This window comes from Piliocolobus tephrosceles, chromosome 17, assembly GCF_002776525.5.
Source record: "Piliocolobus tephrosceles isolate RC106 chromosome 17, ASM277652v3, whole genome shotgun sequence".
NCBI lineage: Eukaryota > Metazoa > Chordata > Mammalia > Primates > Cercopithecidae > Piliocolobus > Piliocolobus tephrosceles.
Window position 1 is genome coordinate 25,575,336 of NC_045450.1, and position 143,412 is coordinate 25,718,747.

A 143,412-nucleotide genomic window follows, 5' to 3' on the forward strand; every position below is an offset into this window, starting at 1 on the left:
CAGTTTGTGTGGTCACCATTCTCACAGTCTCTGTTGAGGCCAAAGGGCACAGGGCCAAGAATAGACATTATAGCTTACTTTCTAACTTCAAACCCTGGCTCTGCCGTTCACCAGCTGAGTGACCTTGGGCAAGTCGCTGAACTTCTCTGTGTTCCCAGTTTCCTCATCTGTAAAATGGGGGTAATACCATAACAAGACCAATGAGTTAGTGTATTTAAGACAATGAGACTAGGGCCTGGCACTTAGTGAGTGATTGATCATATTTGCTATGGATATTGTCGCCCTGATGCACGATGCCTCTCTCAAAAATCATCCTTTGGGATGGGTGACATATGCCCCTCAAAGGTCCTCTCCACTGATGCAAGCCTGTTTCAGGCACCATGAACAATATTCCCAAGGCTTCAGGACTGAAAGTCCGGCTTGCACAGCCCTCACAGAGCCACTCCCACCTGAGACCTGCAACCTTGAAGGGCCCTTTGCCACAAAGTCCACATACATTCCCACTACCTCTGCCTCTGCTTCCCAGACAAGCCAGCTAATTCTCCTGCACCTTGTAGCCTCAAACACCCAGTGTTCTTATCACCCACGTCAGAGTCTCCTGAAGTGTCCGTTAAAAATGCAGAGTCCTGGATCCACCTCAAAATCTTTGGGGCAGGAGCCCAGCCATTTCCTTGGGTTATTATTATGCATAGTGGGATTTAAAAACCACTGAGTTTGGAGCAGGGTCCTAGGGAAATGGAAGTAAGATTTCTCTCATTTCTTTCTGATAAACCAAAAGCAGTAAGAAAAAAAAAGGCGGGGGGTGGGGGGGAGACCAACTGATTTTCAATAATTCAGTTTCCTGCAATAACTTTGAATCAGTTTGAATTTCGTTAAATTGTTCCTCAACATGTATTAAGCTACTTTTAATATCAAATGATGATGACAATCCTCACCACTAACTGCAGCCCCCACCACAAATTTGGGAGGCCAGTACTAGGGTGTGAACTTTTTAACCTTCAGAAACTTTCTTGCCCACTCAACCTTGTCAAGAATCCTGAAACAGTGCATCTCATTTTATGCAAATTTGCATTGTGTGACTTAGATATGAGGCAATTTAAAAATATTAATAAAGACATGCCGTATGCTCCAATTTTGAAATAATGCATGTCTTGCTTTACATTTATCCCTCTGGGAAATTTAGTCTTGAATAATGCATAGCTTCAGGAATGAATCCCTTGCATAAATCTGATAAAAGCTGATCTATTCAATGGAGAGAGGTGGAGGGGGCACCAGCTAACCATGTCTTCCCCTCCCTCTGCTGCCCTGGAATCTCCTGCAGGAATCTCTGGCCTCAGTAAGAATTGGGTATTTTATTTGTTTCTTTGTTTTAGAGACAGGGTCTTACTCTGTTGCCCAGGCTCTGGAATACAGTGGTGGGATCATAGCTCACTGCATCCCTGAACTCCCGGACTCAAGTGATTCTCCTGCCTCAGTTTCCTGAGTAGATGGGACTACGGGCCCATGCCACCATGCCCAGCTAATTTTTTGTAGAGATGGGGTCTCGCTATGTTGCCCAGACTGGTCTTGAACTCCTGACCGCAAGCAATCCTCCTGCCTCAGCCTCCCAAAGTGCTGGGATTACAGGTGTGAGCCACCATGCCTGGCATTCATTTAGGGTTTTGTTTGTTTGTTTTGTTTTTTTGAGACGGAGTCTCACTCTGTTGCCCAGGCTGGAGTTCAATGGCATGATCTCAGCTCACTGCAACCTCTGCCTCCCAGGTTCGAGCGATTCTCCAGCTTCAGCCTTCCAAGTAGCTGGGACTACAGGCGCACACCACTGCATCTGGCTAATTTTTTTTTTTTTTTTTTATTTTTTTTGCATTTTAAGTAGAAACGGGTTTTCACCATGTCGGCCATCTGGACTCGAACTCCTGACCTCAGGTGATCCACCCGCCTCGGCTTCCCAAAGCACTGAGATTACAGGCGTGAGCCACCGTGCCCAGCCAATTTAGTTTTTTAGGTAAGATTTCTTGAACTGGTCACTCTGCTAAGACCTGTACGTCTATTTTCTCTCTCCAAATCTGTTAGGTGCCTACTGTTTACTCACACTGGAATGTGAGTGTGTCATGGTAAGATGAACAGGATCCTCCCCTCATGGGGCTTACACGCTGATCTAGTTGCCCCAACAACCTGAGAATACGGTATGATTACTGTTCCTATTTCAACATGAGGAAACTGAGGCTCAGGCTGAGATTACACAACCAGTAAGCTGTGCAGAAGCCAGATATGAACCCAGAAAGTCTGATTCCAAAGCTTACCAACTGCTCCATATACTGGCTGACCAGAAGGATGTTTGGGAATCCCAGATCCTGGATGAATATCGTCCCCTCTCCTTGAAGCATCCCTCTGGGCAGCTCTGCGAATGTGATCCCGTTTCCGATAACGCACTGGGAGAGGAAAGCAATGCTCACATCGCATTGGCCAGGTCTGTGTCACATGACCACCATCCCTGCAAGAGAGCTTGGGAAGGTACTTGCTGAGTACCCATTTGACTCTCCTCCATGACTCTGCAAAAAAAAAAAAGGCCGGGGGGTGGTGGCTCAAGCCTGTAATCCCAGCACTTTGGGAGGCCGAGACGGGTGGATCAAGAGGTCAGGAGATTGAGACCATCCTGGCGAACACGGTGAAACCCCGTCTCTACTAAAAAATACAAAAAACTAGCCGGGCAAGATGGCGGGCGCCTGTAGTCCCAGCTACTAGGGAGGCTGAGCCAGGAGAATGGCGGGAACCCGGGAGGCGGAGCTTGCAGTGAGCTGAGATCCGGCCACTGCACTCCAGCCCGGGTGACAGAGCGAGACTCCGTCTCAAAAAAAAAAAAAAAAAAAATATATATATATATATATATATATATATATATGTTGAATAGCCTTTATCTGACATGCTCAGAACCAGAGAACCAGAAGTATTTCAGATTTTTTCAGATTTTGGAATATTTACAAATATATAATGAGATATCTTGGGGCTGGGACCCAAGCCTAGACGGGAAATTCATATATGTTTCATACACACCTTGTACACATAGCCTGAAGGTAATTTTATATAGTATTTTTCATAATTTTATGCAGGAAACAAAGCTCAGTCTGTGTTTTGACTGTGACTGGTTGCATGAGATCAGGTATGGAATTTTCCACATGTGCCATCATGTCAGCACTCAAAAAGTTTTAGGCTTTGGAGTATTTTGGATCTTGACTTTGTAGATTGGGGTGTTCACCCTGTGAAGTGGGCATATCATAAGGGGCTGGGCACAATGGCTCACATCTCTAATCCTAGCACTTTGGGAGGCCAAGACAGGAGGATCACTTGAGCCCAGGAATTCAAGACCAGTGTGGGCAACATAGAGAGACCTTATCTCTACAAAAAATAAAAAATTAGTCAAGTGCTGTGGCTAATGCCCATAATCATAGTATTTGGAGAAGCTAAAGCTAGAGAATCACTGAAACCCAGGAGACTGAGGCTGCAGTGACCATGATCATGCCAGTGCACTCCAGCCTGGGCAACAGAGCAAGACACTGTCTCAAAAAAATTAATTGAAAATAAAATACAAATTAAATTAAAATTTAAAAATCAAAAGTTACAAAAATAATATCAGAAGGAAGAAATGAATATAGGGTAGGTAACTTCAAGTGTCTGCCACAGAAAGAATGCTGGAGGACGAGTCTTGAGGAATGAGTGGGAAGAAGTTGAACAAGAGTGTGGGAAAAGTCAAAGGGTCAGCAGGGTTAAAATTCCAGGAATAAGAGAAGGTGTGTTGACTTTGAAGACTCAGAGAAGAAAGTGGAGTGACAGAGCTGCAGGCAGACATCAGGATGGAAGCCAAGGCCCCTGGGCACCTGCCAGGAAGAAACATCACCAGACCCTCCCATTCTCAGCAGGCAGGGCCCCAGATAGGTAGGGGAAAAGGCCGGTGCTTCTCACTGCACATGCATGGACTTCGCATATGCGAAATCGGCCCTATTTTCCAGCAATCCGGATGCCCATAGAACTGAAGCTTAATAAACTGACATTTGTATAATAAGATGTGTCTGAGCCGGATATGGTGGCTTATGCCTGTAATCTCAGCACTTTGGGAGGCCAAGGCAGGTGGCTCACCTGAGGTCAGGAGTTCAAGACCAGCCTGGCCAACATGGTGAAACCCCATCTCTACTAAAAATACAAAAAATTAGCTAGGCATGGTGGCGGGTGCCTGTAATCCCAGCCACTCAGGAGGCTGAGGCAGGAGATTCTTCTGAACCCAGGAGGCGAAGGTTGTGGTGAAGTGCCATTGCACTCCAGCCTGGGCAACACATGGAAACACTGCCTCAAAAAAAAAAAAAAAATGCCTGCTGCCTGTTGACCAGCTTCTCTTCCTTATCCCACCTGTTTTTCTTCCCCACTATATAAACCCCTAATTTAAGTTGGAGGGGAGAGATGGACTTGAGGTTTGTCTCACTCTCTCCAGCTGACATTGCCTGTAATATGTAATATAAATAGTATATGAAAAATATAATAGTATAAACATTGAATATAATAAAGCCTTCTTCCACGGCAATACTTGTTGTCTCAGTGATTGGTTTTCTGTACAGCCGACAACGGGACCTAGACCAAAACCCTAATGTTGGGTAACATATGGACGAGCCACCACCATGCTGATGTGTTGAGCTCTCCATGGGTTAAGGCTCTTATTCAAAAGGGCACAGCATTTCTTCCTCAGAGTAGCCTGTAGTCTATGAAACATTATGTTTCACTTTGTTTCTACAAAACTGACCCAAAGATTTTCTTGTTCTTCTTGCTTTGAATTCTGCATCTATTTAGAACTCTGTACGCTACTGTGGATAAAGCAAAATGGCAAGTTGCACTGGGATCCTGGTGTTTGAGGAGTGTGGAGCATCCCTGCTGCATGCCTGGGAAACAGCAGATGCTGAGTAAATGATCATTGCACTTGGGGTGGGCTCCCGGGCCTACTTGTCTTGTTATCAGTAGTGACTTGAATTTACCTGCTTTTAAAAGAATCTTTGTCCTCAAGAGTCCTATTTTTCCATCACGAGTATTTAGGGGATTACCCAAAGGGTATCTGCATGTACTCACAAATACATCTGAGCCCCCTGGGAGCAGCTGCTACCTCACCAGGTACCCCCCATCACTCCATGCCTCCCAGCGTCACTGCTATGTGGTGCTCTGCAGCAGGGAAGGGAAGTAAGGGAGGAAAACCGTTTGTCTGTTTTTTGTTTTTTTCTTTTCTTTTTTAGAGATAGGGTCTTCCCACTGCAATCATAGTCCACTGCAGTATTGAACTCCTGGGCCAAGGGATCCTCCTGCCTCACCCTCCCCGAGTAGCAAGGACTGCAGGTGTGTGGCACTACACCTGACTAATTTTTTTTATGTTTTTAGAGACAGGGTCTCTCTGCGTTGCCCTGGCTGATCTTGAACTCCTGGCCTCACATGATCCTCCCACCTCAACCTCCTGAATAACTGGGATTTGAGGCATGAGCCACTGTGCCCAGCCAGATTTTTTAAAATGTACTATGTCACAGGGGCCTCACATCAGAGCCACTTGGGCCCCATGTGTTCCAGTGTTTGCTGAAACCGCTCTTTCTGTCTTTACTTTCAGCTCTCTCCAACCCTGGAATGAGACAGCCTTCCACAGGGTGGATCCACCAAAAAGAGCTGAGTGACTTCTTTGGCTTTAACAACAGAAATGTTCTTGATTATGGTAGACCCTTGGGGGTATCTGCCCTGCTCAGGATCAATTCTCGTTCCCTGGAAACTGCCAATGGGAGGGACCTTATAGGAAATATTTGCACTGTGTAATTCTACTCCCTGGACACAGTGATTAGACCAGGCATGGCCAACTGACCCAAGTTGAGCCAACAAGATTTATTTCTCATAAGAATGTAGTTCTGGGGCCAAGATACGCGGGGTTAATTTCTGTGATGGCTGAAGCTTGTAGCCTTGGGGGCTGTGACCTATGGCCTCCATATGAACAGACAATCTAAGAAAGTATATCTGTGTGGATGGACAGAGAGAAACAGAGATGAGATGTAGAAAGTCAGACACAGTGACATGCACCTGTAGTCCCAGCTACTCAGGAGGCTGAAGTGAAAAGATTCCTTGAGCCCAAGAATTCAAGACCGGACTGGGCAACATAGCAAAAGCTGCCCCCCCAAATACATACATACATACATACATACATACATACATAGTCGTGTGCTTCTTTATTAAATTTATTTTCAACCTGAGAAAGCTGAATGAAGAAACAGCAACAACCACAACCCCAAAAAAGAGAGAAAAAAAGGCATGCTGATACCTTTCCACTTCCCAGCTCCAGGCCGTTTCTTAAGACTCAGGGATATTCCTGCCTTAACTTTCATGAGACACCTCCATATCCTAGTCAGAGTCCTTGGTTGCCAGCAACAGACTCCACTATGGCTGCTTTAGGTCACGAAGGCATTCATCAAAGGACATTAGTCAAGTCTCCAGAAGAACCGGAGAATCAAACTTGGACCCCACAAAGCCAGAAGTCTCCAGATTACACTGAAGAATATTGCAATCAGGCCCCTACAGTTACCCCACACACTGCTAGTGCCAGGCCCCTCCTCATGCTATTCCTGAGACCTGGGTTGTGTACTCCTGCTGCAAGGAAAGCTGCAAAACAGCTCTCCTGACTTCTGACATGGAGAGGCAGGGCTCCTAAATAAAGCGACTTCCCACAGCTGTTCAAAAGAAACCACACTGGCCAGGAGCAGCAATGCATGCCTGTAGTCCCAGCTACTCGGGCAGCTGAGGCAGGAGGATCACTTAAGCCCAGGAGTTCAAGTCTAGCCTGGGCAACATGGCAAGATCCCATCCCCCCCCAAAAAAAAAAAAAAAAAGGAAGAAAGAAAAAAAGAAACAACATAAGCACATTGCATTACAAATGTCTGCTACATCATTGTGGTAACTTCTGGCTGCAACAGAGTATTATGATAAAACTCTGTGCCCCAGCTTTGATCGCTGGAACAAGCTGGACAGGTCCATTTTCTTGCCAGGGTGAGACCAAGGAGGTGCCCAGGATGGAAAACTTAAGGAGGTCCTCACTCTCAGGCTCATGAAAGTGCAGGGTCAGCTCCTGAGAGTGGGGCCTCCTTAAATGTTGTGCCTTGGCTGCCTCACTTGCCTTATTCTCCTCCAGGCCCTGCTTCTTGCTGCTCCTAAAGGCCTTTGCTGTCTGGATATTTCTCAGTCTTCCTGCAAACGCAGATGGTAGGCCCATGCCTACCAGTGTTCCGGGGATATCCCAACATGCCCAAGTCCACTTAGAATCCACTGGAATCCCTGATACATTTGTTTGAGGTACTAATTAGTTAATACCGGACCAGATACAGTGGCTCACGCCTGTCATCCCAGCACTTTGGGAGGCTGAGGCAGGAGGATCACTTAAGCCCAGGAGTTGGAGACCAGCCTGGACAACACAGTGAGACCCGCATCACCACACACAAAAAAAGCTTTTTTAAATTATCTGGGCATGGTAACTTGTAACCTTGGGAGCTCTGAAACATGGTCCCCACATGAACAGAAAATCTGAGAAAGCATATCTGCGTGGGTGGACAGAGAGAAAGAGATAAGAGGTAGTAATCTGGGCAAGATGGCCCATGCTATTCAGCAGACTGAGGTGCCAGATCACTTGCGCCCAGGAGGTTGAGGCTGCAGTGAGCTATGACTATACCACCGCAACTCCTGCCTGGGCAACAGAGCAAGACCGTGTCTCTAGAAAAGATAAAAACAAAATAAAATTAAAAATGAGTTAACAACGATAACCCTTCTTGCACACTTACCTTATGACAAGCATGTAGGTGTTTGATCAACGCTACAGCTCTAGGCAGTATTCATGACCGTTATCCCCATTTTCCAACTTCTGAGGCACAGACAGGTGAAGGGCCTTGCTAAGATCACACAGCAAGGAGCAGAACCAGGATTCAGACCCAAATCTCCCCACCGCCCCTATCAAGCCCCTTCAAAGAAAGTAGCTGCCTGTCTTTGAAAGCCAAGGAAACAGTGGAAATGACAAGTATTAACCCACTCGAGGCATGGTAGAAAGACTGTGGAGCTGTTCAATCCTCGGCGCTTAAATCCGCTAATGACAGTTACGGTCAATGGCATTAGTGTCAGTGCTCATTCTCTTACCAAGACGGTGACGATGGAGCCCACCAAGCCCGCCCAATCCGCCAACCACAGGCTCTTGAAATGAGTTGAAATCTGCCTGCTTCTGACCAGTCATCTGGGGCTGGATTCAAGCCTCCAGGCTCAGTCTCTTTCCTCTCTGTGGTCTGGCTGGGAGGACAGGTTGTTTTCTTCAGAATCCCCACCCGGACCCAAAAGACGACGGCCTTCCAGAGGCCCCACACAACCTTGGCGATGGGAAGCAGATTTTTGCCATTTTCTTCTTTTAGCCAAGGGACATTTAATTAAGGCTCACAAAACCCACCTAACATATGATCATAATTACATCAGCATATTGGGGCTGGGAAGCTTTGAAGCCCAGTTATAAGTTGGTCAAAGACAGGCATGCAGAGGCCTGGAGAGGGACGGTAGAGGGGGGAAAATGGACTCTCTGGTGACCCCAAAGCAAAGCCAGTAAGGGAACAGTAGGTAGGATCCACCTGTGGGATAATGGGAGGGGAAGGCAGAAGCTAGGCTCTGGGGCATGTTTTGATATTGGAGAAACTCACACATTTTACAGGATGAACTTCTGCTCAAAGCAACTGTTTAGGCAGGGAATGGTGGTGAAGAAGGCATGAGTGAGAGCCCAGTAATCACTGATGATGGCAATGACGGAAAACACAAATCACAGTCCCTTTTATCAGCACGTTTACATCTTTGGCATTTAACATGCGCCTAAGGCCCAGGAGAGACTCAGACAGTGTTCGTGACTTGTGCAGGGTTGTATTGGTGCTGGTGAAAATACTGGCCAGGAGCTGTGGCGCATACCTGTAATCCCAGCACTTTGGGAGGCCGAGGCAGGAGGCATCGCTTGAGGCCAGGAATTCGAGACCAGCCTGGGCAACATAGCGAGACCCCATCTCGGAAAAAAAAAAGTTTTTTAATTAGCTGGGGGAGTGCATATTCAGGGCAACGTCAATGTATGCTCCCAGGTTACAAAAATTAAAAAATAAATAAAAATTAGCCAGGCATGGTCGCTGCACATGCCTGTTGCCCGGGAGTTTGAGGTTCTAGTAAGTTATGATGGTGCCACTGCATGCCAGCCTGGGCGATAGAGCAAAAACCTCTACCTAAAAAAAACAACAAAAAAAGGTACCTGGGGGGACAACAGTGACGGCAAGTGCAGTGGAGTGATCGTGACAGTGCTGGGGTGTGGTGAATGAAGCTGGTCACTGAATGGTGGTGTGAACGGTGGTGTGAACAGGCTCATAGAGTCGGGCGGTGATGCAGGCGGAGATAGTGGCAGGAGAGAGGCCGTCATGGCAGGGGGATGGAAGGATTGATGATGCTGGTAGTGGTGCTGATGAGGGTGTCAGGAAGACGGTAGACATGGTGACATTGACAGTTTGGTGACAGCTCGGTGGTGGTGGTAGTGGCCAGGGTGATGGTTATTGTCATGGTCATAATACAGAAAGGACGGTGGGTTGGCGATGGGCCGGTAGTGACATAGTATGAGGAGGACAGTGGGGCATAGCGGCCCATGCTGAACGAGGATGCTGGTAACAGGGTGCTGGTGATAGGGGTGGTGACAGTGCTAAGGGAAGAAAGATGAAGGAGGATGGAGGAGGGAGGGAAGAAGGATCCTGGAGCACCGGCGTCATCAGTCTATGGACAGGAATTTAGTTCCGTTTCTTACCTTTTGGTCACTAGAAGTCAAAAAGCTCATTGTCCGCCAGGTCAGGGACCCTTCCCCTGCCACCACTTTGGCTGAAATGCACAATCCTGCCCTGTGACAACATCCTTCCTGGTGGGAGGTTTGGCACAGACCGAGTTTCATGAATGCATACACACCCTCCTGCTCGCTATTGTCTAAACCATCAAGTAAGTTCCCCGGGGAGTAAAGACAGCAGTACCATGTGGTAGTTAAGAATCCGGGCTCTGGAGTCCTCTTCAATTTAAATTCTCGATTGTGCTGTGTGACCTTGGATGAGTTGCTTAACCTCTCTGAGCCTCAGTTTCTTCATATGTAAAATGAAGCTCATAACAGCACCTGCCACCCAGGATTGTAGTGAGAAGGATGGGAGACAATGCTGTAAAACACACGGCCCATCGGGGAGTCATGGCTCAGTGCCCCATGGGGAGTCAATGATGTTGGTTACCCTTGTTATCATCTACCACTGCTTTTGGAAAAGCAGGAGGGAGGCTGGCTGCAGTGGCTCACGCCTGTAATCCCAGCACTTTGGGACACCGAAATGGGTGGATCACTTGAGGTAAGCAGTTCGAGACCAGCCTGACCAATATGGTGAAACCCCATCTCCACTAAAAATACAAAAATTAGCTGGGCATGGTGGCATGCACCTGCAATCCCAGCTACTCTCTACTCGGGAGGCTGAGGCAGGAGAATCACTCGAATTCGGGAGGCAGAAGTTGCAGTGAGCTGAGATCATGCCTCTGCACTCCAGCCTGGGCAACAGAGTGAGACTGTCTCAAAAGAAAAGAAAAGAAAAGCAGGAGGGAGATACAATAGAGCCTGATCTCCAGGATTCTGGGAGGTGAGGGAGTTGGCATCGAGAGTCTCCCCTTTTCCCAGACTCTGCAAGCTCTTCAGCGCCATCTGTCGGTGCAAACACGCTCAGCAGGTCACAAGAGGCAGGCTGCTTGCACAGCAGCTGCAGAAGTTAGGCCAGAACGCCATCACAATGGGCATCAATGAGTCAAGCTGGTTTGCCTCTGGCTGGAGACGGTAGGGACAGGCTCTCCACTAGAGCAGTCTGAGAGTGTAACTTAAGTGCCCCTCTTGCATACACAGTCTCCAAATCTGATCACAGCCCTCTGGAAGTTCTGCAATCTATTGAATCATGTTGTATTCTTCCTCTACTTAAGTTTGTGGGTGTGGTTTCTGTGGTTTGCAACAAAGAATCTTGAGTGATAACGCTGAGTTCTAGCCTGATTGGTAAAGCTGAGTTCTGGCCAGGCATGGCTCATGCCTGTAATCTCAGCATTTGGGAAGGGTAAGGCAGGAGGGTTGCTTAAGGCCAGGAGTTCAAGATCAGCCTGGGCAACATAGCAAGACTCTGTCTCCACAAATAAAAAAACACAAAAATTGGCCAGGCATGGTGGTGCATGCCAGTAGTCCCAGCTACTTGGGAGGTGGAGGTGGGAGGATCACTCGAGCCCAGGAGAGCAAGGCTGTGGTGAGCTATGATCACACCACTGCACTCCAGCCTGGGCAACAGAGTGAGACCTTGTCCCCACTACCGCCCCACCCCACCGCTGCCGCAAAAAAAAAAAAAAAAGCTCAGTTCTAGGGCTTTGAGTCTGTCTCCCTCAACCAGAAACTGTCCTTGTTCAAGCTGCAGTTTCATGTTAGCCCTAAACCCTCTGCAAGGGGGTGGCACTGTCTGGAGCGCCTTGGCAGGCCAAGCCCCAGAGGACAGGACACTAGTCACTGCTTCATTCATTTTCAACCAAAATGTATGGAAAGCCCGTTATGCACCAAGTACCCCACAGTCCACTGGAGAAGTCACTATGGCGTTAGTGTATGGTGCATGCTGTGACAGGAGCCGCAAAAAGAATAGTGATAACGTCAACTGACACTTATTTAGTTCCTGCCATGCAATTCTAAGTACATTTGTCTCTTAAACAATGCAGGCCTTGGGACACAAAACCCCCACACAGTTGAAGTCTTAGTATAACTTTTTTTTTTGCCAGAAATGGTGTCTCACTCTGTCACCCAGGCTGGAGTGCAGTGGCACAATCTTAGTTTACTACAGCCTCCAATTTCTGGGCTCAAGGAATCCTCTCATCTCAGCCTCCCAAGTAGCTGGAATTACAGGTTCATACCACCAACCCCGGCTAATTTTTTTTTTACTTTTTGCAGAGACAGGATCTCTCTTAGTTGTCCAGGTCAGTCACAAATTCCTAGGCTCACTCAGTCTGCCTACCTCAGCCTCCCAAAGTGCTGGGATTACAGGTATGAGCCACCACACCCAGCCTCAACTGTACTTTAATTCACCTAATTTCTACTATACTTAATTCCCATTTTATTAATTCCCATATTATTATTCTCATCTTACAGATAAGGAAATCGAGGCAGAGGGAGGTTAAGCTACTTTCCCAAAGTCTCATGGCTTATTCATGAGAGGCTAAGACTTGAGGCCAAGCAGTTTAACTGGGTTCAGCTCTTAACCACTCAATTATACTGTTTCTCTAAGGCTACTTAGTGGCACATAATAGGGGCACCTAACCTGGTCTTGGGGGATAGAGGAGCTAGAGAAGTTTGCCTGGAAGCACTGTTGTCTACCCTAAGGCCTAAAAGATCAGTAAGAGACAGTGAGGTGAAGAGATGGGAAAAGAATGATCTTGGCAGAGGGAACAGGATGTACAACGGCCTGGAGGTGAGAGAAAGCTACAGCTAGCACCACTCATTTTTCTGAGCTGTTACAAATATGAACATTTATGGAGAGTATAAAAATATGGCCGGGCGCGGTGGCTCAAGCCTGTAATCCCAGCACTTTGGGAGGCCGAGACGGGCGGATCACGAGGTCAGGAGATCGAGACCATCATGGCTAACACGGTGAAACCCCGTCTCTACTAAAAAAATACAAAAACCTAGCCGGGCGAGGTGGCGGGCGCCTGTAGTCCCAGCTACTCGGGAGGCTGAGGCAGGAGAATGGCGTGAACCCAGGAGGCGGAGCTTGCAGTGAGCTGAGATCCAGCCACTGCACTCCAGTTCGGGTGACAGAGCAAGACTCCGTCTCAAAAAAAAAAAAGAAAAAAAAAATATATATATATAAGCTGGGTATGGTGACATGCACCTGTAGTTCCAACTACTCAGAAGGCTGAGGCTGGGAGATCACCTGAGCCCAGGAGTTCAAGGTCAGCCTGGGCAACATAGTGAGACCTCGTCTCAAAAATAAAAAGAAAAAAGAAAAGAAAAATATAGATAACAAAGGAAGCTCTTTTTCTTTTTCTTTTTTTTTTTTTTTTTTTTTTTTGCTTACTATGTGCGTATTAATCAGGATGCGTTATACTAGCTGCTGTAACAAACAAACTATGTGCATATTAGTCAGGATAAGTAATACTAGCTGCTGTAACAAACAAATCACAAAATGTCAAAGATTTACATGCTAACTGTTGATTTCTCCCTTATGAAGAGTCCCGCGTGGAGATTCCCAGCAGCCATCCATGTTGAGCTTCCAATGCTGCTACTCACAAACCAGGCTCCTTCTATCTGTGGATCTGCCATCTTCTAGGGCAAGCATTGGCAAACTTTTCTATGAAGGCCCAGATAGTAGAAGTTTTTGCCTTTGTAGGTCACAGGTTCTCTGACACAGTGACTGCATTCTGCCCTTACAGCACAAATGCACCAACAGGGAATACACAAATGAATGGAGGTGGCTGTGTTCCAATAGAACTTTACTTACAAAATCAGACCACAGGCAGGATCTAGCTCATGCACCATAGTGTGCCAACCCTGTCTTAGCTATTAGAGTCTTCTGCCGAATCCTCACATCCAGCCAGCAGGCAGGGGAAAAGTAGAAAGGGGAAGAGTAGAAAGGGTTTCAAGGGGAAGGTTTCAGTAGGTCAGGTCTGGAAGTAATGACATTAGTCATGCCTGTATTCTGCTGGCCAGAACTCAGTCACACAGCCATATGTGACAGCAACGTGCTGGAAAATATAGATAATGTACCTTTTCCTCCTGGAGGAAAAGGACTTTGGTGAATACACAGGCATCCTTGCCATGCACATTTTATGTATTAATACATCCTCTCACTTACTAAGAGACAGGAAGGAAGAAGTTATAAGTGGCCCCATTATACAGGTGAGCATACTGAGGCTCAAGGGGGCCTGGAGACTAGCTGAAGTCACAGAGTCAGTGGAAATGTCTGTCCATAATTAACCTCCACAAGCAGAGTTTTGAGGGTGAAGATAAAAAGGCACATAACTAGGGTTGGGCGCAGGGGCTCACACCTGTAATCCTACCACTTTGAGAGGCCGAGGCAGGTGGATCACGAGGTCAGGAGTTCAAGACCAGCCTGGCCAATACGGTGAAACCCCATCTCTACCAAAAATACAAAAATTAGCTGGGCATGGTGGTGCATGCCTGTAATCCCAGTTACTCGGGAGGCTGGGACAGAAGAATCACTTGAACCCAGGTCAGAGGCTGCAGTGAGCCAAGATCACGCCACTGTACTCCAACCTGGGTGACAGTGACAAAGCAAGACTCTGTCTCAAAAAAAAAGAAAAAAAAGGCAAATAACTCAACCTTAGTGGAGGGGAACTCCACAAAGGACCATGAGTTTGGGCTAAAACCTGCCTAAGCCACAAACCTAGGTGCTGTGCTGATTTTTCCCTGTCCGTAACCTAGTACAGCTCCTAGATCCAGGCAAGAGGGGCCCCATACCTTGGAGGACACTGGGCAGCTCCCCCCGACCCCCACATCCTAGCACAGAACCCAGGGGAGTCAGAGAAGACCTGACACAAACGTGGCCTTCCAGGTCACTATGAAGAGAGATTTCTTAGGGCAGGAGGACAGAATGGATTTCATGTCATAGTGTCGTTAGCTTGATGTGTAACTTGTAAATATTACACATAGGGTGTGTGGGCCTCCATTTACACACTGAGCCTCAACCTGCCAAGAGTGGGGTTGAGGGTTGCTCCTGGTCCCCCCACGCACAAGGCAGCGACCCTGAAGCCAGACCACCTAGATCTGAATCTCAGCTCTGCCACTGCCCAGCTGTGGGCTCTCGAGTAATTATTTAGCCCTTTTGTCTCCGTTTCCCCACGTTAAAATGAAGATAATAATAGTTCTAACCTCATAGGGTTGTGGTGGGGATTTAACTGAGTTAAAATTTGAAAAGCGACCTGGCTCAGTGGCTCATGCCTGCAATCGCAGCACTTTGGGAGGCCAAGGCAAGAGAATCACTTGAGCTTAGGAGTTCGAGACCAGCCTGGGCAACATGGCGAGATGCCTGTCTCTATAAAATATTACAAAATTAGCCAGGTGGTGGCGCACCCTGTAGTCCCAGCTACTCAGGAGGCTAAGGATGGAGGATTACTTGAGCTCAGGAGGTTCTTCAATCTGGCAGACAGAGCAAGACCTTGTCCTAACAAAATAATAATAATAATTTGAAAAGCACTTAGAATTGTGCCTGGCATGTAGTAAATGTTCTGTTAAATAAATACATCACGCCCTGCCCAGCCCGCTGCGGCAGATTCCAGCCTCTCCGCTCCTCTGGAGGGTAACACCAAGTGAGTAACCAATGACATCAGCTTGTGGCGTTTCTTCTCTCTCTGAAAGTCATAGCCCCAAGGTGGCAGTTATTGTCTCTTGCTGGTCCTGCAACCTGTTCAAATGCCAACTGCCACATGTCACCTTAGCTGGCAGAAGTTGTTCCACCTGGTAATAGCCCAGAAATTATGATGCTTTGCTGTTCTACATGAAAGTACAGGCTGGGGCTATTTGTAAGCTTTGGCACCTGCCACTCTCGGCAAAGCAGATGGCAGAGATAAAAATCCAGGGCTGGGCAGGCTGATAAAGATCTGGCCTTCATTACACAGGATACGGTTGAAATGCATCAGATCTTTCCTGCTGCAGACGGATCCACCTGCCCGCCCGTGCCTGGCTGAGGAGGGGCGCAATGGATGGAGTATATTATCTCTTCAGTCTCATTCAGTTTCTGGTAAATGGAAAGGAAGGGGCAGGAGGTGACCCAGGAAGGGGCTCAAGGTCAACCTCAGGCTCAGTCCAATCCTAAAATCCTCCCCCAGATTCCAGACCCTGGACCCCTTCACTCCTCAAGTAAGGAGAAGATCTTAATTGGTCCATTCTGGTTGAATGTCACCGTCATAGACCAGGTGGTTCTCAGGCCAGGCTGCATATTAAAATGACCTGGGAGAGTTTTACAAAATGCTTGTGTTCTGACCTTACTCCTTCAAAGTGAATCAGACCCTCTTAGGGTAGGGACCTGACATTGGTCATTTTTAAAATCTCACCAGGTGATTCAAATGCACAGTCATGGGTGAAAGCCTTGGACCTCGATTTTAATTCTGACTAAACCTCCACTGTCATAGACCTGCTCTGGCCAGGCCGTGGTATTTCATTTCATCCTCACAGGTAACCTAACAAGATGGGTCTTATCATCTTGGTATTACAATAAACCAAGGCTCAGAGAGAAGCGCTTCACCCAAGTGCACGGCAGATGCACCTGACAGCAATCACTTAACTGGAGCAATACCCTGAGAATGACTCTACGGTCTAAGAAGAATGTGTGCTCAGAGTTCCAAGCTAAGGACTCTGGGAGTGGCCAATGTGCAGATTCATTCCTTATCTATGAGGAACTTCTGAAACCCAGCCCATCCCATGAATCATATGCCATCCAGGGGATGGAGACTGTTTGTTTTGGGTTAAATGAAGGTTGTCAGGAGGAGGTTGTTAGGGGTGCTAGTACACTAAGTGAAATTGCTAGAGTGCTCAGTGGAAATACTATATAATCTGCAAGTTTCTTACAAGTGGTAGTGGTTCTCCTGTCTAGCCCGTTACCACTAGACTGCCCAGTATGTAAGTCCTCTCAGTAAACCCTATATCTTGTTCACTGGCTCCGGTTCTCTTCTTCAGCCTCTTTTTATTTTATTTTTTTGAGACGGAATCTCGCTCTGTTGCCCAGGCTGGAGCACAGTGGCAAGATCTCGGCTCACTGCAACCTCCGCCTCCCAGGTTCAAGCCATTCTCCTGTCTCAGCCTTCTGAGTAGCGGGGATGAGAGGTGTCCGCCACCACACCCAGCTAATTTTTGTATTTTTAATAGAGACGGGGGGGAGTTTCACCATGTGGGCCAGTCTGGTCTCGAACTCCTGACCTCAAGTGATCCGCCCGCCTTGGCCTCCCAACATGCTAGGATTAGCATGCAAGCCACCACACCTAGCCCTTCGGCCTCTTGAACATGGTCCCATCCCTACTGAAATCAATAGAAGTCTGGCAAAACACCAAGGTCACACAGCCAAAAGTAGCAGCAATAGCCTTAAAACTCCACCTGCAGGGTCCCCTGTCAGAAAACCTAACAAGATGGGTCTTATCATCTGGGTATTACAATAAACCAAGGCTAACGTAGCTTCCCACACCTGGATTATGGGAACCTGACTGATAACATTCACCTTACTGTTCTCAGGTTTTTCCGTTCTGCTTCTCCCCTCTTCTTCTGTGGAAGCCCAGGAAGCACTGTGCTGAGGAATTAGGAGGCCTGGGATTGAATGCCAGTTCCACAGCTTAGCACCTATGTTAATAACATCTCCTTCTGGGGTTTAAATGGCATCAATGCATGCAAAGAGCCTAGGCGGAGGCTACCATGTGGTCAGCAAATCTCATCTCCAGTTTCCTACAGAGACCTAGATAGCCTACACATCTCCCAGCCTTCCTTGCAGTCAGGCGTGATCATGTGACTGAGTTACGGCCAGTGGAAGTGAGCAGAAGTGACATCATCACTTCCAGACCCCACCCATTAGAGCCTCCCACGTGAGCTCCCTCTCTTCCAGACTCTGCTGGTTGGATGGAGTGGATTCACTTTCCTCAGCTGTAAAATGGGATGAGGAGAATCACGCACACAGCGAGGAGAGAACGAGTGGATCACGTGAAGCACTTGTTCGCAGTGCCCTGCACAGTCAACAAGGTAAAAGGGTAAGCTATTATTATTCTCTCCACCTGAGAGAGGAGACAAGGATGGACATGCTCTCCTCCCATCCCCCCACCATCCCTCCTCCTCAGATACAGCAACTCTGCAGGGTCAGGGATGTGCTTGTGAATGGGATTGGCTTCCTGGGAAAGGCAAACAGAGCAGGCAGTGGTTGGGAGCTCAGGCAGCCAGACCCACATCCAAACCCCAGCTCTACCCCTCAGGGCTGGGTGACTGTGGGCAAATTACCCTGTTTGGCCTTTCCTTCTTCTTCTTGAAAAGAGAGAGAAAGAGAGATGATAGACTAGGTGTGGTGGCTCATACCTGTAATCCCAGTGCTTTGGGAGGCCAAGATGGGAGGATCACTTGAGGCCCGGAGTTTGAGACCAGCCATAGCAAGACTCCATCTGTACAAAAAAAATTAAAACTTAGTTGGGCATGGTGGCACATGTAATCCCAGCTACCCAGGAGGCTGAGGCAAGAGGACTGCTTGAGCCCTGGAGGTTGAAGCTGCAAGGCAGCTGCAGTGGACTTGCTGGCCGGGCACAGTGGCCCATGCTTGTAATCCCAGCACCTGGAAGGCCGAGGCAGGCAGGTCACCTGAGGCCAGGAGTTCGAGGCCACCCTGGCCAACATGGTAAAACCCTGTCTCTACTAAAAATACAAAAATTATCCGGGTGTGGTGGCATGCGTCTGCAGTCCCAGCTACTCAGGAGGCTGAGGCAGGAGAAAGAACCCAGGAGGCAGAGACTGCAGTGAGCTGAGATCATGCCACTGCACTCTAGCCTGGGCAACAGCGTGAGATCCTCTCTTTAAAAAAGAGAGAGACAGATGCTAGACTCTACATAAGATTGTGACAACTGATCAGGGTAATTCTCTAAATCAGTGTTTCTCAAAGCATGGTCTCCAGACATGCAGCATCAGCCTCACTTGGTAACTTGCTAGAAATGCAAACTGTTGGGCCCCACTCCAGACCTGTTGAATCAGAAACTCTGGGGCTTGGCCCAGCAATCTGTGTGTTAACAGGCCTTTCAGATAACGCTGATGCACGCTCAAGTTTGAGAATATAAAGTGCTGACATGAAGGGCTTACCACTGTGCTTGTCCTGTGCATGTGACAAGCCCTCCTACGAACTGTGTCTTTTGTCTTTGGAGGGGATAAGCTGGACCCTGAAGAGTAAGTAAAATACGGCAGCATCTTTGTATCTCATCCACAAATTTGAGTTGCTCAGAAATACATCACTTCTTAAAAATATTCGGTGACTCACTGAATCTCCGACGCATATCCTCCACATTGCTGCACTGGCATAAAAGGACACTTCAGTCCTTCTTGACTTTTCCATGCCTTTCTGGTGTTGGGTGTTGGTTCATGGGTTTCACACAGTGCTGAGAGGCGTCTGGGTCCTCCATCCACTGGGGTGACTACTAAGTTCTTCATCCTTCCTGTCCACATGACCCCTTCCAAAGTAGAAGCCTCGGCTGCTCTCAGAGCTCGCTTGCGGCCCCAGGCTCTTCACTGAAGCTGCCTTGAGCACCATCATCCAGAGCCAGAGACCCAGATGCCCAAAGGGACCAGGTTCATCAAGGAAACAAAGTAGACTAGCTGGCCGGGCGCGGTGGCTCACACCTGTAATCCTAGCACTTTGGGAGGCCGAGGCGGGCAGATCACCTGAGGCCAGGAGTTCAAGACCTGCCTGGTCAACATGGTGAAACCCCGTCTCTACTACAAAAATTAGCCAGGCATGGTGGTGTGCGGCTGTAGTCCCAGTTACTCGGGAGGCCGAGGCAGGAGAATGAACTTGGGAGGTGGAGGTTGCAGTGAGCTGAGATCGCGCCACTGCACTCCAGCCTGGGCAACAGAGCAAGACTCCGTCTCATAAGCAAACAAAGTGGACCGGCTGTGACCAGCGGCAAGAAGTGGGGACTGTGGGGACGTAGCATGTTTGTGCCAGGCTCACAGGCACACCTCTGGAAACACAGGCCTAGCGTTACCAGATCTCTTTATCCAGATAAGCTGCAAATCTAAATCTGAACTTTTAAGAGCAATTTGAAATAGTCTGTCTTTTATTTTTGATGTTGTTGCTGTTTTGGTTTTCTGAGACAGGGTCTTTCTCTGTTGCCCAGGCTGGAGTGCAGTGGCATGATCATAGCTCACTGGGCTCAAGTGATTCTCCCACCTCAGCTTCCTAAGTAGCTGGGACTACAGATAAGTGCCACCACGCCTGGCTAATTTTTTATTTTTGTAGAGATGGGGGTCTTACTATGCTGTCCAGGCTAGTCTCAAACTCCTGACCTCAAGCAATCCTCCCACCTCAGCCTCCCAAAGTGCTGGGATTACAGGTGGGAGCCACCAAGCTCAGCCTCAATCTTTTAAATTTTGGAAATCCATCAGAAAAAAATTAAAACACTACATGAGCCAAACCAAACGGCTGTGAGCAGGATTCAGGTCAAGGGGGAATGAGTTAGGGTTTCCGGCCTTGGAGGCAGCCTCTTTTCCAGGGTCCTGCTTCCTCCCCAGGGAGAGGCCAGGAAGCACAGCCCCAAGACCCACAGCCCAGGATCCCACTACTCGCTCTCTCTCTTCTCTCTCCCCCAGCCACAAGAAGTCTCTCTGCAACTGAGGAGAGGAGTTCTGTCCTCCCCAGTGTGGCTCCAAGACCCTTGGTGGTACCTCAAATCCCCTCCAACCCCTTAGTTCTTCTGAGAACTCTCTAAGTTCTCCTAAAACAGAAGAAAAGCCAGAAAGATATATGAGCTATTTCTTGTTCCCCTTCTGCTATCCCTCCCCTGAGGCAACAGCTGCCTGCTTTGATGAGAAGGAAAAGGGAGAAGAGAGGAAAGAGAGACAACCGGAAAAGATACAGTAATATATCAAAGTATTATGATGCTTTGTGCACAAAAGCAGATGGGAGGAGGGGAGGGAGGGGACAGAGCACAGGCGAGTTAGGTCACGGGACCACAAATGGGATTGAGGCCATTCCTCCCAGTCGTGGGGCTCTCTGCGGAGGTGGGAAGATGGAGGGAGAACTAGGTTAGATAGGATGGTGGGGAAGTAATTTTTGAGCCGAAACCTGAAGGATAAAGGAGCCAGCCGTGTAACCAACCAGGGAGAAGGCCCGTTCCTCTGCTTCCTTCCCAAGCAGAAGCTCTCTGCTGCTCTCAGAGCTCACCTGGGACCCGAGGCTCTCTCTGTTCCAGGACCAGAAAGTGTAAAGACTCCAAGGCATTTTCAAAGGGAGCAAGGAGGCTCAGCACGAGACGGGAGAGGGAGGGCAGGTGAGGCAGGGGGCAGCCAGTCATGGTAGGGGGGTTGGGTTTTGATGTAAGTGCCATTTGGAGGGTGATGAGCCCGCAAACGGCATGAACAGAGTATTTCATAGTTTTGAGATCACGCTGGCTGCAGTGTGGAGAGTATCCGGTAGGGGGCGCGAGAGCGGCAGCTGGGACCCAGATAGGCGCTGTGGGAGTTGACTGGGCGGGAGGTGGCCTTGGTTCAGACTCTGGCGCTAAATAAAACAGGAACTGGAGCCTAGTGCTCAGTTGCAAGGCGTATTTTGGAAATGCTGCTGGTTGGACCCGCTGACGTGGGGCCTGGAAAAAAAGAAGGATTCAGCGACGAGTCCTTGTTTCTTGCCTTGAATATTGTTGAGCGTCAACTTCTGTCATTCACTCATCTCTTTATTCAGCAAATATTTATTGAATGACTACTGCGTACGGGGCATTGGGCTGGATCCTGGGGAGCTAGAGAGATCAGGAATACAGGGTTGATGGCTCCAGAGAGCAACCCTTCAGTGATCTGGGCTTTGTGTGACCCCCAGATTGCAAATAGGGAGAGTCAAAAGGGACAATGTGTTCCCCCAAATGAAAAATCCTGCATTGATTCAGCAAATATTTACTGAGCATCTCCTATGCGCCAAGTACAGTTTAGGGGCCGAACGAGACAGACAAGGCCCCTGCCGTCATGAAGCTCCTATGGAACAGACAGAAAGCAAACATTTAAAACATCTATGTGTTTTGTTAGAAGGGTTGTGTTAGGGAGAAAGAGAAAACAAGAGAGGATGTGCTAGGGTTTGAATGTATGTGTTCCCCCAAACTTCCTATGTTGACACCTAACCCCCAAGATAATGGCATTAGAAGGTAGGGTCTGGGGGAGGGGGTTACATCAGGAGGGCCCCACCCTCATGCGTGGGATTACAGTAGGGAATGCCTCCTATCCACGGTTTCAGCTCCCTGTGGTCAGCCACCATCCCAAAATATTAAATGGAAAATTCCAGAAATAAATATTCATGGGATTTTTATTACAGTATATTGTTATAATTGTTCTATTTTATTTAGTTATTGTTAATCTTTTACTGTGCCCAATTTATAAATTAAACTTCATCACAGGTATGTATGTATAGGAAAAAATGTAGTACATGTAGGGTTCAGTGCTATCCGTGGTTTTAGGTATCCAATGGGGGTCTTGGAACATATCCCCCTAGGATAAGGTGGGGGCTACTGTAATACCCTCATAAAAGAGACTTCAGAGAGCTGCCTGGCTCTCTCACCTCTCTTGCTATATGAGGACAGAGCATTTGTCCCCTTTTGTCTCCTTCTACCATGTAAGGACACAGTAAGAAGGCACCATCTAGAATCAGAGTGAGCTTTCACCAGGCACTGAATCTGCCAGCGCCTTGGTCTTGGACGTCCCAGCCTCCAGAACCATGAGAAATAAACTTCTATTATTTATAAATTGCCCAACCAGGGGTATTTTGATACAGCAGCACAAACAGATTGAGACCAGAGGGAAGTGGGTTGGAGAGGGAGGTTATAAGAAATAGTTCTAAGAGGCGACATTTGAGCATGGATTTGAAAGAGGTGAGAGAGTGAGTCCCATGGAGATGGAGGATGGACAAGGAGAGAAGAGCCTGAGGGACCGGAAGGAGGGGGAGCACCTGGCATGTTCCAGAAGCAGCTGGAGGTGGAGCTGCTGGTGCACACCTGGAGAGGCAGCAGAGAGCACGGATAGAGGGTGGAGGAATAACAGAGGCCACATTGGTAGTGCCTTGTAGACCATGGTGAGTACTCTGGATTTCATCCTGAGCAACATGGGGACTCATTAGAGGGTCCAGCTCACCAAGGTCCAATACTCTCCACTACTCCACTGCCCTCCATCCCATCTACCAAGCCCCTCGAGTCCCAGGGAGGGCCATACACAGCCCCTGACTCTCACGAGCTTCTCCAGCTCACCCAGCTCATCTGGTGTCTCTCTGGGGCTGCAGCTGGTCCCTCCCCGAGCTAGTGTATTTGGGGGCATCTGTTCCATTTTTACTGCTTTTGGCCAGGGTTTTGGTACTCCTTCACAGATCAAATCACTCCCTCCCTTTCCCGCTAATCCCAACAGCTGGTTACTGCTCACTGATTCCCCTGCTCTGATTGTCAGGGGAAGAATTATAAATAAATGTGTACAAGCAAACAGATGCTGTCCTTTAAAAAAATCGATCCATCTAGCAAAAATGCCCCACTTAGGATTGAAGTGGCATACTGCAGAGCATGTGTCTTGGTGGCATTTTAATGAAATCAGAAAAGGCAATGGTAGAGCTCACTAATAATAGATTCCAAAAGAGAAAATGGACAAGGACAGAAGGAGAGAAGAAGTACAGACACACTGTGTGACTCTGATGGCCAGAACCTCAGGCTGTAGAAGACACGCAAGGCTCCCTCTCTGTCTCCTACCTGCTTCTCACTTTTCTCACTTGTTCAGCCTTCCCCTGCCTCTTCAATCTGTTTATGACATCAAATCAGACTTGCTTGTTATCTCTTTTGTGAGTCTTGGAAGCAAGCGGCAAAGTTTTTGCCCACCTTGTGGTTTCTAGAAACCTAAACCAGAGTGAAGTCCTACTTGTCCTCCTTGCTGTCCTAGGCACACAGTTCCCAGCCTTGACTGTGGTCAGGAATGTACCGAGAGACAAATGGAATGGGAACAGAAGTCACCATTGCCTGGCCTGTCACATAATAACCTCCCACATGAGATCTGCCATTATCTTTCCTCAATCATGGGCTGAAGGAAGAGGACTTGGAGACCTCTGCAGGGGTTGAACCCTCACATGGAAAAAGTGCGGTCCCTGAATGACTGCATGGAGTAGAGCCTCCTTTCCATCCACATCAGGATGCAATGGGAGGGAGAAATAAATGTAATATGTCAGGCCGCTGAAATTTTGGGATAGTATGTTACTGTAGGGGTTCCACTCTAACTAATACACAACAAGTTCCAAAATTCATTCGTTCGTTCTTTATTCATTCTCTGACCACCTGATAAAAATAACAGATGTAACAATCTGGGGACAGGAATAGTATGAGCCTATTTTTCAGATGGAGAAACTGAGGTTCAGAAAGGTTAGGTAACCTGCTGAGATTTACACTGCTGATACTAATCACAATGGCTGCCACTTACTGAGCATTTGCTATGTGCCAAATACTGTGCTAAATGCTTCATACACCGTATCTTCCTTAATCCTCATAAAAAGATATTGTTATCCCTATTTTACAGGTGAGGAAACTGAGGCTTAGAGAGATTAATCCAGTTGTTCAAGAGGCAGGGGTAGGGAGGGAGAAGGGGCGGGAAGGCAAGAGAAGGAGGGCAGAAAGGGGGCAGAAAGAAAAGGGGGACACAGGAGAGAAGGAAGGAATAAATAAATGCAGAAAAAACAGAAAGCTGATACCACCTGTTCTTCCAATCCCAAGAAGGAGTCTCCAATAACAATCTAATCAAATTGCATCTTAAAAATACCAGCGTGTTTCAAATCAGGCCAGCCTTAGAGAACTGGAGAACTGCATACACACACACGCACACACACACACACACACACACACACACGTGCTCCATAAAGGTTAAAACCATTACATCAAAATAAAACATATGGCCACCAAATCTGCATTTATTACATCTAATTGGAAGAGACACAGTCAAGTACATGAATATTTCAGCAGCTTCCAACTTGCAAATGACCATGCCAGGACCCAATTACTGGCTAATCGGCACATGCCCGGCTTTTGGTGCGCTGGACTGGAACGACACTCCATCCTTTCCCCACTGGCTGCAGTGTCTGGGTGGCCTCTGATTCTGAGTCAGTTATCATTTGCTTCTGCCTTTAAATAGCACCCTATGAACAGAAAGACTTGAAAACCCTCCTTCTCACCAGGTTATAACCTGGATTAGTGTTTGGCGGATACTAGCAACAAAGGCAAGCTATTTGGTTCTAAATTCAAATACAAAATTCAGATCTTTTAATGTAATCTCTGACCTAATCAACGTTAATGTAAAGATTTTGGGCCAGGCGCGGTGGCTCAAGCCTGTAATCCCAGCACTTTGGGAGGCCAAGACGGGCAGATCACGAGGTCAGGAGATTGAGACCATCCTGGCTAACACGGTAAAACCCCGTCTCTACTAAAAATTCAAAAAACTAGCCGGGCGAGGTGGTGGGCGCCTGTAGTCCCAGCTACTCGGGAGGCTGAGGCAGGAGAATGGCGTGAACCCAGGAGGCGGAGTTTGCAGTGAGCTGAGATCCGGCCACTGCACTCCAGCCTGGGCAACAGAGCGAGACTCCCTCTCAAAAAAAAAAAAAAAATTAGCAGGGCATGGTGGTGCATGCCTGTAGTCTCACCTACTTGGAAGCTGAGGCAGGATTGCTTGAGTCCAGGAGTTCAAGGCTGCAGCAAGCTATAATCAAGCCATGCACTCCAGCCTGGACAACAGAATGAGACCCCAACTCTAAAAAATGAAATAAAAAATGATCCTGAGAGTTCAAACGTTTAACATAGCAAATGCTGTGCATCCAACATGGGCTGACAGAAGGCTCAGACACTCGGGCAATGGGAGATGTCCTGAGACTGGGTAATTTATAATGAAAAGAGGTTTGATTGGCTCATGGTTCCACAGGATATACAGGAAGCATGACAACTTCTGGAGAGGCCTCAGGAAACTTTCAATCGTGGTGGAAGGTGAAGGGGAAACAGGCTTTTTTCCTTTTTCTTTTTTTTTTTATTTTGAGACAGAGTTTCACTCTGTCCCAGGCTGGAGTGCAATGGCACAATCTCAGCTCACTGCAACTGCCGCCTCGTGAGTTCAAGCTATTGTTTCACCTCAGCCTCCTAAGCAGCTGGGATTACAGGCACATGCCACCATGCCTGGCTAATTTTTGTATTTTTTTAGTAGAAACGGGGTTTCACTATGTTGGCCAGGCTGGTCTCGAACTCCTGACATCAAGTGATCCAACCACCTCAGCCTCCCAAAGTGCTGGGATTACAGGCGTGAGCCACCATGCCTGGCCTGGAAACAAGCAGGTCTTCCATAGCCAGAGCAGGAGGAAGAGGCAGGGGGGAGGTGTGACACCCTTTAAACAACGAGATCTCGTGAGAATTCTATCACGAGAACAGTACAGAAGGGGAAAATCTGCCCCCATGAGCCAATCATCTCCCACCAAGCCTCACTTCCAGCACTGGGGATTACGACTTGACACGAGATTTGGGCTGGGACACAGACCCAAGCCATCAGGAGACAATGCCCTCTTGGAATGCCTGGCCTCCTTGGTCACTGAACAGGAGATGACAGAGCTGGAAGGCCACTCACTGGCGTTGAAATCTTCCACCCAGAGTCCATGGGCCACGAATAGTCGTCACATGGCCCTGCCTAACTCCCAGGGGACTAGGAGATGTGGGGATGCACATGCATCCTGGGAAGTGGCAAGCGTCTCTGCTGCAGAGTGTAACTGCAAAAGCACATAATGCCATATGATCAAATTCCACCTAAGATGCTGTGCTGTAAGACTGCTCTGAGCCAGAACATTAAAAAAGAAATTAGCAAGAGTTATAAACATGGTAAAGACATTTGTAGCACCAAGCTGAGACCTTCTCCTTGACTCTAGCAAAGGGATTAGGAGAGAACTGAAAACGAAATTACTTTCACAATGTGACTCAATGTTATTTAATGTATGTCCCTGTATCCACTAAAATTACCTGCAGGAAAAACTAAACCATGGAAAGAAAGTCTCTGAGGCAAAACAGAAACCAGACAGGGAGGAAAGACGTGTTATGTAAAGTAAGAATTCTTAGGTGGGCAACAACATCACTGGTGTGACAGATGGTATTATCCAAAGATGACAACACCAATCTGTCCCATCTCACAAGCTCTTACAATGTGACAATGACAGGCCTCCTTCAAAAGGGAAGGAGCAGTCTGTGTCCTCTCCCCTGGATTCTGAGTGGGCCTGAGATTATGGCAGAAGATAACCCCATGACTTCCAAGGCAATGTTTTAAAAGGTCATATGCCCCAGGAGTAATGAACACACTTAACACCTAGATCTTGGTTTCTAATACCATTCTCCAATAAAAGAAAAAAAAAAAAGAAAAAAGAAAAATGGCTGATTCGAGGACTAGGGCAGGAAATATACGTGATGAGCCTGGAGCATATTGTAGTATCAAAATGTAAGGAAGTACACACATATGTGCACACACACACCACAGGTGCCAATGTGAAGGAGCTTCCAATGGCCAAAGCTACAACAATTCAAACAACAAAATTAAAAGTCTTGGCTGGGCGTGGTGGCTCACGCCTGTAATTCCAGCACTTTGGAAGGCCAAGGCAGGCAGATCACTTGAGGTCTGCAGTTCAAGACCAGCCTGGCCAACATGGTGAAACCCCATCTCTACTAAAAATATAAACATTAGCCAGGCATGACAGCACATGCCTGTAATCCCAGCTACTCAGGAGGCTGAGGCACAAGAATCACTTGAACCCAGGAGGCGGAGGTTGCAGTGAGCTGAGATCACGCCCCTGCACACCAGCCTGGGCAACAGAGCGAGGCTCTGTCTCAAAAAAGAAAAAGAGAGTAGTCTTGGATTATAACCCAGATTATAAAATAAATAACCATGAGTCAATATTGGCATTAATAAATGATTATATAAATAAATAAATGGGAAAGAGAATGGAGAAATCTTCCATGCTGAATAATTCCAAATAATTTTTTAGATGCCCCGCCCTCCGCCCCTGAGGAGGCTGAAAATGACATCGGTCAGGTGCAGTGGCTCACACCTGTAACCTCAGCACTTTGGGAGGCTGAGGCAGGAGGAATGCTTGAGCCCACGAGTTGGGAGACCAGCCTGGGCAACATAGTAAGACCCTGTCTCTACTGAAAAAAAGAAACTATGGCAGCTAAATGATGAGAACACATGGATACATAGAAGGAAACGACACACTGGAGCCTATTGGAGGGAGGAAACGGGGAGGAGGGAGAAGATCAGAAAAAATAACAAGTGAGTACTGAGCTTAATACCTGGGTGATGAAATAATCTGTGCAACAAATCCCCATGACATATGTTTACCTATATAACAAACCTGCATATCCTGTACATGTACCCCTGAACTTAAAAGTTAAAAATAATTTAATTAAAAATAAAATAATTTTTAAAAGATTAACATCCACAGTGGTAAGTCATGTTGATAGTATGTACCCTTTTTTTTTTTCTTTTTTTTTGAGACGGAGTCTCGCTCTGTTGCCTGGGCTGGAGTGCAGTGGTACGATCTCGGCTCACTGCAAGCTCCGCCTCCTGGCTTCGGGTGATTCTCCTGCCTCAGCCTCTTGAGTAGCTGGGATTACAGGTGCGCGTCATCACGTCCGGCTAATTTTTGTATTTTTAGTAGAGATGGGGTTTCACCGTGTTGGCCAGGCGAGTCTTGAACTCCTGGCCTCAAGTGATCTGCCCACCTCAGCCTTCCAAAGTGCTGCGATTACAGGCATAAGCCACTGCAGCCAGCCAGATAGTATGTACCCTTGATATGATGTGATGAGAAGGGTACTTCACCCCAAAACCCATAAACCCAGCCTAACCATTAGAACATCAGAAAAACCCAGCCAAGGGACATGCTACAAAATACCTGCCTAGTACTCAAGACTGTCAAAGTCATGAAAACCAAGGAAAGCCTGAGAAACCCTCACTGCCAAGAGAAGTCTAAGGAGACATGGCCACCAAGGTAATGTGGTGTTCTGGATGGGATCCAGGAAGAGAGAAAGGACATGAGATAACAACTCAGGAAGTCTGAAGAAAGTATGAGCTTTAGTTATAAAAATAAAAAGTATCAATTAATAAATTGATTAATTTATTAATAAATCAATTAATAATTAATAAGAGTTCATTAATGGTGGGACATGCACTATACTATGTAAGATAGTAATCATAGGGAAAGCTGGATGCAGGATATATGGGAAATTTCTGTACCAGCTTTGTGATTTTTCTGTCAATCTAAATGTATTCTGACATGAATTTTTTAATTTAAAAAAGTCATATAGTCTGAAGCCATCCTGTTGAACAGACCATGCAGAGAGAACACAGTGGAAACAGAGATGCCCTGCTGGGCGTGGTGGCTCACACCTGTAATCCCAGCACTTTGGGAGGCTGGGGATGGGAGGATCGCTTGAGCTCAGGAGTTTGAGATCAGCCTGGGCAACACAGCAAGACCTTGTCTTTACAAAAAAAAAAAATAATAATTAACTAATTAGCTTGGCATGGTGGCTCATGCCTATAATCCCAGCTACTTGGGAGACTGAGGCAGGAGGATTGCTTGAGCCCAGGAGTTTGAGACCAGCCTGGGCAACATGGAGAGACATCGTTCCTACAAAATAGAAAAAAAAAAAATTAGCTAGGTGTGGTGGCATGGCCCTGTGGTCCCAATTACTCAGGAGGTGAGAGGATCACTTGAGCCTAGGAGGTCGAGGCTGCAGTGAGCCTTGTTCACGCCACTGCACTCCAGCCTGGCAACAGAGTGAGACCTTGGAAAGGAGAGGAGAGGAGAGGAACAAATGTACAAGGACTCCCAGCTGTTCCAGCCCCCAGATATTTGAGTCTTCCCAGCCCAGGTGCCAGACATGCATGTGAGGGGGCCCTTTCAGATATCTTCAGCTTCTGGGCTTCTAGCTCCCGTGTTGACACCAAGCGGAACACAGACAAGCTGTCTCCACCAATCCCTGCTCACATTATAGATTATTGCTCAAAATAAATGTTGTTTTAAGCCACAAATGTTGTGGTTGTTACTCAGCATTAGATACATGGGACAACTGGTCTGCAAACCGACTTCAGTGGTTGATGTGTCTTCTGCACTGACTTCTGCTATGTACTGGGCACTGGCAACACAAGATTCATAGGATATGGTCCCTGCCCTTGGAGAACTCACATCCAAGTAAAAGAAATCAAGTGCCATGAGGGTGACGGCAAACAATGACAATGCTGGATTACAGGGATCAATACAGTACTTCAGAGACAGAGAAAGAGTGGATGGCTCTAGGGGATCCTGAGGATACTGATGCCAGTGGTGCCCTGTTTGGAGCAGCCGCTATGAAGATGCTGGCTGCTGTGGGGGAGAAGCAGCCAGGGCTGTGCACTCCACAGAGCTGGTGGGAGCCAGGAACAGGCAGAACTCCTGCCTGCCCCATTCTGAGATGGTGGGGTGGGAGCCCCGTGCTCTTCCGGCATCGCTGCAGCCACCCAGCCATGGCTCCAGACCAGGGCATCCCTAAGCTTTCAGGGGCCAGGGAAGCCCCCACCACGACAGGCTCAGAAGTTCCTGCTCCCACTGTCTGGCCTGTCCCTGCTCCCAGCGCTCACTTCCATTTCAGAGCAAAGTGTGGCCGAGCCTGGGGACTGTCACAACCCGGCCAGGTGTTGCACACTCGGGGCAGTGCTGACATACCAGCCTCCTGCCATTTCGGCCCCCTCCAGACTTTGGTCACTGACAAACATGGGAGGGAGGACAAGGGGGAGCTGAGGGCAGCTTGGCACGGGCCTGCAGGAGCCCCTTTGCATAAACAGCCTGGGCACGGTGGATGACATGTATTAAACAGATGGCAGCAGGAGGCAGACAGGCTCCTGGGCGGAAAGGGGTGGGTCTCCAGTGAAGCCCCACCTTCAAGCCAGGGACAGGCCAGCCTGAAGCCTGGGGGCTGGGCTGTCAGTTCCAGGTGCAGTCTGCAGCCCAGAGTGAGAACTTACGGTGCTTTTTCTGGGCCCATCCATGGGAGGAACATACTTCCTCCCTTCTGAAGCCCATTAAAAACCCCAGACTCAGCCAGATTCGTAGAGCTGTCAGGACAACCTGCCCGCGGATAGGCGCTACCCACTTTGGGTCTCCTGAGAGCTATACTGTCGCTCAATAAAGCACCTCTTCGCCTTGCTCACCCTCCAGTTGTCCTCGTACCTCATTCTTCCTGGATGCAGGACAAGAACTCAGGACCCAGCAAATGGCAGGACTGAAAGAGCTGTAAAACAAACAGGGTTGAAACATACCCCCATGCTTGCCATATTGTGGGAGATGAGGAGAGAAGAGCTGAAGCCCTTCAGGGAGCCCAGACCTAGGGGTTCCCTGAGACGGAGCTGTGACACCCTCTCTGGGGCTCTATGGCATCTCCAGCCTCCCAGGCACCACTGCGTTCCCCTTGTCTAGATGCGGGTGCCCACAGTTGAAACCACTTGCAGTGCGTCGGACACAGCTGTAGGCTTGCACAGAGCCAACGCCTGTGCCAGTGCCTGGAGCTGCCCATCCTGCCATAGCAGCTGGTGTGCCCAGCTGTGCACGGCGGCCGGACCCCATACTCGCTCACTCACGCACCCGTGGCTGCTCATGCCTGGCTCACCCTTGGCAGGCGTGGCGTCTGGGCTAGTAGCACAAATCAAGCTGAGTCAGTGGAACAAGCCCAGCGGATCGGAGCAAAACTCAGGCAAAGGTGCTACCAGCCACAGAGGCTTCTGGCTAGAAAAGCAACACCTGAAGAATCTTGCAACAGTATGAGGAGACAGGAGAGACAATAAGCACTTATTGAGCACCTCCTGTGTTACACTGTTCTTTATTTTTTCCAGACAGGATCTCACTTTGTCACTTTGTTACCCAAGCTGGAGTGCGGTGGTACCATCATAGCTCACTGCAGTCTCACACTCCTGGGCTCAAGCGATCACTCCCACCTCAGCCTCCTGAGTGGCTGGAACTACAGATGCAAACCGCTGTCCCTGGCCAATGTCTACAATTTTTGTAGAGATGGAGTCTCACTATGTTGTCGAGGCTGGTCTCAAATTCCCGAGCTCAGGCGATCCTCCTGCCTTGGCCTCCCAAAGTGCTGGAGCTATGGGCGTAACCCACTATGCCTGGCCTACCCTGTTCTAAATATGTTACAGCATTTATGTGAATTAATCCCTCCAATTAACCCTATGATGTCATTATTATGACTGTTTCAGAGATGAGGAAACTGAGGCACAGAGAAGTAAAGAGATTGCTCAGGGCCTCCCAAGTGGCAGAGATGGGATTTGAAAGTTGTGCTCTAAACGAACACGCCTTTCCCATCTATAAAATGAGGGTATCAGACAAGATGAACTCCGTGGCCCTTCCTGCCTTCAAGGCTTGTGTTCAGGACGTGTGGTTTTGCCTGCCTCACATCCATTCTCCTGCTCCTAGTAACACCACCTCAATTTTTGTGAGTGGTACTGCTCAACTTCCACTCTCAGTTAAGGATGGACACATACTTGGCCTTGGCCAGTCACAGCATCGCAACCATCATGCACAGTGATTGGCTCAGGCATCCGCATGTGACATGCCAAGCAGTGGCAGTCTTCTCAGGGACTTTTGCTAGAACTCTCGGGAAAGAGGCACTCTATTTCCTCTGGGGTTGCTAAGCAAACATGGGGCTGCCAGGGGCCACCATAAGAAAAGAGTCTACCTGGGAATAAGGTCAGTTCACAAGAAAAGAGAGGCCAGGAGATGATGCGACAGTGGCCAAGATGTGACAACATCCTTAGCACCTAGATTCTGCCGTGCTTGAAGCCAGACCAGTCCTGAGATTTTCTGTCATATGAGCCAATAAATGTCTACTTTCTTGCTTAGAATAACTTGAGTTGGATTTCTGTAATTTAAAACCCAGTGCTCTAACACAATTCAGTGATAATGACATGTACTGAGGTTTATGTTTTTGTATGTGTTTTCCTTAGTAATGCTAATCTCCCAGAAGGCCTAAAGAGCACCTTTTAATCTTTGTACCTTCACCCCTACCAGTGTCTAACAGCGCCTAGCACATGGGAGGGCTTGCAAAAATATTTGTGGAATTGCACTGATAGGCATCATTGATCACTTTAACCCTAGCTTCTCTGGTTCCATCGCTAGACAGAAGTCCTCTGAAGACCTGAGGGCACTTAGCATTGATCTGATTCCTACAGAACATGAGGCTCTAAGTAATCAACAGTCTAAGAAATCTACAGTTTTTTCAACCAGCCAGGACTAGTCACAGGGAATGGACATGACATGATGGCAATGCAGTGGTTCTTAAGAGCACAGGATTTTTCTTTTTTTTTTGAGACAGAATCTCACTCTGCCACCGAGGCTCGTGTGCAGTAATACAATCTTGGCTCACTGCAACCTCCATCTCCCGGGCTCGAGTGATTCTCATGCCTCAGCCTCCCAAGTAGCTGGAATTGCAGGTGCACCCCACCACACCCAGCTAATTTTTGTATTTTTAGTAGAGACAGGGTTTCTCCATGTTTGCCAAGCTGGTCTCGAACTCCTGACCTCAGTTGATCCACCCACCTTGGTCTCCCAAAGTGTGAGCACAGGCTTTTAAATCAGACGTATTGGCCGGATGTGATAGCTCACACCTGTAATCCCAATAGTTGAGGAGGCTGAGGCAGGAGGATCACTTGAGCCCAGAAATTCAAGACAAGTCTGGGCAATATAGTGAGACCCCCATTTCTACTAACAATAAAAAATTACCCAGGCATGGTGGTATGTGCCTGTGGTCCCAGCTACTCTGGAGGCTGTGTCAAGAGGATTACTTGAGCCCAGTAGTCCAAGGCTGCAATGACCCTTGATCGTGCCACTGCATTCCAGCCCCAAGTGAAAAAGTGAGACCCTGTCTCAAAAAAAAAAAAAAAAAAAAAAAAAAAGGAGGGGCCAGGTGCGGTGGTTCATGTCTGTAATTCCAGCATTCTGGGAGGCCAAGGTGGGTGGATCCCTTGAGGCCAAGAGTTCGAGACCAGCCTGGCCAACATGGTGAAACTCCATCTCTACTAAAAATACAAAAATTAGCAGGGCATGGCAGCAGGCACCTGTAATCCCAGCTACTTGGGAGGCTGAGGCAGGAGAATCACTTGAACCTACTAGGCGGAGGCTGAAGTGAGCCAAGATCATGCCACTGCACTCCAGCCTGGGCGACAGTGCAAGAGTCCATCTCAAAAAAAAAAAGAGAGAAAAGGAAAGAAATCTGACTTATCTGGGGCCATATCTTTTCCCATATCTTATCAGCTGTGTGACCTCAGCCAGGTTACTTATTTCCTGGGCTTCAGTGTCCTCCTCTTTAAAATGGAGCTGTTATTACCAAGGTCTCCAGTACCCTGAAGAGATAAAATGAGATGTTGTGTTAATACATAAAGCACCCAAATCATGGTAAACACTCAAAAAATGGTGACTCTTTCTAGTGTTAAAAACAGAGTCAATCAGAATGATGATGATAATTATCAAGGTCCCTTCAGTCCCCATGGAAAACCAACCAAGTTGTTTGTCTTTATGCACCCCTCCCACTATGAGGGCCTCTCCTGTTGGACATGGGATAGGACGGGACATATGCTCCACCCTTACTTCTGCTGCAGCCTCCACAGGATGAACACACCAGGTTGGATGCAGCTCCCAGAAACCTCCTGTAGTGGGGTCAGCAGGACAAAGAAGCAGCTGGGTAGCACCCAGTGTCTTTCCAATAGTGTCCAACGTGGAGGGGACTAGAATGCTCTAGAATGCTGAGGACCAGGCACGGTGGCTCATACCCATAATCCAAGCACTTTGGCAGGCTGAGGTGGGAGGATCACTTGAACCCAGGAGTTGGAGGCTGCGGCGAGCTATGATTGCGCCACTGCACTCAGCCGGGGTGACAGAACAAGACTCTATCTCTAAAATAAATAAATGAATACAATATTGAGAAGCAGAGGCCAGGCTGTTCCCTACTGCTTTATGTTGCTATAAAAGAATACTAAGCAACTCCATCTTGGATGCTAATCTGCCATGTTGACTTCTGATTAATTCTAGTTCCAGGAAGGTCTCTGAGATTTCCAGTGTATCTATCGTTCCTTGTGTAAGAGCAGGTACTTACTGTAAATCCTGCCCTTGTGTCATACAACCTTAATGTTAATCATACTTCAGTTGTCCTGCACATCCCTTCCAAACCACCCCTCCCCTACGGTAATAAGCCCTGGGTCTAGGGGGTAACCGTGTGGGATCCACCATCTTGACATGCCGCTGCCCAAGACACAGACATGGCTTCTGTTCCTAAGTCCCTATTAAATGTTCCTTTCTAAGAAACTGGATTTGTCAGCCTATTTCTTCGGCATCTCAGCTTCCTCAGACTTTGGAGTAGGTTTTCATAGATGTGTCTACTACAAACACTGGGTAATTTATAAGGAAAAGAGGTTTCATTAGCTCATGGTTCTGCAGGCTGGGAAGTTCAAGGGCATGACCCTGGATTCTGGTGGGGGCTTTCAGGCCGCATCACAACACAAAGGAGAAGGTCAAAGGGAAAGGAGATACAATGGGAAGGGGGGAAACATGAAGGGTATCTTGGCTTTAAAACAACCCACTCTTGTGAGAACTAATCCATTCCCAAGAGAACTAATCCAGTCTTGCCAGAGCAAGAACTCATTACCATAAAAACAGTATCAAGCCATTCATGAGGGATCCACCCCCATAACCCAAACGCCTCTCACTAGGCCCCTTCCCAACACGGCCACACTGGGCATCAAATTTCAACATGAGCTCTGGGAACAAACCATATCCAAACTGTAGCACCTCTCAAGACAGCCCAGAGCTTTAAGCTTCCTCCCTGTATTCGTCTGTTCTTATGCTGCTAATAAAAACATACCCGAGACTGGGTAATATATAAAAGAAAGAGGTTTAATTGTCTCACAGTTCCACGTGGCTGGGGAGGCCTCACAATCATGGTGGAGGGCGAATGAGGAGCAAAGTCATGTCTTATACGGTGGCAGGCAAAAGAGCTTGTGCAGGGGAACTCCCATTTATAAAACCATCAGATCTCGTGAGACTTATTCACTACCATGAGAACAGTATGGAGAAAACCACTGCCATGACTTAGTTATCTTCACCTGGCCCCATCCTTGACATGTGGCAATTATTACAATTCAAGATGAGATTTGGTGGTGAAGACCCAGCCAAACCATATCACCCCCTCAACCTCACCCTGCCCTGCTCCAGTCCTGTCCAGGTTTTCATAAGAATCCCGGTGAGCACTGGAGATACAAAAAGCGCTGGGACAGGCCTGGAGGCTGCCAGACCTGAGTCTGGTGCTTACTGCCTATGGGGCAGTTTGCAGGGGTGTCGAGCAAGCCTATCTGTGTCCAGTCATCTCCCTGGCCTCCTGTCACGTGCCCGCTCCCAAGCCATCTTCCCCTTTGCAATACTTGCCATATTCTGCCAGCCCCTAATATTATTTCTTACTCCTCCTTATCTATTCTCAGGGGTGTTTCTTTCACGTTTTAACATCTGAAATTGGAATGCACCTTGCAGACAATTATGTCATGGCTATAGACTAGGTAGCCGTTGTAACATAGTTGTCATTGCCTGAACATGTGCAAACTTGGTTGAAATTCCTCACGGAATGACAAAAACAGCAACCCATCAATGCCTCCTTGGCATGGGAGAAAATGCTTCCCAGTCACCCCTTGTACCACCAGCAGGAGCATCCAGACTTTCGGGAGTTCTGTTCTCAGTCACCGCCACGGTCTCTGCTGCCTCCACCCCAGCAGACCAGCTGTTTTCTCTGCCTGGAACAATCTCCTCTCCATGGCGAGGTATCTGAATTACCCCCTTTCCAGTTATTTGTTGCTGTGCTGTCTTAAAATTTAACAGGATACAATAACCATTATCCTATGCTTGCAGACTCTAAGGGTTGGAAAATGGCACAGAGGAGACAGCTTGTCTCTGCTCTATGATATCTAGGGCTCAGCTGGGAAGATGCATATGGCTCGGGGCTAGAACCTTCCAAAGGTTCATTCATGCAAGTGCCAATGTCCTGGGCTGGGAAGACTCCTTACGACGTAGCGCCAGGCTCCTGAGTGCTCCAGCAAACAAATAGAAGCTGCACCGCTGTCTATGACCCAGCCTCAGAATACCCAGAGTGTCACCTCTGCCATACCCCACTCAAGCCTGCCACTCGAAGGGAGGAGCATCAAAGCATTTGTGGCCACTTTTTAAAACTGCCACACCCTTCTTCATCTTTTTTTTTTTTTTTTTTCTGAGACCGAGTCTTGCTCTGTCGCCCAGGCTGGAGTGCAGTGGTGCAATCTCAGCTCACTGCAAGCTCCGCCTCCCGGGTTCCTGCCATTCTCCTGTCTCATCCTCCCACGTAGCTGGGACTACAGATGCCTGCCACCTTGCCCGGCTAGCTTTTTGTATTTTTTAGTAGAGACGGGGTTTCACTGTGTTAGCCAGGATGGTCTCGATCTCCTGACCTCGTGATCCGACCGTCTCGGCCTCCCAAAGTGCTAGGATTACAGGCTTGAGCCACCGCGCCCGGCCCCTTCTTTACCTTTGATCTGAACCTGTGACATGTGCCTGTAGTTCTCCACATGTCACCTAACATGACACACTCCTCACAGTTATTGCTATTTATTATTTCTTTTTTTTAGAGTCAGGGTCTTACTCTTTTTGCCCTGGCTAGAGTGCAGTGGCATGATCATAGCCCACTGTTCACTGCAGCCTCCCTTAAAGTTCTGGGCTCGAGCAATCCTCTCACCACAGCCACTCGAGTAGCTAGAACTACAGGCATGTGCCACCACGCCCAGCTAATTTTTTTTTTTTTTTTTTTTTTTGAGACGAGTTTCGCTCTTGTTGCCCAGGCTGGAGTGCGGTGGCGCCATCTCCACTCACTGTAAACTCTGCCTCCCAGGTTCAGCGATTCTTTTGCCTCAGCCTCTCGAGTAGCTCTGATTACAGGCCTGCGCCATCACACCTGGCCAATTTTGTATTTTTAGTAGACACGGGGTTTCTCCATGTTGGTCAGGCTGGTCTCGAACTCCCAGCCTCAAGTGATCTGCCCACCTCGGCTTCCCCCAAAGTGCTGGGATTACAGGTGTGAGCCACCACGCCTGGCCGAACTTTTGTTAGAGACAGGGTTTCATCATATTGGCCAGGCTGGTCTCAAATTCCTGACCTCAAGTGATCCACCAGCCTCAGCCTCCCAAAGTGCTGGGATTACAGGCATGTGCTACCATTGTCTGGCCTTTTTAAATTTTTTTATAGAGACAGGGTCTTGCTATGTTCCCCAGGCTGCTCTCGAAATCCCGGCCTCAAGCAATCCTCCTCCCTCAGCCTCCCACAGTGCTGAAATAACAGGTGTGAGCTGCTGCTCCCGATATATTTATTAATATTACATCTTTAATTGCCTAGGACTGTGAGTTCCTAAAATCTAACTCAGATCATGTCACTCTTCTGCTCAAACCCTCCAAGGGCTTCCCATTTCACCCACAGCGAAAACCTAAGTCCTAACAACATCCAGCAAAGCCCTGCAAGAGTTGCCCCCAAGTTATCTCTCTGACATCATCAGCTTCTACTCCCCCACTTTTGCTCCCCACCACCAACCACGACGACCTCTGTGCTCCTTCTTTAGATGCCCAGCACACCTGCTGTTCCCTGTGCCTGGAACTGTCTTCCCACACATGGCCCATATGACTTGCTCTCTCACCTCCTTCAGGCCGCAGCTCAGGTGTCACCTTATCAGAAAGGGTCTGAGCATTCCATGCAAACCAGTTCCAGTAGCCCTCACCACACACACATATAGCACCATTGTCCCCCCTCCCCTGCTTGAGTCATAATATATATAACAATGCATATAATTTTCTAATTTCCTGTTTCCCACCACTAGAACACGGGCAGGGATTTGTGTGTCTGTCCACTGCAAAAATCGCACCAAAACTTGACATCATCCTTCACCCATACCCAAGCCTTCTGAAATGTGACTTAAAGCCTCTCCCATCAAGTAATAGATTCTCCGTCAGCTGCCGTGACTCATTCCTGTAATGCCAGCACTTTGGGAGACTGAGGCAGGGGAACCACTTGAAGCCAGGAGTTTGAGACCAGCCTGGGTAACATAGTGAGACCCCCCCGACTTCTATTAAATAATTCAGTTAAAAACTGGCCAGGCTGGCCAGGCACGGTGGTTCACGCTTGTAAACCCAGCACTTTGGGAGGCCAAGGCATGCAAATCATGAGGTCAGGAGTTCGAGACCAGCCTGATCAACACAGTGAAACCCATCTCTACTAAAAATACAAAAATTAGCTGGGCATGGTGATGTGTGCCTGTAATCCCAGCTACTGGGGAGGTTGAGGCAGGAGAATCACTTAAACAGGTTCTCAGGTACTGCTTCTGGATATTTCAATTCGGTGGTTCTGGAGTCAGGTCCAGCTACCAGCCAGCAGGCTGGACAGGGTTTTGCATTTTCACTGGCTTTCCAGAAAACTCAGAGGGAGATGGCACCCACATTTTTGGAAATGTGGAGGTTGCACAGGAGCCAAGATTGTGCCACTGCACTCCAGCCTGGATAACGAGCTAGACTCCATTAAAAAAAAAAAAAAAACTAGCTAGGCATGGTGGTGTACATCTGTAGTCTCTGCTACTCAGAAGACGGGGCTGAGAGGATCACTTGAGCCCAGGAGGTTGAGGCTGCAGTGAGCTATGATCACACCACGGTACTCCAGCCTGGGCGATAGAGTGAGACCCTGACTCTAAAAAAAGAAAAGAAAAAAAATAGTGGATTCTCTTTCCTTAACTTTGGAATCGGACTAGTTTTGTGACTTTGGCCAATAGAATGCTACTGGATTTAGCCCACTGAAGTGATTTGTGCCATTTATGGGTTAAGAGGCTTGCAGTTCCTGCTCCCCCTCTTGGAAGCCACTGTCATGTGTACAAGCCCAATAGCTGACTGCTAGTCTAGTGGTCTCATTGCCCTAGCCAACAACTAGCTGATGCCAGCCATTGGAATGAGGCCACTCTCACATAAGCAAGCTCCACCAAGGTCAGCAGAGCCTGACCCAAACGAGCAAACTTCCCAGTCAATCCACAGACTTTTGTTCTAAACTGCTGAGTTTTGGAATGGTTTGCTACATAGCATTATTTGTGGTAACAGACAACTGATACAAGCACTTAGCCCAATGCCTGGCATGAAATATATGCTCAATAAATATTTACAGCACAAATGATTTAATAAATAAGAAAAAGAAAAACATGCACCTTATGGGGTTTTTTTGTTTTGTTTTGTTTTGTTTTGTTTTGTTTTGTTTTGTTTTGAGACAAGGTCTCACTCTTGCCCAGGCTGGAGTGCAGTGGTGTGATCATGGCTCACTATGGCTGCAACCTCCAAGGCTCAAGCCTCCTAAGTAGCCGGGACTATAGACGCGCACTGCCACACGTGGCTACCTTCTGTGATTTCTAGTGAAACAAGGTCTCACTATGTTGCCCAGGCTGGTCTAGAACTCCTGAGCTCAAGTGATCCTCCGCCTCAGCCTCCCAAAATGCTGGGATTACAGGTATGAACCATCACTTCCAGCATCTTATTGGTCACTTAATAAATGATCAAGCACATCAAGCACCATGCTTGACAAATATTTGTTGAATTAGTGAGTAGAGAGTGACAGGTTCCTATTTTAGAGGTAGGTGTGGGCAAGCAAGATCTTTTGTCTTTTAAGGGCTTAAAAGAATGTCTCCTGGGGTGTGCTGGGGTAAGGTGGTAGTTTTGTAGTGTTTAGTCTATAAGGACGCTAATGCTTGAGCCTGTCTTGACTGGGAGCTTTGGGCTGGCTGTGGCCTGGATTGTGACTCCACGTGAAGACACAAGGAAGTACTGATGGAAAAGGGTCTTACAACAGCAGCCAGAGGACCCAGCCCCAGCCATGAAGCTCTGGGCCTGAACTTTAGGTCAACTTTATGCAGTTTCCAGAACCCTCTTCCATCCTTAGCTCCACTTCTCCAGGCATCAGCTACATTTCCAAAACTGTGAGTGCCATCTCCCTCTGAGTTTTCTGGAAAGCCAGTGAAAATGCGAAATCCTGGCCAGGCTGCTGGCTAGTAGCTGGACCTGACTCCAGAACTACTGAATCAAAATATCCAGAAGCAGTACCCAAGAACCCGTATTTTAAGAATTTCCACACTGCCCACAGGGGTCCTTGGACACAGGACCGGAAGGGCGACCTGTGCCATTACCAGCAGGTGAGCAGAGGGTTGGAATAAACAGATTCTGGGACAGACGGGAGAACAGGGAGTAGCTTGTGACATTTAACTGCCTTATCTAACCATCACTACCTCCTGGGGAGGTCGGTTATCATACTGTGAAAGGAAAATAAATCTCAGGATCCCAAAATCACCAAGGCAAAGGGAAAAGTCAAGCTGGGAACGGCTTAGAGCAAACCGGCCCCCTGTTCTATTCCTAAAGATGGCTAGTAAGATAAAAAAGCTACATACCTCCTCACAATTTGTCCACAAGGGATTTTCTTTTGGACTAAGGACAGACAGAACTCACAGTCATCCCTGTGCTCACTGAGATAAATATACATCTGATGGATTCTTTTGAAAAGGCTAATCAGAAACTCAAAAGAATGCAACAATTTGTCACTTATCCACCTATGACCTGGAAGACCCCTCCCTGCTTCGAGTTGTCCCGCCTTTCCAGACCAAACCAATGTACATCTCACACATGCTGATTGATGTCTCACGTCTCCCTAGAATGGGTAAAACTAAACTGTGCCCCAACCACCTTGGGCACGTGTCATCAGGACCTCCTGAGGCTATGTCACAGGCCTGTGCTTAACTTTGGCAGAATAAACTTCCTAAATTGACTGAGGCTTGTCTCAGATATTTAGGGTTCACAATACTTATTTCATGGAGGTGATACAGAAGTTAAGATGAAATCACTTAGATAGCCTTTTACCCTGTAAAAGACTTTTCTTTTTAATGAAAAGCAGCTCCAAATCATTTTCTAACAAAGAGCAGCCTATAAAGTTGAGCTGCAGATATAGACAAGCAAGCTGGGAGCTTGCATGGGTGAATGACGGCAGGAACTAACAACTAGACATTTTCAAGATGGTGGCTCCATCTTCCCTTCTCTGCCAGCCACATGTACTGTAAGGAGCAGACAAGATGGCGCTGATCAACTGGAAAGCCTATTTGCATAATAAGATTAGGGTGAGATGACTAGCCTTCTGCATGCACTATGTAAACGTCATACCTGATCGAACCAATCTATGAGCCCTATGTAAATCAGACACCGCCTCCTCAAACTGGACTATAGAATTTGCACATTTGCTGCCAGCCAGTCTTTTCTACTCAGACACCCCTTCCTCAATAGAGGAAGCTGTTTCTCTTTCTCTTCTCTTCTACCTATTAAACCTCCGCTCCCAGCCTCCTCATGTGTGTCCATGTCCTAAATTTTCCTGGCTGCAACAACGAACCCCAGGGTATATATCCCAGACAACATAGCCACTTCAGAGGTGGACACTGAGCCTCAGACAGAAAGTATCCTGGTCTGCCTGACTTTATGTTGGGGGCTTTTTGCTTCTACCCCAGGGGAACCCACTCAACAAAACACCTGGTATTTTGTTCTCAGTCTTCACACAAGGTCATTTTAGGCTTGCTAGCTCCCTGCTGAAGGTCACATGCTGAAATGAAATTGAAAGCACAGAGTAACTAAGTGAGCAGCCCTGCACCTGGAAAATTCAGGTGGCATCAGTGGAAGAGCCAAGACGTGGGAGGTTTTCATGTCTATTTTTAAGCAATTGAAGTAAATTAAATGTCTCTTTCACAGCCAAGATAAAAGTTGTTTGCAAGTTTGGAGCTTTGTTTGTATGTATATATTTTAAATAAATTTGATAATTAAGTCATGAATGTTCCCAGCACACTTGGATGTATTTAAATTACAGGCTTCGGATCAAATGGAGAAAAATCACACATATGGACCTAAATGATGCCTTTTTCTGTTCAATGCCTTTTGCAGCATTCAAATGGGTCTGTCAGCTTAATGGCCAATACTAAGGCTGCTGGGAATGACAGGAGGCGGGAGGACTGGCAAAGAGACTACAGGAAGTGAAACCCTGTGGTGAAAAATTGTGGTTATTTTAAGAAAACATTTCATCTGTGCCCGTAATTCATTTCAACAAGCCAGTTTTAAAAACACAAACAAGCTGGTAAAAGGGGTGTTTGTCTCTGCCTGACTGGCAGCCCTCCATACTCACCATTAACAGCTAGTTCCTGAACACTGTGGCTTCCGGAATCAGGGGGTCCCAGAGTTGATTCTCCTTTGGCCCTTGCTGTGGTGCCTACCTGGGCAAGTTGGAGATTCTAGTGCCCACCCTACTGTAGTCTCTGTAGAGTAACTGCCCATCTATTGTCAAAACAAATTCAGACCTAGTAAAGAGTGGCTTTTCCTATCCCTGTGTCCTGAATGGTACTGCCTAGGTTTTCTTCTAGGGTTTTTATGGTTTTAGGTCTTACATTTAAGTCTTTAATCCATCTTGAGTTAATTTCTGTATAAGGTGTAAGGAAGAGGTCCAGTTTCAGTTTTCTGCATATGGCTAGCCAGTTTTCCCAGCACCGTTTATTAAATAGGGAATCCTTTCCCCATTGTTTGTTTCTGTCAGGTTTGTCAAAGACCAGATGGTTGTAGATGTGTGGTGTTATTGCTGAGGCCTCTGTTCTGTTCCATTGGTCTATATATCTGTTTTGGTACTAGTACCATGCTGTTTTGGTTACTGTAGCCTTGTAGTATAGTTTGAAGTCAGGTAGCATGATGCCTCCATTTTGTTCTTTTTGATCAGAATTGTCTTGGCTATGCAGGCTCTTTTTTGGTTCCATATGAAGTTTAAAGTAGTTTTTTCCAATTCTGTGAAGAAAGTCAGTGATAGCTTGATCAGGATAGCATTGAATCTATAAATTACTTTGGGTAGTATGACCATTTTCATGATATTTATTCTTCCTATCCATGAGCATGGAATGTTCTTCCATTTGTTTGTGTCCTCTTTTATTTCCTTGGGCAGTGGTTTGTAGTTCTCCTTGAAGAGGTCCTTCGCATCCATTTTAAGTTGGATTCCTAGGTATTTTATTGAATGGGAGTTCACTCATATTTGACTCTCTGTGTGTTGTTGGTGTATAGGAATGCTTGTGATTTTTGTACATTCTACTATAAAGACCCACACACACATATGTTTTTTGCAGCACTGTTCACAATAGCAAAGTCTTGGAACCAACCCAAATGCCCATCAATGATAGACTAGATAAAGAAAATGTGGCACATATGATGCATCATGGAACACCATGCAGCCATAAAAAAGGATGAGTTCATGTCCTTTACAAGGACATGGATGAAACTGGAAACCATCAATTTCAGCAAAGTAACACAAGAAGATAAAACCAAACACCACATGTTCTCACTCATAAGTGGGAGTTGCACAATGAGAACACATGGACACAGGGAGGGGAACATCACACACCGTGGCCTGTTGGGAGGTGGTGGGCTTGGGGAGGGATAGCATTAGGAGAAATACCTAATGTAAACGACAAGTTGATGGGTGTAGCAAACCAACATGACACACCTGTACCTATGTAACAAACCTGCACGTTGTGCACATGTGACCCAGAACTTAAAGTATAATAAAAAAAAAAAAAAAAAGGAAAAGAAAAATCCTATTTGAAGGAAGCAAAACAAACAAACAAAAAAGTGACTTTTATTTGAAAGGATTATTGCAAGGGGCAGGAGGGAATATTATAACAGGGGGAGAGAGACTATTGCAAAAGAGAGTATGCTGTGGCCACAAGGGTTAGGCCAAAAAGAGCTTTTCTTTAATAGGAAGGAGAAAACAAGGCTAGAAAGAAACTGGAAGTGGCGTGAAAGGGTGACATGATGGCTCAGTAGATCAGAGAATATATCAACCTGAGGCCAGCCTATTCTGAGGCTGGGCTGTCTGCTGGCTCAGGCCCAGGGTGAGCCAAAGTTCAGGGACCCAGAGGAAGGAAGGAATCTTAACCAAAGTGGTTAACAAGCATTTTACAAGGATTGAGTAGTGGGACAAGCAGTTCAGGTAATCAATTATAAGACAATGAGAATCGGAGGGTCTGTGTCTTGTTTACCTGCTCTCACAGGTAAACAGCGGGGGCAGTGTCCTGCAGTGGAGTCTTATCTAAGTTCTATGGGGGAGGGCCGATTCTTTGCAGTAAACTTTTTTCCAGAACGTAAAAGGGTGAGAGCAATTCCTTTTATCTTTACTTTTTTCCAGGGACACAAGACTCAGGGAAAATTCAACATTGTCACTACTCAAGGGTGGTAACCTAGTGTAGCACATAACGATGAGGATTCTGAACCTGTGGCTGCTGGGTTCAGACACCAGCATCTCAGTGAGCCTGGTGGGTTAGGAGATCTTTCTGTGCTTTACTTCTCCCTCCCTGATATGGTTTGGCTGTGTCCCTACCCAAATCTCATCTTGAATTGTAGTTCCCATAATTCCCACGTGTTGTGGAAGGACCCAGCGGGAGATAACTGAATGATGGGAGAGGTTCCCCCCACACTGTTCTCCTGGTAGTGAATAAGATTCACAAGATCTGATGGTTTTATAAGGAGTTTCTTTCGCGCGCGTCCATGTGAAGAGGCCACCAAACAGGCTTTATGTGAGCGATAAGGCTGTTTGTTTCACCTGGGTGCAGGTGGACTGAGTCTGAAAAGAGAGTCAGCGAAGGGAGATAGGGGCGGGGCTGTTTTATAGAATTTGGGTAGGTAATGGAAAATTACAGTCAAAGGGGGTAGTTCTCTGACTGGCAGGGGCAGGGGTCACAAGGTGCTCAGTTGAGGAGCTTCTGAGCCAGGAGTAGGAATTTCACAAAGTAACATCATCAGTTAAGGCAGGAACAGGCCATTTTCATGTCTTTTGTGATTCTTCAGTTACTTCAGGCCATCTGGATGTATACGTGCAGGCTTGGGCTCAGAGGCCTGACATTCCTGTCTTCTTATGTTAATAAGAAAAATAAAACAAAATAGTCGTCAAGTGTCGGGCCAGTGAAAATTTTGGGGGATGGTATGGAGAGATAATGGGTGACGTTTCTCAGGGCTGCTTCAAGCGGGATTAGGGGCGGTGTGGGAACCTAGAGTGGGAGAGATTAAGCTGAAGGAAGATTTTGTGGTAAGGGGCGACATTCTGGGGTTGTTAAAAGGAGGATTTGTCGTGTAGAATGATTGGAGATGGCCTGGATGCAGTTTTGTATGAATTGAGAAACTAAATGGAAGACACAAGGTCCAAATTAAGGGAAGGAGAAAAACAGGCATTAAAGTACTAAGAACTGGGAGGACCCAGGACATCCAATTAGAGAGTGTTCAAGGGAGTTCAGCATAATTACTTGCTTGCTCGGTCAGTTTTTGGGCTCTATCCTTGACAGAGTCCTTTTTTTATTTTTTAAGTTGGAGACTGAGCTTGGTGAGGTGTGTTTTTAAAAGACCATTAGTTCGTTCTACCTTTCCTGAAGATTGAGGACAGTAAGGGGTATGAAGGTTTCACTGAACACCAAGAGCCTGAGAAACTGCTTGGGTGATTTGACTAGTAAAGGCAGGTTCGTTGTCGGACTGTATAGAGGTGGGAAGGCCAAACCAAGGAATTATGTGTGACAGAAGGGAAGAAATGATGGCAGTGGCCTTCTCAGACCCTGTGGGAAAGGCCTCTACCCATCCAGTGAAAGTGACTACCCAGAGCAAGAGATTTTTTAGTTTCCTGACTCGGGGCATGTGACTAAAGTCAATTTGCCAGTCCTGGGCAGGGGCAAATCCCCGAGCTTGATGTGTAGGGAAGGGAGGGGGCCTGAACAATCCCTGAGGAGTAGTAGAATAGCAGATGGAACACTGAGAAGTGATTTCGTTGAGGATAGATTTCCAAAATGGAAAGGAAAGGAGAGATTCTAAGAGGTGGGCTAGCAGCTTGTAACCTACATGGAAGAGGTTATGAAATGATGACAGAATAGAGTGGGCCTGTGAGGATGGAAGTAGCTATTTTCCTTGGTCCAAGCACTATTTGCCTTGTGTGGGAAGAGATTGATAGGTGGAAGTTTCAGTGGGGGAGTAGGTGGGAATGACCTGCTGAGAAGGAGAAAAACTGCTGTAAGGGATAGAAGTTAGAGTGCTAGCTGCTTTTTTAGCTACCTTATCAACATAAGCACTGCCCTAAGCAATGGGATCTGATGCCTTTTGATATGGCCCTTGCAGTGAATGACTCCAGTTTCCTCTGGAAGTAAAGCAACCTTGAGAAGAGTTTTTATTAAAGAGGCATTAATGATGAAGGACCTTTATGTAGTGAGGAAACCCTTTCTGCCCATATGACAGCATGGTGGTGCAGGATATAGAAGGCATATTTAGAGTGAGTATAAATATTGACATGTTGTCCTTTTGCAAGAGTGAGGGCTCAAATTAAGGCAATGAGTTTGGCTTGCTGAGAGGTAGTGGAAGGGGACAGAAAGTATATATGTCAGGTGTGAGGAAGAAAATAGATTTTGGAAGTTATGAAAGCTGTAGAGAGTGAGTTGAGCATAGTTTGTGATTTTGAGGGCCCCTAAAATTATTAAGGCAGTGGCAGCTGCCACACGCAGACATGAGGGCCAGGCTAAAACAGTAAGGTCAAGTTGTTTGGATAAAAAGGCCACAGGGCGCAGTCCCAGACCTTATGTAAGAATTTCAACCACACAGCCCTGCACTTCAGCTGTGTGTAATGAAAAACGGGTTGGGATGAGTCAGGGAGGGCTAGGGTTGGAGCAGTCTCTAAAACTGTCTTCAAGGAACAGAAAGAGGAGTGGGGAAAGGATTTAGGATCTATGGGGTCAGCTAGGTTTCCTTTGGTGAGTTTACATAAAGGTTTTGTTAGGATGGCAAAACCAGGTATCCAAAGGTGGAGTATCTAACTATGCCTAGGAAGGAAAGGAGTTGTTGCTTTGTAGAAGGGGTTGGGGTTTGGGAGATTAGCCAGACACGATCAGTAGGGAGAGCACGTGTGTTTTCATGAAGAATTATGTCAAGATAGGTAATGGATGAGGAAGAAATTTGGGCTTGACTGAAGTAGTGGTGACTATCCATGAAGCCTTGCAGCAGTACAGCCCAGGTAATTTCCTGAGCCTGATGGGTGTCAGGGTCAGTCCAAGAGAAAGTGAAGAGAGGCTGGGATGAAGGGTGCAGAGGAATAGTAAAGAAAGCATGTTTGAGATCCAGAACAGAATAATGGGTTATGGAGGGGCTGTGGATCTCAAACATGCCTCAGAGAGGTAGTGCAAGGGGGCAGAGCAGTAGCCTCAATGATAGATGTGGAAAATACTATAGCATAGCCTGCCTTTCCTGGTGAGTGGCAATTAGGCCTGGTGAAACTGCCATCAATAAACCAAGTGTGATCAGGGTGAAGAACAGGAAATAAGGAAATATGGGGAAACTGAGTGAATGTCAGGTGGATCAGAGAGATACAGTCATGGGGGTCAGGTGTGGTATCAGGAATAATGTGGGGGCCAGCCTAAAACAGTAAGGTCAAGTTGTTTGGACAGAAAGGCTACAGGGCACGGTCCCAGCTCTTGTGTAAGAATTTTGACCACACAGCCTTGTACTTTGGCTGTGTGTAATGAAAAGAGTTGGGATGAGTTAGGGAGAGCTAGTGTGGGAGCAGCTTCTAGGGCTGTTTTTAAGGAATGGAAAGAGGAGTGGCGAAAGGATTTAGGATCTATAGGGTCAGCTAGGTTTACCTAGAACAGAATAATGGGTTGTGGAGGGAGGTATTGAGGATAGGAGAGTATATGGGTTTGGCACCATGGGGTGGATAGGCAAGATAATTAGGTTGATAAGGCGCAGATCCTGAACTAACCTGTAAGATGTGTCTGGTTTTTGGACAGGTAAAATGGGGGAATTGTAAGTAGAGTTTATAGGCTTTAAAAGGCCATGCTGTAACAGGCAAGTGAAAACAGGCTTTAATCTTTTAAAAGCATGTTGTGAGATGGGATACTGGCATCGAGTGGGGTAAGGGTAATTAGGTTTTAATGAGATGGTAAGGGGTGCATGATTGGTCACCAAGGAGGGAGTAGAGGTTTCCTATACTTGTGGATTAAGGTGGGGAGATACAAGGGGAGGATGTGAAGGAGGCTTTGAACTGGAGAAAGGGCAACAATGAGGTGTGGCTGTAGTCTAGGAATAGTCAGGGAAGCAGATAATTTACTTAAAATGTCTCGACCTAATAAGGGACCTGGGCAGGTGGGGATAACTAAAAAGGAGTGCATAAAAGAATATTATCCAAGTTGGCACCAGAGTTGGGGAGTTTTAAGAGGTTTACAAGGTTTAGCAGCCTGGACGTCAATATCCACACAGTCATGGAGGCAAGGGAAACAGGCCCTTGAAAAGAAGGTGATGTGGAGTGGGCAGCCTCCGTATTGATTAAGCAGGCGATGGACTTACCGTCCACTGTAAGAGTTACCCAAAGTGTCTGTTGCAGGGGTGGCCTGCCCCTCCACACCTGTGGGCGTTTCTCGTTACGGGGAACGAGAGACTTGAGAAAAGAAATGAGACACAGAGACAAAGTATAGAGAAAGAAAAAGTGGGCCCAGGGGACCGGCGCTCAGCATACAGAGGACCCACGCCGGCACTGGTCTCTGAGTTCCCTCAGTATTTATTGATCATTATCTTTACCATCTTAGAAAAAGGGAAGTGACAGGATAATAGGATCATGTAGGGAGAAGGTCAGCAGTAAGACATATGAATAAAGATCTCTGTAACATAAGTTTAAGGAAAAGTGCTGTGCCTTGATACGCATATGTAAACATCTCCATAAACCTTTTTAGTGCATAAAGAGCAGCATTGCGCTAGCAAGTCCCACCTTCAGCCCTAAGGTGGTTTTCTCCTTTCTCAGTAAACAGAACATACAATCGGGTTTTACACCTCGATGTTCCATTGCCCAGGGATGGGCAGGAGATGGATGCTTTTCTCTATTTCAACTGCCAAGAGGTCTTCTTTCCTCTTATACTAGTCCTCCTCAGCACAGACCCTTTGCAGGTGTCAGACTGGGGGATGATCAGGTCTTTCTCTTCCCACAAGGCCATATTTCAGACTATCACATGGGGAGAAACCTTGGACAATACCTAGCTTTCCTAGGCAGAGGTCCCTGCGACCTTTGGCAGTGTCCGTGTCCCTGGGTACTCGAGATTAAGAGAATGGTGATGACTTTTCACAAGCATACTGCCTTCAGGCACTTGTTTAACAAAGCACACCCTGCATAGCCCAAAATCCTTTAAACCTTGAGTCACCACAGCACATGTCTCTTGCAAGAACAAGGCTGGGGGTAGGGTCACAGATTAACAGCATCTCAAATACAGAACAAAATGGAGTCTCTTGTGTCTACTTCTTTCTATATAGACACAGTAACAGTTTCATCTTTCTTTTCCCCACATCTGTGATGGTCCAGGAGGCTTCCGAGGCGATTGAGCAGCGTCAGTCTTCAGCCGCTAAACCAAGAAGATCTGGGAAGGAGTCAGTCCGAGAGCCTTGGGCTAGAGTTCCAGGGGCTCTGGGAGTGGCTGCTGGACGAGCTGGACAGTCTGATTTCCAGTGAGGCTTCGCACAGATGGGACACGACTTAGGAGGAATCCCGGGCTGCAGGCATTCCTTGGCCCAGTGGCCAGATTTCTGGCACTTGAAGCAAGATCCTGAGGGAAGCGGTGCTGTAGGAATGCCTGACTGCAGTGGCTTAGGCATTTTGAAGTTCTTGTGTACTGGAGGTGTGGCTGGGTTTTGTTTCACAGCAGAGGCAAGTAATTTTAACTCTTCTCTATTATTGTACACCTTGAAGGCAAGATTAATTAAGTCCTGTTGTGGGGTTTGAGGGCCAGAATCTAATTTTTGGAGCTTTTTCTAATGTCAGGAGTGGGTTGGGTAATAAAATGTATATTGAGAATATGACGGCCTTCTGGCCCTTCCGGGTCTAGGGCAATAAACCGTCCAAGGGTTGTTGCCAAATGGGCCATGAACTGGGTTGAGTTTTTATATTTGATGAAAAAGAGCCTAAACGCTAACTGATTTGGGAAAAGTCGGATAAAGAAAAAGAAGTATTAACCTTGGCTATGGCTCCAGCTCCAGCCACCTTTTTAAGAGGAAATTGTTGGGCAGGTCAGGGAGGGCTAGCTGCAGAACGAAACTGTAAGCCAGACCAGGTGTGAAGTGGGGATGTGATAAAAGGATTATAGGGTGGGGGAGCACAGGCTGAGGAAGAATTGGGACCTGACTCGGCCAGGCAAGGAACAGCCTGGGGAGGAGAGGTCAGATGGGTCTGTAGAAAAGGCAGGTTCAAAAGACTCAGCGCTTGGGGTGGGACTGAAGGAACATACAGGAGAGAAAGAAGAAAGATTTGGGATGAGTCACATTGGGAGCAGAGACTAGGGAGGGACCAATGTGTAAAAGAATGCCTGGACATCAGGCACCTCAGACCTATTTGCCCATTTTTTGACATCCAGGTCTTGTAAAATGGAGAAATCAGAAGTGTCATTTTCTGGCTATTTAGAACCATTATAGAGCTTGTATTGGGGCCAAGCAGTGTTGCAGAAGAAAATAAGATGCTTAGGTTTTAGGTCAGGTGAGAGTTGAAGAGGTTTTAAGTTTTTAAGAACATAGGCTAAAGGAGAAGATGGGGGAATGGAGGGCAGAAGATCGCCCATAGTGAAGCAGATAAGTTTAAAGAGAAAGGTAGAGACACGGAGAAGGGGATGGGTGAGCAGCCCTGGGCTGCAATGTGGGTGAGCAGCCAAAGCAGGTGTCCCCACAATTGACTTGCCACCAAGGGAATGTGGGTGAATGACCAAGGCAGGCATCCCCACGGTGATCAGACACCAATGGAGTGTGGGTGAATAATCAGGCAGGTGTCCCCGCAGTGATTAAACACCAAGGGAAGATTGTCTTCCCGAGTCTGTGATCGGCACCAGAGTTTTGGGTCCATGGATAGAATGTGTCTCCTTTGTCTTTACTAGAGAGGAAAAAGAACTGGAATTGGAAGGACAGGGAGATTGAAGGGTAGCAAGAGAGGAAGATTGGAGGGTAGCAAGAAAGGCTGGAGAAGAGAGTGAAAAGACTGCTTACCCAATTTGAAATTGGTGACATGTTCCTTGGACTGGTTGGTCTGAGGACCCGAGGTCGTAGGTGGATCTCCTCACAGAGTGAGGGCACGGATGGGGGACCAGTCTCCCGAAGGAGTCCTTCTGACCCGGGTCTTTGGCACCAAATTTCACACGTGTCCATGTGAAGAGACCACCAAACAGGCTTTGTGTGAGCAACCAGGCTGTTTATTTCACCTGGGTGCAGGTGGATCGAGTACAAAAAGAGAGTCAGTGAAAGGAGATGGGGTGGGGCCGTTTTATAGGATTTGGGTAGGTAATGGAAAATTACAGTCAAAGGGGGTAGTTCTCTGGCAGGCAGGGGTGGGGGTCACAAGGTGCTCAGTGGGGGAGCTTCTGAGCCAGAAGAAGGAATTTCACAAGGTAATGTCATCAGTTAAGGCAGAAACAGGTCATTTTCACTTCTTTTGTGACTCTTCAGTTACTTCAGACCATCTGGATGTATACACGCAGGCTTGGGCTCAGAGGACTGACAGTTTCCCTTTTCACTTGGTTCTCATCCTCTCTTGTCTTCCACCATGTCAGACGTGCCTTTCACCTTCCACCATGATTGTGAAGCCTCCCCAGCCATGTGGAACTGTGAATCCATTAAACCTCTTTTTCTTTGTAAATTGCCCACTTTCAGGTATGTCTTTGTACCAGCAGCGTGAAAGTGGATTAACATAGTCCCTCAACTAGGGATGATCATGATCATTACAATGGCTACAATCTTAGTATTTTTAAAGCACAATACCTAGAATCCACTAATCTATGAACTGATCTTGAGCAAGCTTGTTTCCTACTCAGACCCCAAGCTCAGTATGAACATAACTTTCCATGCCTCTGTGCAATGCTGCGAAAGGCCTGCATACTTGGAGTCCATAGGAGAGTGTGCTCAAAACACAAAAGTCCCAGTAACCCCGCACCACTCGACATCAAAGCAAACGTGGCAGGAGTGTGTCCCCTGGCCACTTGCCTTCTCACTCGAACAGACTGTGGATGTAGCACTTGCTCGTGGTAATTGTGGATCTGACTTTCCAAAAGTACAAGTATGTGGCCACTTTAATCACTGAGCTTCAGTTTCACTCTGTAAAATAGGGAGAACTAATAATCCCAGCTGCAGGGATTAAATGGTGGATGCAAACAGCCTTGTAAGAAGTTGTTACCTGTGCAGAGGAAAAATCGGGTGTCACTAGCATGGAAGGACCCGGAGGATACAGCCAGCCTTCCTCTGTCTTGTCCATCCCCTGGTCTTTTAAACGGGAGTGGGGCGGGGCCACGGCATCGATCACTCGGCACTCCTCTAGGCACTGCGTCGTGATCAGAGGAGCGGTGAGCGATGATACTCCTATGCTAGCCTCTGACTTCTCGGGGGAGACAGCCGCGTGGTCGGACCAAAAGCAACGAGTAGTCGCCAGCCCAAAGGCGACTCGACAACGTCCCAGCTGAAGAGAGGTTAGTCTGAGCAACTCGAGAAGGGAGTCAGCTCCAGTTCCTCAGAAGTGGAGAGGCCGGGTTCAGCGGCATAGACCGCGCAGGCGTCATGTGAAGCAGCAAAGCCCGACCTCGCGCGTGCGCCTTGGAAAGCCCGAGGCGGGCTCGCGTCGGCGCTTGCGTTCTGAGCCGGCCTGCGCTGCCAGATAGAGGGAAAGGCTCCGCGCGTGCGTAGTGCTCGTCTTCTGGCAGTGGTTTTGCGCATGCGTGAGGGCAGGCCCTTGAGGCGGGCTGCTGTGCGCTTTCGCGGTTCTTGGCGTCTAGTCGGTGTAGCCCTAGTGCGCCTGCGCGGGTTTTATGCCCTGGTGTGTAAGGCCGGCTGGAAACGATTCAGCCGTCAGGTCCCAGATAAGAGCCGCGAGAAATGTAGCCCCGGGAAAGGCGCTGAGGAGGAAAGGGGGTCTGAGGCCTCGGGGGGCTCAAGGCTAGTGCGGGGTGCGTGGGACCCTCTGGGGCCTGGGTGTGTGGCTGTCCTCAGGAAAGGTGCTTGCAGCTCGGTAAGACTTAACGATGGGCATCGGTGCGTTTCTTAGCAACGGTAAGAATCGCCATGCTCGGGAGGACACGGGAGCAAGCCCGGGGTCAGGAGGTGCGCTGGCGTTGGGGCCACACGGATGACCCAAACACAAAGACTGGGTGCCCCTTAGCCAAAGGGATCCTTGTGCCATGAATAAAGCTTTCTGAAAATGTTCCAAACTTCTCTGGGAAGTTTTGCAAAGCTCTTGTGTTTGCGCAGGTTTTGTGGAATACTGCCATAATAACATTGAAGAGATTAGAGAACCGGACTGCCTGTTCCAAGAAAGCCAGATGTAGGCTGACCTGTCCTGGAAGCCCCCTCTGAGAGGCTTTCTCATGACCAGCGTGGTGCTCGCAGAGTGCCCACCCTGAGACCCTCTGCAAATCACAGTGAGGCTCTCGGAGAGGCCGTTCCGCCCAGCCACCTTAAAGAATACTCAGGGAGGTGCTTTAGAGGAGTTGATGTTTAAAAATAATTTAAGGGTGGGCGCGGTGGCTCATGCCTGTAATCCCAACCCTTTGGGAGGCCGAGACAGGCCGATCACTTCAGGTCAGGAGTTCACGAGACCAGCCTAGCCAACATGGTGCAACCCTGTCTCCACTAAAAATACAAAAATTAGCTGAGTGTGGTGGTGCACACCTGTAATCCCAGCTACTCGGGCGGCCAAGGCAGGAGAATTGCATGAACCTAGGAAGCAGAGGTTGCAGTGAGCCGAGATTGGGGCACTGCATTCCAGCCTGGGTGAGAGAAGACTCCGTCTCAAAAAAAATAAAAATAATTTGAAAGAATCCTGGGATGACAGGGCAGTGGTTTCCAAGAGGGATATATCCCGTAACCTACCAGGAACCCACTTTGCTAGTGTGCATAGTGAATTCTGTCTGGATGGCGAATTTATAAAGTCCAGGCCTGAGTCTTAAGGCTGTTATATACAGGCTGTATTTGGCTCCTTTTTGTTTAATACGACCAACAAGAAGCCTTTTATAAGATTCATCTTAGTCTTGTTTATAAATCCAGGAGAAAAACCACTCTGAGAGGTTAGCACATAACAGCCTATATTCTGACCTTCTTTGCAAGTTCATTTCATACACCAGCAGACAAGACTTTAAGGAGCATTTAGGGGCTGAATCAAGTCCACTCAAAAGCTGTTTTATGCAACCCGCGCTTGATCTTCCCCCTGAAAGCTGTTCCAGGTTATGAGACCAGTTCACAAAGCCAGGACATAAGACCACTCAAGCTGTTTCTATATCTGATCCCCCAGCTCCCCTGCCAAAAAAAAAAAAAAAAAGCCTTCCCTGGGCCGGGCATGCTGGCTCACGCCTGTAATCTGAACTTTGGGAGGCTGAGCCGGGCAGATCACCTGAGGTCAGGAGTTCAAGACCAGCCTGGGCGACGTGGTGAAATCCCGTCGCTACTAAAAATAGAAAAATTAGCTGGGTGTGGTGGCAGGCACCTGTAATCCCAGCCACTCAGGAGGCTGAGGCAGGAGAATCGCTTGAGCTCGGGAGGCAGAGGTTGCAGTGAGCCGGGATGGCACCATTGCACTCCAGCCTAGGTGACAGAGCGAGACTCTGTCTTTAAAAAAAAAAAAAAAAAAAAAACCGCCTTCTCCAATCAACAAGAGGTCTTTGAAGGCCAATACCTGTTGAGCTCTGGGAGACTGACTTGTAAAGTGAAGATACGAGGTCACTCAGGCTTTTTCATATGGCCCACATTTGGGTTACGGTAGGTGTCAGTTTGCCTGGAATAACACCAGTTTTTTACTGATGCAGACATAAATATTAATAGCATCTTGGTTTGGATGACTCACCTACACCTGGCCACTAGAAGGCTATCTGTACAACTCCCAATAAACCCTTCTATGTGGAGCTCTTGAAGGCCAGTCTGTGGCACCACTCTCAAAGACTGCTTCACACATCTTTTTTCTTCTTGCAGATAACTGGCAAGTCACACATCTTATTCTTGACTCCCTTCTTTGGAAGCCTGTTTGTTTAGCCTTTTGTGTGTGTGTTCTTTTTTTTTTTTTTTTTTTGGGAGGGACAGAGTCTTGCTCTGTCACCCAGACTGGAGTGCAGTGGCTAGATCTCGGCTCACCCCAACCTCTGCCTCCCGGGTTCAAGTAATTCTCCTACCTCAGCCTCCCGAGTAGCTGGGATTACAGGCGTGCACCACCATGCTGGCTAATTTTTGTATTTTTAGTAGAGATGGGGTTTCACCATGTTGGCCAGGCTGGCCTGGAGCTCCTGACCTCAGGTGATCCACCCTCCTCGGCCTCCCAAAGTGTTAGGATGACAGGTGTGAGTCACTGCACCTGGCCTTAATATAAGACTTTGTAGGGCCAGGCGTGGTGGCTCAAGCCTGTAATCCCAGCACTTTGGGAGGCCGAGACGGGCGGATCACGAGGTCAGGAGATCGAGACCATCCTGGCTAACACAGTGAAACCCCGTCTCTACTAAAAATACAAAAAACTAGCCAGGCGAGCTGGCGGGTGCCTGTAGTCCCAGCTACTCGGGAGGCTGAGGCAGGAGAATGGCGTGAACCCAGGAGGTGGAGCTTGCAGTGAGCTGAGATCCGGCCACTGCACTCCAGCCTGGGCGACAGAGCAAGACTCCGTCTCAAAAAAAAAAAAAAAATAAGACTTTGTAAACAGCAATTCAGTAAGGAGTTCTGGAAAGCCAATCAGTAAAGCCAGGCCATAAGGCTACTCTGGCTGGTCCTTTCCTCTAGAAAATTGCTTGATACAACAAGAAGCCTTTTTTATCGGACCAGTATGTGGGGAATGTCGGAAAGCTGATGAGCCTGGACCTGAGGCCATTCAGAAAGGCAGTGACCTGAGGCCCGCACCTGACCTTCCCAGGAGGCCCATCTCAAGTGGTTGGTGGTGTGAAGGCTGCTTCTCACAGCCCATGAGGCCAGCGACCCTGGAAGATTGCTTTACACAGCTAACAAGAGAGTATTTCCCCAGCCAGACCAAGACTCCCTCTGTAAGGCCTTTGTGCACGGCCAACAGGAGCCAATGTGTCTGCTCCCTGCAGGGGTAGATGGACACAACAAACAACACTTTCCTGTCACTATGAAGAAACCACAGATCGATTTGTAAAACTAAGACAAAATCTGACTTCACTGGGTCCTCAGACAAGCCCCCATCTATAGAAAGGCCAGTTTTTAAAACAAGTTACAAGGGCCGGGCATGGTGGCTTACACCTGTAATCCCAGCACTTTGGGAAGCTGAGGTGGGCGGGTCACTTGTGGTCAGGAGTTCGAGACCAGCCTGGCCAACATGGCAAAACCCTGTCTCTACTAAAAATACAAAAATTAGCCAGGCATGGTGGCAATCGTGCCTGTGGTCCCAGCTACTCAGAGGCTGAGGCAGGAGAATCACTTGAACCTGGGAGGCGGAGATTGCAGTGAGCTGAGATCACATCACTGCACTCCAGACTGGGTGACAGAGCAAGACTCCGTCTCAAAAAACCATTTTGGAAGACTGTTTCCTGTGCCAGGAGGTGGCTGTTTGATATGGCAACTACAGAAAAGGCCAAATTATGAGAGGTTTGGGGAAGTCTATGCAACCAGGCAGAAGATCATATGGCCAGAATGCCACTTCACCATGCTGCCAACATAAGGCCTTGTAGGAGGCTATAGTTTTATTTTATTTTTTGAAACAGGGTCTCACTCTGTCACCCAGACAGGAGTGCAGAGGCACAAACACGGTTCACTTGTAGCCTTAAACTCCTGAGCTCAAGCAATCTTCCTGCTTCAGTCTCCGGAGTAGCTGGGGCTACAGGTGTGTGCCACCACAGCCAGCTAACTAATTTTTTAATTTTTTTTAGAGAACAGGGTCTCGAATTCTTGGGCTCAAGCAGTCCTCCTGTTTCAGACTCCCAAGTAGCTGGGATTATAGGTGCCCTGCTGGAGGGTAGTGTATAATATCAATCTTGAGGCCTTTTGGGGAGGCCCTTTCAAGTGGCTTATACAGAGGCAATCTGAAAAGTCATTTTGAAAACAAACTCATACAGCCATCCTGAACCTCTGTCTCTGGAAGATCGTTATATATTGTCAACATAAGTATCTCTGAAGGCCTTTTGATGAGGCCATTCATTGAAGAACTCTGCATTAAAGAATAATAATAAGGCTATTTCATGTGGCCAAGAGGAGATTGTTTTGTACAGCCAAGTCGCAGGACAAGGCTGTGTCCCTTGGCCTTCAACATGAGGTCTCCAAGGCCAAGTTGCAAAGTAGCAGATAGGCTGCCTTAGGAGGCAGTTTATGAAGATCAAATGTGAGGCCACCCTGGGAGGCCAGGTGACAAAGCAGCACATGGGGCCACTGGGCAAACCTGGCTACAAAGCCACACACGTGAGGCCACCTTGAGAACCTGGCTTTGTAAGGCTGATAGGCGCCCTGTGAGGGGCCATTTTATAAGGTCACTCTGAAACACCAGTTTATAAAGCCCGTAGTCTGCATTGCAGGGAACAGGTTTATAGCCCATTTGAAACCCTCTGGGAGGCCGCTTTCTAAGGTCGTCAAGAGACAAGTTTACAAAGCTGGTGCGTAGAGCCCCAGTGGAAGCCAGTTTTATAGTAAGGCAATAAATGGTCTCCTGGGAGGCCTTTCCACCAGCCTTTATGAGAAGCCAGGATATGAGGCCCCTGAGGTCTTTTGGATGCTCAAGATGAGACTTCTCCATGTTGTTCTATAAGATTCATAGAAGACACACGGGATAAGCCAGGAGGCCACCCAGGGAGGCCAGGGATGGGCCATGTGGTGTCTTGTGCTGGCCTAGTGGGTAAGTCCATGCGGAAATTGGACTATGAAACTCTCCAAGAAGGCTGTGAATGAGGCCAACACAAGCATTTTAGGAGGTTAGAGATAGAACCCACCCTGGCAGGCTGGGGCTTTCTGAGGCCTACCACACCCTGAGCTTGCTAGAAAGAATGTTCACTGTGAACCAAGGACAGAAATGAACTCATTGTGAGCTCAGCCCTGTGGATACGAAGTCCAAAGAGCTCACCCTTGAGGGCAATGAGTGTTCTGGGCAGACACTGCCACTTACTCTGTAGTTTTGGATAAATTGCTAAACCTCTGAAATCTCAGTTTATTCATCTGTAAAACTCCCGTCGTAGGACTGCAAGGGACATGTTAATATATGTCAAGCATGCAGCATTGACATGGCACACAGGAGAGGGTGCTGAGATCGGCCGGAATTTAAGCCCTGCTTCTGCGCAAATGATTGACCGTCGGCCTTGGGGCAAGTCACTTCATTTTTGTTTTTTTTAAATTTGAGACAGGATCTTGCTGTATCACCCAGGCTGGTGTCATGATCTCGGCTTACTGCAACCTTTGCCTCCAGGCTTAAGTGATCCTGCTACCTTCAGCCTCCCGAGTACCTGGGACCACAGGCATGTACCGCCATGCCCAGCTAATTTTTGTATTTTTTGTAGAGACGGGATCTTGCCATGTTGGCCAGGCTAGTCTTGAACTCCTGAGCTCAAGCGATCCAATTGCCTTGGCCTCCCAAAGCGCTGGAATTACAGGCATGAGCCACCGTACCAGCGTCCTCGAATACTTTTCAAAGTCTGGCACTCCCGAGTGCCTGCCATGAGGTGGGCTCTGCTTTTAGGCTCTGGGGAAACGTAGAGGAGTGAGCTACATTCTTGCCCTGGTGGGGCTGGCAGTGCAGTGTTGGATAGACACACATGTAAGCCGGTGTTTTCATACATCCTGACAAGTGCTGTAAGAGAAGCTCAAGGGCTGCAGGAACACAGCACACTGCTGGAGAATCTTAACAGGCCTCACATAGGGGTATTTAAAATGGGCCTTAAAGGTTGAGTAGGAGTTTGCCAGGCAGCAGAGGGGTATGGGAGGCCTTGCAGGCAAGGACAATACACATTCCTTTCTGAACATTTATCCAGTGCTCACTGAGTACCAGGTGTTGAGACAGGCCCTGAAGATACAGTGGGGACCCCAGACAGATGGGGGCCCTCCCCTCCAGAGCTTCTGCCCAGCAGAGAAAACCACCGTTGAAAAATCCTCACAGATGAGATGCAGGAAACTGCGGGAATGCACAAGGGATCAGGTCTGTCCTGGTGTCTGACTCTTGCTTCTCTCCACCTCCCCAGGCACGTGTCTGACTGAGCTGGCGGTGGCCTGATGGCTGGAGACCCCCACTGCCCTGCAGAGCCCCTGGCCAGAGAAGGTACTCTTTGGGAGGCCCTTAGGGCACTCCTGCCGCACACTAAAGAAGACCTGAAGTTGGACCTCGGGGAGAAAGTGGAGAGGAGCATGGTGACGTTGTTACAGCGAGCCACTGAGCTCTTCTACGAGGGCAGGAGGGACGAGTGTCTGCAGACCAGCGAGGTGATCCTGGACTACTCCTGGGAGAAGCTCAACACGGGCACGTGGCGGGACGTAGACAAAGACTGGCGCCGGGTCTACGCCATCGGCTGCCTCCTGAAAGCCCTGTGTCTGTGCCAGGCACCTGAGGATGCCACCACTGTGGCCACAGCCCTGCGGGTCTGTGACATGGGCCTGCTGATGGGGACGGCCATCCTGGGGGACATCCTCCTTAAAGTCGCCGCCATCCTCCAGGCTCACCTCCCTGGAAAGAGGCCTGCCCAGAGCTCCACCCTGGAGCAGCCCTGCACAAAGGTATGTGGGGGAGATTGCCCCAAGCACACTAGCCATCCAGCAATGCTGTTCTAGAAATACCGAGTCATCTCTCCCACGGGGTGAGGACTCGTAACCTGCAACCCCTCTGATGGAAAATAGCATCTCCATTGATTCTGAATTTCTGTTTGTTTTTCAAAGTAGGCTCCCGTTCTGTCGCCCAGGCTGGAGTGTAGTAGTGCGATCTCGGCTCACTGCAGCCTCCACTTCTTGGGCTCAAGCAATCCTTCTGCCTCAGCCTTGTTAGTAGCTGGAACTATGGCAGCGTGGCACCACACCCAGCTAATTGTTCTAGTTTTTCATTTTTTGCAGAGATGGGGTCTCATTATGTTTCTCAGGTTAATCTGGAACTCCTGACCTAAAGCGATCCCCCTGCCGTGGCCTCCCGAAGCACTGAGATTACAGGTGTGAGCCACTGTGCTCAGCCCTCATTGATTTTTGAAATGGAACAGCTCCATTCGTTTCGTCAAAAAAAAAAGAAAGCTTTTTCCTTTTTTATTTTTTCACAAGGGCAGTGCCCTTTCAGCAGAGAGGCAACAGTGAAGCTTCGTGGTTCCTGAGGGGAACAGCTTACAGCAATTGTGTGGGCGAGAGCTGCAGCCAGCGGCGGCCCGTTTCTTTCAGCTTCTTGGTGGGCTTGCTGAAGTCTCACCCAGGCGAGGCGATACCTCCGGCTGCTCCTGTCTCTCTGCTCCTGGGTTTGGATGAGATACTACAACTAGCTGATGTCTGTTTTGGGGATCAATCTCTCCCACCTCTTGGGTCTGTATGCCTGTTCCAAAGAGCACCCCCAGGAACAGAGCATGGTTTACTCTGAAGGCTTCAGGTCCTGGTGCCCACACACAGGCCTCACTTACAACACCCCCAAGCAAGTCACTTAACCTCCTTTGAGCCTCGGTTTCCTTGTCTGTAGAGTGGCCGATAACGGACCCACAGGAAGAAATGACTAAGACTGTACTAGACACTCAGTAGTGGAATTATGGGATGTTTCTGACAGTTTTCTAAATGCTGTATTTTCAGAATTTCCTACAATGCATATTATTATTATTATTGTTATTATTTTTGAGACTGAGTCTCACTCTGTCGCCCAGGCTGGAGTGCAGTGGCACAATCTCAGCTCACTGCAACCTCCACCTCCCAGGTTCAAGCGATTCTCCTGCCTCAGTCTCCTAAGTAGCTGGGATTACAGGCGCCCACCACCATACCTGACAATTTTTGTATTTTTAATAGAGACAGGGTTTCACCATGTTGGCCAGGCTTGTCTGGACCTCAGGTGATCCACCCACCTCAGCCTCCTAAAGTGCTGGGATTGAAGGCATGAGCCACAAATTATTTTTATGTAAGAAAAATGCAAGTGATTGACACTAAACACACATGCATGTAACCAAAATAAAAGAAAATCCAATAAAGGGAGAAGAAACATTTTCAACAAATATGTCAGATAATGAATATCTCTATTACGTAAGGAATGGTACAAATCAATAGGGAAAAAATCTTGAGCCCCAGGAGGTAGAAGACCAGGAACCTGAACAGACTGTTCACAAGAAGGAAATAGATCTGTTAAACAAATGTGCAGGAAAATGTTCAGCCTCACCTCTGGTTAAAAAAATAAGAGAGAGAGATGCAAATAGCGAAACAGCATGTCATCTTTGGCTCTTAAGTTAGCAAACAAGGTTTCATATGATACCCGGTGTTGCCAAGGGCACCATGTGGCCAAGGGCATGGTGTGTGGGTTGCTCTTTTATTTTGTTTCTTTTTTTTACAGACAGGGTCTTGCCCAGTCACCCAAGCTGGAGTGCAGTGGCACAATCATAGCCTTCTGCAGGCCAGGCATGGGGGCTCATGCCTATAATCTCAGCACTTTGGGAGGCCAAGGCTGGCAGATCACCTGAGGTCAGGAATTCGAGACCAGCCTGGCCAACATGGTGAAACTTCATCTCTACTAAAAATACAAAACTTTGCCAGGCGTTCTGGCACACGCCTGTAATCCCAGCTACTCTGGAGGCTGAGGCAGGAGAATTGCTTGAACCCCTGAGGCAGAGGTTGTAGTGAGCCGAGATCGTGCCACTGCACTCCAGCCTGGGCAACAGAGTGAGACTTGGTCTTAAAAAAAACAAAAAACTGGCCGGGCGTGGTGGCTCAGGCCTGTAATCCCAGCACTTTGGGAGGCCGGGGCGGGCGGATCACAAGGTCAAGAGATCGAGACCATCCTGGCTAACACGGTGAAACCCCGTCTCTACTAAAAATACAAAAAAAAAAAAAATTAGCCAGGCGTGGTGGCGGGCGCCTGCAGTCCCAGCTACTCGGGAGGCTGAGGCAGGAGAATGGGGTGAACCCAGGAGGCAGAGCTTGCGATGAGCCGAGATCGTGCCACTGCACTCCAGCCTGGGCGACAGAGCGAGACTCTCAAAAAAAAAAAACAAAACGAAAACAAACAAACAAACAAAAAACATAGCTCACTGCAGCCTTGACTTCCTAGGCTTAGGTGATTTCTCCCACCTCAGCTTCCTGAGTGGCTGGGACTACAGGCGTGCACCACCATGCCCGGCTTTTTACATTTTTTCTAGAGATGGAAGTTTCTCTATGTTGCCTGGTTTCAAACTCCCAAGCTCAAGCAGTCCTCCCACCTTGGTCTCCCAAAGTGCTGGGATTACAGGTATGAGCCACTGTGGCTGGCCATTTCCAGCAGGTTCACACCTGTGGACACTGAGGCTCTCGAGCAGCAAGTAACTTACTCAGGTCACCCAGTTGGGAGATGGTTAAGTAAACAATGGTGCAGCCACTCCTAAGAAACTGCAAGGACTGGGTGGCCACGTGGAAACTGCTTTTGATAAATGATTGGAGGGGAGAGGCAGGGCTGCTGCTTCATCATTGCTGTTACCTCCAGTGGGTCAGAGATTGTGTGTGTGTGTGTGTGTGTGTGTGTGTGTAAGATGGGAAAAGAACATGCAAGAATGAGAAGATCTTAAGATGTTGAAGTTGGAGATAGTAAGTTTTCCTTTATTGCAGAATGTCTGTGAAAGCAGTTTATAATGAAACAAACATTTTTAATGAAATGGTTAAGAAGAAAACCACCTTGATCTCATGAGGAGCAAACAGTAATAGTAGCACTAATAATAGCCAGTGTTGTCTATTGTTGTCACTGGCACTCTTGACAGCTGAGCTCTCCTACCCCTGACACAGGTTCCTGGTGGAATGCCTCCAATGTCGACCTCCTGAGGTGCTTGCTAATTTGTTCTGTTTTGATTTTAAACAGAAAGGTAAGACGGACCATGGTTCGATTCCAGATGTGAACTTAGAAAGAACAGTCCCCCGGCTGCACCGTCCGTCCCTCCAGCATTTCAGGGAGCAGTTTTTGGTTCCAGGGAGGCCCGTGATCCTGAAAGGCGTGGCTGACCACTGGCCGTGCATGCAGAAGTGGAGGTGGGTGGTCACTGAGGGAGGTGAGGTCCCTCTTCCCATTTTAGGGTTCCCCAGGGTTCCCTGAATTCCTCCCCTGACCATCCCCAGAGGAATGCAGCCTTGTAGATGCTTCACTAGCAGCCCTTGACTGATTGCCTAGGGGTTAAAAAAGAATGAAAAGGCCGGGCGCGGTGGCTCAAGCCTGTAATCCCAGCACTTTGGGAGGCCGAGACGGGCGGATCACAAGGTCAGGAGATCGAGACCATCCTGGCTAACACGGTGAAACCCCGTCTCTACTAAAAATACAAAAAACTAGCCGGGCGAGGTGGCGGGCGCCTGTAGTCCCAGCTACTCCGGAGGCTGAGGCAGGAGAATGGCGTAAACCCGGGAGGCGGAACTTGCAGTGAGCTGAGATCCGGCCACTGCACTCCAGCCCGGGCGACAGAGCAAGACTCCGTCTCACAAAAAAAAAAAAAAAAAAAAAAAAGAATGAAAAGTAAGGTGCTCTGAATTTATGCCGCAGGTTATGAGATTCTTACCTTCTACCTTCCTCGCCCTAAGCGGTTTTTTAATGAGTCCCTAAGTGGCAGTCCTAGGATGTGTCTGTTAGGCCATTTTTGCAGGATCCTAGCAATTTCCGACCATCTCAGGGCCCTGAGGCTAAGCATAGAAATAACCCAAGAGACAGCCCCTCTCTCTCTGAGGGATTCTGTGGTCTCTTGTGTTCGTTTCTAGTCCTTTCTCAGATTCATGATGGAGAGATCAGATCAGGCAGCTGGAGCGTGGCTGTCATGGGAGGCTCTGCATGAGTTTGGAAATAAGGAGGCATCTCTCCAGGAAGGTAGATGGAGTTGGCCTGTTTTGTGGTTTAGCGGAGCGAATGGTGCCGCTGAGACATGTAGAGGACTTCCCATGCAGGAGCTCTCCTCACAGCAAGCCTTCAATGAAGCATTTTACTATGTACCTGGCACTAGGACAGGTGTTGTCATCACCCCCATTCTGTAAATGGGGATCAAGGACTCAGAGAGGTTCAGTAACCTCCACAGATCCCCTGGCCTGTACCTGATGAGGCCTGGAATCAGTCCCAGGCTAGAGCACAGAGCCCAGGGGACTTCACTGCAGCACCCGCCGCGCTGCCCACTATTTGTTCAAAGGTTTCTCAGCTTAGTGACAAAATGAGCAACGAAAGAAGTGAGGAGGCCGTTGGCAAGCAGGGAACCAGAGCAGCCCAGCCAATCAGACTTACTGGCCCTATCTGCAAAGCTCTGCAGCACTGTGTAGGAGCTGTACAGCCGTGAGCAAGGAGTCCCGCCTCTCCGTGCCCGTTTCCTCATCAGTGAAGCTGGGGATGACAGTCCTCGTCTCTGCACATGAGATTTTCCGAGGATGAAAGGGGACCACATGCAAAGCACACTTAGTACTATGCCCAAACATATTAGCAGTGATGACGCCAATGTGTGTCTTTCTGCTAGTTTGGAGTATATCCAAGGGATCGCTGGCTGCCGAACCGTCCCGGTGGAAGTTGGTTCGAGGTACACAGACGAGGAGTGGTCCCAGACACTCATGACGGTCAACGAGTTCATCAGCAAATACATCGTGAATGAGGTACATCATGGGGACTGCTTTCCCCTAATACTTGGAAGGGAGAGAGCGTAGAACATTTAGGCAAATAACCCTCCATGTGTTGCAGTGGGAGGTTTTGGAGGAGCCAGTCCGTAAGTCTGTGGTCAGAGGGATGACCACAGCGAGAAAGGCAGGCTGCTTGGCCAGCAGACATGAGGGATTCATGTCAGGTCCTTTTTAAGGGGCAGGGGAGTATAATTCAGTAGGTTCCAAAAGTTGGACAGCTAAGTCAAGAGTATGTGTATTTAAAATTTTAATAGCGGCCAGGCATGGTGGTGGCTCACACCTGTAATCCCAGCACTTTGGGAGGCTGAGGCGGGCGGATCGCTTGAGCGATCCAGCCTGGGAAACATAGTGAAACCCTGTCTCTATAAAAAATATAAAAATCAGCTGGGCGTAGTGGTGCGTGCCTATAATCCCAGCTACTCAAGAGGCTGAGGTGGGGCAAATTGCTTGAGCCTGGGAGGCAGAGGTTACAGTGAGCCAAGATCAGGTCACTGCATTCCAGCTTGGACAATAGAACCAGGCCCTGTCAAAATTAGGACAGGACAGGATAGGACAGCTTATTTTTCCCAAAAGTTAATCACTTATACTTTCACCAGCAATTAACACAAGTGTCTGTTTTCTTATATCTTTGCCTGCACTGTTTGTTGCCATTTTATGAAAATGCTTGCCAATCAGATGGGAGATCGGTGCTTTACAAACTGGGTACCCCAGTGCTGGAGAGGTTCTTTGAAGCTGCCCCAGGGCCTCTAAGGGTTGGAGAGGACCACTCAGGATGGAGTGGAAGAGTGGCAGGGCTGGGGCTGGGGCCAGCTGGACAGCAGCAGCAGGAGGGCATCTGTCACGACTAACTGGGCTTTCTGTGTCGCCTCTGGTTTTCCCCGGTGGATTAGCCGAGGGACGTCGGCTACCTTGCTCAGCACCAGCTCTTTGACCAGGTAAGTCTGAGGCCACACTCCTCTGTCCGTCACCTTCTCACCTTCCCCTCTCCTCCCCTCCTGGGCTCAGTGCGGCTGGAGTAGTGGGTGTGAGTAGGAGGGAGGCAGCAGGTGAGGCTGGGAAGTCAACAAGATGTGGGTGACAAGGAGCCATTTTCCTAAAGTGATAGGAAACACTGGGGGTCGCCAGTGCTCCGAGGATTGCAGGGGCCGCTGTTCAGAGATGAAGGGAGCAGCTGTCGGACCGGGTGGCTGGCTGGGCTGTCGCTGTGGTGCAAGGAGAGGTGATGCTGGCAAGTGGAGCAGTTCAAGATAGGTGTGAACCGCTGGACCCTGGACGTGGGTGGATGTGTGGGGGTGGGAGGGAAGATCAGGGAAGACGCCCAGATTCAGGTCCCCAAAACACTAAATAGATGGAGCTGGGGTGCCCAGGAGGGACCTGGCTGTTGTGGTATCTGCCCGGAGTGCCCAGGGAGGCAGCACTTGGCAGGATTCAAGAATAGGGCCAGGCGCATGGGGTCAGGGCCACAGCCAGGGGTGGGCTGGGGTCACACCTCTGCAGCCTTTGCAGTGGGGCCCTGGGATGCTGCTCAGCTGCTGTATCTACTGCTGAGGCCAGGGCTGCCTGACCCTGTCTTGATGGGGCACCCAAGGACAGTAGGTTCTGTGCCAGGAGGCTTCATGCTGACATTAAAGGAGGCTGGCAGTTTCTCTTCCCCAAGCCTCCCTATTAGGACTTGTGCATGCTGCCTCCTGTCCATGTCACTTGCTAAGTGAGGGAAAGGGGGATTCTAATTAATTGGGTCCCTACTGTGTGATCCCGAGACCCGCCTTTCCCCCGACCCCAGTCATCCTGGGTGCATGGCCTCAGTGTGGGCCGGGGACCCTGGAAGCCACAGTTAACCTTGGCTCCCTGTCCTGGAGCAGCTGTTTCATACTTTGTAGAACAGGAGGAGGTATATTTAGGAGTAGAAGGTCAAGTTCACAGTGACTTTCAAGATGAACCAGGACTTGAAAGATGTTTCGGGTAATGGAGGGCTGCCTGGGAGTTTACCTTGGGTCCCAGAGCTGAGTGTCCATCATGCTGTGAGAGGACCCTGGAGAAGTCCCAGCAGCCCATGCCCAGGTGTTGTCATGCCATGTGGCAAGGACAATGTTCTAGAACCTTCTCTACGTAAAGGATGCTCAGGGGCTCCTACCAAATTCTTGTCCCAGAACCTCTTACTGACTTCTCCCAGAGACCCTGTGTTCTAGAAGATTTTGGCCATCAGTTTAAGCCTACCTCAATTATCAGTCACATCTCAGGAGCACTGATTCACTTGGGGTCTGTGCATCCTTGGCCAGTGATTCTGATGACATGATCTGGTCAGCCAATCACCTTTCAGAAATCCTGATGATGTCATCAGGGACCAATCATAGTTTCTGCTCAGATTCCACAGGGCCAATTCTGGTCAGAAGCAGCAGTGTCGGGTGTTACCTTTGGGAGGAACCCCCAGCAGCCCTGGGAGGGACCTCAGCTTGCGAACTTGTACCTCAGTCCTAAGCAGCAGGCGCGGCTGCGTTTCTGCACAGCTAATTTGAGACAGGCTCCTAAAGGTCTGAATAGCAGTGTCTGGGACCAAGCTCCCTGCGGGGAGAACATTCCAGCTTTTCCCGGTACACACTGGTTTCTGAGCCAGCAGCCTGAAGTTACCGTCACTGCTCCCGAAGGAATGGTAGTGTCCACCTGCAGGTGCCTTCAGGCTGGGGAGCGGTGACTCTAAAAAGACCTGTGTCCCCCTGGCAACCCTGTTTTCCTGCCTCTCAAGCTTGAAAAAGGTCGCCGGGTCCAACCAGAGTCCTGTGAAGAACCCTGGGGTTCTCGGTGGCCTGGGGGGTGTGGGCTGGTGGCCTGCTCGGGTGGGTTCAACTCCAGAGGTAACTGAGGTGCCTGCTAAGGGTCTGGACAGGAAGTGGACTTAAAGTGGTGTGTTTTCACTCTGAGACCCTAGCTTTGTCTAAAGGAGGCCAGGGCCGTGTGCAGTGGCTCACACCTGTAGTCCCAGCACTTTGGGAGGCCAAGCAGGACCGGCCTGGACAACATAGCAAGATCCCATCTCTACAAAAATAAAATTAGCCGGGCACGGTGGCATGCTCCTGTGGTCCCAGCAACTCGGGAGGCTGAGGCAGGAGGATCACTTAAACCCTGCAGGTTGAGGCTACAGTGAGCCGTGATGGCACCACTGCACTCCAGACTGGGTGACACAACAAGACTGTCTTTGAAAAAAAAAAATTACAATAAATAAAGGAGGCCAGGCCACCGCAGCCCTGCCCTGCCATGAACATCCGAGATCGCCTGACTTGTGGCATATAACTCTGTCGGAGGCCGTGGGGAGCCACCCTACCCTTACTGCATCATATAAAGCTCAGAGCACAGACCCAGGCCCACACCTGTCTTTCTCATCAGGCAGTTTCAATGCCCAGTCTGTTGCTGCCAGGTATGGCAACAGATCCTCTGTGCCTACCCTGGCTTTTAAAACTAGGAAGGCGAGGGCCAGGCATGGTGGCTCACACCTGTAATCCCAGCACTTTGGGAGGCCGAGGCGGGTGGATCACTTAAGTCTAGGAGTTTGAGACCAGCCTATGCAACATGGCGAAACCCTGTCTCTACAAAAGTAAAAATAAAAAAAAATTAGCCAGGCCTGGTGCATGCTTGTAGTCCCCGCTACTAGGGAGGCTGACGTGGGAGGATCACTGAGCCCAGGAGGCAGAGGCTGCAGTGAGCTGAGATCACACCACTGCACTCCAGCCTGAGAAACAGCCAGACCCTTTCTCAAACACACATACACACACATAATGGATGAACTCTTCGTTGGCCTCCGGGCTGCAGTGTCCCCGGCCGGATCCCCACCTCTCATGTCTGCTCTGCCGCCCACAGATCCCGGAGTTGAAGCAGGACATCAGCGTCCCTGACTACTGCAGCCTGGGCGATGGGGAGGAGGAGGAGATCACCATCAATGCCTGGTTTGGTCCCCAGGGAACCATCTCCCCCCTACATCAGGATCCCCAGCAGAACTTCCTAGTCCAGGTTGGAGCTGCAACTGGAATAGTGGCCTCCTGTCTCCTCCTGGCCCAGGCACCTGGCCGGCCACATTCTCTGCCTTTAAACACCGGGCTGTTAAAAAGAAACAAGAAGCACTGAAGGGGATGAGGACAAAAATAGAAAACAAACCCACAAACGGCGCCAGGCCCGGGAAGGCCTCTGCAGTCGGCTGCTTCCAGAAGCGGCTGTCCTCCTGCGTGGGCCCCTCCCAAGATCCCTCACAGGGGAGCCCTCCGGAGAGGGAGCGAGTGCTGGCGTGGGTGCCTGGTGCCTCTGCCCCTCCCCCGCCTGCCACCCATCCGATCCAGACCAGCTTCTTCCAAATAGGAGGCGGCAGGTTGGGGGAGGAGTTTTCTCAGTCACTGGGAGGTTTTTTCCTGAGACCCAGGCAGAGGAGCAGATGGGTTTGCTACAAGGGGAGGCACCTCTGTTTACTGCTGTAAGACCACCTTGGTTTTCACAGGCAAAGAGAGGTTTAGTAAAGGAGAACATTCTCCTACCCCAGCAGACCGGTCCAGAGAGGCGGCTCAGGAGTGGGCTAAGAGCCGGGCTTCGGGAGCCAGCCTGCCTGGCGCGGACAGCAGCCCTGCCACACCTCAGCTGTGTGAGCTTGGGCAGCTTATTTAATCGCTCTGTGCCTCAGTTTCCTCACCTCCAAAATGGGAGTGAAGATAAACCACCTCAGAGAGGATTAAATCAGTTAACACACGTAAAGCACTTAAGTGGTGCCTGGCACGGACAAGTGCCTAATAATGGTGGGCTCCAAATTGTATTTAGAAGAAAAACGCACCTTTAGGCCAAGTTTGGTGGTTCACACCTATAATCCCAGCACTTTGGGAGGCTGAGTCAGGAGGATCACTTGAGGCCAGGAGTTCAAGACCAGCCTGGGTAACGTAGTAAAACCCAATCTCTACCAAAAATAAAAATACAAAAATCAGCTGGGTGTGGTGGGGCACACCTGTAGTCCCAACTACTGGGGAGGCTGGGGCAAGAGGATCTCTGGAGGGAGGAGGTCGAGACCCCAGTGAGCCATGATCGCACCACTGCACTCCAGCCTGGATGACTGAGAGCCAGTCTCTAAAAAATAAAACAGCAAGAAAAACACACACGTGGAACTGTAAGCATGTGTGGAGGGGAAGGGCAGGCTGGGCCCAGGGAGCAGCATGAGGAAGGGGACAGAGGCCAGGGTGGGCGTGGGGCAGCAGCGGAGTGAGGCCACCAGCTGACTGTCAGGGTCTCTCTTCCCAGGTGATGGGGAGGAAGTACATCCGGCTGTATTCCCCGCAGGAGTCGGGGGCTCTGTACCCTCATGACACGCACCTTCTCCATAACACGAGCCAGGTGGGCACTGGGGGTCCAGGGTGACATTGCAAGTTCTCCCCACTGCCCCAGAGATGATGATGTCCTTTGCTTTCTTCAGGTTGACGTGGAGAATCCTGACCTTGAGAAGTTCCCCGAGTTTGCCAAGGCCCCATTCCTGTCCTGCATCCTGTCTCCTGGAGAGATCCTGTTCATACCCGTGCAATACTGGCATTACGTGCGGGCTCTGGATTTGAGCTTCTCGGTCAGCTTCTGGTGGTCGTAGCCGGGCTAGGAGCTGAAAGGGCCTGACATGCAGACAGCATTCATCTGTCCACTGATTTCCTGCTCTGTGCCCCACTGGGTGCTGGGTCCTGGAATCTATAGAGACAAGCAGGACTGAAGCTGTGTCCTGAAGAGCCTTCACTGCCCAGTGGCAGCCCTGGGCGGCTGAGCTTCAGCACTGGACGGGCACAGAGCGGGGGCTGTCCAGGAAGGAGCACACTCCAGGCCGGGGGTGCATGACAGAGGAAGGTGGGGAGAGCCCAGAAGGACCCTGCAGGCAGACAGCCTGCTTGGAGACTCCGGCGTCAGAAAGCCTAAGGTGTTTGGGAAATGGGTGGGTCACATGGGCAGGGGTGAAACGTGGGCTCTGAGGCTGGCTACTCGACTCAGACCCGGCCACGCTGCATACCTGCTGCGTGACTTGGCCAGGATCCCCTGCTTCGTTGTGCCTACGTGGAAAAGAGGGCAAGGCCAGTCCTCACTGCAGAGGGCCGAGGAGGCAGTGCCGAGCCCCTGCTGCTGCATGAACCTTAGCCGCTGCCACTGATCCCAGTTACTCTGATCCTTCTGCCCTTCCTTCCTGTAACTGGGCCTGCTGGACACCACAGCCTGAATACTGGAGAGAGCTGGGCGTTGCCCAGGTCACAGGAGAGCGTCCATAGAGGCCTGCTCAGGAGCCCAAACCCCTGCTGGGCAGTGGGAGCTTTCTGTCATCCTCGTGGCTAAAGGATAACCTACCTGCCTGCAGTGCAGTGCAAAGGTCTTGCTGGATGACTTTTCACCCACACTCATCCAGGAGCAGGCTCCCAAGTGAAGAAACCACTGAACCATCACCAGCCCCTGGAAGCCTCCCTCTAGCCACCTTCTAGTCACAATCCCCCAGAAGTAATGACTCTGAAACCGGTGGAAGGTTTGAGGCCAGGGGGACACCCAGGCTCCATGCTTTCTGTAATTGTGTCTTGTTTGTGTGCACGCAGGTTTGTTTTATGTTTTGGCCATTAAGACTTTCCCCAGCCCTCTGTTTTTTGTTTTTTAAACTAAATAGAGATGGGATCTTGCTATGTTGCCCAGGCTGGTCTTGCACTCCTGGGCTTAAGCGATCCTCTCACCTTGGCCTACCAAAATGCTGGGGTTACAGGTATGAGCCACCATGCCAGCCTTGGCTTCTTTCTTCCCCCCTTCCAAGATAGGCCTGGGGAAAAGAGCCCCGAGGGTTCAGCTGCCATCCTGCCAGCACCTTGACTCACTGGCTCAGCTGCTTGTCTTTTAGCTAAAAATCAAGCCGCCTCTGGTTGGTCAGGGGGTAGCTACCCTGGGGTAACTAGAAGGGGGATGGGAAGGTGGCCACGGGCAGCTGAACTCTGGTTCCTGATGCCCTCTGTACCCAGGCCAAGGAATTTGACCTTTATTGGGTAGGTCTTGGGGTTCTCGGCCTTTGAGCAGACACCAGCGGAATCTGCATTCTCGAACGCTGGCTGTTGGCAGGGAGAGGCTGTGGTACTTAATCATCCTGGGAGTGGGCTGCTGAGAGGCCGTGGGTGTGCCAGGGAGTGACACACACAAGAGCCATCTGGAAGTGGAGTCCACTTGGCTCTGTGGGCAGCTGCTTGCAAGGACATTGTTTATTCCCTGCCATTGTTAATAGTGAATTACCTCATCTTTCATAGGAAGAATTTACACCAGATGTCAACACCCCTGAAAGTAGGGAGGCATAAAACAGGGACGCCCCATGACCAGGTTTGCCATTAGTGAGGAGCGGTGGCTGCCCGGCCACAGAAGGCTGTGACTCCCGGCCCGCATGTGTCACTCACACCTCTTCCCCAGCGGAAGGACAGGCGGGTTGTGGCCCCAGCTCCCAGTGGCCCAGCCGCTCCATCCGCTCCAGCTGGCAGGCCCCATGGCCCATCTGTAGCGTAGCATGACAGAAAGCTGGGCACGGGAGGCCACGTTCATTAACGTATGGTATCCTGGCCAGGAGGCTTCCCGCAAATGTCCCTTGTCAGATGAGGAACGGGAAAAGGGGAAATGGTCCTGCCCTGTGGCTGAGGTTCCAGCGTTCCTAGGAATCCCAGTCTGAGGGTGACTTCAGCCCTCTGGGGACGGTGGACTCTGTTCAGCCCTCCGGGGACAGTGGACTCTGAAGCCAGCTTAGAACCCAAGCGCCGAACAGTGGGTCACAGACCAAGGAGAGGCACGTGCACGAGCCCCTGCCTGAGATGTGGCCACAGCAGTCAGGACACTGATACTGCCATCACAGACACAGGACACAGCTAGCAGGCCTGTCACTGACCAGATGAGGCCCCTGCCCTCATGGTATTTTAACACAATGGCATCAGGCTGGGGTGCGGGCGGGGCGGGGCAATAAGGACATGGGAATAAAACAAGACAGTGTCACGCCATGATTAGTGCCATGAAAGCAACAGAGCAGGGTGACGGTGGAAAATGGCAGCCAGGGATGGACTGGTGGGGCCAGAGGTTTTTGATAGTTGACATTTGAAGAGCAAGAGCTTGACTAGGAATCCAGAATTGGCCATGAGACTTGAGGCCCAGCTCGTGACAGCAGGTACAGCAGCCCTGAGACAGGAAAGCCCCAGCCTGGGGAAGGGAGGTAGGAGGCGGGCGGCTGGGCAGAGAGGGGTAGGAAGGGGGATATCAAGGCCACGGGGCCGGGGGGACCAGCAGGAAAAGGCACTGGGGGGCTCAGCCTGGGAGGGACAGGTCTGCAGCTGCTGTGCAGACAAGGGCCTACAAGGGGACCCTGGGAAGCAGGCCAGTCTGTAATTCCTGAGTGACAAGGTCAGGGGCACCGGCGGGGGAGCATGGCAGTGAAAGAGAAGGCTGGCGGGGTAATAAAGGCTTTGAATGCCAGGCCAGTGTCTGGAACTCCTCACGAGGGTTTTGGGTGAGTACCAGCGTGTGCTGTGGGATGTTCACATCAGTGTCATCATGGAGGTGTTGGAGGCAGGAGAGACGAGCAGGAGGAGGGCCAGTGTCCCAAGTGGCGAAGTGCCCAGAGGCTTCCTGAGTCCCCAGCGAGGACTGCCTCGAGCACAGAGAATGAACAACCAGAACCGTGGGACAACTGGGTCAGTCACGAGCTGCCCTGGCCCCTCCTGAAGGCGGTATTTGCTGGTTGGCTTTTTGCCTCCTGGCGTCCATCTTCCCTTCTTCCAGAACGGCACACTGATTGCACTCTGGAGAATGACCTCTGCCCCAGGGGTGCGGTCCTGGCAGGTCCTACAGCTCCTCCCTGGACTGGCATCTTGAGGGCACGTCGGGAGGAGCATAGACAGGCTGGAGCCGACCCCCTGTGGCAGCAGCACCCACTGTCACAGAATTGTCTTGACATCCACGACCCTTATTCCAAGGTCTGCCATTCTAGACTGGTCTTGCCTTCCTGTCATTTCTGCAAGCCACCTCATACGTTTCCAAAAAACCCCTCTTCTGGTGAGGCCAGCTGGGGCTGGCACTGGCTGGACACACTGGGCTTACCAATGGGCGTGTCTCTGCCCACTGACGAAGGGCTGGACTGGGTCCCCGGCTGCCTCACTGATGGGAAGGTGGGCTTGAGGGCTCAGGAGCCCAGACTTGGTTCTGGGAGGGTGAGCCTCCCACCAGCAGGGGACATTGGTTCACTGAGCCTTGGATACCTGCTCTACCCTGGGTTTACGGAGGTGAACAAAGGGGGATGTTCCTGCCTGTAGCGGGGGAGGCCAGCCACCAATTCAGAGTCCAAGTTCACTCCCCACTGCCTCTGAGGCTATTGAAGATGCAATCACGCCTTCAATTTGCTCAGGGAAAGGCCCCTGCTCCCTCAGCCACGTGGCCTGAGAGGGACGGCCCCACCCCTGTCTTCGGGGTGGGTGTGATTTTCCAATGCCAGTCAGATCATCCTGTCCCCACCTCGCGGGTGTCCACGTGGGAGCTATGGGCCATGAGGATGCTTGCACAGAAATATGGCTGTGTGGTGACCTCGCTGGAGCCCCTAGACCAGGCCTTTCAAGTCCCCTGTGGCCAAGTCCTTCCTTGTTTCGGCCAGTCTGAGTTGGCTTTTCTGTCATGACTGAAGCATCCTGACTGATGCTGCGGTTCAAGAGAGGCATGAAGATGGGGACCTAACAAGTGTGAGGATGGAGGAAGTGCAGGGAGCGAGGGGCTGACCAGTGCCAAAGGGCGACCGGGTGCTAGCCAGGAGACAAAGCCGGACACCAGAGGGGAGGGTGCGCAGGCCCAGGGCGCTCTGTGCAGAGGCTCCCGAGCTGACGAAGGAAGCTCTTCGTCACCCTGCGCAATGGGTGGGGGGAGGCGGTGGCGGATAAGCAGGGGCCTCACCAGGGGCCGCAGCCCTGCTGCAGCAGTTAGGGCGTCCAGGGGTCTTCCACAGGGAGCATGGAGGCAGGGTGTGGGCCAGGGCTGGCGCTCAGCCTGAGGCAGCAGCGGCAGGGCCAGAGGGCTATTGGCAGCTGGGCTGGACAGGATCTGGTGACAGTGGGATGCAGGAGGGTCAGGGAGAGGAAGCATTGAGGCTGAATCCCGGTCCCGACTGGGGCTGCTGGATGGCGGGGCTGCTGGACGGCGGGGCTGCTGGATGGCAGGGCTGCTGGACGGCAGGGCTGCCGGGCACCCACAGGGAGCAGAGGGTCCAGGGAGGGAGAGCACGTGTCCTGCCCAAACACCCAGCCTCAGCCCATTCAGGCCAGTGGCACCTTGGGCCAGGGGAGAGTCCAGACTGGGGAGTTGGGGAGGCCAAGGTTCACATATCCAGGTTTGGGCCAGCCCAATCCTGCTGGGACAGCTGGTCACAGCTGGGACTGGAGGCAAGGCTGCCCTGGGCAAGGACAGTGAGCTGTCCTGAGCTGTTGCTGGGGGCTCTGCTGGTTTCACCTGCTGGAGCCCAAACCCAGGGGTTCTGAGTGATGACCGAACTCCAGGAAAGAAGGCAAGGCCACGACACAGAGCCTCACACACAGGCTCGAGAACACAGACAGGGGCTGCAGCAACTTCCCAGGACAGTTTATTCCAAAGCTGTGGACAGTCCACGTTAAGAAGAAAGAGGTGACTCGCATGGAACCTGAAACACGGACGCCTCTCTTCCAAGAAGGGCTGCGGCGATCAGGCCGCCCAAGGCAGCCAGTGCCTCAGCAGAGCACGACGGCTAACGCTGCCTGGACCGCAGGGACTTTTTGTTCGATTTCGAGATACCAGACTCCCTCTCCTTCTCAGGGTCAAAGACTTCTGCAGACAGAAAAGGCAGGAAGGACAGTGAATGGAGGGGCTGGCAGCACAGGAGCACCAGCTCGAGCCAGCAGCTACGTCTCCTGTGCCAAGGACTCTGTCCTAGGTCTACACCATTCTTCACTGCCAACCCTCCCCAGCCCGTGAGGCAGAGTTAGCCCCAGTTCAGACAGGAACAAACTGAGGGAGCTGTGGACATGGCTTTCACATCCCCCTCCTCAGAGGGCCGCCGGAGAGGGAGCCTTGTCTAGACAAAATGCTCATAAGCATTGGAATTTCTGCTGGGTTCTAGAAAGTCCTCTGGAACGGTGCACACAACTCAGCCTTTACTTCCTGCGGTGGCTGCTTCTAGGATTCAGGCTGCTAATACGTACCCCCACACACCCTGGAGCCCTTCAGGGCCCTGTCTCCAAGGGCTTCCCCAGCACCAGGCCCTGCGTCCTGCTGGCCCAGCCCCTCCCATGAGCACCTCAGGGCCCACGCACCTGGGATCTCATGGGGCCAGTAGTCGTTGCAGTGGGGGCAGCGCGGTTCGGCGTTTGACTGGAAGTACTTGGCCACGCAGGGTAAGTGCATCCTGATCCCACAGGTTTCGCAGCTTTGACCCTGAAACAAGAAAGGCCAATGACGGCGGAGCTGGTGCACACCTCTGTGTTCTGCAAACCTCCGGGGAAGCCACAAGGAAAATGGGCAGCTGGCGGCATCGGGTTATCTTCCAGGCCCCAGATTAATACTGAAAATCCCAAACGCCTTAGTGCAGGGGAGTCTTTTGTTTGTTTGCTTGTTTGTTGCAGTGGGTTTTACTAAACAATTCTGAACACATGAACGCAGTGACAGAAGCCGAGGGCTGGCAAGCTCCTGCACTCAGATCCTGCAGGTGGCGTGTGGACAGCCACAGCTTTTCAGAAGCTTATTTGCTAATGTGGATCAAAAGCTTTCAAAAAAAAAAAAAAAAAAAAATGCACTTTGTCCCAGAAACTCCGCCCAAGGAAATAATCACCAGGTGCCCAAGGATACAGGTGTACGAGGCCCATGAGAGCAAATGCAATTATAAACAGCTACAGCTGCAAAACGACAGAAACTGAAAGGCACATCAATGTCCATGCTGGTTCAGTGGTTGCAAAGCCCTGCAAACTGGAGTAGACCACTCCGGAAAGCAGCAATTGATAGAGACACTCTGCCAAATACTCTGCCACAAAACTGCCAAGATAATGCAGGTTGCACAGAACACTCAACCTTCCTGAGAAAAATAAAGTAAGCGAGAGCCCTTGGACCCCAACAGCAGAACCAGGGAGGAGAGAGGCAGTGCGTCCCTGCAGGCCACAGTGGGGAGGCGTCCTCTGACACGTCCTGGGAGATGGCCTCCACCAGCTCTTGTGGAGGATGCGCCGGCAGTGCAGGAGGGCTGGGTCCAGAGCCAGGATTCCGGGAAGTACCTGTGCAGAGCCCCAGGAGCTGAGGGCCCAGCAATGAGCTCCCATGCCCTGCCCAGCGGGTACCTGGATGAGGAGGCTGTGACAGATATTACAGATCTTCACCGCGTCGGGGTACGTCTCCCGGATGTATTGCTCCATTTCCAGGATGGCCCGGCCATGCAGGGTGAACTCCCCTTCCTTCTGCAGGGACACACGGGAGGTGGCCACCCTCAGCCAGGCCCTCTCCCCATTCACTACCTCTGTTCCCTCTGTGATCCCACAGCCCAGTGCTCAGGAAGACACAAGGGTCTAGGCAGCTTTGCACCAACCCCAGAAAACAGGCATCAGTCACGCCCCCCTGGCAGAGCCTCAGCAAGGGAAACTGAGGCAAAGGCCCAAAAGGCATGGAGGCACAGCTCCCCGATACCCGCCTTTTCTCAGCATCTGTTGTGCCTTCAGACGTGACCATTCTGTCTGCACAGCAGTCCCGAGCGAGGCAGTCACAGCCCTCCTGCAGAGGAGGATGCTGAGGCCCACAAGGGGTCAGTCTCCCCAGGGCACAAACCCGAGCACCCACTGCTTCCATCCGCCACCCATCCCACTCCCAAAAAGCAGCATCCCTGGTGCCTCCCAGCACTTCTGCCTCCAACTGCAGTAGGGACCCTCAGAGATCATTTCCGGCAACGTCACTTTACAGATGGAGCTGGAAGGAGTCTGGAGAGGGCAGACAGGCCCCATCACACCATGGGCAGTGGAGCCTCCAACGGAAGCCAGGCCTCCTGGTTCCCACACCAGGGTGCGGTCTACCCATCATGCATCCTGAAAACCCTGGGAGAACCAGGAAGCACATGAATAACGCAGCTCCCCAGGCTGACCCTCCTGCCAGGTCACAGGAGAGAGGCAGCACTAAGGGAGACCCGAGGGAGGCAAATGAAATGGGACCCAGGACACGGACCCATGCAGGCTGATTCCAGTTTCTCCACAGTCAGCTCATGCATCGGACGTGAACCGCGCCAGGAGATGGCGTCACTGAAGCCTGCGAGTCACCCGAGTGCTCAACTGCCTTTCCTGTTATTTTCTAATTTTTACAAGCAAGAGCTGTCACTCCCGTTTTTGTTTTTTGGGGTTTTTTGTTTGTTTGTTTGTTTTGTTTTGGTTTTTTTGAGATGGAGTTTTGCTCTTGTTGCCCAGGGTGGAGTGCAATGGCATGATCTTGGCTCAATGCAACTTCCGTGTTCTGGGTTCAAGCAATTCTTCTGCCTCAGCCTCCTGAGTAGCTGGGATTACAGGTGTGTGCCACCACACCCGGCTAATTTTGTATTTTTAGTAGAGACGGGGTTTTGCCATGTTGGCCAGGCTGGTCTCAAACTCCTGACTTCAAGTGATCTACCGGCCTCGGCCTCCCAAAGTGCTGCAATTACAGGTGTGAGCCACTGTGCCCAGCCAAGCTGCATTTATTGAACAACTACTATGCGCCTGAAACTGCACCCAAGGCTCACCATTCATGACTCACTCAGTCCTCTGCGGGCCCATCAGGGAAGGGGCAGAAGGGGTGCCCTAGCCCTCAAAGAAGACGAGAGCCCAGGCAATCTCCCAGGCACCTCGCCACGACACTTGGAAGTCAGGACCTCTTGTAGGGAGCAGTCCTGGGGTGTATGGAGGTGTGTCCATCAGCAGACATCCAGCTCCCATGAGCCGCGCTTGCTCTCAGAGGCCTCCTCGCTGACCCCAACCACCCACCACCCCTGGGCCTTCTCCTGGACTGGCAGCTGCCTCAGCACCTCCATGCTGAGCCAGTCTCGCACAGGACTGGCTGTCCAGGAGTGACATGTCCTTGGGGTGATATGCCCATCTGGAAGGGCCTTGGCAGTGGACCCCTGGCTGTTTCTGTGGGAAGCCCTGTGTCTGAGAAGCCAAGGATCAGACGCTGACGTGTGGTCTCTCTGATCGAGGTGCTGCCCTAGGAAGACCTGTCCTGGGTAAATGAGCACCCCACCCCTGTTCTCAGCGGTTCCTCCAGAGTGCCGCAGACCTCAGGGCAACCCTTACCAGGCCATGTAGGTCAGAGAGCACTAGACCCTCACAGAAACCTGCAGCTGGCAATATCTCCATCCTGCAGATGAGGAAACATGCAGATGAGGAAACAGTCTCTGCAACAAGAAGCTGCTTGCCACAGGCAGCAGAGGAACCTGGAGGAGTCTCCCTACACAGCCCTTGCCATAGGAGCTTTGTTCCTTCGTCCTCCTCAGGGCCCCAGCAGGCCAGGCAGTCAACAAGAAGCCTCTCTAGGGCGACTGCCCAGCACCAGTGCAGGGGGCCCCCTGGTACTTCTGCAGCGCTCCTGCAGGTGGCAGCTCCCGGATCCTCTGTCCACCCTCCCTCGAGCTCAGAGGCGCCCTGCAGAAGGCGGTGCCAGCACTGTCTGTGAAAAAGGCACAGAGTACAAGCACCTGCAGCCACAGCTCACCCCCACAGACTCCAGGGCGGTGCCTCTCCTATCCACCACAGTCCTCTCCAGACACCAAGGGCAGACAAAGGGCAAGTCAAATCATAAAGCTGGGGGCACGCCCTGCAAGCCATGCACAATGGTGGTGGCGTGTGCTAGGAACGCATGCTCTTGGGTGCAAAGCAGGGTGCAAAGTGTTGTGAAATGGAATGTTGGGGCACTTAGCTCTAGGGGCTGGGATAACAGGTGATTTCAGTGGGTTTCTTTATGCATCCTGACATGTTCTAATCCTCCTATAATGAACAGGTATTTCCTGTAACGTTTTTTGTAAGTTTTAAACTCTGTTCCTCTGTAACCTCATCCACCCGTTCAGTCATCCAATCAGCAAGCATTTATTGAGCGCCTGAGGTGCCAGGCACTAGATTCTGCCATGGGAACCAGCCACGAAGGTCATAACCCCTGCCCTTAAAAAACTTGGCCCATGGCCAGGCACAGTGGCTCACACCTGTAATCCAGCACTTTGGGAGGCCGAGATAGGCAGATCACCTGAGGTCAGGAGTTCGAGACCAGCCTTGTCAACATGGACAAACCCTGTCTCTATTAAAAATACAAAAATTAGCCAGGCATGTGGCACACGCTTGTAATCCCAGCTATTTGGGAGGCTGAGGCAGGAAAATCACTTGAAGCCAGGAGGTGGAGGTTGCGGTGAGCCGAGATTGTACCGTTGCACTCCAGCCTGGGCGACAGGAGCGAAACTCCATCTCAAAAAAAAAAAGAAAAAAAAACTTGGCCCGAAGAGGGGCTGTACCACAAGCGAGAATGGTCACTTATAACCTGAGCAGCCCTAGAACATTCTCTAGTACCAAATACAGCCCGGAGGGCAAGAAAAACTGCGACAAAGCCATTGATGGGAGCTGCAGTCCCCAAACTGGGGCCTGAACTCGGCCCTGCCACTCTCAGGGTGTCCAATGTCATCCAGACCCCTGAGCTGTCAGCTAGAAACTAAGCTATGGAGCCACTGCAGGACAGCAGGCAGCCTCCGAGACAGGACATACGGGGAATGTGCCCAGCAGATCCTGCACTCACCAGGAGCTCCCAGCCCTGACCTCACCCCTGTGACCTCTGCCCTCACCCCGTGACCTCTCCACCCTTTCTTCCCATCAGGTACCCCAGGAACTGAATTTGGGTCAGGTTCCTGGTACATGCCCACCCTACACAGAAATTAGTAACTCAGAACACAAACTTCCCCAACCCAGAGGCAAGCCTTCCTGAAAAGGAAGTGGAGAATCGCTGCAGCCACAAGCAGCAGCCTCTGGCCATGAGTCCGACCACCAAGTGAGGAAGCGGGGACCCGACGTGAGCGCGTCAACACACACGGGCGCGAGCACCTGGGAGGGCACAGCTATGGTCAACTCAGCAAACACTGAGCTGTTGAAAACGGGTGCCTTTTGTGGAAAAAGAACTGAAACATTTGTTCTGCTCCATTCAGCAGGACTAGACGTGGGGGCGGGGCAGCATCTAGAAACTGGAGCTGCAGTGGGGCCTGTCCCAGACGTCACAGCTCCTTTCCTAAAGCTTGTCTGTGCCTCTTCTTTTTATTTATTTATTTATTTATTTATTTATTTATTTTTTTTTTTTTTGAGACGGAGTCTTGCTGTGTCTCCTGGGCTGGAGTGCAGTGGCCGGATCTCAGCTCACTGCAAGCTCCGCCTCCTGGGTTTTATGCCATTCTCCTGCCTCAGCCTCCAGTGTCGCTGGGACTACAGGCGCCCGCCACCTTGCCCGGCTAGTTTTTTGTATTTTTTAGTAGAGACGGGGTTTCACCGTGTTAGCCAGGATGGTCTCGATCTCCTGACCTCATGATCCGCCCGTCTCGGCCTCCCAAAGTGCTGGGATTACAGGCTTGAGCCACCGTGCCCGGCCGTGTGCCTCTTCTAAGCACTGACCCGGAGGAACTCACTGCTGACAAAAACAACAGTGGTAACCACCAATTCCTCTGCTGCCTCCCCCGCGAGCCAGCCAGTGCAGCACGGAGCACGTTACTGGGAGGTCCCATTCCTGCTCCTGACACGCCCAGCCCCAAAGGGGAAACGACAACTCCCCTCTTACAGGGAACCTGAGGTCACCTGGCTCAGGGTTCAGACCCGGGTCAGACATCACAGCCACGCTCTCAGCCACGGAACTGCCCTGCCTTGCAGTCTGGGCTAGAGGCTTGGTCCTGGGGCCCAAATCCCTGGGTGCAGCTCCTGGCTCTGCCATTCCGGCTGTGGCATCCTGAACACATCATGTGGGTAAACAGGGAGTGGGAGGCAGGAGAGGTGAGGCCCAAATCCTCCCCACGGGGTCACTGCTGGAATGCATGAAAGCAGATAAGGGATCTGAGAAGGCTGACATCAGTTGGCTACAAATACGATTTTGGAGAAAAAACTGCTATTCACTCGAAAGAGTGAGCCGGACTGGAAAACCATGAGACAGTACCTCAATTAGCCACTTGTTTTGGACAAACTTCTGCAGCACCTGCTCCGCTTCCTTCTTCCTCATCTTCTTGCCTTTAAGTTGATCAACCAGGTTCAAAATGTTTGTGGAAGACGCAAAGCCAGTTTCTGAGTCAATAATTAGTTCCAGCTGGAAGAAAGAGCAGGTACCATGCTTCTCTATTAAAATGGCAAAAATAACTTTTAAATGGTAATACCAAGTCTGGCAGGGGTGCAGTAAAACCACTCAGATCACAGGTAGAACTGGACGCTGGCATGGTATTCTGGGAAAACAATGTCATATGCATCAAGAGTCAGGACTGTGCTCAGTTCTTTTGACTCAGAGGTCACTTCGATAACATCCTCCCAAATAAATCATCTTAATGTCCCCAAATCAAAAAGGGTCGCCTTGCCTCACGGCTGGCCTCAGAGGCAGCAAGAGACAGACCTCTGGGGAAGACGGGTTCCTGCACACGCAGGTGTGTGCTCAGCTCAGCACCTGCTCCTCAACCCTGGCAGCTAATAAACCCCAGGAGAAGACCTAAAAGGAATGATTCCAACGCCTGGTTCTCAGAGATTCGGATTCGACAGATCGCAAGTGGGGCTGAAATGTCTGAATTCTTTTTCACCTCTGCAGTTATGTAGGCCTGAGAACCACTCTTAGCCATGTGTTTGACCAGAGGGCCGAGCAAACAGCTCTGAAGCCTGGTAGAGCAATGCCTCTCAAATGTGCACATGCAAATGATTCAGTGGGCACCTGGCAAAAATGCAGATTCGGACTCAGCAGTCTAGAGTAGGGACTGGGACCGGGCCTTTCTAACAAGCTCCCAGGCGATGCTGCTGCTGCTGCTGCCTTTCCAGATGGCACTTAGAGCAGCCAGGTAGGAACGCCTGTTACTACCAGTGAAGCCCTGCTCTTGCCCATCCAGCTGGGGCTCACACCTGGCCCAGCACTTCCTTCCCAGGCAGCCATGGGGGCCCCTGACAGCTGTGAATTCCAAATGGGTAGTCAGTGATATCTCCCTGCAAAGCCTTTTCTCAGACAGCAGTGGTGGCCCATGTCCCCCCAGTGATCCTTGAAGACTGCAGTTGCCACTTCTAACGACTAAGACAGAACTTTCCCATAAGAAGCCCAGCCAATGGGCGACGGGGATTACTCTACTTACAGCCTTTCTAAACAGATCCAGTTCATTCTCTGCAAAATCCGTAGCCATTTTGGAAACTGAAGTTGTAGCAAGATTCACCTAAGAAATAAGTCAGCGCAACAGTCAGGCTGTGCCCTTCGCGTGTTGGTTAACGTGTTGCTGGCTCTCCCTCCCTCCCCTCCTCCGTCTCTGGCCAGTCACCGAGCTCCTGTATCCAGGCGCTGCGAGCCGCAGGATGGATCTGTAACCAGGCATATACTACAGACTTTATTCTTTAGCTCAGTCAACATGCTGGACCCTCAGAAGTTTCAGAACTCCAGAGGGTGTGCAGTATTTTCCAAACTCAGATAAATCTGGAAGATTTGTCTACATGTTAATGGAGCTTCAAATGCAAAAGGCACTGAGAAGTCTGACAGCAAGGAAATCTGCTTTGCCGTGTCTGACCAGCATTTCCACAGTTCTTTGACTGTGTCATGTTTTTTCCAGGGAATTGAGTTTGGGAAACGCTGGACTACAGTGCTCCTTTCTGAGTGTGAGCCTGGCTGGGAGCAGCCAGATGTCCTCTGACCAGCCCGAGGTGTCTCCTAGCCGGGGATGGGCCATGTCAGCTTCCCACTCCTGTGTTTCACCCTGATCCCTACCTGTCATCTGAAAACCACTGAAGACCCCACGTGGGTCGCAATCCTTGACACTCCTACACACAGTTTCTTTCCATCGCTTCTCTGTCTTATTCTAAGTAAAAAACCATTTCTCCCTTTATTCCTAATATTCCATACATTTGGAGTGACTTCTTTACAAAGAACTGTCCAAAAGAGAAATCAAACCAAAGCAAACACAGGCTGCCTGGGCCCTGTCCCAGCTCCTCAAAAACGCCACTAGAGGGCTCTGCCAGGCACTCACCAACGCATAAATGGGTCTCCCGTCATCTTCCGTGACTCCTCTCTTTATCTCGATATACAAGGACTCCAAGACACTGTTAATGTTGTTGATGAAGTCCTCCAACTTATCTACAGTGGCATTGCCTGGAAATAAACAGACCAAAAAAGGGGGGTGACGGGGGGCCTCATCAAAAAAAACGTAGCTTGCTTGAATCATTCCATCCCATCTCAACACAGGGGACAGCAACCCCAGACACGGGCGGAGGCTGCAGCCTCTTGGGTGAATGCCAGTGCCGCGTGGCTTCTTTCTTCCTGGAGTACTTGGAAGACAAACAGACAACAGATGGAGGGCGTTGTGAGGCAGGAGGGCCGGGGAGATGCTATCTGCAACCACGGAGGCTGCCGCGGGCTTCCTGTCTTTGCTCGCTGCCTCCTGATGAGAGTCCGGATCAGCACCTTCAGCGTATCACTCAATGACGTGCTCAGAGCGTGCACTAAGCTCCCGCTGCACATCCCATCCCATCCCATCTCAGCCCTTCTACCTCGTCCCCGGTGCCCCGCGAGAGGCCTCTGTCCCTCTGCGTCCCCACACGTCTTAGGTGGAGCTTTATTCCTTTCTTTTTTTATTCAATGTCCACTTATCCTCACTTACATGCCAGGCTTGTGCTGGGTCCTGGGCTGGAACAGTAAGAATAACAACAACCAGGGTGAGAAGGGCAGCTTGCAACAAGCCCTCAGCATGGAGAGACCCTGTCCCGGGCACCTTTTGTCATCATGAATCCACCCTCCAGCAGCTCTCTGGGCACAGGGAAAGAGGCTGAGATGCAGAGAGGTGAACTGACTCACCCAGAGTTGCACCACAAGGCCGGGGCTTTGACCTCTCTGTCACCCACCTCCCCTGGCCCTGCCAGCAGGACGCTCACAGCCCAGGGGCCACCATCCAGGTCCATCAGTCTGAGGAGGGGGCACCCACAGTATTGCCGGGGGCTCAGCTGAATGGACACTGATCAGCCAGGGAAGGAAGGAGGGCAGAGAGGCTGCGGTAGGGAAGGGAGCCAGATCACACAGGGCCTGTGGCTGGCGACAGCAGGGCCTTTCTCCTGCGGCACCAGGAAGCCTCTGAGCGCTGGAAGCAGTGGAAGGACATGTCTAGCGCTGTGTACCTTTCATGCTGTGAAACTTTTTTTTTTTTTTTTTTTTTTGAGACAGTCTCACTCTCGCCCAGGCTGGAGTGCAGTAGCGCAATCTTGGCTCACTGCAACCTCCACCTCCGGGTTCAAGCAATTCACCTGCCTTAGCCTCCCGAGGAGTTGAGATTACAGGCGCCCACCACCACGCTCAGCTAATTTTTGTATTTTTAGTAGAGATGGGGTTTTACCATGTTGGCCAGGCTGGTCTCGAGCTCCTGACCTCAGGTGATCCGCCCACTTTGGCCTCCCAAAATGCTGGGCTTACAGGAATGAGCTTGTGCTGCGAAACTTTTTAAAGCAAGAGTATGTATTACTGTTTTCACTGTTTTTATGTATTAAAATAAATAATTTCAAAAGATTCATGCCTTAGAAAATCATTCTGGAAAAAAACACTGCAAGAAAAACCAGATAATATGATACATTTATGTGTGAAACAAAAACAGAACCAATGAAACAGTCCCACAGGAAAAGGCCCAGCAGGTTGCCCACCGGACTGACGACCAAGGCCATCGCCAGGAAGGGACTAAACGGGGGTCATCACAGCGCACTCACGCTGTGTGTGTATGTTTGATTTCTTATAGACAGAGGCATTTCTAAGCTACCCATACAACTCAAAAGTCATAAAGTTAAAAAAAAAAAAAACAGAAGATCACGCTGGTGAAAATGGAGGACGTGGCCGTGTGAAAGAGTCAAGGACAACCCGGGCCAGTGAGCTCCATCAGAGGATCAGGCTGTGGCGGCCCAGAAAAGCCGAGAACAAAGCCCAGGGCAGCGACACTAACGCGCCATGCTCAGCGAGGAGTTAACCTTCCATTTAAGTAAAGTTTTTAAAAGGCAGTTTAAATTAAAAAGTAGTCATAATAAAGTGGGTGGAACATGGACATGGTGAAATCGTAACATATGACAATGGCATCTGGCCTCGGTGGCTGGAGAGCAGGCATCAGGAGGGAGGCATGGCCTGACTTCCTGCCTCCACGCCTCTGTTCACAGGTCCCTCCTTTCTGAAAAGCTCTCCCTCCACTGCTGCAGCCACCTGAGACGGCCTGTTTTTCCAGGAAATGTTCTCTTCTGCCCCCGATGCTGTCTTCCTCTTCCACACCACGCAAGGCAGCTCTTTGCCGGCGTGGGAGCCAAGCTGTTCCGTACCTGCCTGTGCCAGTGACTTGGGCAGACACACTTTTCCACCCCCAAGGGCAGCCAATGCTGGATAGCTCAGACGCAAGGGGCCCAGACACCAAAAAGCCTTGCTCAGTGCAGAGTGAGTGACAGGAGCCCTGTCCACCCAGTGTGACACCGGGGCAAGTCCCACCTCCCTCTGAAAGTGACAACTCACATTTTCCACTAAGGAGGCCCCTCCTGGGTGTCGGTGAGAACAATGGGCCCTGTGGGCAGATGAGAGGCATTCTGATCTACTGGACTTTCCAGACACCCCATTGCGGGGAGGGAGCCAGCAGCCCTCTCTGCCCTTCCCCTCTCCCCACTGCCTCTGGTTTGGCGTCCGGCCTCATTTTACAGAAACCATGAATGTTTTGCTGTATTTTTATCTGACCAACCACTTCCTCCTACTGTACTCGCTCACTGCAGACACCAGCCACCGCTTGGGCGCTCCCATTCTCTCCGCTATCGCCCTCTCTTTCCTTCCAAACGCTTCCTGCATCGGGGTCGTGTCCACGATCTCCATCGCTGACCCTGTAACTGTTTCTCACGGAGGCCCCACGCCCTTGCAGCTCCTCTTAATTGTGACCTGAGAAGAAACTTCTCTTACGCTCAGCAAACCCCTCAACTGACTCCTTTCAGCAGCAACAGAAGCGGCGTGGTGGCATGGGGCTGGCAGCAGAGGTGTGGGCTCCAGCCCGTCCTGCCCTCCCGCTCTGTGGGGCCCTGCGTGAGCCTCTCCCGCACTTCTCATCTCTAACAGCCACACACGGTCTCGCCTCCAGCCTCACACATGTCCAGAACCCTCTTCCCTCCCGCCTCTCCACCACCACTCCTGGCTGGACCCCAGCCTCCTGGTCCTCTGGCAGCCTCCTGTACAGGCCTTCCCCAACCAGATGAGCTGCACTTCCCAGCTCTGTGCTCCAGCACTTCCTTCCTCATCACACGGTGCTCCGGCTACCGTGTCCGGCCACCCTGAAACAGGAGTCAGCTGGTGACGCCTGCCAGCCCAGCAGCCATGTCCCTCCCTAACGAGACCTTTGCCTTTTTTCTTTCTTTTTTTGTTAAGAATTGTCTTTCTCTTACATTTGTGGTTTTGGTGAGAGAATAATTCCAGGTACAATATTCAGGGAACCAGAAAGCAGAAAGCTGAAGGGACCAGAGATTAGGGCAGCCAGGAGTAGACAGAGAACCTGTACCAGCCAGACACTCTCGCAATCTGAGCAAGGGACAAAAGGAAGCTTGGACGTGGCTCCAGCCCAGAAGCTACAGAGGGCCAGCTGCTCTGGCCATGCAGTGGTGCCATGCTTCCTGCCCGTCCCCGACTGCGCACCTGGCCACCAATGAATCCTACGTGTCCCTCCCCCAATAGCATCTCGATACACTCCTTTTTTTTTTTTTTTTTTTTTTCGAGATGGAGTGTCACTCCATCGCCCAGGCTGGAGTGCAATGGCGCAATCTCAGCTCACTGCAACCTCCACCTCCCAGGTTCAAGTGATCCTCCTGCCTCAGCCTCCGCAGGCACTGGGACTACAAGTGTTTCACCACCACAGCTGGCTAATTTTTTGTATTTTCAGTAGAGATGGGATTTCACTGTGTTGGTCAGGCTGGTCTCAAACTCCTGACCTCAAGTGATCTGCCCACCTCAGCCTCCCAAAGTGCTGGGATTACAGGCGTGAGCCACCACGCCCAGCCCCGACACATTCCTTTCTCAGAACTGGGGTCTCTTGCTTGCCCCCAAGACCCTTACGATGCCCACTAAGTGCTAAGGTGGCACCAGATCGCTGCTTCCCAGCCTCAGGTCTTCAGGACAGCTAATGTCCACAGCTCTGCCCCTGCTCTCTCCTCTGATCCTGGAGCCCTGGTGGAGAAGCTACAGTTTGCCAATCTGTAGGGATACACTGGGCTAAAGGCATGTCTGAGGATCCTTTTGCCCTCAATATTCTACAAGCCCATGATCATGATAAAGAGTGTGGGATAAAGTCCATATCATGGGATTCTGAGACAGCTACTTTCAGTCTTAGAAATACCACTTTGAGGACTTAGGAGTTAATTAATAATACCACTCCTTTTCAGAATCTAGAACTAACTGAAGAAAAAGGCACATCCTTCAGTAAATATCAAAATATCAGGTTTTCTGTAGGTAGGGCTGGATCAGAGGCTGGTTCTCCGCACACCGCCAACCTCCAGTCAGTGATATGGGAGGCCCAGCTACGAGGACAGAGGAACGAGGCCCTGGCCCTACCACAGATGTCTCCCCTACAGGGAAAGAGATACCGAAGCCAGGACAACCAGCACCATGTTTGAATCAAGCAAGTTGAACCTCTAAACCTCTAAACACAGAGCCACCTGTGTTTTCTCTACATGGAAGAGGCAGGGTGTGTCTGGATTTCTTAAGGACTATAGTAAAGTAGTTTGTGTCAGGCTAAAATCAAGGGGCCTGCAAATGTGTGACTGTAATTCACCTTATTATGTGCCAGCACTATGCATTCTCATGGTTCATTTCATCATGACAGTAACAGTAACTCCAGAAGGTGCATCACTAATATCATCTGTATATATAGGAGGCTTGGAGAGGTTAACAACTTGCTCATAGTTTCTGTAACTTGGAAGGAAATGGAGCCCAGGCTTGCCCGACCCCAGATCTTAAGCTGCCAGGCACTAAGCCACATGGGCTCCGCAGCACAAGCCGGAGGACATCCTGTATACCAGACCCACCGTCATCTCATCTACACCCTCCTGCACCTGCCCTGTGCTTCAGAGTCACCGAGAGAGACTGGGCCAACAGGGAAGGATGGAAGGCATCTGGGCACCTGATTAAGACTCCAGAGGTGGTACCCAGAGAGGAGCTGCACTCACAGAGGAGAGGCATCGGATCGGCCTGGCCTGGCCCAGCCCAGCATCCATCATCCCCTCAGGCCAGCCCAGGCCAGCCCAGCATCCATCATTCCCTCGACCCAGCCCACTACATCATCCATCATACCCCCAGCCCAGCCCTGAGCACTGAGCCAGGTCCAGGGTTCGGGGACAGCATGCAGGGCAGCAGGAGCAGCTAAGGAAAGGCAAAGACCCTGGAGCGGACAGAGTCACTCTTCCTTTAGCAGGAAATGCCTGTCAGTGGTGACAATTGAAAATGGGCCTCCAGGCAAGTGACAAGAACTGAACAAAACAGGACACTTCTCCCCTAAGAAGGAGGGTTGGCTCAAGTCATCTTGAGAGATTACTTTTTGAACTAATTCTGTACACATTTTCTCCTTTTCTTTTAAAATTAAATTTTAAGGCCAGGTGTGGTGGCTTACACCTGTAATCCCAGTACTTTGGAAGGCCAAGGCAGGAGGATCACTTGAGGCCAGGAGTTCAAGACAAGCCTGAGCAATGGATCAAGAACTCATCTCTACAAAAAAAAATGTAAAACTCAGCCAGGCATGGTGGCATGTGGCTGTAGTCCCAGCTACTTGGGAGGCTGAAGTAGGAGGACAGCTTGAGCCCAGGAGTTGGAGATTGAAATGAGCTATCATCGCATCACTGCATTCTAGCCGGGGTGACAGAGCCAGGCCACCTCTCAAAAAACAAAAGAAATGATGTAAGTTAAATTGGAATGAACGTTACCAATGAGCCTCTTCTTGCTATATCAGGGTCCCTGCTTCCCAGAGGCTACTGGAACCTAGGATTCACTGTGCGCTTGGGCAGCAGGAAATTGGGAAGTCTACTGCCCTGACCTCTGACCAACACATAGTTTTGTTCTAAACTAGGCACTAAAAATACAAAATGTTATTTTTAGGCAGAGGAAATAATAGCAAAAAATAAGACTCCAAGAGCCCAAGCCACTGTGAGCCAACTTGCCCTGAGACAGCCCTCCTGACAGAGAGGGCGGACGGGTGGTCCTGCTAGCACAGCACTGAGGACAGGGCAGGGCAGGGCAGGCTCCAGATGAGACAGGAGTGGTGAAGTGGAGCTGACCCAAGAGAGCAGACCCTGGGCTGCGAGGAAGGGCTGACAGGCAGGACGTGGGGCTGGGGAGGTTTGGGAGGGGCCACGGGATTTCACCTCTCAGCCTGTAGCTCTCATCTTTCCCCCAAGAGCCTGGGGGAAAAGATTCTCTCGACCTTCATGCACGCAGATGCAAAGATGAGAACTGCCACGGGCACTTCCGAGCACAGCCAGTGAACAATGCTGGGAAGAGCAGGGTGGAAGGAGAGTGGATGGTCTGTGGTAGATCACTTAGAGACAAAGTATCCTCTCCATGGGTGCACCAGCGCATTCACTACACGCTGCAGTGCGGCTCCCCACCTCTCAGCAGACCCTCAGTGACCGCCGCAGAGGCGAGCCAGAAAGGATCGCTGCTTCTCTTTCTCAGAGGTCAGAGAGATGAAGGACATACTTAAGATGGGACAGGAAGTGACAAAGTCCAGACCAGAAACCCGATGTCTGGCCATTAGCTGGATGCAATCACGAAAGGAAGTGGGCATTCATCAGAAAAAAATTCTTACATATATATGCAATGATGTTGAGAATACTTCAAAATAACATGAGTAAGCAGGTACAAACATAAATAAAACAAGATCCGTCCTGCGTTCATCATCTGAACTGGGTGACGGCACACAGGACTTCACTGTGTCAGTCTCTCCACTTTTCTGTTTGACTTTTTCCATAATAAAATGTTTAAAAAATACTTCAGTGCTCAACAATCATATAACTTGACTCCTTGACCCTCAGGAATCTCAATTTAAAGAGAAAAGTGAGTGTCCTGTGACAAGGTAGATTAGCTCAGGGCTCCAACAGTAGAGAAGGAATAGGATTTTAATAACGTGGTTTTAAAACCTATTGTTCTGAGATCTGTACACAGAGTTCTTTTCTTCTTAAACTTAAGAAGTTTATTACAATCAGAAAGTCTGCTCTTTAGCCTCACTCAAATGACAGAGCATAAAACTTATTTTATGTTACTGGGCACAGTACTTGCATCTCAGCTGCATGCATTTATGGTCCTAAAACCTACACTACCACTGCAGGAGTGGTGATGGGGACACCCACTTGCTGTCCCTATCTACGCAGCATCTATGGGACATTCCCCTGGCTGGAGGTCTATCAGTCAGGACTCCCACTGGCAATAAAGCAGTGTCCACTGGTTTATCACGGTAAAGTTCTGGATCATAATGGGAATCGTCATGAGAAACATAAACTACTATATATTTTGCTACTGATACTGTTCATACACATTTCATCTTAATCCCACCCACTGAAAACAGGTGGTCCGTCTATCCTTGAGATGAGTGGCGGCTCTGACACCTTCTGTGGCGCTCTGGTCCCCACCCCTACCCATGCAGGAGCCCTCGCAGAGTTGATACAGGGGCTCTGCAGGGGACGGGAAAGGAGGCTTCCTGGTCACCCCAGCCCCTGAAACCAGAGCAGCTCTTCCTGATCCCCGCTGGGTAAGCTTCCTCCTGCTCAGATTGCACTGAGCAAGTGAAAATGGACCAATCCGATGCCTACAGAGGCAGGCAGGAAGCACAGCTGCAGACAGCCCTGGGCACAGCAGGGAGCTGGAGGCACACATTCTACCAAAGAAGGCAGCACTGCTCTGCTTCAGCCGAGTGCCCGAGCTTTGTGTGTTTACACAGAATCTCCTGGCGGTTGTTTTCTGCTTAACCTGGTAATTCTTAAAAAGTACAAACACTGTAGTGCAAACAAACAATGCCTATAAGTTATATGCCACTGACAGTTCACCATCTCCCAATTCCGATGTGGGCGGGAAACCCGCTGTCATGAGACACAGTGACTAATGAGGCCACTCTGTTCCCTGACCCGCCAGATAAGCAGTTACTATTTCTCACACCGGCTGGACTGTCAGCAGCTCAAAGGAATGGACTGTGTTATTCCCATTCTTCTGAGAGACTGAACATACAGACGGCCAATGGGCTGCAGCCCATGGCCAGACCACGTATAAAAGCAGAACTCCAACCCAAAATCTACAGCAACCTGCCCAGAAAGCCAGCCCACCACCTCCAAGTGAGAACTGTAGGAAGCCAGGCCAGGCCCCCAGCAACCAGTCCAGAAGCCAAAACTAACCCACAATGATGGCCCAAAAGGACTAGCGCAGGATCAGTAACTGATACTACCCTAACTGATTTTATTTTGTATTTTAGAGATGGGGTCTCGCTCTGTCATCTAGGCTGGAGAGCAGTGGTGCAATCACAGCTCACTACAGCCTCGAACTCCAAGGTTCAAGTGATCCCCCCACCTCAGTCTCCCCAATATCTGGGACTACAAGCATGAGCCGCTATGCTCAGCTAACTTTGTTTTTTCTGGAGACCCTGAGGTCTCTCAATGTTGCCCAGGCTGGTATCAAACTCCTAGCCTCAAGTGATCCTCCTGCCTCAGCCTCCCAAATAGCTAAGACTACAGGCATGTATCACCACACTCGGCAACTTCCCTGATTTTCATTCCTGTTTCTAAGAGACAACAAACCAGAGAAAGCAACACACACTTCTAACCAATCACATAGGACGCCCCGCTTCTGCTTAGCTGTCTCCACCTTGCCCTGGCCAGCAGCCTCCACTCGGGACACCTGAAGCCTCCCTACTCTGCTGGCTACCTGGAGTCTCCGCCAAACCCAAGTGGAGGCTGCCTACCTTGCTGGGACAAGCTCTAGATAAGTAGCCGCTGCCTGTTCTGCTGCCTGGTCTCCGTTTATGCTCACACTTTATCTGTGGAAGACTCAACTTGGTGCCCATTCTGGGCTAAGCAGGGGCTACGAGGTGGCTGGTATGAAGGCGGCCAACCGGAGTCACTCTGACAGGCACACGCCCTTCCCTTTCCCCACTCACTACAGCCCAAAGCAGACAACAGCCTCCAACATTCTCCCGGTGTCCCCTCTAGCCTTCTCCCTCTGTCTGTCCTCCACATGCAGCTGAGTAGAGCCAGATCCCGGCACTCAGCCTGGAAGCTGCCTGGGGCTCCATCCCCTGACCTATGTTCCCACCTGCTTTTCTGTCCCCCGCTCCCCCACACCAAGCTCCTCCCCATCTCAGCCCCTTCACTCATGCTGCCTTCCCCTTGGAAAGCGTCTCCCGCAGATCTCTGCAGGGCTGCCCCTCATCACCCGAGCATCGCCACACATGGCAGCTCCAGAGAAAGGTCTGAGCGGAGGCCCTAGCCAAAGCCACACCCCAGGCCCGCTATGCCGAGGGACTCAATGCTTCCTTCCAGCAGTTAGCACCCCAAACTACCGCACTGTCTGCCTCCGAGTTGCTGTCTTTCTCTTTCTAAGCAGAATGTCAGCCCACTAAAGGCTGGGATCTGCTCATCCTACTCACCACAGCACCCCAACATTCAGCTGATACTCAAGACGTATCCATCAACGAACCAAGGAAGATGTGTGGTACCAGTGGTGAGCATGCTTTCTGAATTTTCTAGGAAAACCCCAACAATAGAATTCAGCCCTGTGGTCTATACGATAATTCCTCTCACACTATCATAGCAGCACCATGGGTCTTCTGATAGTCACCCCCACCACCCACTCCCAGCAACTGGGATTAGATGGCAAGTCAAGGGGCAGAAAAGGAAGGACGAGGCAGTGGCAAGCATGGAGTGAACGTGTCCCCGCAAGTACTCTCTGCCAGGCACTGAACACACATTCCCTTGCTGAATCCTCACGACTCTTCCATGAGATGAATGTGATGTCCCTGATAACACAGAAAGCTGAGACTCAGAAAAGTAAAAGAACTTTCCCCGGGTCCTGGAAGAAATGGGACTTGAATTCATGCCTTTGGAAAATGGCTTCCCTGTTCCAGCCAGCGGGGTCTGTGGTAATCCCACTGAATCCATTCCCAGTACTGCCACGCGTCAGCACATAACCTCTCGCATGTGTGGGATCCAGTTCAAAATGCATTCCCAAACACACGACGTGTGCGCTTAGGGGAGCGTGGAGCACACAGAGATCCTGGCTCAGCGACTCCATGCTGGCCTGAAGGGCCTGCGGTGGAGCCGTCCAGCCTGGACTCCCATGCTGCAGACATGAGGAACGGGCAGGACTTGGACACATCTAGGCCAGTACGAGCCAGAGACACAAAAGCAACATCAATTTTCTTGTGGTTACAGAGCTTTTTGAACCCAAAGATTCCTGTCTAAGCACTTAATAACTGCTGGCTGTCAATTCTGTATGTTGAGAAATTCATCGAGGCACATGTTCGATGTTACTTTTCACACTCATTTTTTGCTACTTTTCAGTTATGATCCCAGACTTTATCTCCCTTGATTAACGGAAAGGCAGACCGGCTCTCACAGCGGTAAGCTGATTAACTGTTCATCATGGCCAAAAGGGAGAACTAGAAATGAAATCACTAAAAATAGAAGGAAAATGCACTTGCAGCCAGCTTCTAATTATGACCGAGTCTTTCTTGGAAAGAGAAGGTGTTTACAAATAGGACTACAAATGGATGGAATACTAAACCAAAATGTCAACATCGCTGATTCGCCATCAACGCAGGTAGCCTGATGATGTACAGGAGGCCAGCACTGGACAACAAAGCAGGCACAGGCATGTAAATCAGCGCGCTGGGAACAAACCCGGGAGGAAGGCAGATAAGAGGGTTGACAAAAACGGAAAATCTTTATCAAACCCCAACGTGACTATGATACTTGATTCACTCATCTAGTTTTGACACATGTATTTCAGCTACCTGGTTTTTGCCCAAACATCAAATTATTTACTATGCTCACTGAAGTATTTCTAAATCTAAATTTTTAAATCTAAAACTTTAGACATTTTTACCTAACTTGTCCTTAAAACAATAGATAATTTAAAACCTCATAAAAATTAACATAAAACATAATAACAGGCATAATTAGTTCTAAAATGTTAGTGCTGGAGAGTATAGAACTGTACCTCATAGCAATCTGGCAACCATAAAACAAGAATGAATTTGGGAAGTATTTTAAAACTAATAGTAAAAATGGGATGAAGAATGGGATTATTTTTTGAAACAGGGTCTTGCTCTGTCACCCAGCTGGAGAGCACTGGCACGATCTTGGCTCACTGCCACCTCTGCCTCCCTGCCACCTCTGCCTCCCAGGCTCAAGCAATCCTCCCACCTCAGCCTCTGAGTAGCTGTGATTACAGGCTCATGCCACCAGACCCAACTAATTTTTTTATTTTATGTAGATACAGTGTTTCGCCATGTTGCCCAGGTTTGTCTCAAACTCCTTGAGCTTGAGTGATCTGCCTGCTGTGGCCGCCCAAACTGCTGGAATTACAGGCATGAGCCAAGAATCAGAACTGGGCCAAGAATGAGACATTTACCTTGTCTCTAAGTACCTCCCTGCAATATACTTACTAATCACACAGAAAAAGAGTAATTGTACACTGGAGAAACTGGCTGACCCCATCAGCACCATAGCCAACCTGGTAGGATGCAGAGAGAACACAACACCACTTCCATATTATATCTGCAAAATTAAAAGGCATAACCTAGATCTAATTAGGAGGAAGCTCCAGACAAACCTAAGCTGAAGAACATTCTACAAATAGCACATGTGGCTACTGAGCACTTAAAATCGGGCCAGTCTAAACTAAGTGTAAAATACATATTGGATTGCAAATACATATTTCCGTCACCCCCAATATGGTTTGGCTGTGTCCCCACCCAAATCTCATCTTGAATTATAGTTCCCATAATCCAAACATGTCGTGGGAGGGGCCTGGTGGGAGGTAATTGAATCATGGGGGCAGTTACCCTCATGCTGTTCTTGTGACAGTAAGTGAATTCTCAAGAGATCTGACAGTTTTATAAGGGGCTTTTCCCCTTTTGCTCGGCACTTCTCCTTCCTGCCTGCCACCATGTGAAGAAAGATGTGTTTGCTTCCCCTTCCACCATGATTGTAAGTTTCCTGAGGCCTCCCAGCCATGCTGAACTGTGAGTCAATTAAATTTATTTCCTTTATAAATTACCCAGCCTCTGGTATGTCTTTATTAGCAGCATGAGAATGGACTAATACACTCACCAAGTTTCCTTGTGCCTCTTTGTAATCCCCCTCACCTACCCATTCTATCCCTCCTCTGTGCCATCCCATGCAACCACTGAACCATCCTGTCATTACAGTCAGGTACGCATTGTCTAGAATTTCACATAAATGACTTCATATGGCTGGGCACGGTGGCTCACGCCTGTAATCCTAGCACTTTGGGAGGCCGAGGCGGGTAGATCATGAGGTGAAGGGATCAAGACCATCCTGGCTAACACGCTGAAACCCTGTCTCTACTAGAAATACAAAAAAATTAGCCAGACGTGGTGGCACGCACCTGTAGTCCCAGCTACTCAGGAGGCTGAGGCAGGAGAATCGCTTGAACCCAGGAGGCGGAGGTTGCAGTGAGCGGAGATTGCATGACTGCACTCCAGCCTGGGTGACAGAGCTTCATTCGCCTAGCTTCTTCCACTGAGCAAAATCATTCTGAGATTCATTCATATTCTAGCATGTAGCAATAGCTCACTTACTTTTATTGCTAAGTAGTCTGGATTTATTGCAGTCTGTTCATCTGTTCACCTGGACAATTAGGTGTTCACATCTGGTGCCATTACAAATAAAGATACTCTATCTCTACACAAGCATTTGTGCAGGCAAATAGCTTCATATCTCTTGAGTAAATGCCTAAGAGAGGAATGCCTGAATCTTAGGAAATTGCCACACTGTTTTCCTAAATGGCTGTCCCATTTTACATTCCCAACAGTAGTATATGAGAGTTCCAGTTCCTCCACATTCTCACCAATACTTGCCTTGCAGAGTCTTTTTCATTTTAGCCATTTGAATACACATGCAGTGGTAGCTCACAATGGCGTGATCTTAGCTCACTGCAAGCTCCGTGTCCCAGGTTCAAACGATTCTTCTGCCTCAGCCTCCCAAGTAGCTGGGACTACAGGCACCCGCCACCACACCTGGCTAAATTTTGTATTTTTACTAGAGACAGGATTTCACCCTGTTGGCCAGGATGGTCTCAATCTTCTGACCTTGTGATCTGCCCGCCTGGGCCTCCCAAACTGCTGGGATTACAGGTGTGAGCCACCGTGCCCAGCCTGCATTTTTTTAATGTCTAATGATGCTGAGCATCTGTTCATGTGCTCATCTGCCATCTGTACAACTGATCTGCAGTGTTCAAATCTTTTGCACATTTCTTATTGGGTTGTATGCTTTTTCTTTTCTTTTTCTTTTTTTGAGACAGGATCTCCCTCTGTTACCCAAGCTGAAGTGCAGTGGCACAATCTCAGCTCACTCCAACCTCTGCCTCCCAGGCTCAAGCCACCCTCCCACATCAGCCCCCCAAGTAGCTGAAACTACAGGAGCACGCCACCTCACCTGGCTAATTTGGTATTTTTTTGTAGAGACGGAGTTGTGCCATGTTGCCCAGGCTGGTCTCAAACTCCTGAGCTCAAGCAATCCACCCGCTTCAGCCTCCCAGAGTGCTGGGATTACAGGTGTGAGCCACCGTGCCCAGCCGGGTTGAATGTTTTCTTATTGTTGAGCTCTGAGAATTCTCTATATATTCTGAGTACAAGTCATTCATTAAATATATTATTTGCAAATATTTTCTCTTAGTATTTTGCTTGTCTTTTCAGTCTCTAAAGAGTATTTTTTAATGTAAATTTTTAATTGTGAAGTCCAATGTATCGATTCATTCTCTTATGGAGGACGCTTTTGGTGTTGGAGCCAAGAAATCTTGGACTAATCACGGTCACAGAGGTTTTCTCCTATGTTTTCTTCTGGAAGTTTTATAGTTTCAGGTTTTACATGTAGGTCTATGACTCATTTTGAGATAATTTTTGTATTTGGTGCAAAGTATGGCCTGCAGTTCATTTTTTGATTATGGATATCCAATTATTCCAGTACTCATTTTGGCAAAGACTATTTCCACTAAATTACCTTTACATTTCTGTCAAAAATCAGCTGTCCACCTATGTGTGGGTCTGTATCTAGCTCTCTATTTTTTTCCCTTCATCTGTTTGTCCATCATTACATTACTACCACACTGTCTTGATAGGACAGTCATACAGTAAGTCTTGAAATCAGGCAGGGTTCCTCTCCAAGTTTGATTGTCTTTTTCAAAGTAGTTTTGGCTCTTCTAGGTCCTTTACATTTCCACGTGAATTTCAGAATCAGCTTGTTAATTTTTATAAAAAGCCTTGCTGGGATCTAACTGGGATTTATTTGAATCCAAAGATCAATTTGGGGAGAACTGATACCTTAACAGTACTGAATTTCCCAGCCCATGAACATGCTATGTCTTTCCATTTATTTAAATCTCCTTTGACTTCTCCCAACAATGTTTTGTAGTCTTCAGTGTATGGGTCTAACACGTTTTTGCCAGATCTATTCCTAAGCATTTCTTATTTTTAATGTTATCATAAATGATGCTATTTTTACATTTCAATTTCTGATTATCCATTGCCAGCATATAGAAAAACAATTGGTATTCGTATATTGATCTTGTATCCTACAACTGTACTAAACTCACTTAGTAGTTCTAGAAGATTTTTTGTAGATTCCATCAGATTTTCTACGCTGATAATCATGTTGCCTGTGAACTGACAGCTTTACTGTATCGTCCTTTCCAATCCAGCTACCTTTTGTTTCTTTTTCTTGCCTGAGGACACCAGCTAGAACGAAAGTGGTGAGAACAGACCTACTTGTCTTGTTCCTGAGATTACAGGAAAAGTATTCAGTCTTTCACCATTAAGAGTGATGTTAGCTGTAGGTTTTACAGAGACCCCCCTTATCAGGTTAAGGAAGTTCCCTTCCTTGCTCACTTTGCTGAGGGTATTGTTTTTATTTTTTTTATTATTATTATTTTTTAAACTCTGGGTAAAAGGTCAGGTGCAGTGGCTCATGCCTGTAATCCCAGCACTTTGAGAAGTCAAGGCAGGGAGATCACTTGAGGCCAGGAGTTCAAGACCAGCCTGGCCAACATGGTGAAACCCCACCTCTACTAAAAATACAAAAATACATCAGGCGTGGTGGCGCATCCCTGTAATCCCAGCTACTTGGGAGGCAGAGGCGGGAGAACTGCTTAAACCCAGGAGGCGGAGGTTGTAGCGAGCTGAGATCGCACCACTGCCCTCCAGCCTGGGAGGCTTTTTCGAGACTCTGTCTCAAAAGTAAAATAAAATAATAAAATAAATAAAATTTATTTAATTTTAATTTTTTGAGACGGAGTTTCACTCTTGTTACCCAGGCTGGAGTGCAATGGCATGATCTCGGCTCACTGTAATCTGTGCCTCCCAGGTTCAAGCGATTCTCCTGCCTCAGCCTCCCAAGCAGCAGGGATTACAGGCATGCACCATCATGCCTGGCTAATTTTGTATTTTTATTAGACACGGGGTTCCTCCATGTTGGTCAGGCTGGTCTCGAGCTCCTGACCTCAGCTGATCCGACTGCCTCGGCCTCCTAAAGTGCTGGGATTACAGGTGTGAGCCACCGTGCCCCGCCTTAATTTTAATTATTTTAAAAATATAAATATAAATAAAACTCTGTAGAGTTCAGACTCCTCACTTGTGCTCTAAGCCTATTTACCCTGTTCATCCCCTGCTACTTAGAATCCCTTAGCTTCCTATAAAAAACTTTCTGCTACATCCCACCAGGGCAGACATGAGATTTTGTCAAGTGCTTTTTCTGTACCTATTGAGATAAACACAAGATTTTTCTTTCTTAGTTTAATATGGTGAATTACACTGAGTTTCAAATATTAATACTAAATCAACCCTGCAAAATCAGGATCAACCCTACTTGGTTATGTTGTACCATCCTTTGTAAACACTGTTAGATGAGATTTGCCACAGTTGGGTTTAGCATGTTAACATCTATGCTCACGAGGAGTCTTGACTGGGGTTTTCCTTCCTCGCAGTGTCTTTGGTTTTGGTATCAGAATCATGTAGGTCTCATAGAATTAGTTGTAACATATTCTCTTCAATTTTACAGAAAAGTTTGGGTAGAAATGGTGTGAGTTCTTCCTTAAATGTTTGGGCCGGGCACTATTCCCAGCTCTGTGAATAGCTGGCATTGTTTTCTCTAATCCTTCAACTAGTTCTCTCCCTGACCTTAAGAAGTTTTCTTGCTCATCAGTTCTCAGCGGGATCCTTGAGTGGAGGGGCACTTTGGACATCTCAAGTTTTCTCTCTGTGCACCTCTAATCTACCTTATACTCCCTTGTAAGTACTCTGTCCTGCAACCTCTACCTGCCTTAGTCTCCCTGAACTCTCATCTCCATCTCCTCAACGCAGGGAGGCTGCCTAGCTCTGCCTGGGTTTCCCCTGTGCCATGGCCTAGAAACTTTCTAAAGGCACTGAGCTGGGGCAGCTGTACTGCTCACTCCCACTATTGCTTGTGGCAGAAGAAAGTTAGTTGGTCTTTCCCCCAGGTTCCTGGTACAGAACGTCTAAACACCTTACAGTTCCCTGAGTCATATGGGTGATAGAAGCATCTTTTGTTCTAATGAGGCAACTTTTGGCAGGCCCCTAGGATGGGGGCTGGTCACCAGAATGACCAAGCCTCAATCAAAAACATGGAACTTTCGGCCCCATTCCCCAATATCTGGGGAGAAGAGAGGGACTAGAGATGGAAGCACTCGTCAACAGCCAGTGACTGATCAATCATGCCTGTGTAAAGAAACCTCCATAGAAACCCCAGAATGGCCAGGCGCGGTGGCTAAATATTTCAAATCATTTCTAATGGTGTATTCACAATTTTGTGGGATGATTTTTCTTAGAGTGTGCCAAATTCAATAATCAACAGGCCCCATTAAACCTGAAACTGGGCTGGGTGCGGTGGCTCACGCCTGTAATCCCAACATTTTGGGAGGCTGAAGCGGGATGATCACTTGAGCCTCGGTGTTCGAGACCAGCCTAGGCAACAGAAGAAGATCCCTGTGTCTACAAATAATTTAAAAATTAGCTGGGTGCGGTGGCTCATGCCTGTAATCCCAGCACTTTGGGAGGTGGAGGCGGGCATATCGCCTGAGGTCAGGAGTTCGAGACCAGCCTGGTCAACATGGTAAAACCCCGTCTCTATTAAAAATACAAAAATTAGCTGGGTGTGGTGGCGGGCGCCTGTAATCCCAGCTACTCAGGAGGCTGAGGCAGGAAAATTGCTTGAACCCGGGAGGCGGAGATTGCAGTGAGCCGAAACCGTGCCATTGCACTCCAGCCTGGATGACAAGAGTGAAACTCCGTCTCAAAAAAAAAGAAAAGAAAAAAGAAACCCCGAAACAACAGGATTTGGAGAGTTTCAGGTTATTAAACACACAGAGGCACTGAGACGGTGGTGCACCTAGAGAGGGCACGGAAACTCCATGCCAGCCCCACCTCCCACAGCTGGCCCTATGATCTCTCCTGCGTGGCTATTCCTGAGTTGCAGCCTTTATAAAAAAAACCACGTAAGTAAAAACGTAAGTAAAGTGTTCTCCTGAGTTCTATGAATCATTCTAGAAAATTATCAAACACGAAGAGGGAGTTATGGGAACCCCTGATGTATAGCCATTGGTCAGAAGTACAGGTAGCCCGGGACTTAAAACCAGCATCTTAAATTGGGTCAGTCTTATGACACTGAGCCCTTTAATTTGTGGGATCTGATGCTAACTCCAGGCAGATAGTGTCAGAATTCAACTGAATCATTGAATGCCCAGTTGTTATCTAGAGAACTGGAGAAGTAGTGTTAGAAAAGATACCACATCAAGTGTCAAGAGAAAAAGAAACCATCATTGCCCATCTCTCAAAAGATCACTGTCCTTCACTGACCAATGTCCGGTGTTTTACATTTTGTCCATTTTTGAATTGTTTCAGGCAAGAAGGTGTATTGAGCCCTGTTGCTCCATACTGGCCGAAAGTGGAAAACCTCAAACCCAAGCCTTCTCCACCACCCACAAGGCCCCCTGTGCCTACTTCTATCAAGGAGGCCTATATTGGAATCATCTGACCCCTCGTCTGTATGACTCATGAGAGCCACGGTAAAATAAAAATTTAATCTCTGAGTCACCAGTCCCTAGCACAGAGGCCTGGCTCACTTGAGATTCTAGGGAAGTTTTGCTGGTTGAATGAACGTATGTGTGGATGCAAGCCCTGGCTCAAAAAATCTAAGGTCCTCTATGAACACAGGTTCCCCAGCGCCATTCTGAAAGGCTCGACCCAAGGTCTGCACTGAACTTGAGAACAAAATCTAAACTCTTCACTAGCCAGGAGAATTGAGGACTTTGTTTCCCCTTAATGACAGTAAGAAGAGAACCCAAACCAAAGCCCAGAATAAGAAGTGCTTTGATAAACTGGACAAACACCCTGGGAAACGGCAATTAGAATGACTTGCAATTTCAATCACTCCTTTATTTCATAATTTTCCTAGAAGCTAAATATTTTTCTAGTTGGTACAAGGGGACTTTCCTGGCCATTTCTTCAAAAGATAGGAAATTAATAATATTGGGTCTTGCAAGTATTCACTTAAGTTTAGATAATTTCTGTCATTTCTTGTTTAAAATCTCCCTAATAACAAGAACATGCAGTAACAAGTTTTTTGACATTTTTCTTAAATGAGGATAGGAGAAAACAGACTGTACTACCCTGTTCACCCTGGCCATAACCATATCTAGGTGCAAAGAAATGGTATACAGTGTGAACGATAAACCAATTCCTAGACACATTCTACAGGACTTTCCTAAATTAGATCATAACCATTTTAAAGGTCAAATAAAGGCAAAAACACTTTCAGTCTTAGTACCAAGGCATCACGTGGCTCCTTGCAGTGAGCTGTGAAACTTCCCCACCAACATTAAAGTTTACAGTCAAGACTCACGGGAGAAAAAAAAAAAGAAAAAGACTAAATTGTCATGTAAATAAGAGATTCAGGATTAACACAAGCATTCTTTTATTTTTTTTGAGATAAGGGCTCACTGTGTTGCCCAGGCTGAAGTGCAGTGGTACAATCTCAGCTCACTGCAACCCCGACCTCGTCTGCTCAAGCGATCCTCCTGCCTCAGCTTCCTGGGTAGCTAGGAGGTGTGCGCCAGCACACCTGGCTAATTTTTTGTATTTTTGGTAGAGACTGGGTTTCACCATGTTGCTCAGGCTGAAGACAAGCGTTCTTATGGCCATCTCTGGAGGATATTGAGGGGTAGGTTTAAAGCCCAACCATGCTTTTTTTTTTTTTTGATACACGGTTTCGCTGTGTTGCCCAGGCTGGAGTGCAGTGGCACGATCTCAGCTCACTGCAGCATCTGCCTCCCAGGTTCAAGCGATTCTCCTGCCTCAGCCTCGCAAGTAGCTGGGACTACAGGCATGCACCACCACACCCGGCTACTTTTTGTATTTTTAGTAGAGATGGGGTGTCACCATGTTGACCAGGCTGGTCTTTAACTCCTGACCTCAGGTGATCCATCCCCCTCGGCCTCCCAAAGTGTTAGGATTTCAGGCGTGAGCCACCACACCTGGCCACTACCATGCTTTTTAAAGAGCAAGAGAAACTAGCTTGACAGGTATAACATCCCCTTTCAATAGAAAAGTCTCTCACCAAAGATCCTTCTCTGCCAGTGCAACTACGGCACATCTACTTTCACCACAGGGATGGTTCTCAAACCTAGCACTGTCTATCTCACTCTCTGCTTTGAATACTTCGAGGTCCACACTGTCCGCAGAAGTAAAAAACCATTACTATGGTGTACAGGGTTCTTCACGATCTGCAAACCTACACACGAAAAGAATGTATTCTCTTCCCACACATCATATATTTCTGTCTAGGGATTCCCAGGGTAAGTTATCAGTAGGTCAATTAGGTTTGGATGCACAGAATTAAACACAGTTCAAGAGGCTAACCTGTTCCTGGCATTACTGAGCTCCCAGAATTCCCCATGGAACACCTCCATGGACCAGTGCTCCGGAGAACGCAGATGCTACTCTCCACACACTTCAAACTGCTTCTTCTCTGTCTAACATACCACCTTCTTTTATTTCTCCTTCCTTTGCACACCTTGAAAGAATATTTGTTTCTGTTCTGTCTCCCCCTTCTTACTCCCATTCACCACTCACCTCTCTGGGATCAGGCTTTGAACTCTAACAGGCTGCAGAAACTGCAGTGCTCCGAATGTGGCACCTACCTTTTTTCGTGTCTCTTCACATTCTGAAAAGTACAAAACGATGTTCATCATTTATGAATGCATTTGCATGCAAAGGCAAAAAAGTGGCCGGGAAGAAGATGTAATGCGCTCATGAGGTGCTTGCCTTTGGAGACAGGAGGGACACCTTTTCTGGTGTCCCTTCGCCCTGTCACATCTCACTGCAAGGAGTTACAGGATGCCTGAGGACTAAGAACGAAAGTATCTTTTTGCCTTTTTTGTGTGTCCCTTTGCCTGTGTACTTGGTCCCTGTGTACCTGTACACGCCCTTTCTCACACCTCTTGGCTTGGCTCACCTCTATGTCATTTTTTCTATTTTTCTTTTGAAAATTAAAAATACAGAGAGAAAGGCAGAATAAAAACCAAACGCCTGCATTCCCATTCATCAGAGGTGACAACCATGAGACCACACTAATTAATGTCATGTTGTTAGGCTAATAATGTAATAATGTCACGTTGGCTTCAAGACTTTTCTTTTTAATCAAAGACCATAACAGGATAAAAGTGAAGGTCCTGTGATCTCTGCTGACAGCCCACTCCCACTCTGCCTCTCCTCACAAGCACCTCACAAGTGTCCTGCATCTTCTTCCAGTCCACTTTTATGCCTTTACATGCAAATGCATTCATAACCAATGAAAAATCATTTTGTACTTCACAAAAAACAACATAATCACATCATACAATAAGCATAACTCATCACCTTTGTCACTGCATAAAATCTAATCAGTAAGATCTACCCATACTGGCAGGCAACTCAACAATATCTGCCAATACTAATTCAACTGATCTATCAACACTGATTCTATTGCTTCTTCCGCCACCTCCAGTTACTAAGAACTTAGCACCAGGCCCTGTCTCCAAGGGCTTCTTATTTGCCCCTCCCAGTGGCCCCCTAAGATGCCCCAAATGCCTTCAGCTGACACAGGGCAGGGACACACTCTCCAAGTCTGGCCCAGTCTAAGGCTGTGCCCTTAAGTGTTATGCTAAGCTGCCCCATTTTTTTGTTTTATAATTTGCTTTCTTTTTTTTAAATAAAAAAATAGAGAGGGTCTCGCTACACTGCCCAGGCTGGTCCCAAACTCCTGGCCTCAAGCAATCCTCCCACCTTGATTCCCAGAGTGCAGGAATAACGGTGTGAGCCACTGCACCCGGCCAAGCTGCCCTGAGTCCACCAATAGCCCACTAGGCACTGTCTCTGTGCCGGGTGTCTTGTACATATCATGTCTCTCAATTCCCTGAACCACACACTTACTTACGTGTTAAGTACAATTACTATTCCCACTTTAGAGACACAGAAACTGAGACTGGGGCAGGTCCTGGAGGCTTGGTGTGAACCACAACTATACAGCTTTAGACTCCAAGTTTTTATCTACAGGGCTAAATGTCAGGTTTACTTGGGAAAAAAAAAAAAGTGGAAGATGGGCCCGTGTAAGACTGTGAAGAGGCTTGAATGCTCAGCTCAGAAGTACCAGTTAACAAGTTATATGGTATTGTACCTAAGTCACTGGTCCCCGATCAACACAGCACCAGAGTGCCCTGGGAACAGGGAAACGGTACTCACGGTCATGGACCTTGTAGCAGTGCCTCTGCAAGCGCTTCACGTCCCATTCCTCTAGCACGCCATGGGTCATCAGCAACTGGAGGAAGCGCCGGTGGACATCTGTCATGACGCCCATTCTCTTTGTGCTACTCTGCATGTGGGAACGAACTGAAAAGGAAGTAAATGACACTAGTCATCCCCAAGCACATCAAAGCAATGTCCTGGGTCTTATACTAATTTACATTAACAAATATAAATTTGCTATCATTTTAAAGTCATTCTTCATGCTGATTACTACAAAGGTGAGAAGAAGAACACGAGTCACAGCAAATCAGGACTGGGCAGTGATAAGAGGTGTGGATTCTGGAGCTAGAATGCCGGGATTCAGGGCCTGGCTCTCCCACTTACCAGGCATGTGAAATTGAGCAAATTAGTCCCCACGGGGCTTCGGTTTCTGATCGGTAAAGTGGGAATAATGATAGAAACGTCCTCTGCAGAATTGCTATGAAGATTAGATGGGTTAATACATGTAACAGCCTGGTAACACAGTAAGCACTAAATAAGTGTGAGCTATTTTTACTATTAGGCAATTCTGGGTCTAATCCTTGGCTGAGCCTTTTACCAAATCTATGGCCTTGGAGAAATTTAGCAGAGGCCCCGTTTTTTCACCATAAAATTATAATCAAGTTCATTACTGAGAGAACTGCTAATAAACACTTAATAAATGTTAGTTTCCTCCTCTCCCCAAATCGCTAACAAAACAACTATCATGGGAGGACTTCAGGCTATTTTTTAAATCTCCTGCGTGCTAACAAAATGGGATCTTTCCGCAAACCACAAAGATCACAGCTAATAAAAGTATTCCACAAGCCTTGATCAAAACACTGGCTACTGCCATGGAGCACGCACGCACTGCAGGGGCTAAGAATGTGGATTTGGAACTAAACAGGAAGCACTGAGACCAGAAAGTCCCAGACCTGCCCGATCTTAAGAATTTCCTAAAGTGTATATTAACAACACAGATTCTCAAACCCTTTCCTGGATGTTCTGACTGCAGTGGGTCCTGGAATTCTAAGGTGTTTACATTCATTTTAGGTGATATCATGATCTGACAAGAAGTTCACTGGTGCCTTGGGCAAATACAGCACGCAAACATTTTTAGCTAACAATGCTCAGCCTCCCTAAGGCCCAGTCTTTTCATCTCCAAAACAGGGAAACTAGTAGCTATCTTAAAGGCAGAGGAAGTCTAAATGAATCACAACTACCAAAGGCTTGCCAAGCACCTGGCACATAAGAGATACACAAGACTGCTAATTACTGTTCTTTTTTTCTTTTTTTTTTTTTTTTTTTAATCTGAGATGGAGTCTCGCTCTGTTGCCCAGGCTGGAGTGCAGTGGCATGATCTTGGCTCACTACAACCTCTGCCTCCCGGGTTCCAGTGATTCTCCTGCCTCAGCCTCCCAAGTAGCTGGGACTACACGTGCCCACCACTGTGCCTGGCTAATTTTCGTATTTTTAGTAGAGACAGGTTTCACCATGTTGGCCAGGCTAGTCTCGAACTCCTGACCTCAGGCGATCCACCTGCCTCAGCCTCCCAAAGGGCTGGGATTACAGGTGTAAGCCACGGGGCCTGGCCAGTGCTGTTCTTTAACAGCATCCTCAGCTGGACCTCAGGGCTGGGAAAATGCACCATCTCATAACCAGTTCCTCCAACTGCCTGCTAGAAAAACATCCTCCATCTCACCAAATCTGCACCTCAACAAAGCCTACATTAGACTCATCCTCTCCTTCCACCTCCTTAGCCCCTTTCCTCTCCTAAGTCCTTCTCTTTGCAAATCATCTGGTGTGGACAGTGCAGTCCACACAACCATACCACACACCTGAGCATCAAACTCTGGTCCTCCTCTCCCTAAACCTCAAATCCAGCCAGTCATCAACTTTATTTCCTATCACTAGGGCCATTCCATGTTGATGTACTTGGCACCCCTGTATTTGCCAGTGGTTGCTCTGGGCACAGGGATAGAATGTGCCAGGCTAAAAATCTGGACTTGTATCCTGTAAACAAAGGATCTCTACAAACTAAAGGTCTCGAAGCAGGAAGACAGTGTTGCCTAGCTGTGTTTTAGGAAGATTATCCCCTTTGGCACCATGGAGGTGTAGAGGAAAGAAATGGGAGGCAAAGGCTCCAGAAAGCAGTCTCCTGAAGGGATCCTACAAAAGGGGATGAGGTATCACTGAGGCTTGGCAGTGGGGACAAATGATTTGAATCACGGCCATCGTGATCCCATCAAATCTCAAGCAGAATAAACTCCAAAATATCCACCTAGGTACATCCTTGTAAAAGAACATAATACCAGAGATTAAACACAATCAAGGAAAAAGTCAGATGACTTCTAAAGAGCAACAAGTAGACTGCTGGCTGCTACCACAATGGCAACAATGGCAGCCGGTCACAGTGGAAACACGTCTTCTATGCTGGGAGGGGTGTCTCAACAGAGAATTCTACAACCAGCTAAAGACGGAGGGTAAGACAAAAACATTTCCAAACCACGAAAAACTGAAAGAGCAAGTGACCAGCAGATGCTCCCTAAGGAAATTCCAAAGCATATAGTTCAGGAAGAAAGAAAGGGATACACGCTGGAAGGTCTAAAATGCAGGGTAGAATCAAGAGCAAAAAAAGTTGGTAAATATGCGGTTAAATCCAAGTTAACTGTATAAAACAGTAAAAATCAGAAGAAATGCTTCTATCTTTTAAAAAAGTTTTTAATACCACAGTAAAAAGAATGAGGTTTTAAAAAAACTAAATACACAAAAATAATAACATAAATGGGAGGTGAGCTATCACTGGGATTAGTGTCCTAATAGCCCTGTGATGGTCAGTAGAATCTGGACATTAATAAATTTTACACTTGCATTTTACCATTTCTAGAGTAACAACTTTGTAAAAAACAAATAGTGTATATAATTTCCAAATGGTAAAGAGGAATAATGTAATGAGAAAAAATGATCACTTAACCCTAAAGGTGGCAACAAAGGAAAGGAAAAAAAACCAGGATAGGAAAAACAAACACAAAAAAACAAAGTAAGTCAGGAGAAATAATCCACCTAGATTAGTAATAACAATGAATAAAAATAGAGTAAATGTTCCAGCTTATACCAGATTTAAAACCTTATCAAATTAATAATGAATAAAATCTACCTCTATAAGAGTTCCTTATAGGCTGGGCACAGTGAGCTGAGGAGTTCAAAACCAGCTTGAGCAACATGGCAAAACCCCATCTCTACAAAAAATACAAAAATCAGCTGGGCACGGTGTCACACCTCCATATTCCCAGCTATTTAGGAGGCTAAGGTGGGAAGATTGCTTGAGCCAGGGAGGTCAAGGCTGCAGTGAACCGTGATCACACCACTGCACTCCAGGCTGGGCAACAGAGTGAGATCCTGTCTCAAAAAAAAAAAAGGTTGGGGGCGCTGGTCATGGTGGCTCACACCTATAATCCTAGCACTGAGAGGCCAAGGCAGGTGAATCACCTGAGGTCAGGAGGTGGACACCAGCCTAGCCAACATGGTGAAACCCCGTTTCTACTAAAAATACAAAAATTAGCCAGGTGTGGTGGCGCGAGCTATAGTCCCAGCTACTCAGGAGGCCGAGGCGTGAGAATCACTGGAACGCGGCAGGCAGAGGTTGCAGGGAGCTGAGATGGTGCCACTGCACCCCAGCCTGGGCGACAAAGCAAGACTCAGTCTCAAAAAAACAAAACAAAACAAAAACAACAACAATAACAAAAAGAAGCTATAAAAAGAACTGCAAATTAAATCCAAAGAAAGGTAAAATAAGAAAATAATAAGGCCAGGCGCGGTGGCTCACGCCTGTAATCCCAGCACTTTGGAAGGCAGAGGCAGGTGGATCACAAGGTCAGGAGATCAAGACCATCCTGGCTAACCTGTCTCTACTAAAAATACAAAAAACTAGCTGGGTGAGGTGGCGGGCACCTGTAGTCTCAGCTACTCGGGAAGCTGAGGCGGGAATGGAGTCAACCCGGGAGGTGGAACTTGCAGTGAGCTGAGATCGGACCACTGCACTCCAGCCTGGGCGACAGTCTCAAAAAAATAAAAAATAAAAATAAAAGAAAATAATAAAGGGCAGAAATTAATAAAGACTGAAAATAAGCATATATCTAAGGTCAACAAAACCAAAATTATTCTTTGAAAAAACATAATAAAAGTGAAAAACTACCAACAAGATTTTGCAAGAGCTAAAACTTATAAACAATATTTGAAAAAAAAAGAAATTAACTGCAGATGAGACAAACATCTGCAATTAAGATACTTAAAAATATTATCAATAATTTATAATAATTAACCTGAAATTTAACTATGTAAAAAGTCACAGGAAATTTATTCAAAACTAATGAATGAATTATCTGAAAACCTAAACATTCCTATAACTATTAATGACATTTTATAGAAAATCCATCTTCTCACAAAGAAAACTTCAGGTCCCAATGACTTTATCAAGAAGTTCTACCAAACATTCTAAAAACAAATCATTTCAAATGTTACAAAATCTTAGAGCCAGAAAAAAAGCAAACCCTCCCCAGCCCATCTGATAAGGCTAACCTATTGTGGCCCTGAAACCTAACAAGGATTTCAAAAGAAGGGAAAATCACAAGCCAGTATCTTTTATGAACACAGCTGCAGTATGTCCTAAGCAAACTGCTAACAAACTTAATCCAGATATGTAAAAGGAATGATATATCATCACTTAGGTTTATTCCAGCAATGGTTTAACATCTAAAAATCAATCAATGTAAGTCACCACATTAATAAAGGAAAAAGCATTTTAAAATTCACACAGGGCGGAGCGCAGTGGCTCACGCCTGTAATCGTAGCACTTTGGGAGGCCATGGTGGGCAGATCACCTGAGGTCAGCAGCTAAGAGGCTAGCCTGGCCAACATGGTGAAACCCCATCACTACCAAAAACATAAAAATTAGTTGGGCGTGGTGGTGTGCGCCTGTAATCCCAGTTACTCAGGAAGCTGAGGCAGGAGAATCACTGGAACCTGGAAGGCAGAGGTTGCAGTGAGCCGAGATCACGCCATTGGACTCCAGCCTGAGCAACAGAGTGAGACTCCATCTCAAAAATAAATAGATAAATAAATAGTCAAAATGGAACCAAAACAGAGCCTGAATAGCCGAAGCAATCCTAAGCAAAAAGAACAAAGCTGGAGGCATCATGTTACCTGACTTCAAACTATACTACAGGGCTAAACAGCATGGTGCTGGTAGAAAAACAGGGACATACACCAACGGAACAGAATAGAGAGCCCAAAAATAAGGCCACACACCTACGACCACCTGATCCTTGACAAAGATGACAAAAACAAGCAATGGGGAAAAGACTCCCTATTCAATACATGGTGCTGGGATAAGTGGCTAGCCATATGTGAAGACTGAGGCTGGACCCCATCCTTACAGCACATACAGGAATCAACTCAAGATGGATTAAAGACTTAAATGTAAGACCTAAAACTATAAAATCCCTAGAAGGCAACCTAGGCAATACCATCCTGGACATAGAACAGGCAAAGATCTCAGGACAAAGACACCAAAAGCAATCACAACAAAAGCAGAAATTGACAAATGGGATCTCATTACACTTAGGAGCTTCTGCACAGCAAAAGAAGCTATCAACCGAGTAAACAGACAACCTACAAAATGGGAGAAAATATTTGCAAACTATTTACAAGAGAAAATCAGCCCCATTAACAACTGGGCAAAGGACTTGAACGGACACTTTTCAAAAGAAGACATACATGCAGCCAACAAGCATATGAAAAAAGAAAGCTCAGTATCACTGATCGTTAGAGAAATGCAAATCAAAACCACACTAAGATACCATCTCACATCAATCAGAATGGCTATTATCAAAATGTCAAAAAATAACAGATGCTGGCAAGGTTGCAGAGAAAAGGGAACCTTATACACTGTTGGTGGGAGTGTAAATTAGTTAAACCACTATAGAAAGCAGTGTGGGCCGGGCGCAGTGGCTCAAGCCTGTAATCCCAGCACTTTGGGAGGCCGAGACGGGCGGATCACGAGGTTAGGAGATCGAGACCATCCTGGCTAACACAGTGAAACCCCGTCTCTACTAAAAAATACAAAAACTAGCCGGGCGAGGTGGCGCACACCTGTAGTCCCAGCTACTCGGGAGGCTGAGGCAGGAGAATAGCATGAACCCGGGAGACGGAGCTTGCAGTGAGCTGAGATCCGGCCACTGCACTCCAGCCTGGGCGACAGAGCGAGACTCTGTCTCAAAAAAAAAAAAAAAGAAAAAGAAAAAAAGAAAGCAGTGTGGCGATTCCTCAAAGAGCTAAAAGGAGAACTACCATTTGACCCAGCAACCCCATTACTGGGTATGTAGCAGAGGAATAGAAATATTCTACACATGCACAGGAATGTTCACTGCAGCCCTATTCACAGAAGTAAAGACACGGAATCAACCTAAATGCCCATCAATGACAGACTGGATAAAGAAAATGTGGTCCATATACACCATGGAACACGACGCAGTCATAAAGAGGAATGAGCTGATGTCTTTTGCAGGAACATGGATGAAACTGGAGACTATTATCCTCTGTAAGCTAACACAGGAATAGAAAACCAAATACCACATTCTCACTTATAAGGGGGAGTTAAATGATGAAAACTTACGAACACAAAGAAGGAAACAACAGACACTGGGGTCTATTTGAGGGTGGAGGGTGAGAGGAAGAAGAAGGGCAGAAAATATAACTATTGGGTACTGGGCTTAATTCCTGGGTGATTAAAAAGGCTGTACAACAAACTCCTATGACGTGAGTTTACCTGTCTAATAAACCTTCATGTGTACTGCCAAACCTAAGTTTTTTTAAAAAAGCATATGATCATCTTAATGATGCAGAATATACAATTGATAAAATTCAACATGTATCTACACCAAAAACAAATTTGAAATTGAAGAAAATATTTTTATCTACTAAGTGACATCTATAAAAAACCTGCAGCAAACGTCATAGGGAAAAATGAAATGTTGACAGCAATCACTTTAAAAACCAAATTGACCCAATGCAATTGAATCAACGCAATTGCAATCAAAATCCCAACAGGCTTTGTGTACGTGTGTGTGTGATTTGACAAGATGATTCTAAAAATTTACATAGAAAACACAAAGGCAAAACAGCAAAGACATTCCTGGGAGAAGATAAAGGCAGGAGGACTTGTCCTACCAGCTATAAAGACTTCTCATATTGGCTGGGCGCAGTGGCTCATGCCTGTAATCCCAACACGTTGGGAGGCTGACGTGGGCAGACAGCGTGAGCCCAAGAGTTCAACACCAGCCTGGGCAATATGGTGAAACCCTGCCTCTACTAAAAATAAAAATTAGAAAAAAATTTGCTGGGCATGATGGTACACGCCTGTAGTCCCAGGTACTCGTGATACTGAGGTGGGAGGACTGCTTCAGCTCGGGATGTCGAGGCTACAGTGAGTCATGATTGTACCACTGCACTCCAGCCAGGGTGACAGAGTGAGACCCTGTCTAAAAACAAACCAAAACAAAAAAAAGCACTTCTTATAAAGCTAGAGTAACGAGTAAAGTGTGGTAATGGTACAGAGATAGACAAATAAGACCAATGAATGGAACAGAACAGAGAACTCACAAACAGAAAGGTACACGTACATGGATACTTGACGGTGGAGGGAAGCAAACTTTCCAATAAAAGGTGCCAGGAAAACTTGTATCCATATGTGAAAAAATGAATAAAATTTGATTCTTACCTCATACTATACACAAACATCAATTCTGAAGGGATAAGGTCATAATAAGGAAAAATACTATAAGACTTTTAGACAATATAGAGAACATATTTATCACCTGAGGGTAGGGAAGGATTTCTTTAAGAGATACAAAAAGTACAGGTCATAAAGGAATATACTGATAAATTTGACTTTTGTTAAAGTTAAGGGCCTGTATTCATCAAAAATACCAGAAAGGTGGGGGTTAGGGGATACAAACTGGAGGGTATTTAGAACAAACATAAGCTACACAATACAAAAGATTCATATTCAGACTATATAAGGAATTTCTACAAATCAGCATGGGAAAGACAACTGTGAAAGAAAAATGGGCAACAGAAATTTTACAAAAAGAGGATGCATAAATGATGAATAAATACGGAAAAAAGATGCTCAATCTCAATGTTATCAGATAAATGATTATTAAAACCACAGTGAGGGAATGTCTTAGCCACCACCAGATAGGCAAAAATTGTAAAAGAATGTCTGAGGCTGAAACTTTCCTCTGTTGCTGGAAGAGTATAAATTCCTTTTTTTTTTTTTTGAGACAGGGTCTCACTCTGTTGCCCAGACTAGAATGAAATGACACAGTCATAGCTCACCACAGCCTTGACCTTGTGGGCTCAATCGATCCTCTGATCTCAGACCCCCCTAGAAGCTGTGACTACAGGCACACACCACTATGCCCAGCTAATTTTTGTATTTTTTGTAGAGATGGGGTCTCACCTTTTGCCCCAGCTGGTCTCATACTACTGGACTCAAGCGATCCACCCAACTTGGCCTACCAAAGTGCTGGGATTACAGGTGTGAGCCACCACACCAGGCTGAGTATAAATTACTGTAACCATTTCAGATAACAGTTGATATTACTAGCAAATTTGCATATCCCCAGAAATCTATTAGGTGTATACCTTACAGAAACTTCCACTTTTGCGCTAGGAAATATGCTTTTACAGAAGCACTGTGTAATAACAAAAGTCTGGCAACAGTATAAATGCCTACCAACTGAAGAACTACATTAAAACAATATAATTACCCCATAGAATTCAAATCAGCAATGAAGATAAAGTAGAGCTCCTCACATCAACACACATGCTTCTCAAAAAGATAACATTAAGTGCAACAAGTCACACAAAATATATTTTAGAATCCTATCATATAAAATCGAAAACTCAGCAAAAGCATACATTATATTCATTAGAGATACGTACATACATCATAAAAACTACAAAGCAAAACAAGGGAACAAGTAACACAATATTCAGAGTGGTGGTTATCTTCGAGGAGGGAAGAAAAGATTCAGTGGGGGGGTTTGGGGATCTGAAAATGTCTGTTTCTTAACTTGGTGGCAGGTACATGAGTGTTCATTTCCTTTTTGTCCTTCAAACTTACACTTCCACACAATTGTATAGGTATGTTACATACAGTGTTTTTAAATGTGATGGGCTGGGCATGGTGATTCACACCTGTAATCTCAATACTTTGGGAGGTCAAGGCGGGGGGACTGCTTGAGACCAGGACTTTAGGACCAGCCTGGGCAACATAGCAAGATCCACTCACTACAAAAAAAAGAAAAAGTAACGTGAATATATTAAATAACAGCCAAAATAAATGTAAATGAGAATGAGAACAGGATAGGATTGAATGCTATGATTAGGTGGAAAAGGGGCGGGAAAGTAGGAGTGGAAGAAAGACAACCATAAGTTTGTTTATGCATATTGTATCCCTTGTCTCTATGAGAAGAGACTGTGGAGAGAATGGTGGGGTTAGCCATAGACATACATGTATTAGCTACTTAAATAATTTTATTTTATACAAAAATTAGCCAGGCGTGGTGGTGCACGCCTGTAATCCCAGCTGCTCAGGAGGCTGAGGCAGGAGAATCGCTTGAACCCAGGAGGTGGAGGTTGCAGCGAGCCAAGGTCGCACCACTGCACTCCAGCCTGGGTAACAGGGCAAGACTCCATCACAGAAAGAAAAAATATATATATATTTTTTGTATTAATTAAAAGTTTATTGGCTTTAAATGTACATCAGTAAATTTTTAAATGCTAAGAATTTATGATAAAAGAATACCGAACCAAAACATCAAAGAAAATAGAGGCTCATCAGCATGATTTCAATATATTTTCCCAGATAAACATTTATTTTTTTTAAGTCTATGCCTTTTTATTTAAGAACAAAAACTCCCTAAATTCAACGTATAGAACTGAAATTTTTTTTTTAACTAAGCCCAGAAAACTGGGGCTCATAAAATAAAGGCACAATGTGGGCAGCAAAAGTAAAAAGGAGAAAAAATGGGAGAAAAATTGGTTTTAATCCCATGTATAACATATTGTCTTGTTTTGCTTTTGTTTTAGACAATTTAAGGCAGAATTATCTCTCTGCAATCCTGCAGATAAATCCTAGTATTTTAGCTTTAAGTTTCAAGAGTTCAGATATACAGATAAACCAACTAAAGAAAACCTTTCTAAGGCTTTGAAGCATTATATAAATCTTTAAAATTCCTATCACCCACATTTTAAGAAATATATCTATACTTTTAATCAATTAATACATTTAATTAATTTAATAAATTTATTTAAATTTAGTAATTTTAAAATAGCAATGTTTGTGGAATAAGTAAATCTCATACCATTCGTGCAGGTGCTAACACAATTCTAGTGCTTTACATGCACCTCATTTAACCCTAACCAGAACCACCTTATGAGCAAAGGATCACTGACCCCATCTTACAGATGAGGAAACTGAGACTAAGAGGGCACAAGGTGACACACAAGAGTTGGTGGCAGAGAGAGACGTGACCATACAACAGCACGGTTCCTGTTCTCAAAGACACTCTCTTATCCAGCGAGAGTGAGAAAAGTGAGTGAACAGAACAACTACAATCCAGGTCCCTCATCTGCAACCCTCAAATCTAAAAAGGTATGAATACTAGTGCATGATTGGATGCAGGGGGGAAAAAAAACAAGTCTGAATACCAAAACTTGTTTCTTACGTTGGAAAACTTGACCTGACTTAAGGTGAGGCTATGTATGGTTATTTATCCCAACAGCGTAAATATATGCATATCTTTTTTTTTTTTTTTTTGAGACGGAGTCTCGCTCTGTCGCCCAGGCTGGAGTGCAGTGGCGCGATCTCGGCTCACTGCAAGCTCCGCCTCCCGGGTTCATGCCATTCTCCGGCCTCAGCCTCCGGGTAGCTGGGACTACAGGCGCCCGCCACCACGCCTGGCTAATTTTTTGTATTTTCAGTAGAGACGGGGTTTCACCGTGTTAGCCAGGATGGTCTCGATCTCCTGACCTCCTGATCCGCCCGTCTCGGCCTCCCAAAGTGCTGGGATTACAGGCTTGAGCCACCACGCCCGGCCATCTTTTTTGTTTTTAGACGGAGTTTCGCTCTTGTTGCCTCAGCTGGAGTGAAGTGGGGCGATCCTTGCTCACTGCAACCTTCGCCTCCCTGGTTCAAGTGATTCTCCTGCCTCAGCCTCCCGCCTCAGCCTCCCGAGTAGCTGGTAGTACAGGCACACGCCACCACGCCCGGCTAATTTTTTGTATTTTTAGTTGAGGCGGGGTTTCGCCATTTTAGCCAGGCTGGTCTCGAACTCTGGACCTCAGGTGATTTGCCCGCCTCAGCCTCCCAAAGTGCTGGGATTACAGGGGTGAGCCACCGCGACCCGGTCAATATAATATATGCATATCTTCATATCTTTAGCTGTGGAAAGGGTCGTGTATTTGATTGCAAGCCGCTGCTCCAGTCCCCACTGAGGGTGAAACCTAACATAGAACATACGCATTTTACCTTTCCAAAGTCCAAGAAATCCTCGATTTTAAACGCATCTGGCCTCGGGACTGTAACACAAGCGGCTGCGGACTTGTACAAAGTGAGAAACTCCGTACACAAAACAGAGGGGAGCACCGACGGCGGCGGGACAGACAGGGTGGTCGGCGAAGGCTGTGTTTTCCATAGATGTAATCACAGTTTGAACCGAATTTTATATTTTGCTTTTTCACCTATTACGATGAAAAGTATCCTTACCTGTTAAATCGTAATTACGATTAAAAATATTTTTCACTAAATAGTACGATTTTGAGATGTCTGCGTGTGTGTTGCGGAAGGAGATCCCAGTCCGCTGCCTTCTGCGGCCCCTCTCTGGGCCTCAGTTTCCCCATCAAGAAGGGGGAACCCCAAGACCCCTGTCCCCGAGTTCCACAGCCCACGGGGACCGACCACGGGGACGGACCCCACTGCCTGTCTCGCCCACCCCACCTTCCGTCCTCCCCTCGCCTTCCTCGAAGTTCCTCTTCTTTCCCCTCTACCCGCTAGCGCCCCGCGTTACCCACCAGGGCGCCCAGGCGCACCCCGCGCTGAGCTAGCCGATACGGTCGCAAGGAGGACTCTTCTTCCTTTGGGGCGGGGCGAACGCGAACGCGGCGTTCCCATTGGTGACCTGCAGCCGATTCTCCCGTCCGTTGGGTGACGCACTTCCGGTTTTCCGTTCTTGCCGTTTCCCTGGTGTTTCCGCCTGGTGGGTTAGATCCCAAATTACGCGGATTACCGCACCGCTCTCCATCCTTAATCATGGGAAGGGGCTTCCACTTGTCGCCCTCCGCCTCCTGCACCTCAGTGACTTCCCTGACCAAGGAGGAAGAATCGGCGTGCAGCCCGTGCTTCCCTCAATGGCCACGATTCCGCCGGCACAATGTAGTGCCCTGCCCCAGGCCTCAGTTTCCCCATCTGTGGAACTGACAGTGCGGCCTCGTAGTCAAAAATGTGGACTCTGGCCGGACGCGGTGGCTCACGCCTGTAGTCCCAGCACTTTGGGAGACCAAGGCAGGCCGACCACTTGAGGTCAGGAGTTAGAGACCAACTTTGCCAACATGATGAAACCCCGTCCCTACTAAAAGTACAAAAATTAGCAGGGCGTGGTGGTGTGTGCCTGTAATCCCAGCTACTCGGGAGGCTGAGGCAGGAGAATGGCTTGAAACCGAGAGGCAGAGGTTGCAGTAAGCCAGATCGCATCACAGCACTCAAGCCTGGGTGACAGAGCAAGACTCAGTCTCAAAAAAAAGAAAAGAAAAATGTGGACTCTGTGGTCATATAGCCTGAGCTAGAATCCTGGCTCTGCCACTTACTAGTTGGCAGGAACTTGGGCAAGTCATTGAGCCTCAGTTTCCTCTTCCATTAAATGGGGATATTAGTCCTTGCAAAATAGTGTTGGTGAGATTTACAAGAGATAATGACACCTATATCAGGTGCTTAGCATAGCCACCGAAAAGTGTCACATGGGAGTGCTGATTAAATGTTAACTATTATCTTACCTAGGGATTGTGAGAAAGCAAGTGAAATTACTCTTGGAAGTGAATAGACTGCTTTGAATCTTCAAGGCATTAATTTTCCAAACGTTTGTATTCTATCCCTAGTCTGAGAGCTAGGGATGCAGCCTAGCAAGGGAAACAGGTAACTAATATAGAACAGCGGTACCTGCAAATGTCTGTCTCTGTGAGGATAACTCAAATACAGGCTTGGTCACTCACCACCCCTGTGATCTTGGACAACCTCTTTTATTTTTTTTGAGACGGAGTCTCACTCTGACCCCCAGGCTGGCGTGCAGTGGCGCATCTCGGCTCACTGCAAGCTCTGCCTCCCGGGCACACACCATTCTCCTGCCTCAGCCTCCCAAGTAGCTGGGGCTACGGGCGCCCACCACCACGCCCGGCTAATTTTTGTATTTTTAGTAGAGACGGGGTTTCACCGTGTTAGCCAGAATGGTCTCCATCTCCTGGCCTCATGATCCGCCCGCCTCGGCCTCCCAAAGTGCTGGGATTACAGGCGTGAGCCACCACGCCCGGCCTGATGTTGGACAACCTCTTAACCTCTCTGGACTTCAGTTTCATCTGCCAAGTGGGAAAGCAGTAGTGTGTGGTGATTAAAACCTTGAGCTTTGGAGCTGGATGGTCAAGATAGAGTCCTAGGCCTTAAATTCAGTATCTCTGAGATACAGGACAAAGTACAGTAAGCCGTCCCTGTTTATAGGTTCCCCATCTACGGATGGATAATATTTGTGGAGGAAAAACAATAAAAATAACAATACAAAAATAAAAATAATACAAATTCTGAAAGCAATACAGCATATCAACTACTTATATAGCATTTACATTGTATTAAGTAGTATAAGTAATTTAAAGATGACTTTCAATATACTGGAGGATTTGTGTAGGTTATATGCAAATATTCTGCCATTTTGTAAGCAAGCGCCCAGTGAGTTCTCCTTGCCTGCTGCCTAGACAGAAGCGATTTATCAAGACAGGGGAATTGCAATAGAGAAAGTTTAATTCACACAGAGCTGGCTGAACAGGAGATCACAGTTTTGTTATTACTCAACTCAGTCTCCCCGGAAATTCAGGGTTTTCGAGGATAATTTGGTGGTAGGGGACTGGGGATTAGGGAGTGTTGATTGGTCGGATTAGAGAGGAAAGGAGTCAAAGCTGTCCTCTTGCACTGAGTCAGTTCCTGGGTTAGGGCCAAAGTACCAGGTGAGCCAGATTACAGGGTTGGGTGGTGTCAGCTGATGCATTAGAACACAGGTTCTGCAAAATATCTCAAGTACTGATTTTAGGTTTTAGAACAGTGATGTTACTCCCAGAAGCAATTTGGGGTGGGTCAGAATCTTGCAGCCTCCAGCTTGCGTGACCTCCTAAACCATAATTTCTAATCTTTTAGCTACTTTGTTAGTCTACAAAGGCAGACCCGTCCCTAGGCGAGAAGGGGATTTGTTTTGGGAAAGGACTATTATTGCCTTTGTTTCAAAGTTAAACTGTGAACTAAGTTCTTTCCAACATTAATTAAACCTATGCCCAGGAATGATCAAGGATAGCTTGGAAGTTAGAAGCAAGATGGAGTCAGGCCAGATCTCTTTCACTATCAGAATTTTCTCAGTTATGCTTTTTACAAAGGTAGTTTTGATTTCATATAAGAGACTTGATCATCGAGAATTCTGGTATCCATGGGGACTGAGGTACCAATCCCTCACCGATACTAAGGGATGACTAAACTCAAGTTCTCAGCCTCAGTTTGCTCATCTATAAAGCAGGTTTAATAATAGCACTTTGTTGATAGTGTTTTTCTGAAGATTAAAGGAAGAGAAGATGTAAACTACTTAGAAGAGTGTCTGTGGCACATTGTAAGCCCTCAATAAGTGTGAACTAACACCACTAATAAGTACTTTATAAGCTGCCTAATAGGTAGAAAAATAAGTGGGGAAATAAAGCCCTAAAGGGTAACATTTGTGTTTTGTTTGCCCTACATGGTTTTGTGAAATTTTCTATTGATTATCAATATTTAAACTTGGGGTTTTCGATCTTTGACTGGGCACGGTGGCTCATTCCTGTAATCCCAACACTTTGGGAGGCCAAGCTGGGAGGATGGCTTGAGCTCAGGAGTTTGAGATCAGCCATGGCCAATATGGTGAGGCCCCATCTCTACAAAAAATATATATATGTGTGTGTGTGTGTGTGTGTGTGTGTGTATGTATATAGGTATGTATATATGTGTGTATATATTTACGTGTGTATATATATACACACAAAAAAAAAAAATTAGCCAGGCGTGGTGGCGAACACCTGTAGTCCCAGCTACTCAGGAGGCTGAGGTGGGAGGACAGCTTGAGCCAAGGAGGAAGAGGTTGCAGTGAGCTTAGATTGCATCACTGCACTCCAGCCTGTGTGACAGAACCAGACTCTGTCTCAAAAATAAATAAACTTGGGATATTTCACATAAAACCCTACTGTAGGTGACTACTCTGGAAAAGTGGGGAAGTCTGACGACAGTGGGCCCACCTTCCCCATTGGCAACACTCATTCAGAGCTTGAGAGAGACCGTCCCCTTTTGTGAAGCATGTGCTTCCCTGGTGTGTGGAGAGATAAAAGAATAGAAAACTCTGGGAACACAGGCATTTCAATATCAAAGGGTCAAGAATAAAAGGTAGAAAGAAAAGAAAGATTCAAGACTGAGGGGGTTGGTCTTTCACTTGAAGACCATAGAAGTGATGGAAGACCAGGAAGAAATGAGAGGTTTGTGTTTTAGAAAAAGAACTTGGATATATCTATTCTCTTCAAACATTATTGGAACATTTACAGAAATTGATTACTGGCCACAAAGGAAGCTTCAAGAAATTCTCAAGAATCTATAGGCAACATTCATGAACCACATGCTGTGAAAGTGGCATCAGAGGCACATAGGAATAGAGACTTGTGAAGGAGGGTGTGGTCAGAATCGTCAATGCTCTGGAGAGGTCAAGAAAGATGCGCCACTGATTTAGAATTTGATGGCCAACAAAGACCGTCTTACTAGAGGGGGAGGAAGCCAGATCCAACTCCAAGAGTGAATTGCGGAAGTTGAGGAAGTGGAGAGGGAATGCTGACTGCTCTTTTGGGAAGTATGGCTTCAGAAGGGAAGACTTGAAGACTCAGGAGCAGAGATAATAATACATAAAATAGAAACAGGCAGCCGGGTGCAGTGGCTCACGTCTATAATCCCAGAACTTTGGGAGGCCGAGGTGGGTGGATCATGAGGTCAGGAGTTCGAGACCTGCCTGGACAATATGGTGACACCCTGTCTCTACTAAAAATACAAAAATTAGCTGGGCGTTGTGGCACATGCCTGTAGTCCCAGCTACTTGGGAGGCTGAGGCAGAAGAATCGCTTGAACCCGGGAGACAAAGGTTGCTGTGAGCCAAGATCAAGCCACTGCACTCCAGCCTGGGTGACAAAGCGAGACTCCATCTAAAAAAAACAAAAAAAAGGAGTTTGAGACTAGCCTGGCCAACATAGTGAGACCCCATCTCTACTAAAAATACAAAAAATTAGCTGGGTGTGGTGGCACACACCAGTAGTCCCAGCTATTCTGGATGCTGAGGCAGGAGAATTCCTTGAACCCAGGAGGCGGAGATTGCAGTGAGCTGAGACTGTGCCACTGCACTCCAGCCTGTGCGACAGAGCAAGACTCTGTCTTAAGAAAAAAACAAAAACAAAAACAGAGAGACAGAAAGGGATGGAGTCAAAGGTGTATGGAGACAGGATTACTGTTAACCTAGAGAGGAAAAGAAACACCTCTGAAACAGCGGGAAAAGAGGTGAAAGTGGCTAAATAAAAGCTCATTCCTGATGTTTTCCATTTTCTCCATAAAGTAGCAAACAGTATCATTCTGTGGCTGAAGAGGGCCTGGCATGGTGGCTCACATCTGTAATCCCAGCACTTTGGGAGGCTGAGGTGGGAGGATTGCTTGAAGTCAGGAGTTTGAGACCAGCCTGGGCAACACAGCAAGACCTCATCTCTACAAAAAAAATTTTAAAATTAGCTGAGTGTGGTGGCATGTGTCTGCAGTCCCAGCTACTTGGGAGGCTGAGGTGGGAGGATGGCTTGAGCATGGGAGGTGGAGCCCAGGAAGTTGAGGCTGCAGTTGAGGTTAAGGTTGAGGGATGGTGCCGCTGCACACCAGCCTATCCCAAAAAAGCTCAGGAGGTACTGAGAAGATGCTAAGGGATTTAAGGGGAATGGGTCAAAAGGTTTGGAAGAGATGCTGACGACAATGCAGAGATGAGCTCCTAGCTGAGGTTGAAACCAGAAATGTGTAGAGATGACAGTCGGATATCTGATCCCTCCCTCAACGCTCCCATCCATATCCTGGGGGCTTCAGAGCAGAAGCTCAGCCTTGATTCATACTGAAGTAGGCCTTAGCTGCAACTGATTCATAGAAGTGGGCGTTAGCTGGGGATAAGCGACTGATTCATAGAAGGCCAAATGATGGGAGAATGCTACTGTCAAGTGATCCACTATGGATCTGGCAAAAATAAAAAGAAGGGAAAATGCTGACCAATTAAAATGGAAGCAGTACAGCGAGCAGAGGCCTCTGTGAGGTGAATCTCGTTCAGCAGGAACAAGTAGTGAGTAAGAATTGAAGTTCACCATGCAGAGTGGTCCCCCACGGGGTGACAGTCCTGCCTCAGTGTGACTCAGAGGACGGCCCATTCCCTAGTGGGCTCTGTGAGTATTTATTAGGGCCATTGAAGTGCCAGACTTTGGACTCTCTGTTCCCGGACAGCTGTGACAGTTCAAACTTCTCAAAACTGACCCTAAAATGCATGACAGCTATGAGTACATAAATTTGTTGGACAGAAGGCGGGTGGCCAAGGCCTTGGCTAGAGAGGAAGCTTCGGGAAATAATATGCTGAGGGCGTTGGTCTTTCACTCGAAGACCACAGAAGCTTATGAAAAGTAAGTGATGAGATCAGGCTTGTATTTTAGAAAAAAAAAAAACTTTGGTATATCTATTCTTTACAGACATTGACGATGTACTGGGCCACAAAGGAAGCTTCAATGAATTCCAAAGAATCTATAGACCACATTCACGAACCACAATGCGGTAAAATTAAACATCAACAACAAAAAGGTGTAGATACAATACACCTTAAATTAGTAACTGCAGTTGCTTCTGAGGAAGGGGCCAGGAAGTCAGAATGAACTTTTTTTTTAACCAGGTACATCTATTACTTATGAATTTTTAAAAATTAAAAATTGGGCAGACACAGTGACTCACACCTGTAACCCCTGCACTTTGGGAGGCCGAGGAAGGTGGATCACCTGAGGTCAGGAGTTTGAGACCAGCCTGGACAACATGATGAAACCCCATCTCTACTAAAAATATTGTTAAAAATCAGCCAGGCGTGGTGGTGGGCGCCTGTAATCCCAGCTACTCAGGAGGCTGAGGCAGGAGAATCCCTTGAACCCGGGAGGCGGAGGTTGCAGTGACCCAAGATCGCGCCACTGCACTCCAACCTGGGCAACAAGAGCGAAGCTCTGTCTCAAAAAAATAAAAATTAAAGTAAAAATTAAAAATTACAAGCATACTTTCGAGTTTTATTTCTTAAGTGAGGGGTTGAGTACAGGACCACGTACACAGGTATTATATTTTTTATACCTTTTTATATGTTGAAAGATTTTATCATACATTTTTAAGAGAAAAAGAACACATGTTTAGAAATGAAAAACATTCAGATTAAAAAGAAAACCAACATGGAAATTATAAAATATTTGGAAATAAATGACAATGAAAACCTGACATAACAAAACATGTGGTATCCAACTAAATAATTAGCTGGGCACTGGGCTCACGCTTGTAATCCCAGCACTTTGGGAGCCTGAGGGGGGCGCATCACCTGAAGTCAGGAGTTCGAAACCAGCCTCGCCAACATGGCGAAACCCCATCTCTACTAAAAATACAAAACTTAGCCGGGCATGGTGGTGGACGCCTGTAGTCCCAGGTACTCAGGAGGCTGAGGCAGGAGAGCAGAGGCTGCACTGAGATGAGATCACGCCACTGCACTCCAGCCTGGGTGACAGAGCAAGACTCCATCTCAAAACAATAATAACGATACTTAGAGGAGGACTTATAGCTTTAAGTATACTTCTTACAAAATAAAAAACATAAAGGAGCTAATTGTTAAAAGGTAGAAAAATAACAACTACAGAAGCTCAAAGAAAGCAGAAGGAAGGAAATAAAAATGAAAAAGCAGAAATGAGTAAAACAAAGAACAAAAGAAAATGAAGTTGATTATAGAAGCCAAAAGCTGGTGTTCTCTTAATGACTAATAAAACAGAAAAACTTCATGTAAGATTGATCAAGAAAATGGTACAAACAATATGATAAATGGCAAACTGAACATACCAGCTAGAGTAAAAATTTTAGAAAGCACAAAAGTATACCGCAAACTTTATGCCAATACATTTGAAAAATTAGAAAAAAAGTAATTTTTAACAAAAATGACAATTACAAAACTTGACCCAAGAAGGAAAGTATTAGGTTGGTGCAAAAGCAATTGAGGTTTTTGTCATTAAAAGTAATAATCACTAACGAAATTGAACTAGAAGTAAAGGATATGCTTCACCCTCTAAGATGTCTGGAACAAGAAAGTTTTACTGAGTGATCAGCACACAAAAAGACTACATTATGCAAAATTCACTGGAATACAAACAAGATAGAGAAAGCTATTCAACACATTCTATGAGACTAGTTTAATTTTGACACCAAAAAGAGAACAGCAAAATTAAAGAAAATGTCAAGCTCATCTTTATCACAAATATGTATTGAAAAAAATTCAATCTACCAGTGTATCAAAAGAATATCTCTTCCAAAAGAGAAAATTCACATGGCTAAAAAATATGTGGAGACCAGGTGCAATAGCTCACGCCTGTAATCCCAGGACTTTGGGTGGCCAAGGAGAGTGGATCACTTGAGGTCAGGAGTTTAAGACAAGCCTGGCCAACATGGGGAAACCCCATCTCTACTAAAAATACAAACATTAGCCAGGCGTGGTGGCAGGCGCCTGTAGTCCCAGCTACTTGGGAGGCTGAGGTGGGAGAATCACTTGAACCTGGGAGGCAGAGGTTGCATTGAGCTGAGATCACACCACTGCACTCCAGCCTGGGTGACGGAGTTAGACTCCATATTAAATGGATAGATAGATAGATAGAGAGATACATAGATAGATACATAGATAGATAGATCTAAAATATATATTTACAAAATATATATTTATAAATACATACGTTTAAATATAAATATACATGGAAAGATGTTTAACCTCAGTATTAGTTGGAAATAAAAACAAGAAAAGGAAACCAACTTTTCCCCTGTAACGAATGACAAAGTGTGGTCAAGGGTAAAGAGAGACCAGTACTCTTGTACGTATATGGTGGGGTTATAAATGTTGTATATAGCCCCTCTGGAGAGCCATTTGGTGTTATTGAAGTTGAAAAAGCTTATCTAGCAATTCCACTTCTAGGAATTTAACTGAAGAAAATCTCCCTTGTGTGCTTGTGATTTGCTGTAACAATGTGGTGGGAGAAAATGAAACGTCCTAAAGAGCCATTAATAAGGAAATCAAAAAGCAAAATAGTCATGTACCATGGACAGTCATATAACCTGAAAAGGAATGAATTAACTTACAAGTGTCTACATGAATGAATCCTGAAAGCATAGACAGAGTGGGGGAAAAGCAAGATATAAAGATGATACAACAAGATTACTATTTATGCACATTTGGAGCAAAGCAAAATGGCAATATTATAATTTGCCAGTAGCTAAGCAGATGCATATAAAACTATTTTCTATTTAAGGATTGAAAAGATTATTATAAAACTCAAACTAGAGGGCCTCTAGGAAGGGGAAAGGAAGATTGGGATGGGAGAAGAGAATAAAGATCTTGAGGTTTATCTGGAATATTTTAATTTTATTTCTATTTATTCATTTATTTTGAGCTGGAGTCTTGCTGTGTCGTCCATGCTGGAGTGCAGTGACTCGATCTCGGCTCACTGCAAGCTCTGCCTCCTGGGTTCAAGCGATTCTCCTGCCTCAGCCTCCCAAGTAGTTGGGACTACAGGTGGATGCCACCACACCCACCTAATTTTTGTATTTTTAGTGGAGATGGGGTTTCCCCATGTTGGCCAGGCTGGTCTTGAACTCCTGACCTCGAGTACAGCTTACTGTACTCGAGGTGGGCAGCTCCCACCTCAGCCTCAAAAAGTGGTGGGATTATAGGCGTGAGCCACCACTCCCAGCCTGGAGTATTCTAATTTTAAACTAAAATAATAAAACTATGTATTCATATAGCAATGAATTTAAGGATTGAAAAGATTTGAAAATTGAATTTTTCAAATATTGGCTTTAAAAAGGCGATAAAGTCAAATATGCCAAAATGTTAACAGAGTAGAAAAATGGACAACTGTCATTTTTTTCACTTTTACTTTTCTGTATTTAAAAACAAATTTCTGATAGGAAGAGTGAAAATATGAAAAAAGAATTAAAAGCGTATTTTTGAAAAGTACATGGCAGTGAATGGAGAAGAGGATGGAGACTAGAGACCAGGTTTTCCACAGCCCAAGTCAAGCCCTTTTCAAAGTCGTTTTCATCCGCATCTGTATACTACATCATTTTTGTTTACTTTTTTCTAAAGCTCAGCAGTGTGATAAATACATAATTTTTGAATTCATGAAATTTTAAGTTCAAGCCAGGTGCAGTGACTCATGCCTGTAATCCCAGCACTTTGGGAGGCCAAGGCAGATGGATCACGTGAGGCCAGGAGTTTGAGAACAGTCTGGGTGAAACCCCATTTCTACTAAAATACAAAAATACAAAAAAGAAAAAAAATTAGCCAGTCATGGTGGCACGTGCCTATAATCCCAGCTACTCAGGAGGCTGAGGCAGGAGAATTGCTTGAACCTAGGAGGCAGAGATTGCAGTGAGCTGAGATGGTGCCACTGCACTCCAGCCTGGGCGACAGAGTGAGACTCTGCCTCAAAAGAAAAAGAGAAAAGAAAAAAAAGGAAATTTTAAGTTCAATCTAGTAGAGGCGATGCACACAAGTTGGTTGGGAAAAAAAGGAAAATGATCACCGTCTACCCATCACTCTTCTTAAAAGGAAAGGTGACAGCTCCCAAAGGTCGACTTTAAAAATGATCAATAGGCCAGGCACAGTGGCTCACGCCTGTAATCTTAGCACTTTGGGAGTCTGAGGCAGGCAGATGATGAGGTCAGGAGATCGAGACCATCCTGGCTAACACTGTGAAACCCCATCTCTACTAAAAATACAAAATATTAGCCAGGCATGGTGGCAGGTGCCTGTAGTCCTAGCTATTCAGGATGCTGAGGCAGGAGAATCGCTTGAACCCAGGAGGCGGAGGTTGCAGTGAGCTGAGATCGCACCACTGCACTCCAGTCTGGGAGACAGAGCGAGACTCCGTCTCAAAAAAACAAAAATAAAAAATAAAAATAAAACCGATTACTGAACTTAAAGACAGCAGAAAACTCAGACGCTAAAATGAGAAATATGCACATTGCCAGAGGCATTGTAGACGGTTCAGTCTCTCCCAGGGCAATTTTGCTGTTCTCATTTAGAACCCAGACATGTCCGTCTTCTTTGACCCAGCAATTCCACTTCGGGGAATCTCTCTGGGGAAACAATCAGAGATGCTCACAAAAGTTAATGTATAAGAAGTGCATGAGAGGCTTAATGATATTAGGGGAAGAAAGAAACAACTTAAATGTCTCCCAGTGTTATAAAAGAGAATGGTTGGCACGAGTAACAATTCTGTGGAATCTTATGTACCCTAAAAATCATGTTTTCAAAGAATACTTAATGTCAGAAAAAAATAATTCAGGATATTTTAAGAGAGAAAACTAAAAGAACACACACCAGAATATTAACAGTGCATATAAACTGTTTTTATTATTTTCTTATATTTTCCAGCTTTTCTCCAAGAGTATGTCTTATTTTATAATCATAAGAGATACTATTTTTCAGAATAACTCAGTCTGTGTGATCATAAAGATTTTAGATATAAGGAAATAGAGAATATATATAATAGTCTACATAGATATGATTGGGATATAGTTATAGCCATAATTACCCAGCATCATCTGAGAATTGTTGTATGTAAGATTTTTAAATTTTTATTCTTATTTTTGATACAGGGTCTTGCTCTGTCACCCAGGCTGGAGCACAGTGGCATGATCAAGGCTCACTGCAGCCTCAACCTCGCAGACTCAAACAAACTTCCTGCCTCATCTTCCTGAGTAGCTGGGACCACAGGCATAAGCCACCATGTCTGGTTTTTTTTTTTTTTTTTTTAATTTTTAGTAGAGGTGGGATTTTGCTATGTTACCCAGGCTGGTCTCAAACTCCTGGGCTAAAGCGATCCTCCTGCCTTGGCCTCCCAAAGTGCTGGGATTACAGGTGTGAGCCACTACATCTGGCCCAGAATTGTTTCACATAACTAGAATATTCCTTCAATCACCAACATTTTTAAAAGATATTTTTCTATTTTTCTTTTTCTTTTTTTTTTTTTTTGAGACGGAGTCTCGCTCTGTCACCTGGGCTGGAGTGCAGTGGCCGGATCTCAGCTCACTGCAAGCTCCGCCTCCCGGGTTTACGCCATTCTCCTGCCTCAGCCTCCTGAGTAGCTGGGACTACAGGCGCCCGCCACCTCGCCCGGCTAGTTTTTTGTATTTTTTTTAGTAGAGACGGGGTTTCACCATGTTACCCAGGATGGTCTCGATCTCTTGACCTCGTGATCCACCCGTCTCGGCCTCCCAAAGTGCTGGGATTACAGGCTTGAACCACCGCGCTCGGCCCTATTTTTCTATATTAATTATTCAAAATTATCTCTCTTTGCCATCTGAAGCACATGATGACCTTTCTTGATGAGTACAAGGTATTTCTGATGGCTGGGCACGGTGGCTCACGCCTGTAATCCCAGCACTTTGGGAGGCCAGGCAAGCAGACCATTTGCAGTCAGGAGTTTGAGACCAGCCTGGCCAACATGGGGAAACCCCATCTCTACTAAAAATACAAAAATTGGCCGGACGTGGTGGTGCATGCTTGTAGTACCAGCTACTGGGGAGGCTGAGGCAGGAGAATTACTTGGACCCAGGAGGCAGAGGTTGCAGTGAGCTGAGGTCGCACCACTGCACTCCAGCCTGGGCAACAGAGTGAGACTCCATCTCAAAGATATCTTGAGGACAGTGACTACTCTAGGGCTTTTTGCCTTTGCAAGACATAGCCCAAGACAGTGGTGAATTTTTCATTCTAGGGTCAGCTTTTCATGTTATTTCCATCTCTTCCCCTCTGTCGGGCTACCAGAAGTCCTAAGCACTCATAATTCCCTTCTTCTAATGTCCTCTAACCTGAGCAAACACATAGTCAGTCTCATTAGAAAAAGTGGCCAAAAATTAAAACTAAATCTCAGTAAAGCACAGAAGTTTTAGTGTGTAGAACTTGTTATGCTTGTTCTTGCTTTACAGACTTCTGCTTCCCCTGTGTCTGTGTTCTTGACTCTTTTTCTAAATAGATAGTGAAGCTACCAGAGAAGTGATTTCCAGATAAGACACAAGGTAACAGTGATTTCCTAATCTACTTTTAAAGAGAACTGATCAAAGGCTGAACTCAGTGCAAGCTCATCAAAACCCCCAACCCAAGCTTTTGGAGAGTTCTTGAATTGTGTTGGCTGTTCTGATCCCACGGGGAGTTTTCTGCACTTGCTCTTCCAGCAGCTTCGGTATCCCCTGGGAACTTGAGACATCTAAGGAGTTGACTGAGGCCCCTCCCTGACATACTGAAGTGGAATCGGCATTTTAGCAAGATCTGCAGGTGAATTTTGAGCATGTGAATGTTTGAGAAGCCCTGAACTGTAACACATTTAGATTCTTTCATATACCCCACACCACGTGCTCGTAAAGATTTATTCCAACAGTAACATTTCTCTTTCCCTCTCTGCCTCTCTCTTTCTCTCACTGGGAGCAGGTTGTAAGTCGTTTCCACTTTGCATGTGTTTCATTTTCTCTTTTTGTTTTGAGACAGGGTCTCGCTGTGCCATCCAAGCTGGTATACACTGCTGAATACTTATAAGGCCCTTGATACTATTTGATGGGATGAATGCAAAAATTGAATTTAAAAAATGTATTTTTTTGGCCAGGTGCGGTGGCTCACGCCTGTAATCCCAGCACTTTGGGAGGCCAAGGCGAGTGAATCACCTGAGGTCAGGAGTTCGAGACCAGCCTGACCAACAAGATGAAACCCCGTCTCTACTAAAAATACAAAAATTAGCTGGGCATGGTGGCAGGTGCCTATAATCCCAGCTACTTGGGAGGCTGAGACAGAAGAATTGCTTGAACCCTGGAGGTGGAGGTTGCAGTGAGCCGAGATCACGCCACTACACTCCAGCCTGGGCAATAGGGTGAGACCCCATCTCAAAAAAAAAAAAAAAATGATTTTGTTGAAGAGATAGGGTCTCACTCTGTCATCCATGCTGGAGTACAGTGGTGTGATCTTAGATTACTGCAACCTGAAATTCCCCGGGCACAAGTGATCCTCCTGCCTCAGCCTCCCAAGTATCTGGGAGTATAGGTGCACACCACCACACCCAGCTAATTTTGTATTTCTTGTAGAGATTGGATCTCATTTTGTTACCTACACAGGTCTCAAACTCCTGGCCTCAAGTGATCCTCCCTCCTCAGCCTCCCAAAGAGCTGGGATTATAGGTGTGAGCACCCAACCATTGTGTTTCTTTTTAAATGGACAAAAGTGGAGAATTTCTTCCTCTCTATGGTTCTTCTTTATTAGTCTACCAGCTCCTTTGAGTCCCCCTTTTTATGATTTGGAAATAATTTATTCCTTTAGGAGCATTAAACAAATAGTTCCAAATTGCTGCTGCTGCTTTTGTCTTCAATAAGAGGTAGACACTAGGATTAGGGATGGTGGTTGGAGGATGAAATAGTAAAAACCTTGCATAGAGTGTCTGTTGCAAATAAAGAGCTTGGTGAATATGGTTGCTGTCCTGATGTTTCCAAAGTGTTTTACTCTGTCATTTAATAAGGTTTTTTGAAGTTATGACTATAATTTGATTGAAACATATAGATACTATATATATGCCACCATCATCATCATAATAGAAATGCAATCACATTTTTAAATCTCTTTTAATTAAAACTCACTTGAGGCCAGGCATGGTGGCTCACGCCTGTAATTCCAGCACTTTGGGAGGCCGAGGTAGGCAGATAACCTGAGGTCAGGAGTTAGAGACCAGCCTGGCCAACACAGAGAAACTCCATCTCTGCTAAAAATACAAAAATTAGCCGGTCGTGGTGGCACATGCCTGTAATCCCAGCTACTCGGAAGGCTGAGGCAAGAGAAACACTTGAACCCAGGAGGGAGTAGTTGCAATGAACCAAGATTGCACCATTGCACTCCAGCCTGGGCTACAGAGCAAGACTCTGTCTCAACAAAAAAAAAAAGAAATAAAAAAAAGGAAAAAGAAAAAAAGAAACCTCACTTGAAAATGGATTAGAAAACCACAGTTGAAAAGGTAGTAACTAGTTGACTCACCACATTTTTCATTTTCAGTCAGGCATAGTGGCTCGTGTCTATAATCCCAGCACTTTGGGAGGCTGGAGTTTGAGGCCAGGAGTTTGAGACCAGCCTGGGCAACACAGAAAGACTCCATCTCTACAGAAAACTTAAAAATTAGCTAGGTATGGTGGTGGTACACACTGATGAAGACCTATAAGGCCCTTGATACTATTTGATAGGATGAATGCGAACATTTAATTTAAAAAGTGAATTCAATTCCTGTAGTCCCAGCTACTGGGAGGCTAAGGTGGGAGGATCGCTTGAGTCTAGAAGTTCAAGGCTGAAGTGAGCTATGATCACACCACTGCACTCCAGCCTGGATGACAAAGAGAGACCCTGTCTCTAAAAACAAAACAAAAATTTCATTATTTATTCAGTTTTTACATTCATCCTAACAAATCTTATCAAGAAAGTGTTCAGCAGTGTGGTGAGATATAAGGATGAATCTCCATAGTCCTTAGGTCAGGTAGCTCTCAGCTGGTAAGAAAAAATAAGATGAATGGACATTAGTAAGTGTAATCAGCATAGGAATTGCTGGCCGGTTGGAATGACTCACCCGTGCAATCCCAGCACTTTGAGAGACTGAGGCAGGAGGATCACTTGAGCCTAGGAGTTCGAGATCAGCCTGGGCAACATGGTGAAACCCTGTTTCTACTAAAAATACCAAAATTAGCCATGTGTGGTGGCACACGCCTGTGGTTCCAGCTACTGGGGAGGCTGAGGTAGGAGGATTGCTTGAGCCACTGTAGAGTTCAAGGCTGCAGTGAGCCATAGATTGTGCCACTACACTCAGCCTGGGTGACACAGTGAGACCCTGTCTCAAAAAAAAAAAAAAAGAAAGAAAGAGAGAAAAAGAAAGAAAAGAAAGAGAGAGAGAAAGAAGGAAAGAAAAGAACAAAAGAAAGAACGAAAGAAAGAAAGAAAAGAAAAGAAAAGAAAAGGAAAGGAAAAAGAAAAGAAGGAAGGAAGAAAGAAAGAGAAATTGCTAAGTGCTGTTAGTTTATCAGTTAAGCTGGTTTAGGTACAAGAAAGTGTTGTGATAATTTAAGCAAAAAAGTTTATTGGAAGGGTAGGAAGGGTATTGGGGTATATTATTCAGGACAGGCTAGGTCATGCTGCTATAACACACATTCCCAAAATTACAATTTCTAGGTCATGCAATCTACCACATTTGGATCAGCAGGAGGCTCTGCCCTCCTCTCACTCAGACTAACGGAGGTTCCACCGTCTATCTGGTGGCTACAGCCCTGAAACATGGAGCCTCATTGGTGTGACCATGGCAGCGGAAGAAAGAGACTGGGGGTTTGCACAGGGGGTTTTTACTGCCTCAGCCTGAAAGTGACATGTGTCCTTTCTACTCTAGGATCACTGGTCAGAACTAGTCACGAGATCTTCCCTAACTGCCAGAACGCTGGGAAATGAAAGGGAACAATGGAATCCTTGGCCAGCATTACTGTCTGTGCTCCAGGGTGGCTCGTAGACTCAAATGAAAACGCTGGAGCCTCAGATCTGGGACTGAATGTGGACCAGAGAACTTGGGAGACCTTGCCAGCAGCAGCTGATGGAAGTCTGGTCAGGTTGTCATCCATTTTCAGCTATCTGTCACCCTCTCAGGATTTGCACTGGAGAAAGAGTGAGAGGAGAGAGGAGGGGTGGGTGGGGGAACACAACTGATTGGCCCAGGCAGGTTCTATGTCCCACTCGAAACACAAGTTAGTGGACAACTTGATTGACATTCGAGTTGCACTAAAAGGTGGTGAGGGGAGTTCATCCAAACAAAATTGGGAGGCTGTTACAACAAGAGAGGGAGGGTGGGTGTGTTGTGAGCAAAAGCACTCACTTGCTGCAGAGCTGGTCCAAATACCCACTCTTCAGAGTTGACATCATCTGGAAGGTTTGTAGAAGTGGGGGCTTTCCAGATTAGCTTTGGAGGATGGGATAACTGATGCAGAGGAAAGGTAATGCAGGCTGAGAGGCCCATGTAAGCAAAGTGAAGCTGCAGAAGAGTGCAATCATTTGCAAGAAAGAGAAGGCTGGCTGGGTGCAGCAGCTCACACCTGTAGTCCCAGCACTGTGGGAGGCCAAGGTGGGAGGATCCCTTGAGCCCAGGAGTTTGAGACCAGCCTGAGCAACACAAGGAGATCCCATAGCTACAAAAAATTAAAAAATTAGCCAGGCATGGTGGTACATGACTATAGTCCTAGCTACTCGGGAGGCTGACATGGAAGGATTACCTAAGCCTTGGGAGGCTGAGGCTGCAGTGAGCCATGATTTTGCCACCACACTCCAGCCTGGGCAACAGAGTGAGACCCTGTCTCAAAAAAAAAAAAAAAAAAAAAAAAAAAAATGAGAAGGCTATTGAGATTGAACAGAGGATATGATTTGCAGTTACATTTTCCCAGCTCATCTTTGCTTTCCATGGTGTCAACTCAGGGGACGCAAATGGTTGGAATGGCTCAAACTACATCATGAGATTGGAGCCTGGTCCTCCATGTTGACTGAGAGTCTCAGTTCTCCTCCACGTGGCCTCTCCTTGTGGTCAGCTTACATTTCCTCAAAATGTGGCGGCCTCAGGACAGTTGGGTTTCTTGTGCGCTGGCTCAGGGCTCCTGAGAGGATAAAATCAGAATATCTTGTTCTTCGTCAGGCTTGGGCCCAGACTAGCACAGCATCATTATCTTTTTATTCTGTGAGTTAACGTATTTCAGAGGACCAGTGCCAATTCAGAGTGGAGAGGGCTGCATAAGAACATGAACACTGGGAGGTGGCTTCATTTGGGGCCATCTTTGGAGACCAGCTACAGTGCATGATGTAACTGCCCTGAATTCCCAAGCTCCTATCCCCAGCTCCAGCATAAGGTAGGTGAGAAGTGACTGGCAGCATAAGTGGGTCATGTTGGAGGAAAGATAAGTCTGGAGCTGAGCTTTCCAGGTGTTCAGTGCCACAGATGAAAATGATGGTGCTATGGAGGAGGTAGGGCAGGAAGTCTTTCTCTTCATGGGCCTCTTCCCAGATTTCCCCTGTGTGTCTTGTTGACTGAAACTGAATCACATCAGCACCTCTTACTGCAAGGAAGCCTGGGCAAGTCAGAATCTGTGAAAGGGAAGTGGGATTGTTATTTCTGGCCTAAGTCAACCCTGATTCATTCTCCAGGCATGTGTGGGCCATCGCAGCCTGAATTAATCAGGACAGAAGAAGAGATGCGATGATACCGGCCAGTGATCTGTGGTGGGAGGTCAGTACAAACCTACCCCAAAGGCTGGAGAAGCAGAGAGGCTGAAGACAGAGGCTGATAAACCCAGTTTCTCCAAGGAAAAGTTTTGTTGTTGTCGTTGTTGTTGCTTTTAGAGGCAGGGGCTTACTCCATCACCCAGGCTAGAGTGAAGTGATGTGATCATAACTCACTACAGCTTTAACCTCCTGGGCTCAAGCAATCCTCCCACTTCAGCCTCCCGAGTAGCTGGGACTACAAGTCACACACCACCACACCTGGCTAATTTTTTTTAATGTTTTGTAGAAACAGTCTCACTATGTTGTCCATGTTGGCCTCAAAGCCCTGGATTCAAGTGATCCTCCTACCATGGTCCCCCAAAGTGTTAGGATTACAGGCTTGAGCCATAGTTCCTAGAAAGAAGCATTTAACTGGGACTTGTGAATGAGAAGTCTCGTATCCAGTGGCTTAGAAATAGTGGACCCCATGTGTTGCTACCTCCCAGACCCCGAGACCAGGGCTTATATACCGTAGGGAAGTTGCCTAAGGGCAGGATTTATGATTAGCCTGTGTTTATGATAACATCAAGGTTGTTTTGACCTAAGGGCTGGCTTTCCAGTAAGTAGAAATCTTAGAGGCATTCCTGGAACTGGGGTGAATCTTAAGTCAACATGGTGGATCAGCATCCAAAATGGAGTTGCTTTCGCCTCACAGTAGGCGACATACAGAGGATGCCATGAGCAACAAAAAACAGGGAAAGCAGCTGGGAGGAGGTGCTTTACTTCAGGTGAGAGGGAGGGTGGGGGCTGGACCAAGGCAGAAGCAGCGAGGAGTGGGAAATAAGCCAGATGTGAAAATGAACACAGAAGTGGAGGGTACAACATGGAATACTATGCAGCCATAAAAAAGAATGAAATTGCCAGGTGTGGTGACTCACGCCTGTAATCCCAGCACTTTGGGAGGCTGAGGTGGGCAGATCACGAGGTCAAGAGATCAAGACCATCCTGGCTATCACGGTGAAACCCCGTCTTTACTAAAAATACAAAAAAAGAATTACCCAGGCGTGGTGGTGGGTGCCTGTAGTCCTAGCTACTCGGGAGCCTGAGGCAGGAGAATGGCGTGAACCCGGAGGCAGAGCTTGCAGTGAACCGAGATCACACCACTGCACCCCAGCCTGGGGGACAGAGCGAGACTCCATCTCAAAAAAAAAAAGAATGAAATCATGCCCTTCAAAGCAACGTGGATGCAGCTGGAGACTATTATCCTCAGTGAATTAACACAGGGACAGAAAACCAAATACTGCATGTCCTTGCTTATAAGTGGGAGGTAAACACTGAACACGCATGGTCATAAACATGGGAACAATAGACACGAGGGACTACTAGAGGAAGGAGAGTGGGAGGGGGGGAAGGTAGATACACTTCCTATTGGGTACTATGCTCAGTACCTGGGTAATAGGGTCATTCGTACCCCAAACCTCAGTGACACACAATTTACCCATGTGACAAGCCTGAACAGCTACCCCCGAAAACTAAAAGCTGGAAAATAAAAAAAGAGGCAGGGTGCATAGCCCATGGCTGCTTGTGACTGTCTTTCACAAGCAAGAATGGGAAAGAGAGACAGACAGACAGAGAGGGAAGTCAACAATGACAGCATCATTTGCAGCTTGCTTAATTGGATGGTGACACCATCCAAGCACAGAAGGAGAAGTTAGCTCGGCGAGAGGCAATGACTTTGTCCTAGGCATTCTGAGGGCAAAGGGTGTGAGAGAACATGCTCAAGGTGCGGGTCATGAAACACGAGGGCGTGGGGCCAGGTCGGGGGGCTCACGTCTGGAATCCCAGCACTTTGGGAGGCTGAGGCAGAAGGATCACATGAAGTCAGGAGTTCAAGACTAGCCTGGCCAACATGGTGAAACCCCGTCTCTACTAAAAATACAAAAATTAGCTGGATGTTGTGGCACACGCCTGTAATCCCGGCTACTTGGGAGGCTGAGGCAGAAGAATCGCTTGAACCTGGGAGGTGGAGGTTGCAGTGAGCCAAGGTTGCACCACTGCACTTCAACCTGGGTGACACAGTGAGACCACCTTGTCTCCTAAATAAATAAATAAACAAATAAATAAAATGCTAGGGCGTGGGAGAAAGGACAGGACTAGATGTGGAGACTTTTAACAACCAATGCAGAGCTGTAGTCAACACCATGCTATGGGCTGGGTGCAGTGGCTCATGCCTGTAATCCCAGCACATTGGGAGGCCAAGGTGGGAGGATTGCTTGAACTCAGGAGTTCAAGAATAACCTGGGCAACATAGGGAGACCACATCTCTAAAAACAAAATAAAACCAAAACAAAATCACCATGCTATGGAATGATGTGTCTGCTTGTACCCAGGTCTGGAAGAATGCACGCCCAATGCTCATAGAGGTTCCATCTGGGAAATCAGATTGGACAGGGCCAGAATAGATCCAGGGGAAACATTCACTGAATATATATACTTATGTATTGTGGAAGCTTTGATGGTGGTCATGTACCAAGAAGGGAAAAAGTAAGTTTATACATGAGCAGAACCAGAAGGAGAACGCTAGAGCGCTAGAGGAAAAAGGAGAGGACATGAATGATTATATTTAGAGGGTAGGATGAGAAGTGAGAGGAGGTGATTAGAGAGGTGAGGAGAAACCAGGAGGGTGGGTATGGAATCTTGGAAATCAACAGAAGAGGGCATTTCATGAAGAATGAACAGCTGCAGAGAGAAAAACATTGCATGAGAACTGGGAAAAGAAATGCTTTGTGTTTGGTGACACTGTCATAGTTGACCCTAGAAAGCATGGTTTGAGTAGAGTGGTCCAAAGGAGAAGGACACTGGAAGGGGCGGATCAGTACCAGAGATGATCTACGGTCATATATAAAGAAATGTGATGACATAAGGAAAGAGAGCACTCATTGGGGTTGAGAAATTATATTTCTTGGCTCTGGAAGAGTGATCATATCCTTAAAATTTTTTTTTTTTTTTGAGACGGAGTCTCACTCTGGCACCCAGACTGGAGCGCATTGGTGCCATCTCGGCTTGCTGCAACCTCTGCCTCCTGGGTTCAAGCAATTTTCACGCTCAGCCTCCTGAGTAGTTGGGACTAGGCACCTGCCACCATGCCTGGATAATTTTTGTACTTTTAGTGGAGACGGGGTTTCACCATGTTGGCCAGGCTGGTCTTGAACTCCTGATCTCAAATGATCTGCCCACCTCAGCCTCCCAAAGTGTTGGGATTACAGGCGTGAGTCGTTGCACTTGGCCTTAAAATGTATATTGACACCACTCCTCACTTCTAGCTTATTTTTGACCTGCAAACCAAGAAGTAAGCATTACATCAACCTGTACAAGGTGCACATCAGTGATTCCTGCAACATCCTGCATCATGATGGGACCGGTAGTTGATGTGGTAAAAATATGTTGTGCATTTGTCTTTCCCACGAATTTTTTTCTAGCCACAAAATTAACCAGAAATAAGAGAAGCATAGCCCCATCCCCCCTTTTCTCAGCAACACAGAGAAGCAATGTCTCCAACACGAGAAAATGTATAACCTGCCAAAAACTAAGTTAGAAATACTGATGAAACCGGGTTAGATGATATGCCGTGGTTTCTCTGCTATCCCACAGCAGATTGAAACCATGTTACAATTTGATGAGGGGGTGTCCTAGAGCAAATGCACAAGGCTGTGCCAGCAGAAGTGAAGCCTGAGGATTTGGGGTCATTCACTTGTGAATGATTCCTCTCTCCCTGTCTTCTTTCTCTTCCTTTTGTGCTGTATTTTTTTCATGTACTCACTCTCTTTTCCACAGATAAGACTGCGGAACTGCCCATGAAGCCAAGCACCTATTAGTAGACCAAGAAGCATCACCCATCCGTGACCTAAGCTGGCAGCCAGCTATTGTTCTCATCTGAGTCTGGGAGTTCAGGATTTCCATCCTGACCCGGCTACTTTCTTTCGACAGTTACCCACTGTAAATTTCCGAATACTTTCAGCTGCTAATCCTGGTGTACCCAGTTAAAAACGGCTTTCCTAATAGAGGCATTTCAGATAGAATTTAGCAAAGTGTTCCAAGGTAGGAGTTTCCAGGGCTGGGGCAGAAACTCAATGATCTTATAAAGGCCCCTGCTCTGACATCTTTGGCATGTTGGCTTTTACCCTTGGCTCTGTCCTCATGGTTGCAAGATGGCTGTCAGAACTCCAAGTATTTCCTCCCTCCAAGACGATGTCCAAAAATCTCTCTCTCTGTCTTTTTATCAGAGAGGAAAATCTTTCCCAGAAGCCTCCTGCGCACTTTTATTCAAGCTCCACTGCCCAAGACTGGGTCATCAACCAGTGCTCAGCTGTAAGGAGACTGGGGAGGTCAGTATCTAGGATTTTCGGTCTCTACAGTGGAGAAAAGGAGCTGGAATGACTATTTGGTACACAACCAAATATCCACTACAAGTAACAGTGATGGAAATAAAAAGTAATAATGACAGCTAACATGAATTATGCTATTAATACATGTTAGACATTGTTCTAAAGGGTTAACCTGAATTGGCTTAGTTCATCTCAAAAATGCTACTAACAGAGATCCATATTATTGCAGTCCTCATTTTACAGGTAAGGAAATAGGCTCAGAGAGGCTTTAAAAACTTGCCTCCACCCCTGCCCCACCCCCCGCCAAAAAAAGAAAAAAACTTGCCCCCGGCCCCCAGACGCCCGGTTAGAAAGCCCGCACTTAGCCTTTTGGAGACCAAGGTCGGTGAGACATTCCTTGGCATCAAAAGACTCACAGTTCAGAGGAAGGCCCAGGCGGGGAAATAAATGACTGAAATATCATGAGTGAGGTAAGTGTTGATCTAGGAGAAATAGGCTGTTAGCAAGAAAGTGTCAGGCAGCAGCATCCCTCGGCCCCTCTCCTGGGACAGCCGCGTCAATCTTGTGTTTCCAGTGAAACCTTCCAGGGAGGAAGCGAACAGAAGAAGGTGCTTGAGGGGCATGAGCAAAAGCTGTGGCCTCAGTTGGGGAAACATCCCACAAACTGGGAAGATGGGAGTGTGTAACATTTTGGAATGTGCCACAGTGCTGTGTTGCCTCCAAGTGTCCAGATAGACGCCAGGACCCTAGCAGGAGTAACTGCATGACGCTATAAGGGAGGTTGCATCCCCCAGCCACTGCCAGGTGCCTGTGCCCAGGCTGGGAAGGAGTAGCGAGGACACCCACCTTCCAGGACCAAATGGAACTGAAAAATACTGCACTGTGGTGCCTTTTGCAGATAGGAGACAGAGGGCCCTCTCTGAGTGTCTGTGCTGTGTAGGACACCCCCATCCCCTACCCTCTGTTTCCCCCTCTGTTTCTCTGTAGGCACAGAGAGAATCCAGACAACCACTGAGAGCAATTGATTGTACTCTGGGGCTTGAGGGCCTTGCACCAGACTTAATTGTATTTGAAACAACAAATTCCTATGTGGCGTCATACATCCAGAGAGAAAGCCAATCTGAATTTGGGGCTGCATGTGCAGAAAAAGAGAACACTCCGTCTGTCTTAGGAGAAGGAATCTAAGAAGACTCCTGCACACTTTCATGCCCAGATGAGGGGCAGTGTCAGCAGGGTACTGAAGGATGAATAGGAGTTCACCAGGTGGACAAAAGAGGCAAAAGGTCTACACAAGGCAAGGCAGTATGAAAGACATTCTGGAGCTGTGAATGTTCTGATATCGAGCACACAGGCCGTAGATAAGGCAGGTGGCGAAGACCTGGAGGTTTTATCTTGTACTCTAACACTTTGGGTAGGGAAGACTAGCTCTTAAAAAGGCTGAAATCGGTCTGAATGAGAGTTGTCCAAACTTGCACTTTTATTTTATTTATTTATTTATTTATTTTTTAGATGGAGTCTCTATCACCCAGGTTGCAGTACAGTGGCATGATCTCTGCTCATTGAAATCTCTGCCTCCCAGGCTCAAGTGATTCTCCTGCCTCAGCCTCCCCAGTAGCTGGGACTACAGGCGTGCGTCACCATGCCTGGCTAATTTTGTATTTTTAGTAGAGATGGGGTTTCACCATGTTGGCCAGGCTGGTCTTGATCTCCTGACCTCAAGTGATCCTCCCGCCTTGGCCTCCCAAAATGCTGGGATTATAGTCGTGAGCCACCGCACAGGGCCAAACTTGCACTTTTAAGTACTAGGACATTTTCCTATTCATGAACCCCTTTATAAATTGAAATTACCTGTAACTCCAATATATAAATCGGATGTAAGAGGGATACCTTTTTCCCTGACAACAATTGTCTTGGATGCAGGAAACGCCTCCCGATTTTACTAATACATGAAGTTGAGCCTAGCGCTGTGTCTCCAGAGACAAGGCTGGTGAGAAAGTTAATCTCTATCATTACGGGGAACCCTCCCTACCCAGAGAGTGGAGTGGAAATCCAGGGTCTGGTCTAGTCCTAACTGTTGAAGGGGGC

The 143,412-nt window shown here is 47.8% G+C and overlaps 2 protein-coding genes across 5 annotated transcripts; one reads left to right on the forward strand and one right to left on the reverse strand.

Moving 5' to 3' along the window:
• The first annotated feature begins 53,306 nt into the window (after nucleotides 1-53,306).
• On the forward strand, nucleotides 53,307-74,188 carry KDM8 (lysine demethylase 8). 2 transcript variants are annotated; one of them, XM_023192903.3, is made up of 8 exons: nucleotides 53,307-53,469; nucleotides 60,142-60,670; nucleotides 63,945-64,111; nucleotides 65,563-65,695; nucleotides 66,610-66,654; nucleotides 69,572-69,721; nucleotides 70,985-71,077; nucleotides 71,157-74,188. In XM_023192903.3, the coding sequence occupies exons 2-8, from the start codon at nucleotides 60,173-60,175 to the stop codon at nucleotides 71,319-71,321; spliced, it is 1,251 nt and encodes a 416-aa protein (XP_023048671.2). In that variant the 5' UTR covers nucleotides 53,307-53,469; nucleotides 60,142-60,172; the 3' UTR covers nucleotides 71,322-74,188. The 2 variants fall into 2 exon arrangements, with proteins under 2 accessions (XP_023048671.2, XP_023048672.2); XM_023192904.3 differs by lacking the exon at nucleotides 70,985-71,077.
• A 2,124-nt stretch (nucleotides 74,189-76,312) lies between these two features.
• On the reverse strand, nucleotides 76,313-119,201 carry NSMCE1 (NSE1 homolog, SMC5-SMC6 complex component). Of its 3 annotated transcripts, none has more exons than XM_023192906.3 (8): nucleotides 85,760-85,947; nucleotides 85,566-85,591; nucleotides 84,936-85,057; nucleotides 84,057-84,134; nucleotides 82,895-83,041; nucleotides 78,055-78,171; nucleotides 77,041-77,161; nucleotides 76,313-76,555 (listed from the first exon to the last, which is right to left on the reverse strand). In XM_023192906.3, the coding sequence occupies exons 1-8, from the start codon at nucleotides 85,861-85,863 to the stop codon at nucleotides 76,476-76,478; spliced, it is 795 nt and encodes a 264-aa protein (XP_023048674.1). In that variant the 5' UTR covers nucleotides 85,864-85,947; the 3' UTR covers nucleotides 76,313-76,475. The 3 variants fall into 3 exon arrangements, with proteins under 3 accessions (XP_023048674.1, XP_023048675.1, XP_023048673.1); XM_023192905.3 differs by lacking the exons at nucleotides 85,566-85,591; nucleotides 85,760-85,947 and adding exons at nucleotides 106,956-107,102; nucleotides 119,115-119,201 and having other exon boundaries at nucleotides 76,319-76,555; XM_023192907.3 differs by lacking the exons at nucleotides 85,566-85,591; nucleotides 85,760-85,947 and adding an exon at nucleotides 87,437-87,613.
• Between the last annotated feature and the right edge of the window lie 24,211 nt (nucleotides 119,202-143,412).

Excerpts from the sequence above, each read along its gene's own strand:
- KDM8 (XM_023192903.3), top strand. The coding sequence starts at position 60,173 with ATGGCTGGAGACCCCCACTGCCCTGCAGAGCCCCTGGCCAGAGAAGGT. Across the intron at positions 65,696-66,609 it reads GCAAATACATCGTGAATGAG|CCGAGGGACGTCGGCTACCT; the intron begins GTACATCATGGG and ends CCGGTGGATTAG. Across the intron at positions 71,078-71,156 it reads TTCTCCATAACACGAGCCAG|GTTGACGTGGAGAATCCTGA; the intron begins GTGGGCACTGGG and ends TGCTTTCTTCAG.
- NSMCE1 (XM_023192905.3), bottom strand. The coding sequence starts at position 107,091 with ATGCAGAGTAGCACAAAGAGAATGGGCGTCATGACAGATGTCCACCGG. Across the intron at positions 83,042-84,056 it reads TGGATCTGTTTAGAAAGGCT|CTGGAACTAATTATTGACTC; the intron begins GTAAGTAGAGTA and ends TCTTTCTTCCAG. Across the intron at positions 77,162-78,054 it reads GTCACAGCCTCCTCATCCAG|GGTCAAAGCTGCGAAACCTG; the intron begins GTACCCGCTGGG and ends TTCTTGTTTCAG.